Source organism: Bombina bombina, chromosome 7 (assembly GCF_027579735.1).
Source record: "Bombina bombina isolate aBomBom1 chromosome 7, aBomBom1.pri, whole genome shotgun sequence".
NCBI lineage: Eukaryota > Metazoa > Chordata > Amphibia > Anura > Bombinatoridae > Bombina > Bombina bombina.
The window spans coordinates 544,246,652-544,373,761 of NC_069505.1; the positions used below are offsets into that span (position 1 = coordinate 544,246,652).

At 39.9% G+C, this 127,110-nt stretch overlaps 2 protein-coding genes and 1 long non-coding RNA gene across 5 annotated transcripts; all 3 read left to right on the forward strand.

Annotated features, from left to right (window-relative positions):
* The first annotated feature begins 16,269 nt into the window (after positions 1-16,269).
* On the forward strand, positions 16,270-18,288 carry LOC128666995 (uncharacterized). The gene is made up of 3 exons (XR_008403284.1): positions 16,270-16,496; positions 17,416-17,512; positions 18,161-18,288. It is a non-coding gene; the product is annotated as an uncharacterized LOC128666995 (long non-coding RNA).
* A 21,265-nt stretch (positions 18,289-39,553) lies between these two features.
* LOC128666994 (gastrula zinc finger protein XlCGF17.1-like) lies at positions 39,554-40,968 on the forward strand. Its single transcript, XM_053721847.1, has one exon. The coding sequence runs from the start codon at positions 39,719-39,721 to the stop codon at positions 40,859-40,861; it is 1,143 nt and encodes a 380-aa protein (XP_053577822.1). The 5' UTR covers positions 39,554-39,718; the 3' UTR covers positions 40,862-40,968.
* A 17,664-nt stretch (positions 40,969-58,632) lies between these two features.
* Positions 58,633-117,369, forward strand: LOC128666998 (zinc finger protein 684). 3 transcript variants are annotated; one of them, XM_053721849.1, is made up of 6 exons: positions 58,633-58,739; positions 76,435-76,545; positions 90,803-90,946; positions 93,896-94,016; positions 95,267-95,329; positions 116,048-117,369. In XM_053721849.1, exons 2-6 carry the CDS (start codon positions 76,468-76,470, stop codon positions 117,145-117,147), a joined length of 1,506 nt encoding a protein of 501 aa, XP_053577824.1. In that variant the 5' UTR covers positions 58,633-58,739; positions 76,435-76,467; the 3' UTR covers positions 117,148-117,369. The 3 variants fall into 3 exon arrangements, with proteins under 3 accessions (XP_053577824.1, XP_053577825.1, XP_053577823.1); XM_053721850.1 differs by lacking the exon at positions 58,633-58,739 and adding an exon at positions 63,842-63,961; XM_053721848.1 differs by lacking the exon at positions 58,633-58,739 and having other exon boundaries at positions 75,743-76,545.
* Positions 117,370-127,110: the final 9,741 nt, after the last annotated feature.

Genomic DNA, 127,110 nt, shown 5'->3' on the forward strand with positions numbered 1-127,110 from the left:
CTACATGTGTGAGTGGGTCATATCCACTACTCCTTACCCGTCTTTGTCCAGTGGTGACAACAACCCCTGAGGGGAGATACTGCATAAGTCCTTTTACCATATGGATCCAATGGTGATATATTCCCTTACCAACCCGGTCTTGAACTTATATTTCTTTATTTTCCATTTCAGCCTCACCCCCTTCGATTTCACTCCTGTTCCCCCCCCCCCCACCCCTGACACCATTGAGCCTACTTCGTAGGCAAAGGAAAATGAATCCCATAGAAACATTTATTTTCTTTTGGCATGACAACCACCCTATCCATTCATCAACATTATTTCCTTTTAGTGATCTCAACAATATTGTGATATTAAATGTACGCAGATGTTTGTTCAATTGTTCTTCTTTAGATAATGAGGATTTGTTGATGAGTGTACCACAATTGTCTCCAGGAGAATGACATGGTATTCATGATGGTTGACACTTATTTCATAATTATTGTTGATATATATATTTAATGTTATATACTATACCAAGCCCAAAAGTGGCTATAGACCCAATTTACTTACCTCTGACGAGTATTTATATTATACCATGGTCCAAGAGTGGCCTACTATTTTCAGAGGAGGTATATATCAATATAAAAATGAGGATATAGTTATTTTTGCCCATTACATTTAGAATCTGTATTTACCTGATTATACACTGTTTACTATTGTGAATGATATCCCAATGTTTGTAATACCTAAGTTTTGGCAATTCTTCATACGCTGTATATATTTATAATATCCTCAATAAAAATTATTTAAAAGAAAAAAAAATGTGTTCTCTGGAGTGATTAATAAAGCTTCACTATCTTGAAGTCTGAGCAATGAATCTGGATGTGGCAGATGCCAGGAAAATGTTACCTACTAGAATGCATAGTGCCTACTGTAAAGTTTGGTGGAGGAGGGATAATGGTCAGGGCTGTTTTCAGGGTTTGAGCTAGGCCCCTTAAAGGGCCACTAAACCCAAAATCTTTCTTTCATGATTCAGATAGAGAATATAAATTTAAACAACATTACAATTTACTTCCATTATTTATTTTGCTTCATTTTTTAAATATCCTTAGTTGAAGAAAAAGCAATGCACATGGTGAACCAATCACACGAGGCTTCTATGTGCAGCAACCAATCAGCAGCTAGTGAGCATATCTAGATATGCTTTTCATCAAAGAATATCAAGAGAATAAAATAAATTAGATAATATAAGTAAATTAGAAAGATGTTTAAAATTGCATTCTCTTTCTAAATCATAAAAGAAAAAAATGTGGGTGGCATGTCCCTTTAATTCCAGTGAAGGTCTTTTTTTTTTTTATTTCTTTTCTATTGAAGAAGACAAAATACAATATAGAGGTATATTATTATATTATCATCATTATAGATTTGATCTAATAAATAATATAATTTTCTTATATAGTTTTACAACCATTTTATTATTATTATTCAATGTACAGCACAGTTAGAATATATAATTTTCACATTTTCCTAATATCCAAGATTTCAGTAGCTATACATATATTCTAAATTCTATATTTACCCCTCTCCTAGCCTACTCCAGAATTGTTATTGTTTAAAAAGATAGATAATCCCTTTATTACCCATTCCCCAGTTTTGCATAACCAACACAGTTATATTAATACACTTTTTACCTCTGTGATTACCTTGTATCTAAGCCTCTGCAGACTGCCCCCTTATTTCAGTTCTTTTGACAGAAATGCATTTTAGCCAACCAGTGCTGACTCATAAATAACTCAATGGGAGTGAGCACAACGTTATCTATATGGCACTCATTAACTAGCGCTGTCTAGCTGTGAAAAACTGTCAAAATACACTGAGATAAGAGGCGGCCTTCAAGGGCTTAGAAATTAGCATATGAGCCTACCTAGGTTTAGTTTTCAACAAAGAATACCAAGGGAACAAAGCAATTGTGATGATAAAAGTAAATTGGAAAGTTGTTTAAAATTCCATACCCTATCTGAATCATGAAAGTTTAATTTTGACTAAACTGTCCCTTTAACATACCATGGGGAGACAAAAAAATACACTCTCTTCTTCCCTCTCCTTCCATCTCTAAGCAGAAGCAAAAAAACATTCCCCTTTTAATCTACATTTATATATAGCGTTGTTTCAAATTTTGAATTAGTTGTTTTTGCATATCTATATCTTGGTTCTTAATCTACCATTTCCATTTTTTTTTTTTAAAAACTCCTCACTATTATATTCCAAAATTGAACCAAATATAAATTTGCTCTATGAGGAATCCTATATTATAAAAGGCCAGGTATGTTTGTCCGATGCAGTCATGCGCAGTAGAGACTGCAGCGCGAGGCAAACATACCTGGCCTTAACCCCTTCGTCAATGCGCAGTAGAGACAGCGTGAGGACGGTGCTGGTCGTTAAGCCCTGGGCCTCTCTCTGCCAAGATCTCGCTTAAAATAGTGAGATTGTGCTATTTCTGCATGCCCCACGAGTGGGTAAGTGCAGAAATAGTCTTGCAGAGGTAGTCTTGCATCGGGCAGCGGTAGTGCCGATCTTTGGTGGTGTGGGAGGGTTAGGAGAACAGTGTGCTAAGTGGTCCCTACACAGTACATTGATCAGGTCACTCACATGCTCAGTGTAAGTTGTGTACATGCTATGCATTGTGGGAGGAGGAAGTTGCTACCTAGATAGAGATAGAGGAATAGAGATAGAGGGATGGGGATAGAGATAGAGGGATAGGGACAAAGGGATAGGGATAGCGATAGAGGGATAGAGATAGAGGGATAGGGACAGAGGGATTGGGATAGCGATAGAGGGATAGAGACAGAGGGATAGGGATTGAGGGATAGCGATAGAGGGATAGAGATAGAGGGATATAGATAGAGGGATAGAGATAGAGGGATAGAGATAGAGGGATAGAGATAGAGGGATAGAGATAGAGGGATAGGGATATAGGGATAGAGGGATAGGGATAGGGATAGAGATAGAGTGATAGAGATATAGGGATAGGGATAGGAGGGCTAGATGGATACAGATAGAGGGATAATGATAGAGATAGAGGGATAGAGATAGAGGAATAGAGATAGAGGGATAGGGACAGAGGGATCGGGACAGAGGGATAGGGATAGCGATAGAGGGATAGGGATAGAGGGATAGCGATAGAGGGATAGCGATAGAGGGATAGCGATAGAGGGATAGCGATAGAGGGATAGCGATAGAGGGATAGCGATAGAGATAGAGGGATAGGGACAGAGGGATCGGGACAGAGGGATAGAGATAGAGGGATAGGGATAGAGGGATAGGGATAGAGGGATACAGATAGAGGGATAATGATAGAGGTATAGGGATAGAAGGATGGGGATAAAGATAGAGGGATAGGGATAGAGGGACAGGGATAGAGAGATAGGGATAAGGATAGGGGGATAGAGGGATATGGATAGATGGATACAGATACAGATAGAGGGATAATGATAGAGGGATGGGGATAAAAATAGAAGGATAGGAATAGTGGGACAGGGATAGAGGGATAGGGATAGAGATAGATGGATAGGGATAAGGATAGAGGGATAGAGGGATAAGGATAGAGGGATGGGGATAGAGATAGAAGAATAGGGATAGAGGGATAGGGATATAGGGATAGGGGGATAGGGATAGAGATAGATGGATAAAGACTTAGGTATGTGTACCGAGCGCTAAAGTTTATAAAAAGGCCTTAAGCTTACTAACAGATTAGCCTCCTAGCAGGCTAAATAGTAGGTAACAGAATAGGGGGCGATAGTAAGCGCTGAATAGCTTAAAAGGCTGGAAACTAAATTCTGGCGAATAATTTATTCCATATACATTCAAATTAAAATCACAGATAAAATGTTAAAACACAATGTTCATATATAAATACAGTAAAATTCTGTTCATGGATCCATGAAATATTCCAGGAGTTTTGTACCTGGCTACTTTAGTTATACAAAACCTTGAATGTAGCTATCTTCACAGTTCTTATGTGTGTTTAGGATAGATTAATAAGTCGGTTACCTGACTTTGGCGTTCTAGATATGGTTCTATTGTCAGTGGATGAAAAAAATGTGTGGACTGTGGTTCAGATCAGACCAATGTGATGTGTAACAATAAACAATAAACAATATATCAACTTTCAAATAAACATTAAAATCTCAGCACATGATGGTGTAAAAACATTCGTTCAAACTTCAATACAAAATTCAAAAAATAATGCAATAATCAAAGGCGTGTGAGATCCGTTACCGGACCAAGTGGAGGAGGGGCTGTGAAAGAACGTGACGTTGATGCAAAAAGTAGGTGTTTAACCCCAGAGAAATGTGAATCCACACTAGCGCTAGTGAAAAAAATTTCAAAAAGAAAAAAATATATAAAAAATATATATAAAAATAAAGAAATATAGAAAAATATATATATAGTTCAATGTAGATCAATCTTGAACAGATGAAAAAATGTGAGACAGATGAAAATAATGTGTATCTTCAAAAATAAATGAATAATCCCCTTGAAAAATAAAAATTATCCGCAATCCAAAAGTGTAAAATTACGTAAAACAAATATAAATTTTGATGGGCAAAAGTCTTAGTTGGCAGAGATTCTATATAGGTGCTCCTAATCACAGAGCCGCTTCAGCACCCTAGGTGCCAGATCCGGAGGTCGTAGTTACCAACTGGTAAGTGATATTGTTAGTGTCTATGATGGAAGTCCATATAGTATATATAGAAATGTTGTTTATAAAGTCAATATCACAAAAATGTAAAAATATAAAAAGATGAAAAGCCTGAAAGAGAAAAAAAAGAAACAATAGTGCAACACTGTATATAAGGGACAATAGTGGTATAAGAATCAAGCTCACCAGTATGTCTGTCAACGCGTTTCGGCCACGATTTGGCCTTTCTCAAGACTAATAGTCTTGAGAAAGGCCAAATCGTGGCCGAAACGCGTTGACAGACATACTGGTGAGCTTGATTCTTATACCACTATTGTCCCTTATATACAGTGTTGCACTATTGTTTCTTTTTTTTCTCTTTCAGGCTTTTCATCTTTTTATATTTTTACATTTTTGTGATATTGACTTTATAAACAACATTTCTATATATACTATATGGACTTCCATCATAGACACTAACAATATCACTTACCAGTTGGTAACTACGACCTCCGGATCTGGCACCTAGGGTGCTGAAGCGGCTCTGTGATTAGGAGCACCTATATAGAATCTCTGCCAACTAAGACTTTTGCCCATCAAAATTTATATTTGTTTTACGTAATTTTACACTTTTGGATTGCGGATAATTTTTATTTTTCAAGGGGATTATTCATTTATTTTTGAAGATACACATTATTTTCATCTGTCTCACATTTTTTCATCTGTTCAAGATTGATCTACATTGAACTATATATATATTTTTCTATATTTCTTTATTTTTATATATATTTTTTATATATTTTTTTCTTTTTGAAATTTTTTTCACTAGCGCTAGTGTGGATTCACATTTCTCTGGGGTTAAACACCTACTTTTTGCATCAACGTCACGTTCTTTCACAGCCCCTCCTCCACTTGGTCCGGTAACGGATCTCACACGCCTTTGATTATTGCATTATTTTTTGAATTTTGTATTGAAGTTTGAACGAATGTTTTTACACCATCATGTGCTGAGATTTTAATGTTTATTTGAAAGTTGATATATTGTTTATTGTTTATTGTTACACATCACATTGGTCTGATCTGAACCACAGTCCACACATTTTTTTCATCCACTGACAATAGAACCATATCTAGAACGCCAAAGTCAGGTAACCGACTTATTAATCTATCCTAAACACACATAAGAACTGTGAAGATAGCTACATTCAAGGTTTTGTATAACTAAAGTAGCCAGGTACAAAACTCCTGGAATATTTCATGGATCCATGAACAGAATTTTACTGTATTTATATATGAACATTGTGTTTTAACATTTTATCTGTGATTTTAATTTGAATGTATATGGAATAAATTATTCGCCAGAATTTAGTTTCCAGCCTTTTAAGCTATTCAGCGCTTACTATCGCCCCCTATTCTATAGATGGATAAAGATACAGGGGGTGGGAGCAGGTGGGAAATTTCTTTCCTTACACATTTTGGCCCGTGTACATGGGCTTTAACACTAGATATTTATAAATAGCATGTTTTAATTCTTGAAATAAGGGTGCGTAAGGGTCCTTCCAACATTTTAAAATTAGATTCCTACCTATCAAGATAATGGTATAAATAAAATGTGGTATGATTTCCATTAGTAACAAAAAGAAGATGTGTTCTGATTGAAACTGTATATGAGTGTTACAGATTTTGTTGACCCAAAAATGTATAATTTTCCAGAATCTTTGTATTTGTGGACATAGCAAAAAAAAGTGCAATATTTGCTTTGTTCATTCTACGCTTCATACAATAATTCCCTGTGGTGACGTCCCCGGCATTCCCACGAAGCCTAGGCCACCAACCATGTAGTGCAGGGGATCACCAAATACAGAGTATGATCAGCGATCTCCCTGCATGACAAAAAGTGCTCATGCATAGCTCGTCATGAACATTGAAGCGGTTAAAAGGGACATGAAACCCATATAGTTTATTTCATGATTTAGAAAGAGCATGCAATTTTAAACAACTTTTCAATTTACTTTAATTATCTAATTTGCTTCATTCTCTTGATATCCTCTGTTGAAAAGCATATCTAAATAGGCTCAGTAGCTGCTGATTGGTGGCTGCACATAGATGCCTCGTGTGATTGGCTCACCCATGTGCATTGCTTTTTCTTCAACAAAGAATATATAAAGTATGAAGCAAACTAGATAATAGAAGTAAATTGGTATGTTGTTTAAAATTGTATTCTCTATCTGAATCATGAAAGAAAAACAAGTTAACACTTCACTTCTATGCCCCTTTAAGACATGCAAGGGAACATGGATCACTAATAGAGCAGTTTCTTTCATTTTGCGTTGCTCTCATTGAAAATATTACCAACTAAAATGGAATGATTTCCCCTTCCTGATCTGGGATTTCACTGAATATATCTTTATCTTCTGTTAGTGAAACCATTCTCTTCTTTCATTTACAACCTTTTAAAAGCTATAATTATGATCTAACCAAATGCAGAAGTAAAAAACTGTAGTAATTTCCCTGAAACCTGCTCATATCACCTAAATCTTCCCTCTGACTAAATAGACCTTGCCCCTGAATTATGCAGACCTGCCCCTGAATTATGCAGACCTGCCCCTGAATTACAAAGACCTGCCGCTGAATTACAAAGACCTGCCGCTGAATTACAAAGACCTGCCCCTGAATAACAAAGACCTGCCCCTGAATAACAAAGACCTACCCCTGAATTACAAAGACCTGCCCCTGAATAACAAAGACCTGCCCCTGAATTACAAAGACCTGCCCCTGAATAACAAAGACCTGCCCCTGAATTACAAAGACCTGCCCCTGAATAACAAAGACCTGCCCCTGAATAACAAAGACCTGCCCCTGAATAACAAAGACCTGCCCCTGAATAACAAAGACCTGCCCCTGAATTACAAAGACCTGCCCCTGAATTACAAAGACCTGCCTCTGAATTATGCAGACCTGTCCCATAATTATGCAGACATGCCCCTGACTCACATAGAAGCCCCACCTCCTTACACTCAGTCCTGGGTTTTATTTTTAAAATGTTGAAAGACATGCAATGTTATGGGCATAATTTTCTAATACCCACCCCAAACGCAAGTAGCTTCTTCAACATCCCTCACCTGCACCATAATCTGAAAGGATTTTCATCTTCTGAGCATTCGTTATACCACTTTCATCCTCTCCTGTCTCACTACTCAGTAATGTGTCTACATTTAATCACGGAACGCTGCAAATTCCAATAAAAAAATGTAGTGATTTTGTCTGGGGTAAATAAAAAAAACTCAAAGTAATTTTTTTTAATTTACACAGTTTTGTAATCATATTAAAAGGACAGTCTAGTCAAAATTAAACTTTCATGATTCCAATAGGGCAGGGAATTTTAAACAACTTTCCAAATTACGTTTATAATCAAATTTGCTTTGTTCTCTTGGTATTCTTAGTTGAAAGCTAAACCTTGAAGGCCGACCTCTTATCTAGGTGCATTCTGGCAGTTCTTACAGTTAGACAGCGCTAGTTCAAGTGTGTGCTATATAGATAAAAACTGTGCTCAATTCCATGGAGTTATGTATGAGTCAGCACTGATTGGCTAAAATGCAAGTCTGTCAAAAGAACTGAGATAAGGAGGCAGTCTGCAGAGGCTTAGATACAAGGTAATCACAGAGGTAAAAAGTATATTAATATAACTGTGTTGGTTATGCAAAACTGGGCAATAGGTAATAAAGGGATTATCTACCTTTTAACAACAACAGCAGTTCTGGTGTAAACTGTCCCTTTAAGTTGTGTTAAAGGGAAATTATAGTACAAAGCATACTAGGACTGTATAGCAACTTTCTAATATACATGAATTAAAAATGCTTGGTCTTACCCTCTTTAATACATGATCAGCACCTTTTACTTGCCCCTGGTACCACTCTTAGAGCAGATGAAACCACTAATTGCTGCACATGCACTGTGCACATGCGTGCCAGTCGCCCAGGCACACACATAGTGCATAAGTACCAATCAGTAGCTTTTTATGCACCAAGATCAACATTTGAGGTGCAGAAGGTAACAGTTTAAGAAATAAAAACAAGTAACAACAAATATTTTGTTCCAGACAGAAAGCTGATTAAAATAATAAGCTTGGACTATACAGCACTGACAAACTGTACGTTACAATATCCATTTACCATAAGATAAATACTTCTAAACAGATCTGGTGATCCAATGACAAAAGGCATATCTGCGTAGCCACCAATCACCAGCTAGCTCCCAGCAGTGCATTCATGCACTTAAACTTAACCAGGTATGCTTTTCAACAAAGGATACAAAGATAATTAAAGGGATAGTAAACCCAAATTTTAAGCAACTTTCTAATTTACTCCTATTATCAATTTTTCTTCCTACTATTGGTATCTTTATTTGAAAAGTAGGAATGTTAAGCTTAGGAACCGACCCATCTTTGGTTCAGCACCTGGGTAGCTCTTGCTGATTGGTGGGTAAATGTAGCCACCAATCACCAAGCGCTACCCAGGGTGCTTCCTGCTTTTTCAAATAATGATACCAAGAGAACGAAGAAAATTTGATAATAAAAGTCAATTAGAAAGTTGCTTAAAATTGCATGCTCTATCTGATTCATGAAAGAAAAAAAATTGGGTTCAGTGTCCCATTAACCCCTTAACGACCAAGGACGTACGCCACACGTCCTCAAAAAAAAGACAGTTAATGACCGAGGACGTGTGGCGTACGTCCTTGGTCTGGAAAGCAGCTGGAAGCGATCCTGCTCGCTTCCAGCTGCTTTCCGGTTATTGCAGTGATGCCTCGATATGGAGGCATCCTGCAATAACCCCCCTTGGCCATCCGATGCAGAGAGAGCCACTCTGTGGCCCTCTCTGCACCGGACATCGGTGGCCGGTATCGTTGGTGGGTGGGAGCTTACGTGGGAGGCGGGTGGGCGGCCATCGGTGCTCAGTGTGCAGTGGAGGGGGGCGGGAGCTACGGGGCGCGCACGGGAGCGCGCGCGTGCACGGGGGGTGGTGGGCGGGTGCGTGCACGGGGCGGGAGCGGGTGGGAACCGCTACACTACAGAAAAAAAAAGGTTAAAAATTAAAAACACAATGAATGTAAAATATCATCTAAGGGACCTGGAAGGGGTTGGGGGTTGGTCTCGGTGGGGGGGGGGGAAGCTACACTACAGAAAAGGGAATTTTTTTTAAAAAAAAGGCACATTTTGTTACAAAACTGGGTACTGGCAGACAGCTGCCAGTACCCAAGATGGCGCCCATTATTGCAGAGGGGAAGGGTTAGAGAGCAGTTTGGTGGGGGATCAGTGAGGTTGGGGTCTAAGGGGGGATCCTACACATCAGCATATGTAAATATGCTTTTTTTTTTTTTTTTTAAAGGGCCAAATACCTTTTATTTTAGTACTGGCAGAGTTTCTGCCAGTACTTAAGATGGCGGGGACAATTGTGGGGTGGGGGAGGGAAGAGAGCTGTTTGGGAGGGATCAGGGGGTCTGATGTTTCAGGTGGGAGGCTGAGCTCTACACTAAAGCTAAAATTAACCCTGCAAGCTCCCTACAAGCTACATAATTAACCCCTTCACTGCTAGCCATAATACACGTGTGATGCGAAGCGGCATTTAGAGGCCTTCTAATTACCAAAAAGCAATGCCAAAGCCATATATGTCTGCTATTTCTGAACAAAGGGGATCCCAGAGAAGCATTTACAACCATTTGTGCCATAATTGCAGAAGCTGTTTGTAAATAATTTCAGTGAGAAACCTAAAATTGAGAAAAAATTAACGTTTTTTTTAATTTGATCGCATTTGGCGGTGAAATGGTGGCATGAAATATACCAAAATTGGCCTAGATCAATACTTGGGGTTGTCTACTACACTACACTAAAGCTAAAACTACCCCAAAAAGCTCCCTACATGCTCCCTAATTAACCCCTTCACTGCTGGGCATAATACACGTGTGGTGCGCAGTGGCATTTAGCGGCCTTCTAATTACCAAAAAGCAACACCAAAGTCATATATGTCTGCTATTTCTGAACAAAGGGGATCCCAGAGAAGAATTTACAACCATTTATGCCATAATTGCACAAGCTGTTTGTAAATAATTTAAGTTAGAAACCAAAAGTTTGTGAAAAAATTTGTGAAAAGTGAACGATTTTTTTGTATTTGATTGCATTTGACGGTGAAATGGTGGCATGAAATATACCAAAATGGGCCTAGATGAATACTTTGGGATGTCTACTAAAAAAAAATATATACATGTCAATGGATATTCAGAGATTCCTGAAAGATATCAGTGCTCTAATGTAACTATCGCTAATTTTGAAAAGAAATGGTTTGGAAATAGCAAAGTGCTACTTGTATTTATGGCCCTATAGTTTACAAAAAAAGCAAAGAACTTGTAAACATTGGGTATTTATAAACTCAGGACAAAATTTAGAAACTGTTTAGCATGGGTGTTTTTTGGTGGTTGTAGATGTGTAACAGATTTTGGGGGTCAAAGTTAGAAAAAGTGTGTTTTTTTCTATTTTTTCCTCATATTTTATAAAAAAAATTTATAGTAAATTATAAGATATGATTAAAATAATGGTATCTTTAGAAAGTCCATTTAATGGTGAGAAAAACGATATATAATATGTGTGGGTACAGTAAATGAGTAAGAGGAAAATTACAGCTGAACACAAACACCGCAAAAATGTAAAAATAGCCTTGGTCCCAAACGGACAGAAAATGGAAAAGTGCTGTGGTCATTAAGGGGTTAAAGGGACATGAAACACCACAGCATTTTCTTTTCATGATTCAGACACAGCATTTTAAACAACTTTTCAATTTGCTTTGCTTATTAATTCTGCTTCATTCTCTTGGTATCCTTGGTTGAAGGAGAAGCAATGGACTACTGAGAGCTAGCTGAACAAATTGGTAAGCCAATGACAAGAGGCATATATATGCAGCTACCAATCGGCAGCTAGCTGAGCCTACCTATGTATGCTTTTTAACAAAGGATACCAAAAGAACTTAGCAATTTAGACAATAGAAGTAAACAGGAAAGTTGATTAAAATCAGAATCATGAAGGGAAAATGTGGGGTTTGAAGGAATAGTCTAGACATAAACTTACATGATTTAGATAGAGAAGCAATTTTAAGCAACTTTCTAATTTACTCCTATTATCATTTTTTCTTTGTTCTCTTGGTATCTTTATTTGAATGTAAGCTTAGAAGCCGGCCCATTTTTGGTTCAGCACCTGGGTAGCACTTGCTGATTGGTGGCTACATTTAGACACCATTTAGAAAGTGCTAGCCAGGTGCTGAACAAAAAGTGGGCTGGCTCCAATGCTTACATTCTTGCTTTTTCAAATAAAGATACCAAGAGAACGAAGAGAAAATGATAATAGGAGTAAATTAGAAAGTTGCTTAAAATAATACCTTTTGGATGGAACAAAGAACACATTAAAGTGAAGGTCAATTTTGACGAATTAGTGCCCGGTTTTTAATAATTCTATTAAAAACAAAGGGCTCTTTAATTAATCAAAATTGACATTTCAAGCGTTTTCTTCAAAAACTTACCTTTTAATCCTGAAAGCTGCTTCAACGATTCCCCCGGCTGTCGGAAGCCTCTGCTTACGTCAAAAATGACGAATCCGGCTTCTTCCAATCACGGCGTTCCCCCCGGGGGATCATGGCCTGAGGGAACCCCGTGATTGGATAAAGCCGGATTTGTCATTTTGGACCCGCAAAGAGGACTTGCGACGGGCGGAGGAAGCGCTGCAGCGGCTCTCAGGATTAAAATGTAAGTTTTTAAAAGAAAATGCTTGAAATGTCTATATTGATTAATTAAAGTGCCCTTGTTTTTAATAGGATTATTAAAAACCGGGCACTAATTCATCAAAATTGACCTTCACATTAAGTACAACGCCCCTTTAGTAGCACTAGAACCAGTGTTTGCAATTGAATTAATAAAGTAATTTGATGACAAAAATAGCACCTAATAGGATAACAATTAGCGTCTAGCAAAATCTCAATCAATCAGGTTTATCACCTCTGAACGGTTCCTGAGGTTTATATAATTGCCTTTTACAAAAGAAAATATTTACCCAAATGTGTCAGGATTTCCAAAGTCCTTATCATCTGGTGATTCTCCATCATTTCTGTGAACCTAAAATAATGAAAGTGACAACATAAAAAACTTTATTGACAAACAATATTACTGCTGAGAACATACAGAGAAACGCCAACAGAAGTCATAAAGCACAGAGGTCCAGATCAAATAGCAGTTGAAAAATTCATAGGAAACTTAGTGGCTGGCCAGGATACTGATGAGCCATCCATATAATTTATTTTAGAAGCAAAAGTAACATTTTAGGAGCCTTTGCTTTCTGGTTAATGGAAGTTGTGTAGTTGTAGGATAAAGAATGGACAGCAAATATATCATTCTGTTTCCATATGATATAAACTCTAATACAAGGCTTGACAAAGTCCAGAAGTCAGAAAACCATGGCTCCTAGAATTCTACCTCTGGCAACTATTTTGGGATTATTTTACAGGGAATTATAAAATTATATGAAGTTTAGGAGACAGTCAGAAAGTTGCCAGGCAAAGGTTTTGTATACTGACTTAGGTAGGAAAAGTATTCCATGTTAAATGTTTGTTTTTCATATGCTTATAACTTTGGAAGGGCTGAATGAATTTGGCTGAAAAGTGAAACAAATGCAGAATAGAAAGTGAGAAATTATAAGAATGAGAGACAGAGAGAAAAAGAGAAAGAATGATGGTAACAAAAAAAAATGGAGAGCTTGTTTGTTAACACATTTCACCTATGTCTATGATGGACCAAGGTTTTTTTTTCTGTATCTGATATCTTTATAAAATAATAAAAAAAAAATGCATAAGTGATTGCTAAGTGTTCAAATATCTTCTAGCTCCGCAATAGTCTCCTGTATTTCAAACAAATTTGTCAAGCCCTGCTCTGATCAGCCTTCTACTTCTTGCTCACAGACTTTTAGCCAATATCTTAAAGGGACAGTCTAGTCCAAAATAAACTTTCATGATTCAGATAGGGCATGTCATTTTAAACAACTTTCCAATTTACTTTTATCACCAATTTTGCTTTGTTCTCTTGGCATTCTTAGTTAAAAGCTAAACCTTGGTAGGCTTATATGCTAATTTATTAGACTTTGAAGGCCGCCTCTTATCTGAATGCAATGTTGACTGTTTTCACCACTAGAGGGCATTAGTTCATGTGTGTCATATAGATAACATGGTGCTCACGCATGTGGAGTTACCTAGGAGCCAGCACTGATTGGCTAAAATGCAAGTCTGTCAAAAGAACTGAAATAAGGGGGCAGTTTGCATAGGCTTAGATACAAGGTAATCACAGAGGTAATAAGTGTATTTATATAACTGTGTTGGTTATGCAAAACTGGGGAATGGGTAATAAAGGGATTATCTATCTTTTTAAACAATAAAAATTCTGGTGTAGACTGTCCCTTTAAGACAGGATGCACAAGGACCTGCATAAGCCCATTACTGATGCACCCCTTCAATTATTTGAAAATATTTATAGAACAAAGACAACTAAACTAAGTAGCCTACAAAAGACTGACCACCCTGAAACCAAAGCAGAACTATCAAGAAGGTTCAAACTGTAAAGATGGGATTGCAGTATTACCACAAATCAAATAGATATTTGATCAAATTTAAAGGGATATTTGTAGTATATAAATAATCAAATTATTTTATGATTGATTAGGAGCATACAGTTTGATAGATGGGTTTGATATCATAGCCAGGATTACATAGTGCTAAATTAATGTTCATTAACAGATAACTCTTAGATGCGATGGGTGCTATTCTACCGGAAGAGCAAATTATCACACAGTCACACTTGTCTATTGAGCAATTTGCTTCAACTCAGTACACAGCAAACCTCCCAACATTCAATTATATTGGGTCTGGGAACTCTGGGGTTGGAGTCTTGGAGTGAAAATGGAACAGTGTGGTGATGTGGCTGAGCAGTCCAGGGTTGACCAGGTGTGACCATTGGAAGAGTATAAACAGGTAAAGGATAATGGCCAGTCATTCTGGGGTGTGGTCAAGCATTTATAGATGGTCCCCAGTTTTACTTAGTGAAACTAAGACCTGTAAAAAGAAGGAAAACCAGTAAAAGAGAGTGGGTCAGAACCTTAACTTTGGGACTATCTGCAAAATGGGGGACAGTTGAGAGCCCTGGTGCAGTATGATGGGCAGGGACACAGGAAAAAGACTGTGTGCAGATTATTTCATATGTCGTAGGCTAGAGTTTGGGCTGGTAAGTACTATGGTTATCCCTTCATTTGCAATTTGTTGCAGGCATCTCAGGTACCTAAGAAGTGAACAGGAGTTTGTACAGGCAGCATAAAAGTCTGTGATATTATAGCAGCTACATAATGTCACAGCACTGTGGTCTGAGCAATATCATTAATTGGGTGAGATTCCATTGGGGAACATGTTAAACATACAGAAAACAGCATAACATCTTCATGTAAGACACAAACACATACAGCAGTCCCAGAAAAAAATGGAATACACATAATCAATATCAATTTTTAATAGACGTTTTCCAATGATAATGTATAAGCAAAAATGTTTTTAGCAAAAGTTATAGATGGTTTCATTGAGATCTTCAACTGTACACATGGAGTTTAAGCATATCTTGGTATGCTCTATGCCCCTGTATTTTGAATAGTGTTTCTGCTAAGGGAGCTGGCTGTGTCTTGTACCGTGTAAACTGGCTCATCACCAGCACAATACAAGGAACAGTTAGCTGTAGGAAGAGGCACACTTATTAAATTGCTGCTTCATTGGCATATATAGATATGCTTCAAGTCTACTTGCACAGTAAAAGCGCTCAGTGATAGCTTTTACTATAAGCAGATATGCTAATAAATGTATATTGCAAAAATGGTTGTGTTCAAAATGTAAAGGGCCATAAAACACTAAATAAATGCTAGATAGAATGAAGCATTCAAACAAAAGATTAGTCTGAGAATAACATGTAGATGTATTTTTTAAAGTTTCATTAGTTGTTTAAATATTGACAAAATAAGTATAAAGTTTTAATGTCTATAAAACAATGGGAGCTGCCATGTTGTAACTTAGGTTACCTTCTCTGCTGTGGCCAATTAGGGACAGTTATAAATAAGTCACTAGAGTGTGCAGCCAATCGCTGTGTGGAATATTACAGTGTTCTACACTTCCATTTCTAACTGAAAAGCTCACAATTTCAGAATGTCCCTTTATATTTATTAATGCTCATTTTAGATATGTCTGGGATATCCCTTTAACCTCATTCTACCAAACTCATAGAGACAGCAGCAATAAAACCAGATAATCATTTGCCCAGACTTCTGTATTATTTATCTCGCAAGACTGAAATAAATCTCATGATTAGCACAAATACCTGATCATAAGCACCTGCATGCAGCCATATACGGGGGATGACGCGTCAATGCCTCTATCAAGCTTCTTCAGCTGTCAAAAACATAGGACTACAATACCCACAATGCCCCGGTGACTTGGGAACAAATAATTAAGGAGCACAAAAGTGGGCGTGTCTATATGACAGCGACGCGCAAATAGTGTCTAATGCTGATGGCACCATGACAGTATTGTCAATGGAGTTTCCCACAAAAACTATGGCGAATACATCTTTATTTGCCACATCGTCTACTGCTTATTACGTCATGCCTGTATTTTGGCAAATGCCGAATCTAAAGGTTCCGGGGTGGAAAGATAGTTCCGGCAGCGGGGTTTGATGTGTTTACCGTAACCGTGAGATGCGGGGTGGCCGCCGAATGAGTAAGGTGACTACTTTATGAGCCATTCACATGTATTAAAGTCATACTATATAATATATATACGTATTTATCTAATAGGGTATGTTAACACATTAACTGTAGTGAATAGTTCATGTCATGTCAATATTAAATTATTATCTCTAGATGTACACATAGGTGATTTTTTTTTATCTGTAGGGGTTTTATATATCATGTTTTCACCACAATATACATTCAGGAATATATTACATATTTTTTATATATCTTAAAGGGACATAAAAAAAACACATTTTTAATATCATTATATAGAAAAAGCATGTATTTGTACTCAACTTTTCAAATTAATTCTGTTATCTAATCTGCTTCATTCTCTTGATATCCTTTGTTGAAAAGATATCTAAATAGGCTTAGTAGCTGCTTCATGGTGGCTATTCATAGATACCCCATGTGCTTTGCTATTTCTTCAACTAAGGATATCTGAAGAATAAAGCAAAATAAATAATTGAATTCAATTGGAATGTTGTTGTTGTTGTTTTAATATTTTATTTTCTATCTGAATCATGTATGAAAAATATTGGGTTTCATGTCCCTTTAAGTATGGTTAATATTGCCTATATTAAGGGTCAAATTACAAGTTGAGCGCTAAATATTGCTTACACTAAAGCGATATTTGTGCTCCACTGAGTTATACCAGTGCTCTGGTATTCCAAGTGAGGTGCCAAGCGGTGCAATCGCTGTCATATTTCCACTCCTCCTGAATCATGTGACAACCATCAGCCAATCACAAATGCGTGTATATATATATATATATATATATATTCTTGCATATGCTCAGTAGGTGTAAAGTGTAAATATAAAAAGACTGTGTACATTTTGTTAATTGAAGTAAATTGCATGCTCTATCTGAATCATGAATGTTTAATTTTGACTCGAGTGTCCCTTTAAGGACCAGAATTAATTTGTGACGTATTTGGCTGATTTTGATAAACAAGCTGATGATGGAGAAGAACCAGACCTGCAAGGCTGATTTGCTGACAGGAGAGGTGAGGACTATTAGGCAATTTCACTTACTGTTGTGTTTTATCTGGTGGTCTCAACTATACCAAGATCTCACTGCCCATGAATATCCACTGTCATAATTGTAGACAAGCCTGCTACATTGTGCTAGTTAGGTCTAGGATTAGATTTTTTTGCCCTTCAATTTAAAAGGGCTGCAGAAGATTGCAAAATCTGTTATACAAGGGGTTAATTAAAGGGATACTAAACCCATTTTTTCCCCCATGATTCAGATAGACCAGCAACTTTCTAATTTACTCAGATTATCATATTTTCTTCGTTCTCTTGCTATCTTTATTTTAAAAGCAGGAATGTAAAGCTTAGGAGCTGGCCGCCCATTTTTAGTTCAGAACCTAGGTTATGCTTGCTTATTGGTGGCTAAATCTAGCCACCAATAAGCAAGTGCTATACAGGGTGCTGAATCTAAAATGGGACGGCTTGTACGTTTACATTCCTGCTTTTTAAATAGATATCAAAGAACAAAGCAAATTTGATGATAAACATAAATTGGAAAGTTGTTTAAAATTGCATGCCCTATCTGAATCATGAATGTTTAATTTTGACTAGACTGTCCCTTTAAACTTGTTTGGTTACTTTGATGCTATATGTTTATATATGTTTGTTTTAATTGTAAGGTATTAATGGACTTTGATGAAGTGGCTGTTTACTTTTCCGAGGAGGAGTGGCACTTTTTAAATGAAGAGCAAAAACGGCTTTATAAGGATGTGATGATAGACAATTATCTGACTCTCAGATCTCTAGGTAAGAATTAGTTGCTGATCATAATACTATATAGAAAAGTAAGCTATATGTTTTTATAGGACCTGGTCACCAAAGATCTAGTTCGGTTGGGGAAGAAAATTGACAATGCCATAATTAAATTGACCAAAATATATTTTAAGAACAATTTATCAAACCTTCTACCAGTTCTCAAGCCAAGTGTGAAAGTAAGTCGCTGGATCTTAGGCGATATGAATAATATGGAACATTGTCTGCTTATTGAATTATAAAAAATGTGTAGGAACTTCACACTTAAAGGGCAACTAAACCCAAAATCTTTCTTTCATGATTCAGATAGAGAATACAAATTTAAACAACATTACAATTTACTTCTATTATTTATTTTGCTTCATTTTTTAGATATCCTTAGTTGAAGAAAAAGCAATGCACATGGTGAGCCAATCACACAAGGCTTCTATGTGCAGCAACCAATCAGCAGCTACTGTGCATATCTAGATATGCTTTTCAGCAAAGAATATCAAGAGAATAAAACAAATTAGATAATATAAGTAAATTAGAAAGATGTTTAAAATTGCATTCTCTTTCTAAATCATGAAAGAAAAAATGTGAGTTTCATGGCCCTTTAACTTGACATGAATATTATTAATTTATCTTCTATATTGGCATAATTTATTATACATTCTAAGTTAATTGACTAAAATCTCTGTTGCTATTTTGTATTTCTCTTTTAACCCCTTAAAGGGACAGTATACACCCATTTCCATATAACTGCATGTAATAGACACTAGTATAAAGAAAAATTTGCACAGATACTGATCTAAAATTTCTGTATAAAACCTTCTAAAATTTTACTTAGACTCTCCCCGTTAAGCATTGTTGATGAGGTTAGGCTGAGACAGCCTATGAAAGGAGCTGGGAAAACAAAAACAACAGGCACGTAACTCCCTGGAAGCCTTAACAAACACATACATTTAAGCAGCATCTCAGATAGTTAAAGGGACAGTATACTATGAGATTTGTTTTTTTTTAACTTTATTTGTGTATTTGAAATAGTTGATTTTAAAGCCACAACCTAATCAAATGCATTGAACTTGTAGGTATAATTAGATCTTATTACTTTATCACATTGTGTACATATACCTGCTTATTTACTTTATATTTGTTCTTAAAACAATCATCAATACTTGGATAGAACAATGGAAAATCATAATTGTATTACCTTTATCTCTTTAGACCCCACTGGGAGTGTAATTTATTCTACTGTTAACACAGCTTGGCATTGATGCTAAAATATATAATGGGACAGTCAAGTCCAAAGAAAACCTTCTTGTTTCAAATAGGGCATGTTATTTCAAACAAATTCTAACACCAATTTTGCTTTATTCACTTGGTATTCTTAGTTGAAACTAAATCTAGGATGGCTCATTATATGATAATTTCTAAGACCTTGAAGGCCGCCTCTTTGCAATTGTGTCAAACCAATCACAAACAACACAACCTGTCACCTGCAGCCTTAAAACACCTGATAATGCACACCTATCAGTAACATCAGTATTATATATACCCATGTGTCAATTTATATTGGATGTGAGATACATTGATTTATATCTTAGAAGTGAATATTACTATATGTACACTTCATAAACAACTATTTTGGATGTGAGTTATAGTACAAGAATATGTCATAAACATAATAATATTACCTGTTTCTTTCATGTAATTGGCCATGTGTTAGTGACGTATGGGCTATACAATCCTACCAGGCGGGGCAAAGTTTCCCAAACCTCAAAATGCCTATAAATACACCCCTCACCACACCCACAATTCAGTTTTACAAACTTTGCCTCCTATGGAGGTGGTGAAGTAAGTTTGTGCTAAGATTTCTACGTTGACATGTGCTTCTCAGCATTTTGAAGCCCGATTCCTCTCAGAGTACAGTGAATGTCAGAGGGATGTGAAGGGAGTATCACCTATTGAATGCAATGGATTTCCTCACGGGAGATCTATTTCATAGGTTGTCTGTTATCGGTCATAGAGATTCATCTCCTACCTCCCTTATTCAGATCGACAATATACTCTGATATACCATTACCTCTACTGATAAACGTTTCAGTACTGGTTTGGCTATATGTGGATGGGTGTCTTTTGGTAAGTATGTTTTTTCATTACTTAAGACACTCTCTCAGCTATGGTTTGGCACTTTATGTATTTATATAAAGTTCTAAATATATGTATTGTAAACAGTATTAGTGTAATAGAACACACCTTACATGGATGTGTATGACAATTACATGGTAAATAACAGAGGACAAGGTTTATGGTGAACTATAATATATATATATATATATATATCGTTTTTGGCTTCTTGGCTGAGGTGCCTGTAGTGGATTTCCTGGTTTTAGAAGACTCTGGTGTTTCTGCTGGTGTGCTGGCCACAGATGATAGGCTGGAGGTAGTGTCTTGCTGGTGTGTAAAGTGCTCAACCAACACACCCAAGAGTTGATTGTTTTCTCTCCATCTATTGTCCATCTGCATATCAGACAGAATTCGCATAATCTGTGACTGGTTCTGAACACTTGCACTTAACAATTCTGCCATGTTGTTGTATCCTCTCTTGCCTCCCGAAGAACCTCTCTTGGCCTCTTTGTGTGTATAAATATCTGATCCTCCAGGGAGACCAATAATTTCAGCTATTGGCTCCCTGGGGGAGAAATTAGGGCAGAGGGTAGATGCACAGCTACAGCCCATTGTACAGTCTTTGCCTAGTTTTCTTAGAGATACCAAACACCTACTCAGACTCATAAAGAATTTTCAATGGAAAGAGGGGTATAGGTTTGCTACTATAGATGCAGTTTCTCTGTATGTGTGCATTCCTCATGACCTAGGAGTCAGTGCAATAAAGAAGATGCTAGAGAGATACTCAGGGTATGACCCAGAACTTATTTCATTCATTTTGCAGGCCATTGATTTTCTACTGAATCGTAACTATTTTATTTTTAATGGTGATTTCTTTATACAGCTCAGAGGCACTGCGATAGGGGCGAAATTCGCCCCCTCATATATATTTATTTATTTATAAAATATTTTACCAGGAAGGATACATTGAGATTTCTCTTGTTTTCAAGTATGTCCTGGGTCCACAAAACATTGCATTGATACAATAGGGTACAATAAAATTCAAAAACAATAATGCACAATAGATGCAAAAATTTAACATAGAACAGGTAGGAAATATATAATCAACCATGACAGGTGCATTCTGTTTTTAGATATGTAGAGAGGAATCTCTTAAAGGATATTAGGCTTGGGGAAGGTTTGAAAGTGTGCAGGAGGTCATTCCATAATTTTGGTGCTCTGTAGGAAAAGGAGGATCGAGCTGCTTTCTTTTTGTATTGAGGCAAGCTAAATGTGCTGGTACTGGATCGGAGGTTATAGGAGGTGGGAACAGCCGGGGAGAGAATTCTGCTCGGGTAGGGTGGGAGCTTCCCAGAAAGGCTCTTAAACACAAGGCAGGAAAGATGGAGAGTGCGTCTGGATTCCAGCGACAACCAGTATATGCAAATTTGTATCTTGCAGACTTTGAATTAAGAAGATCTTTGGTGATAACTAGGTATATAGATGATATATTAAATAGTTTGGGTGGGGGGGGCACTAGTGGAGAACTAGATAATTTAATTGTTTATCTAAATAATAATGATGACAATTTGAAATTCACTTTTAGTGCCTCTGATACGAATATACCTTATTTAGATGTACTAATTTGTCACACAGATCAGAATATAGTCACAGAAGTCTTTAGGAAAAAAGTCACGGGCAATACCATACTAAGAGCAGATTCATTACATCCTAACCATCTCAAGAAGGGTATACCAAAATGCCAGTACATCAGGCTTAGACGAAACTGTACTAATTTGAATGATTATTGGAAACATGCCAACAATCTAACTACATGTCTCGTTTACGGGTTATGATGTAGGTGAACTAAAACGCCTGTCTACACAAGTATCAGGTTTTAATAGGGTTGCTTTACTTAAAGATAAGATCGAAAATAATAAGAGAAATGGATTACAACAGAAAGGTATTAATTTTATCACTAAATATAGCAGACAGTTTAAAGAAATTTGCAATATTATTAGGAAAATAATGCCCCTTTTGGAAAGTGATGAAGAGTAGGAGACAGTTTCCACTAATTGCAACTTCATTTCCTGTAGATCAGATACTATAGGAGATAAGGAAACTAAAAACTTTAGCTCCAGAGTAAGTACTAAAGTAAATGACAGTGGTAACTGGTTGTCTAGGAAATTAGTTTTTTACAGGTGTGGAGGTAGACCATGTAAGTGTTGTGATTATGCTTTGATAGGTGATAGTTTCACCTCTCCGAATACAGGACAAACTTACAATATTAGAGATTGTATCAATTGTAATTCCACATACATTGTCTATCTCATCACTTGTATGTTTTGCAAATTTCAATATGTAGGTCTTACCTCTAGGTGTCTCAAAGATAGGATAAGAGCACATTTATTGTCCTTAGAAGCAGAGGTGCCAAAAACACTGGTTGCTAAACATTTATTTGAACATGATAATACATTGGATTATTTTAAATTCCAAGGTATTGAGCAAGTGACACTAGGTGCTAGAGGAGGTGACAGATATCAGGTATTTAGTAGAAGGGAGATATTCTGGATTTATACTTTAAAGACTGGTTCTCCATTGGGGATTAATAAAATTAGCGATGTTAAATTATAAATACAGAAGTTAATTTATACCCTATTGTCTTCTTTGACTATAATTCTCTATAGAGTAAGAACTTGGTAATGTTGTCAAACCTTTTATAAATATAAAACAAATAACTGATGACATTTTGTACCTTTATATAGTTGCATATGCACTCGTAAGTATGGTACTGTAAGATGCTAATTTATTGTGTCTTTTGGCGCAAGTTAAGATTTGCCTAGAGTTGGCAGGGACATGATATGTTCTACTTGCTGATGGGCCTGCTGTGGTAACGGCTATTTTTGCATAGGCTTACTATGACAATTGAATGCATTTATCTTGTATACACAAGTTGGCTATATTTTGCAAAGAGTGTTCTATTTTAAGCTGTAATTGTAATTTAAGTTATGTAAATTTGGATTTGGATGTATTCATCTGGGTGCGAATAGGTTAAATAGTATGCAACTTTGTTATACTATACTGTGATTGGATATGATGACCGCTCCCCTTTGATTTAACAGCTGCTAGTAACGCTTGTTCCTTAGCGCTGACGAACTGCCGTGAGGCAGGAGACGCGTCAGCTGTGGAGTCTGTCTGTATGCTGTGCCGTTGTTTTAATGCAAGTATTCAATAAACTAAAGGAATCTCTCCCTGCCTTTTCTTCGCTGGGACCGCAATATTGTTGCTGCTTTATTCTGAGACATGTTAGTATTGCACTGTGACGGATACCCCCGGCTACCCCGACTGGGTAGCTCCGCCAAACGGGTCCTGCTTCCTTCCTGCTGACTGCAGCTATGTAGCTGGCAAGTGACCACAGCCTGTAGCCACCCCTGATGCCCGACAGCACCAGTACTCGGGGTCCCACCCTGTGGCAGACTCCAGCTACCCAGGCTGGATAGCTCTGCCTGAGGATCCTTTCTCTGCCTGGAACAGGCTGCTATGTAGCCCAGGAAAGTGATTTTAGCTGGAACCAACCCAAATAACTAGACACACTAGCATTCAGGTTAGACAGGAACTGATTTTATTGAAAACACACACTCCTTTTATACAGTCAGCTCATCTTGATAAGACCCTGGACAATCCCACTATTTTCCCGCCATTCCCGCCCCTCCAGACAGCCCGGCACCTCTATAGGAGCCACAGTCCCACATAATCCCAATACATGTGGGTGGCGGTTTCGGGGTGATCCCGGTGGAGCGGCGGCATTTCCAGGGTGTCATTTTTAAAGCTCTCGGTCCCCAGATTTCACAGTCCAAAAACCAGCATGATTCGTTACTGGGGACCGGAGTTACAGTCCGTTGAATTTATGGGGTTAGGGGTGCCCAAAACCCCCGGTTCCCAAAGGAGCTCCCCTCCGGCAATTCCACCACCCCTTGTACTCCCCAGGGGCTACTAATCCCAAAAAGAGTGGAGCTCTGGGGCACATGGTTGATGGAGCGACCTGGGTTAAAGTTACCGGGTGTTCTGCTGTCCTGGGGCCGGCCAGCCACGGGTCTACTGGGGGATGTCCGAGGAGCATTCTATTTCAGTCTGCCGGGAAAGTCCATCAGCATTCCCATTGCTCTTTCCCGGCCTATACTGAACGTTAAAGTTAAAGGGCTGCAGGGCTAAACTCCATCTTAGTAGACGTCCATTATCTCCCGACACTCGATTAAGCCACACCAGGGGGTTGTGATCGGTGAGGACAGTGAAGGGTCTTCCATAGAGGTACGGTTGTAATTTCTTGAGGGCCCATACCAGTGCCAGGCATTCCTTCTCCACCGCCGCATAGCCTACCTCCCTGGGCAGCAGTTTCCTACTGATGTAGGCTATGGGGTGGTCTTGCCCTTCTTCGTCTAGCTGGCTTAGTACTGCTTCCAATCCAAACATGGAGGCATCTGTGTGGACACAAAAACGTTTGGTGGGGTTAGGCGCGGCCAGGACTGGGGCAGAGATCAAGGCAGATTTGAGGCTCTGAAAGGCGTTTTCACATTCTGAGGACCACAGTACCTGTCGGGGCAGTCTTTTACGAGTCAGGTCGGTCAGGGGTTTGGCTAGGGTGCTATAATTGGGGACGAACCTTCGGTAATAGCCGGGGTTCCTAGGAAGGCTAAGACCTGGGTTTTAGTTGGAGGAGTGGGCCAGTTTGCCACTGCCTCAACCTTGGCGGGCTCCGGCCGCTGCTGCCCACAGCCTACTCGGTGGCCCAGGTACTGGACTTCCGAGCGGCCTATGGTGCATTTGTCGGGTTTCAGGGTCAGCCCGGCGGTTCTCAGGCAATCTAGAACGATGCCCAGGTGGATCAAATGATCCTCCCAGGTGTCGCTAAAGATGGCAATGTCGTCCAAGTAGGCACAGGCATAGTCTTGGAGGCCATCCAGCAGGCGATCCACCATCCTCTGAAAGGTGGCTGGAGTGTTCTTCATCCCAAACGGCATGACCTTAAACTGGTAGAGGCGAAAAGGGGTGATGAAGGCGGACTTGGGAACGGAGTCAGGGTCTAGTGGGATCTGCCAATACCCCTTGCAGAGGTCAAGGGTAGTTAGGAAGTGACCCCTGGCGATTCTATCTAAGAGGTCATCGACGCGGGGCATGGGATAGGCGTCGGTTGTGGTTCTGTCATTGAGCTTACGGTAGTCAATGCAGAACCGGGTAGTACCATCTTTCTTGGGGACCAGAACCACCGGGGAGGCCCAGGGACTGTTGGACGGTTCAACAACACCGAGGTCCAACATTCCTCGGAGCTCCCGGTGCATACTGTCTCTGACAGCTTCAGGTACTCTGTAAGCTGCCTGTCTCAGGGGAGCTTGTCCCGGGGTTTCCACTCGGTGGACAGCCACTGTGGTGTATCCAGGGACATTGGAGAACATCTCCTGGCGGTCCTCTAGTAAATGCCGGATCTGCTGTCTCTGTCCAGCTGCTAACCTCTCATCCAAGATTATGTTGGCTACTCCTTGAGGGGTCTCATCTGGCCCGGGGAGCTCTGGCATGGGAAGGCTCTCCGAGTCTTCTATAGCCGGGGCACATATAGTGGCTACATCTTGGGGTCTTTCTACATACTCCTTGAGCATGTTCACATGAAAGGTCCGTTGGACCCGATCATCGGAGCATTTTGCTACAAGGTAGGTGGTGTTATTCAATTGTTCCACCACCCGGTAGGGCCCTTGCCAGGAAGCCTGTAACTTGTTTGTTTTGACAGGTTTCAAGGCAAGAACCCTCTGCCCTACTGTGAGAATTCGGCTACAAGCATTACGGTCGTACCACCGTTTGTCTCCTTTGGGCGCTCTGCAGGTTCTCCCGCACCATGGCAGTGAGGTCCTTCAGCCGATCCCTGAACTTCAGGACGTACTCCACAACGGAGGGTCCTTCCTCCCCTGCTGATCCCTCCCAGTGGGCTCGCAACAAGTCTAGGGGCCCCCTTATTTTCCGGCCATACAGCAGTTCAAAGGGTGAAAACCCGGTGGATTCCTGGGGCACCTCTCTGTAGGCAAATAGGAGGTGCGGCAGGAATTTTTCCCAGTCTTTGTGAGTAGCCGACAACGTCCGAAGCAATTGTTTCAGTATCCCGTTAAACCGTTCACAAAGCCCATTGGTCTGGGGGTGATAGGGGGCACTGTACAGGGGTTTTATCCCACACAGCTCCCATAACTTTTGAGTGACCTCCGCTGTAAACTGGGTCCCCTGGTCAGAGACCATTTCTCGGGGAAAGCCTACCCGGGTGAATACCCGGAGCAACGCACTGGCCACCGTCTCTGCCTGGATATTCGCCAGAGGTATGGCCTCTGGATACCTAGTGGCATAGTCTACTACTGTGAGTATGTATTTTTTCCCGGAGGGACTAGGTCTAGGTAGGGGCCCTACTATATCCACAGCGATTCTGCAAAAGGGTTCGTCAATAACAGGGAGAGGGTTAAGGGGGACTTTCGTATGGTCCCCGGTCTTCCCTACCTTTTGACACACTATGCAGGTCCTACAATATTCCTTAATTTCTCGCGTGATTCTGGGCCAGAAAAAGATCTGAGTAAGGCGATGGTATGTTCGGGAGTTGCCTAAATGCCCGGCCAAGGGGATATCGTGCCCTATTCGCAGCAGGTTGGACCGATATTTTTTCGGTACCACCAGCTGACGTTTGGGCACTGGCCCTTTCTTCTGCCGGGAGACCCGATACAACAGGCCGTTTTCCCATTGGAACCGTTCTTCCCCGGGGCCCTGGGGATCAGTCCCTACTCGGTCTCGGAAGAGGGTAAGGGTCGGGTCGCTCAGAGTCTCTTGGGCAAATTCAGAAGAGGAGGCCCAGGATAGTTGGTCGGGAAGGAGGGCAGGGAGCGGGTTGGGCATTGGGACAAGAGGGTAGGCCGTCGGGGAAGGAGAGGAGTCGGGGTGGGGGGTCTTACCTGGGTTCCCAGCTGTGGTGTGTTGGCTTGCCACTGAGCTTGCCAGGTGTCCAGGGGAGTATCCCCCAAAAAGGTGGAAACAAGTAGGCCGAGGTCATTTCCTAGTACAACATCTGCAGGAAGATCTGGCATAATGGCCACGTCCACAATGCGGGCTCCAGCGCCCCAAGCCAGATGGACACAGGCCATAGGGACTCGTATCGTGGCACCTCCGGCCACTCGAACAGCAAGAGTTCTCCCAGTAGCGATAGAATCGGAGGCCAGATGAGGCTGGATCAGGGTAATGGTGGATCCAGTGTCCCGTAACCCCTGAGCCGCCTTTCTATTGACCCAAACGGTCTGGCAGTGATGCTGACGGTTGTCTGTGGATGCCAGGTAGGCTTCTTGTAGGGTGCCAACCTCCTCTTCAGCCCATTCAGGATAGTCAGCCGGTGCATAAGCATAGTGGGCAGCGGCTGGGTAGGTTGGGACGGGAGCTCTCACCCAAGCTGTGGGCTGGAGGTGTCTTGGCTGAGTGGCTGGCTGTTGTCGGACCCGACTTGGGCATTCCCACATGAGGTGGCCGGGGTGTCCGCAGGAAAAACATCCCCGTGAGTCCCTGACTCCGGCCGGAGGGACAAAGGCCAGACGGCCCGGAGGCTTATTGGTAGCTGCTGGGGGTCGGACTACCACCGAAGCTGTGCGGGGAGTCGATTGTGGGTTAGAGCGAACTTGGCGGCGGGCATCTGTGTACTGATTTGCTAGGACAGCCGCCTGGTCTGCTATGGTGGGCCGCCGGTCCTGGACCCATTCTTTAATCTCGACTGAAATATGATTATAAAAATGTTCCAGTAGAAAAAGCTGTGCCACTTCTGCCCCAGTAGTGGCCTTGCAGCCGGCTAGCCAGGACATCAGCGACCTGGTGAATTGGTGGGTCCATTCTGTGAAAGGCTGTTCATCCTGCTTCCTTAGTGCCCTGAACTTCTGCTGGTGGGCCTCCGTTGTGAGCCCATATCGGGCAAGGATACGGTCTTTCACCTTGTTATAATCCTTCTGGTCCTCAGAAGGGGTAGCGTGGAAAGCTGCCAAAGCCCGCCCTGACAATTTACCGATCAGGACAGACCGTCTATCGGCATAGGCTACCCCCTGCAGTTCGCATTGGGTCTCAAAGACCTGAAGGTAACAGTCAATATCCTTCTCCTTTTCCTTGTAGGCTCGAAAAGGCCCCATGGGGTAGCTTGTGCGGTCGAAGAGACGGCACTCCATGGGCTGATGGAGCCCCTCCTATGGACTGGTGGATTTCTGCTAACTTGAGCTGGGTAACATCCGAAATGATCTTGGTGATGACCTCCTCTGGTGGCCGGGTGTCAAATAACGCCAACCGCCACTGCACTTCACGCTGTACATCAGACATGGATGTCCCTGGAGTAGATACTGTACTTGCGGCTGAACTTGGCGTTGTAACGGATAGCTCATTGCCCCGGTCGTCATCCAAACCGCCGGCTGCCTGGTCTTCTCCCAGCATTTCTCTGGTGGGGGTAGTTCTGTTCCTGGTACCCGCCGTCTTTCCTCGAGTCTCCATTCAATATTACTTCTAGCTGGTGGTTTGAATGTCCCAGGAAGTTGGAAGCATCCCACTGCTGCCAGCCAATGTGACGGATACCCCCGGCTACCCCGACTGGGTAGCTCCGCCAAACGGGTCCTGCTTCCGTCCTGACGACTGCAGCTATGTAGCTGGCAAGTGACCACAGCCTGTAGCCACCCGTGATGCCCGACAGCACCAGTACTCAGGGTCCCACCCTGTGGCAGACTCCAGCTACCCAGGCTGGATAGCTCTGCCTGAGGATCCTTTCTCTGCCTGGAACAGGCTGCTATGTAGCCCAGGAAAGTGATTTTAGCTGGAACCAACCCAAATAACTAGACACACTAGCATTCAGGTTAGACAGGAACTGATTTTATTGAAAACACACACTCCTTTTATACAGTCAGCTCATCTTGATAAGACCCTGGACAATCCCACTATTTTCCCGCCATTCCCGCCCCTCCAGACAGCCCGGCACCTCCATAGGAGCCACAGTCCCACATAATCCCAATACATGTGTGTGGCGGTTTTGGGGTGATCCCGGTGGAGCGGCGGCACTTCCAGGGTGTCATTTTTAAAGCTCTCGGTCCCCAGATTTCACAGTCCAAAAACCAGCATGATTCGTTACTGGGGACCGGAGTTACAGTCCGTTGAATTTATGGGGTTAGGGGTGCCCAAAACCCCCGGTTCCCAAAGGAGCTCCCCTCCGGCAATTCCACCACCCCTTGTACTCCCCAGGGGCTACTAATCCCAAAAAGAGTGGAGCTCTGGGGCACATGGTTGATGGAGCGACCTGGGTTAAAGTTACCGGGTGTTCTGCTGTCCTGGGGCCGACCAAGAGTTCCAGGAGCCCGGCCATCCTAGGAGGGTTTTCCTGGTCATAAACCAACTCTTCTCTGAACACAAAAGGAAGCCAAAACAAAGCAAACAAACAGCTTCCAGAGATGGTGGTTGCTCTGAGGAGCCCAAAACCACTGAGAAACAACAGGGGTGAGGTTGTAGGGGGGTGGGGATTTAACCCTTGCAGCCCAGTATCCGTGACATGCACTATTCCACCTCATATCATGAATTGCATTGTGTTAAGTAGCAGTAATGTCAAGTATAATTGTAGATGTTTTTGTTAGTACGCCAAATACCATGCTCCTCATTGTGTACATGAATGTGTGATATTAAAGGATGTTATATCTCATACAATACATATAATACTGGTGTGTGGGATGTTACTCACCAGCATGATGTGCTGTGGTTGCAGCCCCTGAGTCACGAGCCCCTGGAAGTCCACGGACTGCTGAGATACTCAGGGACCTGCGTATCATCTCCTTCCAGGTGTTATACTCTATATCCAGGGATGGACCACCGCCTGTTCCCTTCTGGGGCATAGCTTCCTGCCCCATCTTTTCTTTGACCCGCTTGCAGTCATTCCAGCGCTTTTTCAGGTCCTCTACAGTCCTCCTCTGCGGGGGCCACACTGTTGACTGCATCCTCTACCACCAACCATGCCGTTTTTTTCTTTTTGGCAATGCCTTTGCCCTTCTCCTGCCCGAAGAGGGCACTGTAATTGTCCATGATGGCCTGGACAAGGGCAACATTTTCCGCTATTGAGAAGTTGGGACATCTCATCCTCCATGGCCACTTGGCTTCCTCCCTGTGATGTCCCTGGTGTGGGATCCTCCCTATCCTCTACCTCCTAACCCCCCCTGTGGTCCCCATGTGCACCCCCTGTCCCTCTCCTAGATGTGCCTGCTCTCTGGCATCTCCCCTCCCATCATCCCTTCTGGCTCTCCCTCTCCCCACTCCACTTACTCCCTGATGGGGGGCCCACTGCTCCTCCTGTCCTCTCCAATACTCCTCTCCCTGCCACCCCTCCTCCCTACCTCTTCCTGCCATCCTTACACTTAATCACACTACTCACACTCCCAGTTCAATCACACACAATCACAACCAAACACTCAGCCTATCACACTGTAAAAATCAAATAAAATGTGTGTGAGGTGTTAGAAAAAAAAGTGTGGTGTATATGTATGTATGTATGCAATGTGTGCAATATGTAAAAATATGTGTAAGTGTACCAGCTTACTCAACAACAATGTGATCTAACTAACTCCTCAGTTTGCGCCTCTCTCTCTACTAAAGGAACTTTCAGCATGAAGATTTTTATACTTCATGACTGAAAGTCCCCTTTATTTGTAGCACTGGTAAATCCTAGCGTTTCAAAAACCATTACTTTAAAGGAACACTGAACCCAATTTTTTTTCTTTCATGATTCAGAGCAGCAACTTTCTAATTTACTCTTATTATCATTTTTTCTTCTTTCTCTTGCTATCATTATTTGAAAAAGAAGGCATCAAAGCTAAGGAGCCAGCCAATTTTTGGTTCAGTACACTGGACAGCACTTGTTTATTGGTGGGTGAATTTATCCACCAATCAGCAAGAACAACCCAGGTTGTTCACCAAAAATGGACCGGCATCTAAACTTACATCCTTGCTTTTCAAATAAAAATTTGATAATATGAGTAAATTAGAAAGTTGCTTAAAATTGCTGCTCTATCTCAATCACAAAAGGAAAAAAAATTGGGTTCAGTGTCCCTTTAAGTATAACCTACAACTTAGTGCTTTTTATTACAATGAAACAAACTGTTTAACATCCATTTAAAGTGATAGTGAATACTAGCATTTTTTGAAATGCTAGGATTTGCCAGTGCAACAAATAAAGGGGGAATTTCTCTTGTGAAGTATAAAATACTTCATTCTGAAAGTTCCTTAATTTGTCTGCAGCGTTCGCCATGCTGAGCGCCTCAGGCAGACCATAACAGAACGCTGTTTGTCAATGAGGTGACATTTCCTCCTCTTAGCCAATAGCCGTGCGGGCCAGCTGGCACTATGCCGTATAGCTAACACGCTATTGGCTAAAATTACCTCGCAGCAAAATAGCGTTCTGCCGTAGGCAGCCTGAGGCGATCAGCGCAGCGAACGCTGCAGACAAAGGAGCTTTCAGTATGAAAGTCCCCTTTTACTTGTTCCACCGGTAAATCCTAGTGTTTCAAAAACGCTAGGATTTACCATCACTTTGAGTAACATTTATAAATAACATTAAATGTTATAATATTGCAAAGTATTACCCTTCCCCCCCCCCCCCCCCCCCAGCTACTTCATAATGCCAGTCGTCTTTAAAGAACACTAATTTGCAACCTGATATCAAGTTGTTGTTGTGTGTGTTTTTTTTTTTTTTTTTTTGTTTTTTATCTAGGAGCACGTTTCACATATAGCTCTATCACTTTGTTGGTTTTATAGTCTTGAAATAAAGTTTTTCAAAGGGAAAACAAAAAATGTTTCCTTGTATTATTTTTTTTTTTTATCTTTCATAATTTAACCCAATGGGAAAAAGTAACTAGCATAACTTTTCTATACAGGTGTTCACATGAAACCTTCAGTTGTCTCAAAGCTTGAGCGAGGAGAGGAGCCTTATCTGCACAGTTATCCTAAGACCAAGCAGGAAAGAATTCACATTATATTAAATAAAGGTGAGACGATTTACCTGTTGCGGCATTTCTAAAGGAAAGTAAATATTTGTACTTTTACAAAACAATTCTAGGCAAAATTTCCCTACCACCCCCACACAAAAAAGGAGTTGCCATCTAGAATTCAGATAATTATTTTGAAAAACCTAGATTATGTAGGGCTCGATTACAAATGGAGAGCTAATTTATTGCGCGCCTGCAAATTTACGGGAGTGTGATAAATAACCGGCCATTACAACTGCGAGCTTGCGGTAGCAATTAGCACTTATAAAATACCCAGAGATCAGATCTGTGGTAAATTTTACAAATGTGCCCCAAATCCCCCGAAAATACAGTGTAGTGTATTTTATTAAAAAATAAAAATAGTAGCATTTTAATAAAATAATTGCACAAGCAGTTTTTGGGGGTGGGAGTGTGGTGTTAGAAACAAAAACCGGCACTGATAAGTACCTTTACATTGCGATTAATGGGAACTGTGTGTTCTCAGTAAATATATATGTATATGCTTATATAATCATATGATATGATGATCCCACATATAATCAATCGTCCAATACAACCTTGTATGGATCTTATATGCCTCATACTGATTAATAGTCCTTAGTTCCTTGTGCTTTAGGTTTTAGGACTGTATGCATATTTGTTGCTGTTATATCAAGGTTGATACTCCCAATACCGATTATATATGTATCACCTATACTATATTATTATGCTATACCTAGGTCCTTTATTTCTTACTTATACTATTGTTTCATTACTATGTATTTTGTATATTTTATGATAAGTACATTTGTTTTTCTATTGTTGATTTTTATAATTCTCAAACAAGTGCTTCCAAACAGAGAAGATAATGGGGCATATTTAACAAAGGTCTGTCGGACCTGATCCGACAGTGCGGATCAGGTCCGACAGACCTCGCTGAATGCGGAGAGCAATACGCACTCCATATTCAGCTTTGCACCAGCAGCTCTTGTGAGTTGCTGGTGCAACGCCGCCCCCTGCAGATTCTTGGCCAATCAGCCGCCAGCAGGGGGTATTGAATTGTGGCAATGTGTATCCGCCTACTCAGAGCAGGCGGACAGGTTATGGATCAGCGGTCTTTAGACCGCTGCTTTATAACTGGTGTTTCTGGCGAGCCTGTAGGCTTGCCAGAAACACAGGCCCTTAAGATCCTTACGGAACTTGATAAATGGGCCCCAATAGGTGCGCCTTAAAAGTTATTAGTGCTCAAAAGATTGCTAAAATCACTATAACTAATATTTCATTATACTGGTACACACTTAATATGTGGGTGTATAAATATCCCCAGGTGTTATATCTCAAGGATACAAAGACAAATAAAATGTCCAATTGGTGATCAATGCAGACTTGTGTTTCTGATATTAAACAATGGTATAAAGTCACTTTGAAATAAGTTCACATATGTTCCCTTATATTCCCCAAAAGATTTGATGTGGGAAAATCAAAATCCAAGGAAATAATGGGATGGAAACTGGCAGTTCTTCTGGAGTGAAATGGCCATTCACTTCTCAAAATCCTATAAAAACAAATCAAAAGAAGGCGCTGATAGTATAGTCTTAAACAGACAAATGTGGTAAGTGTGTATACATTTCACTCATGTCTTGAAGCACTTTCAAGCGCTGTAATCGCAGGCCAGATACTCAAGAGTAGTCTGTGTATAAAAGGCTAACAAATGTGTTGTTATAATATCAGCCTGATGAAACACAGTGTATCCACTGAGAAAGGCGTCGCTGTCTATGTGTTTGATACATTAAACACTATTTTTATCAAACATTTTTATACACTTTGGTTTGGGTATCTATGCGGTTATATTAACTAGCATTACTCCATTCCTTTGGATCCATCTACCCCAGCCAGCTAAAGAGATGGAGACTTCTGATCTGGTTCCTGACACGGGATGCGAGTTAGCCAGACTACTCTTGAATATCTGGCCTGTGATTACAACACTTGAAAGTGCTTTAAGAAATGTGAGCGAAATTTTATACACAAACTTACCACAATTGTCTGTTTAAGACTAATACTACGCTATGGGCGCCTTCGATTGATTTTTATAATTGTTGGTATTTAGTGATGTAACATATACTGTATACCCAGTTATGTATTGATTTAGAAGTTATGATGAATCACACTCCTTAAAGTGAAGGTAAACTTTGGTGAATGTAAGCCCGTTTTTTAAAAATACTATTAAAAACAGGAGCAATTTCATTCATCAAAGTTTACAAAGCAGCCGTTTTGTTAAAAAAATTACCTTTTTTTCTTTTCACAGCCAGAGCAGCTTCCCCCACCTAGAGATCCTCTCTTCACACGTCAGCAATGACTAATCCGGCTTCCTCCAATCACAGCATGGCCTCAGGCAATGACTACCTGGGGGGAAAGCTGTGATTGGAGGAAGCTTGATTAATCATTGCTGACGTGTGAATATAGGATCTTTAGGTGGGGGAAGCTGCTGTAGCAGTGAAAAGAAAAAAGGTAATTTTTATTAACAAAATGGCTGCTTTGTAAACTTTGATGAATGAAAGTGCCCCTGTTTTTAATAATATTTTTTAAAAAACTGGCTTTCATTCACCTAAGTTTACCTTCACTTTAAGACTTTAACTATCCTCCATTTATCCACACATTTATTTATACACCTTTTTATCCTGCTTGCAGTGGGTGTGATTTCATCAATAATATCTGATTGGCTATGTGAGCCTTTATAATGCAATGCAACATCTAGAATCGATCACCTCTGATGAAGCGCAGGTACGCCAACGGGAAACATGTCAGGTGTTCCTGTCTGATTTTCCCTGACTGTGGTTGAAATAAATCGAACTTTCTAGGCATCTACTTTGTCTGGCAGCTGATTCCATTTTTCAAATTATAGATTATATGCTTATATATGTGTGTGTGTGTATAACGGGATCAGAACGAGGCTTCCATTGCAGCCTATGGAAGCGCACATTAGCGTGAGCTGGTATTACTTAGAGGAGCGCAAATACCACTTTCATGAAAGCGATATTTAGCGCTCCACTTTTAATCTGGCTCATAATCTTAATCATTTAGTTGTGATATTAGTCTACTCTGCAAACAATATCTGGATCCGGCAGTTTTCTCGAAATACAAATGACTTAAAGCAACATGAAACCCAAAAGGTTTCTTTGATGATTCAGACAGTGGGGCCAATCTATCAAGCTCCGAATGGAGCTTGATGCCCGTGTTTCTGGCGAGCCTGTAGGCTCGCCAGAAACAGCAGTTATGAAGCAGCAGTCACAAAGACCGCTGCTTCATAACCCTGTCCGCCTGCTCTGAGCAGGCGGACAGACATCGCCGGAATTTGTAAACGTTCCCTCATCATGTTACAAGGCAGCGGGGTGTGGCATGAGAAATTTCGCCCTGAGATTAAACATTGCAAGTGGGGATTGCAGGTGGACATACTCACTAGTTGCAAACCTGTCCGCCTGCAGGGATGATACATTTACCCCTTAATGACTAGCGACATACCCTGTAAGTCGCTGGTCTTTCTATGGGGGTGCTGCTCTCAATAGTGAGGTCTCACCGCAAGACTGCGCTATTTAATTAAGCCTTCTGGAGGGAGGGACTAATATTGCGGTCTTGCGGCAAGACCCGTGCTATTCTAGCCACACAATCCCTTAACGACCAGCTACGTACAGGGTACGTTGTCGTTGTTAAGGGGTTAATATTACTTAATAGTAAAAAGCAATGTGGCCCGAGTGTAATGTTTTTAAAAATTTGCCGGATGCTTTTGTTTGAGAGAGGGGAAAAAAAAATAATACTTTGTTCGCTTTATTTGTTTGGTATTTTCTGTATGCCCTGGAATGGATCATGGGATATGTAAAAATAGCTGCATACACACCTTGGATGTCTGATTCATCCATGAATTTATGAGCTCACAAACCACACTTTACCAGTCGTTTTTTTGTCTGTTTACATCTATTTTAATTATATACGAGGACCTATAAATTTAATCAAGTATGATATTGGATACGCTTACACTATTATCAAATACATGTTGGAGTTATGATCTATATCTAGATAAACACAGATCTTTCTTTAACCTATTTACCATTATTTGTATTCTTGAGTTCAAATGGCTTTGACTGTTAAAGGGATAAAGAAACTCAAAAAAATTTTATTTGGCTTCATATTTAAAGGTATATATAAATAAATATTTAAAAAAAAAATAAAAAAAAGGGATACTGAACCCAATATTTTTCTTTCATGAGTTGGATAGAGCATGCAATTTTAAGCAACTTTCTAATTTACTCCTATTATCAATTTTTCTTCGTTCTCTTGCAATCTTTATTTGAAAAAGCAGGAATGTAAGCATAGGAACTGGTTCATTTTTGGTTCAGAACCCTGGATAGCGCTTGCTGATTGGTGGCTAGATTTAGCTACCAATCAGCAAGCACTACCCAGGTGCTGAACCAAAGATGGGCCAGCTCGTAAGCTTACATTCCTACTTTTCCAAATAAAGATAGCGAGAGAACGAAGAAAAATTGATAATAGGAGTAAATTAGAAAGTTGCTTTAAATTACATGCTCTATCTGAATCATGAAAAAAAATTGGGTTCAGTGTCCCTTTAATGTTTAATTTCATTCTATATTGCAATAAACATCTATTTCATAAAATGTAGGTTTTTAATATAATTAACCTTATAAAATTGTATTCTAGCCCAAGCCCTCCAGAGCTGAGCGTTATTCCTCCCATAAGTGCAATACTACTACTAGTTACAAAGATGGCCGCCAACTCATGCCCACTTCTGCCCATGCACCAGTTACATCACAGTAACGCTCAAGTAGTTCCAGTCTGGGCATTACTGTGTACAAGCATGAAGTAAGAAGGGCTGGGCTAAGGGGAGGTTATTTGCACTGCTAGGTACTCACTTCTGCTTAAACAGCTGTGCTGTTGTTACCGGAACAGTATACAAAGCAGTGTTTCTGGACTCACTTTATTGAGAAAAAAAAGTTTGTCACTTAAGTTATGTACGGCTATTATGCAATGTGTTATACAGTGAGGGGAAAAATTATTTGATCCCCTGCTGATTTTGTACGTTTGCCCACTGACTAAGAAATAATCATTCTATAATTTTAATGGATGGTGGTAGGTTTATTTGAAAAGTGAAAGACAGAATAACAAGAAAAAAATCCAGAAAAAAACGCATTTCAAAAAAGTTATAAATTGATTTGCATTTTAATGAGTGAAATAAGTATTTGATCCCCTATCAATCAGCAGAATTTCTGGCTCCCAGGTGTCTTTTTATACAGGTAACAAGCTGAGATTAGGAGCACGCTATTAAAGGGAGTGTTTCTAATCTCAGCTTGTTACCTGTATAAAAGACACCTGTCCACAGAAGCAATCAATCAATCAGATTCCAAACTCTCCACCATGGGAAAGACCAAAGAGCTGTCCAAGGGTGTCAGGGACAAGATGGCAGACCTACACAAGGCTGGAATGGGCTACAAGACCATCGCCAAGCAGCTTGGTGAGAAGGTGACAACAGTTAGTGCGATTATTCGTAAATGGAAGAAACACAAAATAACTGTCAATCTCCCTCGGTCTGGGGCTCCAGGCAAGATCTCACCTCCTGGAGTTTCAATGATCATGAGAATGGTGAGGCATCAGCCCAGAACTACACGGAAGGATTTTTTCAATGATCTCATGGCAGCTGGGACCAAGAAAACAATTGGTAACACACTACGCCGTTAAGGACTGAAATCCTGCAGCGCCCGCAAGGTCCCCCTGCTCAAGAAAGCACATGTGCAGGCTTGTCTGAAGTTTGCCAATGAACATCTGAATGGTTCAGAGGAGAACTGGGTAAAAGTGTTGTGGTCAGATGAGACCAAAATTGAGCTCTTTGGCATCAACTCAACTCGCCGTGTTTGGAGGAGGAGGAATGCTGCATATACCTCAAGAACACCATCCCCACCGTCAAACATGGAGGTGGAAACATTATGCTTTGGGGGTATTTTTCTGCTAAGGGGACAGGACAACTTCACTGCATAAAGGGACTATGAACTGTACCATCAAATCTTGGGTGAGAACTTTCTTCCCTCAGCCAGGGCATTGAAAATGGGTCGTGGATGGGTATTCCAGCATGACAATGACCCAAAAGACACGGCCAAGGCAACAAAGGAGATGCTCAAGAAGAAGCACATTAAGGTCCTGGAGTGGCCTAGCCAGTCTCCAGACCTTAATCCCAAAGAAAATCTGTGGAGAGAGCTGAAGAGTCGAGTTGCCAAACGTCAGCCTCAAAACCTTAATGACTTGGAGAGAATTTGCAAAGAGAAGTGGGACAAAATCCCTCCTGAGATGTGTGCAAACCTGGTGGCCAACAACAAGAAATGTCTGATCTCTGTGATTGCCAACAAGGGTTTTGCCACCAAGTACTAAGTCATGTTTTGCAAAGGGGGCAAATACTTATTTCACGCTTTTAAAATCCAAATCAATTTAACTTTTTTGAAATGTGTTTTTCTGGATTTTGTTGTTGTTCTCTCTCTCTCACTGTTCAAATAAACCTACCATTAAAAATAATAGACTGATCATTTTTTTTGTCAGTGGGCAAACGTACAAAATCAGTAGGGGATCAAATAATTTTTCCCCTCACTGTAGACAAATGCATATTGCTTAGGAGCCGTACATAATATTAGTGACAATAATTACAAATCCATGATGCAGGACTTGTCACTGACTGTGATAACTTCATATGGCACTATTGTTTGTTATTATTTAGTAAAGATCCACATGACAGCGATGTCAGTTTAAATATGGAACGCCCCACATTAATCACAATCAGTTGACAAGTTTACGGCCCATATTTGAAACGTTGGTTAAGTAGGGTAATTCTTGAGCGAGATACGGCTCAGCAGGAAGTGATCTCTTAATGGATATGTTACTGAGAATGACTAAATACTGCTTTTAAGAATGGCGGATTGGGTTCTTTAGCAGGGCACTATTTTACTATGAAAAGGGTATGATTTTAAAATTATAAGTAAATGCAAATTTTGTTTTCAAGACCACAGAGATGTTGCACATGTAGTGGAGAATAAATAGTTGTATAATTTGGATACGTTATTTTCTATACCTTTTTAAGATTTGTTATTTTTGCCCATCATTCTCTTTCCAGGAGATTATGTGAACGGGAATACTCATGAAAAACTGCAGAAGGCATTTACATGTAAAAAGAAGTATAGCAAAGAAAACCACAAAGTACCACATCAGAACTACTTTTTAAGGAAGCATTACAGTGATTGTGTTTTGCAAGGAATGACAGAAGAAACACTTAACACAAAAAAGAAATCAGATGGGTATTCTGAGAATATAAAATTCCTTGTTAAGAACACAAAGCTTGTTGATCCGATAATTCACAATAAGAACACATTTTCATGTTCTTTATGTGATAAATTGTTTGCTAATAGATGGAATCTATTTCAACATCAGAGAAGTCATACAGCTGAGAAAAGGACTTTTTCATGCACTGAATGCGGGAGATGCTTTAGTCGTCAGCATAACCTTATTGAACATGAGAAAATTCACACGGGGGTAAAGCCATATTCTTGTTTAGAATGCGGTAAAACTTTTGCCCATCGAAAATCTTTCCTTGCACATCAGAATATTCATTCGGGAAAGAAACCATTTACATGCACTGAATGTGGGAAATGTTTTGCCTATCAACCAAACTTTATTGAACATAGGAGAATTCATACTGGTGTAAAATCTTTTTCGTGTTCTGAATGTGGAAAATCGTTTACCCATCGAAAAACTTTCCTTCTTCATCAAAATACTCATACAGGAGTTAAACCATATTCATGTGAATGTGGCAAACAGTTTGCTCAACGTCGGTCCTTTCTTTCCCATCAGAAAATCCACAGAGGAGAAAGATCATTTTCATGCTCTAACTGTACCAAATGCTTTTCTAATGAACACGCCCTAATTACTCATCAGAGAATCCATACTGGAGAAAGACCATTTTCATGTTCTGAATGTGGGAAGCAGTTTACCACCCGCAAATATGTAATAAGACATCAAAAAATCCATACGGATGAGAAACCGTTTGAATGTTCTCAGTGTGGGAAATGTTTTACTCATCAGTCAGATCACATTCAGCACGAGAAAAGCCACAAAGGAGAAAAGCCATTTTCATGTTCTGAATGTGGAAAACATTTCACCCGTCGAACAAACCTAAACAAACATCAAAAAATTCATACAGGACTTAAGCCATTTTCATGTTCTGAATGTGGAAAATGTTTCACCCAGAAATCAAATCTTACATCACATCAAAGGATTCATACGGGAGAAAAACCGTTTTCATGCTGTAAATGTGGAAAATGTTTTACGTTTCAAACACACCTTCAAAAGCACATGAAATCGCATAGTCGTCATGAAAAAAGACGGCTCCCTAAAAATTAGCAAGTTATTAGCTATACTTAATTATCTTTTACTGTAATGTAAAGGAAGGGGAAAAACTGCTGACCTAAATTTATTTTATGTAAATAAACCTATAAATTGAGAACCTATCATTTTCTGTCTGTTTAAAATAATAAAAAAAAAAATTCAATATTTTGTTTGGTAAATTTCTAAATAAATTAAAAAAGGAAACAAAAGTTTTACCTTGCATGGGAAAACTCCTTGAAATTCTCCTTCAGGCAGAACAAATCAAAGATGGTCTTATCGTTTAGGGTAGAAATTATACCACTAATTTTGATCTGGTTATGCAGGTATTTGTGAAAGGATTGATGGCGTTTTGTAACTGATTTAGTTGTATTTGTTTATTAGGAAAAAATGCCAGTTTAGTAAAACTGTCTCCTTTTTACAGTTTTGATTAAAATATTTTAGACAGAAACAACAACTTGGGGAAGTTGAACAGTGTAGATAGACCGTATGTGACAAGGTCTACTGAGGTTTTAAAATTATATATATATATATATATATATATATATATATATATATATATATATATATATACACAACCAGCTCAATAACTTGTTAGCTTGTTCTATGGCGATTTTTTTTTTAAATTTTTTTTTTTTTAAAGAAGGCAAAAAACAGAGCAAAGACACAAGCAGAGAAGACTGTGACTATTAGGCAGAAGAAATAGTAATTTGTGATTATTTAAAAATATATATTCATTAAAAAATTTGGATTTTGTTATTCCCGTTTTGGATATTTGTAGCTGTGTTTGTGTTAAAAAAATATATAACGTGCAAAAAAATTGTTATTGCTTTTCAGCACAAGCAGGTCTGCTTCCCTCCATTGCACAACATGCTTGTGCCTTTTGGCTATAGGCCCACATGAGTTGCGCCACCCACTGGTGGATGGTGGTAAAGCCAGCTCATTGCGTGGCCCATAAGTGCCCATTTGAGGCTGCTCTATAGCGGCCTCTTTGGCCCAGGGGAGCCAATCGGCTGCACTCTGACATGTGCATAGGAAGCCAGTGCAGTAGATTGATTGAGATTTGAGAAGGAGTCAGGAGACAGTTGCAGCCGCAGAGCATAATTTATCTCCTCATGGGATGCAGCCTGAATAGTGGGTGCCTGACAGGATGGAAGTCCTGTGCTTACGGTTGCCACCCAGCTGCTATTCGTGATGCTTTATCTGAATCATGAAAGAGAAAACATTTTGGGTTTCGTATCCCTTTAATGTGTCTTTACTAACTTTTTATAACTGCTGCAGAGTATAAAATATAACCAAAAAGGCTTGTTTGGGTTTATTTTTGTACATGTTATAGCTGTTTTGTGTCTTGACAACAGCGATTTAAATGGGCTGAGACTACAGAAAGATCAGATATCCTCCTCATTTTAGTTTCTGTCACTTCCACCCTCACTGGGCTGCTGATGAGTTTTGTTTACCTTTTCATTGAATGCACAAAGAGATAAAACACTGTCAGACGCTGTCTAAAGTCTCTAACATTACAGCATGCTCAACTAGGTTTAAAAAAGGAAAAATACGCTTTTTGAGGCCTAGTTCCTATTGAGATCTTAAAGGGATAATAAACACTAAAAATGTTATTGTTTAAAAAGATAGATAATCCCTTTATTTACCATTCCCTTTATATACCATTCCCCAGTTTTGCATAACCAACACTTATAGAAATATACTTTTTACCTCTGTAATTACTTTGTATCTAAGCTTCTGCTGACTGCCTCCTTATCTCAGATCTTTTGACGGATTTGCATTTCAGGCAATTAGTGCTGACTCTTAAATAACTCCACGTGCGTGAGCATAATGTTATTTATATGAAACACACAAACTAACGCCCTCTGGCTGTGAAAAATGGTCAAATGCATTCAGATAAGAGGCAGCCTTCAAGGGCTTAGAAGTGAGCATATGAGCCTATCTAGGTTTAGCTTTCAACTAAGAATGCCAAGAGAACAAAGCAAATTTGATGATAAAAGTAAATTAGAAAGTTGTTTAAAATTGCATGCCCTATCTGAATCATGAAAGTTTAATTTGGACTTTACTATCCCTTTAACGTTTGTAAACAAATGGAAGTGTTTAACTTTAATGTTATATGTAATATTTATTGCTGGCCCAGGTATTGGACTAGTTTGAGTTAGGTTCCTATTTAAGTAAAAATATATTTATTTACATATAAAAATATAATCAAGCACACATCTCCAAAATTCCAACTCGGCCTATGCCTAGTGCAGCACTAAATATTGCATATATCAGTACATTTAAAAATGTAATCAAACTAAAAAATAGTTTTTTCTTAAATTCAATGTATCTTTGTTTTGTAACCTACATAACACCCATGTCTCTCTAGAGGTGACGACATGTAAAGAGAGCAGGTGTTAAACGTAAATTTTATAGTGTACGGTCGGGTTTCCATAGCAACAAACTTATGGTGCAATTTTTTAGAAATCCGACATCGGATGGAAGAGTTAACACAAATTTTTCAATGGAAACCTGGTACTAACATGGAGCCGTAAACTACTTTTAGCTGTCAGCAACTTCAGTAGCTTACAGCTCCATTTTTACTGACTAAATGGAAATGAGCCCTAAATCTGCTATTTCAAGTGACAAAATAAAAGCAGAGGAGCAATTTGTAAATAATTTAACACATTCCAACAGGTAAAATTAATCATTGGGTGCATATTAAAGGTAAGAACATTTTATAATACTAAATGTATTTTCTTTGATCTGTATTATTAAAGGGACATTAAACACTTTGAGATGGTAATATGAAATTATAAAGTGTGTGTGTATGTATGTATGTGGGTGTATATATAATATATATATATATATATATATATATATATATATATATGTGTATATTGCATTGTGTGGCTGTTTTAGGGTCCCAGGTATTGAAGGACCTTGACGTGGTACCTGGGCTTGTCCCATTTGGCCAGATGTGGTAACTAACCTTTCCATTTTTGGCCCATTATTTTTGCAATAAAAGCTTGCGCACACACGCAAGCATCATTGCAAAATGAATGAAGGAGTCCGGGACATTTAAAGGACATAATAGAACTTCTGTTATGTTAGAGGGAAGTGGGCGGGGCAGCAATATGTGTAGCACGCTCCGCATTTCCGTAGGCAGCTCAGTGTGTTCAGTGCCTGCATTTAGGGAGAACAGCAGCAGTATTTTGAGAGCGGTAGGAGCACATATATTTGGAGGGAGGGCAACACTGTGGGGCACTGTTATATCTGAGTTCTCTTGGAGGGTGTTCTGTGAGCGCAGTTTGTCAAACAGGATTGTAAAAATTCCACATTTTAGTTTGCAGAGCCCTGATGCCGTCCTCCCATCTCATTCTCATCTGCCGGCTCAGGTTTACTGAACCACAGCTGTAATAAATCTTTAGGATGGTGCAGGACTCTTACAGATCTTAAGTCCTGTATGTTCCCCTCTTAAAATACAAAACTAAAACGGACCCTTTCTTTTCTTAATAACCCTTTCCTGAACAGAGAAGCTGCACATATATCACAGTTTTTTTTTTTTCTTTCCACGTGTTATAGTGCAGCAGGGATTTGTCATATCAGGGATTGGGGCTTAAATGTGTATAAAACAGAAACAGAGGTAATGGTTCTCTGTAACAATCTCCCCACTTCTTGCTATGTCTATAACCCACTCTAATTGCAAATGATGCCAGTAAAGCCTTACCACTTTATTTAAGTGACAACTGCAAAAATCAAAGGTACAATATTGTTTATAAATATGCATCATAAGACCTAAAAGACTGCTCTAAAAAAGTTGCCTCACCATACAAATTATAGTATCCAGCCAGTATCCCTGTGTTATAAAAAAAAACCATGGGGGGCGGAGCGTGCGGGCGTCCATGATGGCCGCACCACACTAGAGCTCCTGTGACGGCGCTGACGAAGACCCACTCCTGGGACTGTTTTTCCTGGGCTGCTAGCCCTAAAAAACAGCATACAGCAGAGGGAGATGCCGGGAACCGCCTGTGATCTTCAATACAGGATGGAGCCCTGCTGAGAGACCCGTTTAACGAGTCGCAGTTTAGGCCGCATTAAAGCCTGCCTTGAGTGGCATTCCCCCTCCGTGCAGCGCAAAGGCCCTTCTGCACCGGAGTGAGCGATTCACCACGGACAACCTCACTTCAATTCTACAGCGGGGCTCTACTAGTTTGGAGTAGTTTTTCCTTCCCTTTCCTCATCTCCACTAACGGACCACTTGCTAAAGGGTAAGGCAGCATGGTATCACTACCTTTTACATGACCACGAACTCCCACAACTTTACAGAGATTAGACATGTTCCCTAACACCTTTCATCAAAATCCTAAGGGACATAATACATGAGAGAGTCATAGCAGCTCATAATTTACCCTAACGACCTGTTGACTGACATACATCAGGAGCTGCGATTACAGGAATTACAGATATGGACCTCCAATGAGCCCTTACAATATGACAGGCAGACTTACTATACAGCTATAGCCTGCAGGAGCCGTACCTTTGCGCTAAAATGCATTAACTTTACTCAACAACATAAGCAATTACACTAAGTCTCTGTTTAAAATAGCAGACTGTGATAGTTATCTCACTTGAAAATTGAGGCTCTGGAGGGGTGATATTTACACGTGGGCGTGATCTCTACAAAAGGTAGAGAAAAATCTTAAGCCCAACGCTGTCCCCAGCGCAATTAATACTTTTTTAAGAATGCTAAAAAAAAAGAAAAAGGGAGATGCCCCTCAGGTACATAGTGAAGATGAATACCAATCTGACAACCCAGATGACTCAGTTACTGCCATCCTCCCCGCACAACCTCACACATAGTGAAGATGGCCCAGTCACCATGAAAGCCATGGAGGTGCTTATAAACCAAGTCAAGTCCTTATCAAAAGTGAGTGCGCAGACCTGAAAAAGGACATTAACGAATTGGGTTTCCGTGTTGAGGCACTGAAGGACGACAGCGAAGAATGGGCTAAAAAATTAACTGACATGTCTCATTCCCTGGAATCTCAACATTCCTGCATACACCATACTTCTTGGTCTGACCATAGCATGGTTAACTCCACCTTTAAATGGTCTACAAAACCTCAGCATCATCAGCTCTGGAGACTTAATGACCAGATCTTCTCAGACCCCTTGATAACCACTGATATTTTAGAAAAAAACAATCACATTTTTTAATTTTAATAATCCTGCCGAGACCTCGGCTAATAATAACTGGGATGCCTACAAATGCTACATCAGAGGCGTGATATTGACTCACACAAACAAATTGCGCAAACAGAGAGCAGCACTCTACACTACTTTGACGTCCGAATTCCAAGATAAGGAACGAGAGTTAAAATGCAATCCCAAATCCCCACAGCTCCTGTTGCAATCCCAGCAGGCCAGGGAGGCACTTACTCAATATCTGATTAAAAATGCCCACCTCCGAGCGCTCATCACAAAATCTAAACTCTTCACTGAAGGTAATAAGGCAGGACGTCTTCTGGCCAGATCCCTTAAAAACAAAGAGTTACAAATCCTTCATTCCCAAAATAGTGGACTCCTTTGGAGCCTCATACACTTCCAATTCAGATATAGTCAATCAATTCACAGAGTACTACTCCTCCCTCTATAATCTCCCAACCCTAGACCCACTTCATAAACACAGATTAATTGATAATTCCCTATCACAGACTCATCTCCCCTCCCTGTCGGCGGAGCTGTGTGTATCTCTGGATTCACAGTTTACGTTACAAGAACTCCTATTGACTATTAAAAACCTCCCCCAAGGGTGACACTAGCCTGCAAGGACATATTCCAGTCACAATATTATTCAGAGCAGGAAAGCTATTACCTGTTGCTGACTTAAAAGATGTAGGTGGCCAGTTTTTTGGTCAATGGATGAGATACCACCAAACATGTCACTATATCATGACACATAGGAACAGAACAATGATGACAAGACCCTTGACGACATTTGAACAAATGTGTCTATCTAGCTCTCCACAGAAAGGGATTATCTCTGTTATTTATAGACTATTGCTCTCGGCCACACTACCCAATCCTCATAACTATGTAAAAGGTTGGTAGAGAGATTTACTGGGACCCCAAGACCCAAAGACGTGGGGAAATATATTTAGAACCATAGCTCACTCAGCACACACAACTGCAGCATTAGAAACAAACTACAAAGTGTTGTTTCGTTGGTATCTAACACCAAATAGAATGAAACATCTATTCCCTTCAGCCAATGAAAAATGTTGGAGATGCAAGAAAGAAGTGGGTACTATGGGTCACATTTGGTGGTCTTGTCCTAAAATAAACACATATTGGGGGAAGATACTAGATGAGATAAAACTGGCTTTAGCGTGCGATGTTGCCTTTTCCCCTCAGGGTTGCCTATTCAATGTGTTAGGTAATATCAAATGTAAAATAAGAAGGTATATCGGACATATTATGCTTAATTCAGCCAAACAGCTCATAGCAACTTCATGGCGAACTGACAGGATCCCTACAATAGCTGAGTGGAGAGAGAGGGTGAAGGGAGCTCTGTTACTAGAAAGATACTATTATTTTAAAACAAACCAGATGGCATTATACAACGATATGTGGTTTTATTGGGAGTCTTATCTTGGAGCCACAAAATAACATTCATACATACAGTGAAGTTAATACATTTTTATAATCATCTGAATAGCTGAACCCCAATACTAGATAGATATAGAAATAGGAATAGACGTGTCCTGCAGTAGGTAGTTGTTTCTTGTTCATATTCTGGTTTATATTTATGTTAATTTAAATATGCTTCTCAATTGTTAATACTCATACTAACGTTGTGATTGCGATTAATCCAAGATTCAGAGTCACATTGAAGTAGTAATTCTAACAAGTTTTATGGAAGTAATGAGCCTAGCGGACTATGAAGGTGGACTCAATCCACAGCAGTTGAATTACCAGAATGGACACATGACTTTGAGTTTGTTTATTCTGTCAATGATATGTTAAACAATATGTAATCACAGCGCTGTTATTACACTTTTATATTCTGTATTGGATATAACTATGAAAATTCTAATAAAAATTTATAAAGAAAAAAAAACAAAAAAACCTCCCCCAAGGAAAGGCCCCAGGGCCTGACGGTTTCACACCCAAGTTTTACCATATGTTTAAATCCCTACTAGGCCCCCAGCTTCTTCATCTCTTTAACTCCATAGATAATACATCCCAACTTACGCAGTCACTATTAGGAGCCACAATCTCAGTCATCCCAAAGCCAGGCAAACAGTCGGAACTAGTAATTAATTATCGCCCAATATCCTTAATAAACATACTGTAGATATAAAGTTATATGCGAAATTATTAGCGACGAGAATAAATAGAATCCTCCCCTTACTTATACATACTGATCAGTTTGGTTTCATCCCAGGCAGGGAAGCCAAGGATAATTCTATTTGTGTACTACAAACCCTATTTGATGCTGCTTCATCCAAAATCCCCCTGGTCTTATTGTCCACAGATGCCGAAAAGGCCTTTGACAGGGTGGACTGGGAATTTCTCTGGGCCACACTGTCAAAATTTGGATTCTCTGACATACTGATTACCCGAATAAAAGCAATATATTAAACTCCCTCTGCCAGAATCTCCGCCAATAATACTCTACCTCATCAAATCCCCATTAAAAATGGCACCCGGCAGGGCTGTCCTCTCTCTCCCCTGCTGTTCGCCCTAGTGGTGGAGACGCTAGCGTCTAGAATAAGAAGCAATACTAATATCCAGGGTATCTCCTTTGGTGAAGTGCATCAAAAATGTCTCCTTTACGCGGATGATATTATATTCACAATCCGCTCCCCAACCTCCTCTATACCCCTCCTTGAAGAACTAAAAGCGTACAAACAGGTCTCTAACTTCACTATTAATATGGCAAAATCGATACTAATGCCCTTAAATACCTCAGAGGAGGAATCCCGATTTCTTGCTAATCATACTAACTTCCAGATCGCACACAAACTGTGTTATTTGGGAACTGAGGTCCCTGCCAATCCGATAGAACTTTTTGACCTTAATTATTTACCCCTGCAGGGTGAGTCTCTGTCCTCTCTCGAGACTTGGCACAAACAGGGCCACCTCTCTTGGATGGGACGCATTAATGCTATAAAAATGAACCTACTCCCTAAATACCTGTATCTATTTCAGGTTCTCCCAATAGATCTTCCCATGCACTATTTATCTCGGCAGCAAAAACAATTTGAATTATTTATATGGGCACATAAGAGACCTAGGGTGACTAAACACACACTATACCTCAGTAGAGAACATGGAGGCCTGGGGGTTCCAAACCGTACAGACTATTATAGATCAGCCCACCTGGCGCGTATCACTGCCTGGAATCATTTTCGCCCAGGTAAGACTTGGGTCCAACTAGAACGTTTTCTAATAGGAGGTCATAATGTAGGTGAATTGTGTTGGATCCCCACCAAAGCAAGATCCCCCCGAGCTAGTGCAAATTACCTGGTAGCGACTACCTTAAGAGTTTGGGATAGATTAGTGGCCCAAGACAAAACAATATCTAGCCCAATGTCCCCCCTAGCTCCCCTCCTTAACAATCCAACCCTCTTGGACTCTCATGCTATTCAGACGCCGTGTTTGGCGGGTATACCTACAAACAGTCCAGTGCACATGGTGCTAGAGAGAGGTTTGGTTTGTCCGCAGTTAGCACTCTCACAGTTGTTGGGGGGGCCCCCCTTTCATCAATGGTTCCCCTACCTTCAAGTCAGACATGCCATACTTACTAGCCCCCATAAGCAGGACCTTACCAGACCATTAACCCCCTTTAAAACATTATGTACTACCCCTTCAATCCAAAGATCCCACATCTCTATAATTTATAAAATGCTCAGAGGCTCCTTCCCTGACAGGAAACCCTCCTATATCTCTAAATGGGAAATTGAGCTCAAAACCAACCTGACTGAGCCTCAATGGAGCCATATATTTAATGAGACTAAAAAAGTCATCCATCTCCATAATAATTGCTGAAATGAATTATAAACTGCTTTCCAGGTGGTACCTGACTCCGCATCGCCTTCACGGTAACTTCCCAAATTCCTCCCCATTATGCTGGAGGCGCTGCAGGGGTACGGGTACATTATCCAATATATGGTGGTCCTGCCCCATTCTGTGCGCTTTCTGGACGGATGTTTCCAAGGCCATTAATAAGGTATTAGGATCCTCTATAGTACTTACACACAATACTGTCCTACTGAACGACATTCCACATATTCCCTGCATTTACAGGAAGCGTTTATTTTAATGCATGCTCAACTGCGCTAAACGCTTAATACCCAGATTTTGGAAGAAGTGCACGCTTCCTACACTTTCCCTGTGGTTGAAAGAAGTGGACCATGTGTTAGCACTAGAAAGAATACATTATGTGTTTCATGGGAAACAAGACTTTTTTTGCAGATGTCCTTTTTCTGTGGGAGCAGAAAATGCTGTGATAATCGTATTTATTTATGTATTTACACATTACTGTACTGGTAGGCTCAATTCAGAAACACATTTGACAATGTTTATTATTGTTCTTTAATTTCATGGATGTGACGAACTGTTACCCTCTACTTACTGTTGATAACCTCGACCCTGGTTTGTCCATTTTTTTTTCCTTGTCATGTGAATGCTCTGTACTGTTTCTTTGTTTACTATTTCGAAAAATCAATAAAACATTTAATTTAAAAAACAAACAAAAAAAAAAACAACATATATTTGTGTTACCCTATAGACACTATGGCATGTGGTAGATTATTCATATTTTTTCATGAGATGGTGTGAAGCCATGCCCCCACCACTCCAATTTTAAAAGTGTCCAGGAATCGGCTGGACAAAAGGTAGCAACCCTAGTTACAGGCAACCATGGGTGTATTCAGTCATTGCTGGGTGTGTTCCTTTAGCAGCCAAGGAGGTCACATCACTACTCTGTACGTGTGTTCCTGGCAACCAAAGGGATAAAATGACTGCTTAGTTGTGAAAAATATATGTGGTGGGATCAAAGTGGGGTCTAAGGTTGAGCTTTTGTGGAGACATTGTGTGAACCCAGCTACGTCCCGTATCCAATCACCTATAGGTCGTCCGGTATTTTTATGAAGCACAGTTGGCAACCCTATCTGTGCATGAGGATCTTAAAGGGACATGAAACCCAACATTTTTCTTTCATGATTCAGATAGAGAATACAATTTCAAACAATTTTTCAATTTACTTCTATTATTTAATTTGCTTCCTTCTCTTGTTATCCTTTGCTGAAATGTTTATCTAGGCAAGCTCAGGAGCAGCAGAGAACCTAAGTTCTAGCTGTTGATTGGTGACTGCATATATATATATATATATATATATATATATATATTTTGATTGTGATTGACTCACCCATGTGTTCAGTTAGAAACCATTAGTTCATTGCTGCTCCTTCAACAAATGATACCAAGAGAATTAAATAAATTAGATAATAGAAGGACATTAGAAAGTTGTATTCTTTATTTGAATCATGAAAGAAAAAAAATGGGCTGCATGTCCCTTTAATGAAATGGGTTTCCATGGCCAAGCAGCTGTACAAAAGCCACACATTAACATGCACAACGCGTCGGCTAGAGTGGTGTAAAGCATTGTTTCTAAACCCCTATCCTTAAGAACCCCCAACAGTCCTGGTTTTCATTATAGCAGAACAAATGCACAGGTTAGTAACCATGGTTACTGGTCAGCTGATTACTTCACCTGTGCACTGGTTCAGCTATAATGAAAACCTGGCCTGGGAGTACTTAAGGACCGTGGTTGAGAAACAGTGGTGTAAAGCTTGCCTCCATAGGACTCTGAAACAGTGGAAACATATTCTCTGTAGTAATAAATCACACTTCACTATCTGGAAGTCTGATGGAGGAATTTGGGTGGGGTGGATGCCAGGAGAACGCTACCTACCAGAATGTATAGTGCCTACAGTGAAGTATGGAGGAGGGATAATGATCTGTGGCTGCTTTAATGGTTTGGATTAGGCCCCTTAGTTCCAGTGAAGGATCATATTAAAGGGATAGTAACGTCCAAATTAAACTTTCATGATTCAGCTAGGACATGTCATTTTAAACCACTTTCTAATTTACTTTCATCATAAAATTTGCTTTGTTCTCTTGGTATTCTTAGTTGAAAGCTAAACCTAGGTAGGCTCATATAATGTCTAAGCCCTTGAAGGACGCTTTTTATCTAAATGCATTTGACAGCTAGAGGGTGTTAGTTCATGTGTTTCATATAAATAACATTGTGCTCATGCACGTAAAGTTATTTAAGAGTCAGCACTAATTGCCTGAAATGCAAGTACTAATTGCCTGAAATGCAAGTTTGTCAAAAGATCTGAGATAAGAAGGCAGTATGCAGAGGCTTAGATACAAGGAGGTAATTACAGAGGTAAAAAGTATATTAATATAACAGTGTTGGATATGACAAACTGGGGAATGGCAAATAAAGATATTATTTATCTTTTTAAACAATAACATTTTTGGTGTTTACTATCCCTTTAATGCTACACTGTCAGAAAAAAATGTGCAAAAATTGTACCTTTAGGGGTACAACAGCTTGTCACTGGGGTAGTAGCCTCAAAGATACACCCGCTGTACCTTTTAACATGGGTAAAAATTGGTTCCCCTTGCAGATTGTACCTTTCAAAGGCAAATATGTACCTTTGGTGACTAGACTGGACCTCAGTGCTATGGTACCATAACGTACCCTTAAAAAATGGTGCAAATGTGGCCTTTTAAGGGTACTGCCCCAGTGACAAGCCCTTTGTACCTCATGATGGCAAATTTGTACTCAACACAGCATATTGAAAATGCTGTTCCATCAATTGTATTAAATAACATTGAAATATGCATTCATTTAATGTGTACTTTTTTTTTTTTTAGACAGTATTGCAATATCCAGTTAGCCACACTGCAGTTTTATAAGTTTGGTTAGTGTAGCCAAACATCAGGTCCTAAGACTGCTGCAGGAATTCCTGAAAGAACCAGGATGAACAACCACTTACAAAAGGAACTACTCAACATGGTTTATTTCACTCTGTACTAGACCCTAACAACACCCCATTTAACTTAGGGTGACGCCACATAAAACATAAATATATAGAAAACATATAGAAAACAACATAATAATAATAATAATAATAATAATAAAGATGATTCAGGGGAGGGATAAACAATAAATCTTACAACCATACATTGAATTGTCACTCTGCAAAATATATGCAAATGAGTCTATTTCCTCAGTACACATTTTGGTGATGAACCTGCTCAGGGCCGGTGCTAGGATTTTTGGCCACACAGACGAGGAGGCATTTTCCCGCCCCCCCCCCCCCCATTACATACCGTCCCATTGCTAGTTAAAGGGATATGAAACCCATTTTTTTTAAGAGCATGACATTTTAAGCAGCTTTCTAATTAACTCCTATTATCATTTTTTCTTCGTTCTCTTGGTATCTGTATTTGAAAAGCAGGAATGTAAGCTTAGGAGCTAGCCTATTTTTGGTTCAGAACCTGGGTAACGCCTGCTGATTGGTGGCTAAATTCAAATCAAACAGTGGTAGTGCAGCATAGCTAATCAGACAGTGGCTGTGCAGCATAGCAAAGCAGGCAGTGGCTGTGCTGCATAACAAATCAGACAATGGTTAGGCTGCATAGCATGTCAAACAGTGGTGGTGCTGCATAGCAAGTCAGACGACTGTAGTACTGCATATCAGATCAGACAGTGGTTGTGCTGCATAACAAGTCAGACGACTGTAGTACTGCATATCAGATCAGACAGTGGTTGTGCTGCATAACAAATATATATATATATATTTATATTATTTGCAGCACTGGGGAGATAGATACATTTTACATTGAGAGAGTTAGTGTCACAACAAAAGAAGGAATGTTATGGATTACTGTTGTAAGTGAAAATTCAGCACTCAATATATAAGTGAGCAAAAGAAGATTTACTATCTCCCTTCTAATGATTAGACCTGAACTGTTAACTCCTTAGCTTGGTCGGCTGCAGTTAGAGAGGGAAAAACACAAATTTGTTTTTCCCCCTTTGAATATACTGTATACTTTTTACTTCCAGCCATAGGTCACATTGCCATGGCACAATAAGCACCTTTACCACCCAAAGGGATTAGAGCCAGACAATATTAACCACTACCTCATATATACTATGTCTCAAAAAGTACAATATGTGCCATAACTGTCCATCTATAATATTATTTATACTACACATTTTAAATATATACTTACACACACATATATATATATATATATACACATACATAATATATATATATATATATATATATATATATATATATATACACACTCTATACACACATATATATGCGTGTATGTATATATATATATATACACACATAATATATATATATATATATATATATATATATATATATACACATACACTCTATACACACAGATATATGTGTATATATATATATACATACACTCTATACACATCACATATACTATGAGGCAGGCGGCAGCCAATGAGTTAAATGTTATCTGACAGTGCCGGTAGTAGGACTGGAGGAAAATAAGACTCCCTTGAACTCTTAACCTAAAAGTGATGTCCAGTGCATTATATATGCGAGTTGTATTGACAGCAGGAGAGCTACATACATTTTGCCCTGCACCCGACCCAACAACTACATGACTGATGAGCCCCAGACTCACTCACCCCCCTCTCCCTCCCTTCTCTTACCTTAAACCTGCAGGATTCAGGAAACAAGCAAGCAGGAGGGAGCGTAGTATGCTGCCACTACGCAGTAAATCTAGTTCAGAGGATTCAGTGACAGACTCAGTGCGGGTGCCCTCTGGTCACTACTTGTAACCCTTACCTTACCCTCCTGTACAGTACTTTGATCCCCCTCCCTCCTCAGTCTGGGGAGACTGCCTTAATTGTGTCACACACACTGCTCGAGTGTCACTATGTCAGGACTGACTTCCCTGCTCAGTAACTTCTCCATCTCCCCCTCTGCTGTCTGCTTCCCCCACAAGATACAGCTGCTGAGCGCTTAGGGGGCTCCTATTTTGCGTGCACACTGCACGCCACTAACTAAACAAGCGTCTCTCTCTGAACTGAGTGGCCTGAGCCCACCGCCCGGTGTCCTAGTGGGCGGGCCTGCCGCCTGACACTTATTTAGCTCCTCCAGCATATTTAGCTCCCTAGGCCCTGCAGTCTGCAAAGTTAGAGCGGCAATACAAAAAAAATATTTTTTTAAAATATCAATGTATTTGCCGCTCTAAGTAAGGCGCCCTCCCTGCTGCGCGCCCTAAGGCGAATGCCTAACTTGCCTCTATGCAAGCGCCGGGCCTGAACCTGCTACCAATAGATGGAGCTGTGTTACATATGTCAAGGAACTTTCAACCAACAGATGGCGCTATGGCGTGCTACACAATCTCCATGTATGTGGGGAATGGTTACAATTTTATTTTTTTAAAAACAGGTTCTTAAACAGTTCTTGTTTATTTTATAGAGTTTAAAATGAAAAATATTATCTGTAATTTTAGTTAATACATTTGCTTTATCTTTGAGAGTTATCATCTTGATGGTCTAAATATAAACATTACAATGTAAAGAGCTTGTGTGCTGTTTAGAACCAGCAACACAGTATCATTGAAGAGATTTTTTGTTGCTTTGCAGACCTCTTGCATATTACCAACAACCATTTAACATTAATTATTTTGCTGTACAACATGTATGTTGAATTCATTTTTGGTGACTGCCAGTTATGTGTTTAATTAATAATTGAGGTGCACAAATAATATGGACTTGCAGGGTTTGGCGGCCTTGAACCACTCATCCCCCTCAACCTTTTAGTCACACAAGTGATTGTACCTTTTTGGGGGGATTAAATGGTACAGACATGGACCCTTTGACAGTTGGAAGCATATTTGTACCTTATTTACCGCTAAATGGTACATTTTAGTTCCTTAAAGTGTAATTATGATCCATTGAGGGTACAACCACAGCAGTTGTACCCTAAGTGTTCACAAACGGACCCCAACCGTACCCTTTTTCTGACAGTATACTTTATACAAAGACAATTGGGAGGGTCTAACTTTGTGGCAAGAGTTTGGTGAAGGCCCTTTCCTGTTCCAGCATGACTGTGCCCCTGTCCCCAGAGTGAGGTCATGAAGACATGGTTGGACAAGTTTGGTGTGGAGGAACTCAAGTGGCCTGCAAAGACCTCTGACCCTAAGCCCTTTGGGCTAAAATTGAAACGTCAATTGCAAGCCAGACCTTCTTGTCCAACATCAGTGCCTGACAATCTCGCTAGTGCGGCTTGTGGTTCTTATCTGCCGTCAAAATCTGTTTCTATACAACCTTTGGCTCCCCAACCCTTGTTCCAAGTCCAACCAAAATGTTGCTCATTGTCCTAGGGAATGGTCAGACTTGGATTTTTGTGAATTTGTGTATTTCTGTAAATTGGAAGTATTTCCTGAAAGTGCATGATCGGAAAAAAAAGGCTTTTCCTGAAGCAAATCAAAAATATTTTAAACAAGTTTAATTGCATTCTATTTATATGCATGATAGGATTTGGTTTAATACCTCTTTAATATTCTCCTGCTGGTATATAAACCACAGACTTTATTAAAGGGACATAAAATAAAGGGACATAACATGTACACACATATACATACATTTTCTGTATATATATATATATATATATATATATATATATATATATATATATATATATATACACACATACATACACACATGCGCGTCTTTTTTCAGGTCAGCAAAAAAAGGAGAGACTTTCTAGGTTTGCAAATTATAGTTAAAGGGACAGTTTATCTTAATTATTCCCCCTTTCATTGTTCCCAATGATCCATTTTACCTGCTGGAGTGTATTAAAGGGACACTGAACCCACAGTTTTTCTTTTGTGATTCAGATAGAGCATGACATTTTAAGCAACTTTCTAATTTACTCCTATTATGAAATTTTCTTTATTTTCTTGGTATCTTTATTTGAAATGCAAGAATGTAAGTTTAGATGCCGGCCCATTTTTGGTGAACAACCTGGGTTGTTCTTGCTGATTGGTGGATAAATTCATCCACCAATAAAAAAGTGCTGTCCAGAGGTCTGAACCCAAAAAAAGCTTAGATTCCTTCTTTTTCAAATAAAGATAGCAAGAGAACAAAGAAAAATTGATAATAGGAGTAAATTATAAAGTTGCTTAAAATTGCATGCTCTATCTGAATCACAAAAGCAAAAAATTGGGTTCAGTGTCCCTTTAACCCTTTATTTCAGAATTTGAAATAGCTGATTTTGTCTTTGGTATATCTACCTACACTGAACGTTTCTATACTTAAAGTGAAAGTAAACTTATCTCATCAGCTATGCATATTGACACAATTGATTAAAATTCATTAGAAGTTTCATTCATGATTTTTTTATATTGTGCACCTAAATACCCGTTTCGCCGCATTTAGCCGCATATTTTTTTCCTCTTCAATTCAGCCCGTCTCTGCTCAGTAACTTTATTTCCTGGTCACGTTGTTTCTATTTACCAATAGACTTTCTGGCCGATCGGCGGCCAGAAAGCTACGTCACAGCCTGCTTGAATCGAATGTGCATGCGCGGAGTCCAATGAAAGCTCATTGATGTCGTTCGCGCGTTCACAATTCCCGCATGCGTATTGGATAGGATCATTTGCTGCCAAGATTTTCAGCGTCCAAGACGGCTTCTGCCACTTCAAAAGAACTAAGCGGTATTCGCATGCGCATTTACGATAGGGGATGATAAACTTTGCATGCGCATTTGGACGACGATAGCCGATTCGCGCATGCGCATTGGTTACCAATATCGGGAACGAGCTTTGAATACTACGTGTAGAGCGGGTGGGACCGCTCTATACGAAAGGACTACAAAATACAGGAAGAGGAAGGTGGGAGGAGTAAAGGTAATAACGGTAGGGAAATAAATAAGGTGAATATAAAGGATTAGATAAAAATAAATAACAAACTAAACAGGCGAAAATGATATATTGAACATGTAGAGTATTAAGATAATTTCAAATGAAGAAAACTTTACTTTCAGTATACTCCAAAAATGTTATTGTTTAATAAGACAAATCCCATTATTACCCATTTCCCAGTTTTGCACAACCAACACTGTTATATTAATATACTTTTAGATCTCGAGCAACCTATTTTAATGGATGATAGTTTCAAACAACAAACCCAACTATTTCATATACACAAATAAACTTTAAGAATCACCCTTTCATCCATTTATACTCTGCAACTGGTATATAAATCATTGAAAACACGTTAGAATAACAATTTTACAGTATTCTGTCACTTTAATGGGGTATGAGCTGGTTTAGATGCCAGGAAAGGGTAACATATATATACACAATTTATATATTAGCAATGCAAGTCAGCATTGCATATGCTCTGCATGCTTAAAAAAAAAAATCCAAACGCATTTTGCTCTGGTTTACAGTGCAGATACACACCCTTTGATACCCCTAATCTGCTGAGGCTGCGTAAAATATAAATGAGCTACTGCATGATCACATAATCACTGCATACGATGTAGCAGGTTAGCCTGCTGATTCCTGCTAGGATATTATAAAATAAATGTAACTTGTAACGTTAGGGAGAAAACAGCTCTATGCATTCTTTATGTAAAGTCTCACAAGAACATAACGCACTGATTAGTTACATCAGATCACGTGCTTCCGCGAAGCTTTCTGGGAAATGTTGTTCTGCCGAAAAGTTAGGCCGTTATTACATGCGCTTTAAAATTAAAGGGCTAAGTACCCGGATATTCGCTACCCTTGTTATAGGCCTTCATCTGCGGTGAGTTTCAAATGGAAACAAACGGGGTGTTTTTTTAATATGGCTGCCACCGAGAAAGGGACTCTGGGTCACTTAGGGTGTGGTCAGATAGGTATACAGCTAACGAATATATAGCTGTAGGTGTGTAATGTGTATGACTTTATCTAATATATATATGTTTATTATATATATTAAACACAATATGCATAATAAATGTAATTTACAATGTGGGAGCTGTATTATGACTACAGAGGGAACAATTTATTGTAACTTAAATGTTTTGTTAAAGCCAAAGAATTTGTTAACGATGATTTATATATATATATATATATATATATATATATATATATATATATATATATATATATATATATATATATATATATATATATATATATTGGGATTAGTATTAACTATTGATGTGCTGCTGCACTATTGCACTTGGATTATAGATTTTTCAAAGCACTTGATTTGCTCCCTTTGCCTTGGACACAGTAGCAGATCACTATCATATGAATGTGCCACTGCAGCCAGAACTACCAAATATCTTGATAAATAAATATATAAATATCCAGCTCATATTTATTTATTATTAATATAATAATTTTGGAAAAAGTAGTGTGCGTAGCGTATTATGTATGTGTGTGTATGTATGTATGTATGTATATATATATTATATATATATATATATATATATATATATATATATATATAATGATTCAGATAGAGCATGCAATTTTAAGCAACTTTCTAATTTATTCCTATTATCAATTTCTTTTCATTCTCTTGCTATCTTTATTTAAAAAGCAGGAATGTAAAGCTTAGGAGCCGGCCCATTTTTGGTTCAGAACATGGGTTACGCTTGCTTATTGGTGGCTAAATGTAGCCACCAATAAGCGAGCGCTATCCAGGGTGCTGAACCTAAAATGGGCCGGCTCCTAAGCTTTACATTCCTGCTTAGCAAGACAATGAAAAGAAATTGATAATAGGAGTAAATGAGAAAGTTGCTTAAAATTGCTGCTTTATCTAAATAATCAAAGACAAAATTTGGGTTTAGTGGCCCTTTAAAATTGCTGAAGTGTTTATTGAATGTTAGAAAAGATAAACAGGCAACAATTCTGGCAAATAGCTCTGGCATGATTAAGGGCTATTTGCCCAAAACGTTGCCTCTTTGTCTTTTTGGATGCTCAATAAATACTTCCAAGTTAACTATTGGTGTGCTGCTCTATTGTAATTGCACATTCACATTACAGGACATCAAGATTGTTAAAGGGACAGTCAACACTAAAATTTTTGTTGTTTTAAAAGATGGATAATCCCTTAATTACCCTTTTCTTAGTTTTGCATAACCAACACAGTTATAATAATACACGTTTTACCTCTGTAATTTCCTTGTATCTAAGCCTCTGCAGACTGCCCCCTTATTTCAGTTCTTTTGACAGACTTGCATTTTAGCAGATCAGTGCTCACCGGGGTAAATTCACTTGCATGAGCTCAATGTTATCTATATGAAACACATGAACTAATGCCCTCTAGTGGTGAAAAACTGTCAAATGCAGAGGCTTTCAAGGTCTAAGAAATTAGCATATGAACCTCCTAGGTTTTTATTTCAACTAAGAATACCAAGAGAACAAATCAAAATTGGTGATAAAAGTAAATTGGAAAATTGTTTAAAATTACATACCCTATTTGAATCATGAAAGTTTATTTTAGACTTGACTGTCCCTTTAAGGATAAATGGTTGGATAATGCAATGGGTTGTTGCCCTTTGTGGCATTCAAAGGGTTAACAGTAATTTGAATCTCTTATGGCATTTTAGCCTACAATTATGAAGTACATTGCTAGCCCACATTATGTTTGTGGCATTACTGTGAGAGATGTCTTTGCCACTGACTTAATAAAGTAGTGTAACAAAACAGACTAAAAACAAACAAACAATTTTTACTTGGATGATATAAAGTCATTATTAAAAATGCATGTTTTATCTGAATAATTAAAGAAAAAAAAATTGGTTTTCATGTCCCTTTAAGGACAAATATGTAGTAGGGTTAGACTTCAAAAGTTTGCATTGTGTATTTCCAGCTTTGAGAATTATACAATCCACAATTTTCAAAGCTAAATTACACGACAAGGGACAACCTAAATAAATAAAGTATATTCCAAAGTTGTTTTACTGCACATTTTAAATAAAAATCTTAACCCCTTAACGACCAGCGCCGTACCCTGTACGACGCTGGTCGTTATGCCCTTAAGGACTGCCGCTGCAGTGCTGGGCTTCTCTCTGCCGCAATCTCGCTAAAAATAGCAAGATTGCGCTATTTCTGCATGCCCCGCGAGTGGGGCACTGCAGAAATAGATTTGCAGAGTTACCGATGCACTCTGTGGCCCTCTCTGCATCGGACAGCGGTGGTGCTGATCATTGGTGGGTGGGAGGGTAAGGAGGGAGGCGGGTGGCCCATCGCTGAAGGGGGCAGGGGCGGGTAGGACCGCTACGCCACGCTACAGGGGATGAAAAAAATAATTATAAAAGCTGCGTCATTGAGGGGGAAGGAGGGAGGAGGGACAATGAGGAGGATCCTATGTGGGATCCTTTGAGGGAAAGGGATCTGGGAGGGGGTAGGGTATTGAGGGGGGGCAGCTACACTACAGAAAAAATCAGTATTTTACATTTTTGTAAAAAAAAATTGCATAATTTGCAGCAAACTGGGTACTGGCAGACAGCTGCCAGTACCTAAGATGGCAGCAAATAGGTAGAGGGGGAGGGTTAGATAGCTGTTTGGGGGGGATCAGGGAGGTTGGGGGGTAAATGGGGATACTACCCGCACAAAATATATAATAATAATAAAAAAAATTAAAAAAAAACTTTTATTTTTATACTGGCAGACTTTCTGCCAGTACTTAAAATGGGGGTAGTTTTTGGGGGGTGGGGGAGGGAAGAGAGCTGTTTTAAAGGGGTCAGGGAGGGATCAGGGGGTGGGATGTGTCAGGTGGCTGGCTGATCTCTACACTAAAGCTAAAATTAACCATACAAGCTACCTAATTAACCCCTTCACTGCTGGGCATAATACAAGTGTGATGCTTAGCGGCCTTCTAATTACCAAAAAGCAATGCCAAAGCCATATATGTCTGCTATTTCTAAAGAAAGGGGATCCCAGGGAAGCATTTACAACCATTTGTGCCATGATTGCACAAGCTGTTTGTAAATAATTTCAGTGAGAAACCTAAAATTGTAAAAAAAGTTAACGATTTTTTTTTATTTGATCGCATTTGGCGGTGAAATGGTGGCATGAAATATACCAAAATGGGCCTAGATCAATACTTTAGGTTGTCTACTAAAAAAAAAAGATAGTTTTGATAGGTAAATATAAAAAAGGTTCTATTTCTGTTTAACTGTAGTGATGGCAAAAATGCTAAAAATGCTCTGGTCTTTTGGGGAAGTTTTTGCCTGAAATACCCTTAAGGGGTTAAAGGACCATTAAACTTAAAGTGAATGTAAATTTTGATGCTAAAGTGCCCGGTTATTCAAAAACTTGAATAAAAACAGGGGCGCTTTAATTCATCAAAATTTACATTTCACTCCTGTTGTGAAAAAAAACTTACCTTTTAAACTTGACAGCTGCTCCAGCTTCCTCCGGTCGTCGCAATCCATTTCTGATGTCAGAAATGATGGATGGGTCAACCTCCAATCACGGCTTCCCCCCCGGGGGAATCAGTGTCTGATTCAATGCCCTGATTGGAGGAAGCCGGATTCCTAATTTTAGACCCAGGAAGGGGCTTTGCGGCTAGCGGAGGAAGCTGGAGCTGCTGTGAAGATTAAAAGGTAAGTTTTTTTTCACAACAGGAGTGAAATGTAAATTTTGATGAATTAAAGTGCCCCTGTTTTTAATCGAATTTTTAAAAACCGGCACTTTAGCATCAAAATTTACATTCACTTTAACTTGTCAACAACGCATAAAATGTTTCATTATTACAAGTGAAACATTATTGCAGTATATATTCATTATTTATTTTGCAGCCTTTTGTTGTAAAATACATCTACAAATGTGTTTGTTTCACTTTCTCCCAGGGAGGCTGGGGTTAATATTTAAAGGGACATTCAACACTTACTGTAACATGTTTTGATATTGTAAATAAAAAAACGGAGGTCCGCCTACACTATACCCCTCCTCCCTTACCGTCTTGCTTCTGTCCTAATCAGCGGCGCTAACTACTCTAATACCCGGTAAATATGGATGCCGAACTCCCCCCACCATTACGTAGCTGCCTTCTTCTTCAACTGATAAGCAAATCAGAATCCAGTCCTCGGACAGAAAAAAGCTTCTGTGGTGTCACATGCTTTTTAACCCTTTCATGACAGGGCCAATTTGTCTACATCGGAAAAACGTTCACGCAATCACAAGATTTTAGTTATGGGATCGGGTCAGGGGGGTGTCCCTATGACGCTAGGCACGCCCTCCAAACCGCGATCGCATCCAGAAAGCGCCATTGGCTTCAGGACAGCCAAATGGCTAGGACATTCTATTCCGTCCTATTGGCGCTAAAGCCCAGCATGGTTAGGACGGACTAGAAAGCCATAAGGGCCTTAAAAGGTTAAAAGGTGGATTATCAGCTTTGCATCAACAATCATGATAGGCAAATCATTTGTTGCATTAGGAGCTAATCTGAATCAATGCTAAACCACATTAGCAGGGGGTTCTTTTATTCTGGGGGACAAGGAAATCGGTGAAATGAATAAACTTAAAACAATATACTCATTTGTCAAAATAAACCTGCAATTTTCAATGCAAAATTATTCTTATATATGAAGGTTTATAATCATGTAGTTTACAATTTGTGTTTAGTGTCCCTTTACGGTGTTTACTGTCCCTTTTGTGGAGTTAAAATGTATGTATTCAGTACTAGAATTCAGACAGTAATGAGTTAAGTCTTTCTGAAGGACCTCCATCTGCATATCTATATATATATAAACAGCTGCGCATGTCAATCAAATCGTGTAGTTTATAGGAGACTTAGCAAAACTAAGGTTCACTTTATATTATGTCATGCTATAGCACTACGCATGTGTAGAATTAAAATAGAATTAACTATACGTCATGGAGATTGGTGAAAGCCTTATGTGGAAACTAAAGTATAGATTGAGCCTTTGCCTTCATGGTTTGGAACAAACGGATTGGTCTGAGATAAGTATAAATAACTGTAAAAGACATTGCTAAGATAGTTACAAGAACTTCCTGGATCTTAAGGTATCGTAATAATTGTTTATACTTTATTTGTAATTATTTTTAATAAATACATTTGTGTGAAATAATATTTAATAGTTATTGGTATTAATCTGTAGTCAAAGGCATCTACAGCAATGCACTTCTTCTCCAAAGCATAGATAGACAGATATATATATATATATATTCCTCTGAGGAAGGGGAGCTGTATACGCGAAACGTCACTACACCATTAAAGGGAAATTAAACACTAAACAAATGTTAGATAGAATGATGCATTCAAAGAAAAGATCAGTCTGAGAATAGATGTATTTTTTAGTTTCATTAGTTGTTTAAATATTGACAAAACATGTGTAAAGATTTCGTGTCTATAAAACAATGGGAGCTGCCATGTTGTAACTTAGGTTACCTTCTCTGCTGTGGCCAATTAGGGACAGTTATAAATAGGTCACTAGAGTGTGCAGCCAATGGCTGTGTGGAATATAACAGTGTTCTGCACTTTCTGAGAAGAAATGAAAAGCTCAAAATTTCAGAATGGAATTACAGGAAAAGGGGACAAAATAAATAATGAAAGTATATTGCAGTTTTTTTTATATATATATATATATATATATATATATACAAGTTATCATTTTATATTACTATTTCTAAGTGTTTAATGTCCCTTTAAATACACTTGTGATTATAAAAGACCAGATAGTGCCAGCCATTTGTTGCACATGTGTATTATTCATCATTTTAAATGGATGAAAGCATTATGAATAATACACATTGCAATGATTTTTATTAAAGGGACAGTATACTGTAACATTGTTTTTCCCTTAATGTATTTTCAATGACTTGTTATACCAGGTACAGAGTATAAAAAGTACGAGAAATTGCATTTTTAGGTTGATTTGTGTAAGTGAATTAGATGGTTTTGTGCTTTTAAACCACAACCTATTGAAATGGGTTGAGCTTGCAGGTAATATCAGATCTCATTATGTTATTACACTCCAGCAGGTAAAATGGATTATTGGGAATAACTGTCCCTTTAAGCTGTTTGCCAGTACCTGTAGACAGGGATAGGCAAATTGTCCGTACACGGACACTGGTGTCCGTGACTAGCCCTTGCAGTGTCCTCCACAACCTTAGTATATCTTTTCTTTCTGATTAAATAATAGGAATAAAAAAAAAAAAATGTAATGTGAATAAAATTAGTGACTTGTCAAGAGACTGATTGGGTGATAAGTTATGGAATAAATAAAGCCTGAGTGAAATACTGGGTGTGTATCTGCATCCGTATAATAACACCCAGCTCTATACAAAGACACAGTAGTGACACTGGCACATGGGTATAGTCAGACAAGGGCTGGTTATAGGGTCAGTGGTATCTGCATCAGTATAATAACACCCAGCTCTATACAAAGACACAGTAGTGACACTGGCACATGCATATAGCCAGAGGAGGGCTGGTTATAGGGTCAGTGGTATCTGCATCAGTATAATAACACCCAGCTCTATACAAAGACACAGTAGTGACACTGGCACATGGGTATAGCCAGAGGAGGGCTGGTTATAGAATCAGTGGTATTTGCATCAGTATAATAACACCCAGCACTATATAATGACACAGTAGTGACACTGGCACATGGGTATAGCCAGAGGAGGGCTGGTTATAGGAGCAGTGGTATCTGCATCAGTATAATAACACCAGCACTATATAATGACACAGTAGTGACACTGGCACATGGGTATAGCCAGAGGAGGGCTGGTTATAGAATCAGTGGTATTTGCATCAGTATAATAGCACCCAGCATTATATAATGACACAGTAGTGACACTGGCACATACGTATATCCAGTGGAGGGCTGGTTATAGGATCAGTGGTATCTGCATCAGTATAATAACACCCAGCACTATATAATGACACAGTAGTGACACTGGCACATGGGTATAGTCAGAGGAGGGCTGGTTATAGGGTCAGTGGTATCTGCATCAGTATAATAACACCCAGCACTATATAATGACACAGTAGTGACACTGGCACATGGGTATAGCCAGAGGAGGGCTGGTTATAGGGTCAGTGGTATCTGCATCAGTATAATAACACCCAGCGCTATATAATGACACAGTAGTGACACTGGCACATGGGTATAGTCAGAGGAGGGCTGGTTATAGGGTCAGTGGTATCTGCATCAGTATAATAACACCCAGCGCTATATAATGACACAGTAGTGACACTGGCACATGGGTATAGCCAGAGGAGGGCTGGTTATAGGGTCAGTGGTATCTGCATCAGTATAATAACACCCAGCACTATATAATGACACAGTAGTGACACTGGCACATGGGTATAGCCAGGGGAGGACTGGTAATAAGATCAGTGGTATCTGCATCAGTATAATAACACCCAGCACTATATAATGACACAGTAGTGACACTGGCACATGGGTATAGCCAGAAGAGGGCTGGTTATAGGATCAGTGGTATCTGCATCAGTATAATAACACCCAGCACTATATAATGACACAGTAGTGACACTGGCACATGGGTATAGCCAGAGACTGGCTGGTTATAGAATCAGTGGTATCTGCATCAGTATAATAACACCCAGCGCTATATAATGACACAGTACTGACACTGGCACATGCGTATATCCAGAGGAGGGCTGGTTATAGGATCAGTGGTATCTGCATCAGTATAACACCCAGCGCTATATAATGACACATTAGTGACACTGACACATGGGTATAGCCAGAGGAGGGCTGGTTATAGGGTCAGTGGTATTTGCATCAGTATAATAACACCCAGCACTATATAATGACACAGTAGTGACACTGGCACATGGGTATAGCCAGAGGAGGGCTGGTTATAGGATCAGTGGTATCTGCATCAGTATAATAACACCCAGCCCTATACAAAGACACAGTAGTGACACTGGCACATGCGTATAGCCAGAGGAGGGCTGGTTATAGGATCAGTGGTATCTGCATCAGTATAATAACACCCAGCTCTATACAAAGACACAGTAGTGACACTGGCACATGCATATAGCCAGAGGAGGGCTGGTTATAGGGTCAGTGGTATCTGCATCAGTATAATAACACCCAGCTCTATACAAAGACACAGTAGTGACACTGGCACATGGGTATAGCCAGAGGAGGGCTGGTTATAGAATCAGTGGTATCTGCATCAGTATAATAACACCCAGCACTATATAATGACACAGTAGTGACACTGGCACATGGGTATAGCCAGAGGAGGGCTGGTTATAGGAGCAGTGGTATCTGCATCAGTATAATAACACCAGCACTATATAATGACACAGTAGTGACACTGGCACATGGGTATAGCCAGAGGAGGGCTGGTTATAGAATCAGTGGTATTTGCATCAGTATAATAGCACCCAGCATTATATAATGACACAGTAGTGACACTGGCACTTACGTATATCCAGAGGAGGGCTGGTTATAGGATCAGTGGTATCTGCATCAGTATAATAACACCCAGCACTATATAATGACACAGTAGTGACACTGGCACATGGGTATAGTCAGAGGAAGGCTGGTTATAGGGTCAGTGGTATCTGCATTAGTATAATAGCACCCAGCATTATATAATGACACAGTAGTGACACTGGCACATACGTATATCCAGTGGAGGGCTGGTTATAGGATCAGTGGTATCTGCATCAGTATAATAACACCCAGCGCTATATAATGACACAGTAGTGACACTGGCACATGGGTATAGCCAGAGGAGGGCTGGTTATAGGGTCAGTGGTATCTGCATCAGTATAATAACACCCAGCACTATATAATGACACAGTAGTGACACTGGCACATGGGTATAGCCAGGGGAGGACTGGTAATAAGATCAGTGGTATCTGCATCAGTTTAATAACACCCAGCACTATATAATGACACAGTAGTGACACTGGCACATGGGTATAGCCAGAGGAGGACTGGTAATAAGATCAGTGGTATCTGCATCAGTTTAATAACACCCAGCACTATATAATGACACAGTAGTGACACTGGCACATGGGTATAGCCAGAAGAGGGCTGGTTATAGGATCAGTGGTATCTGCATCAGTATAATAACTCCCAGTGCTATATAATGACACAGTAGTGACACTGGCACATGGGTATAGCCAGATGAGGGCTGGTTATAGGATCAGTGGTATCTGCATCAGTATAATAACACCCAGCACTATATAATGACACAGTAGTGACACTGGCACATGGGTATAGCCAGAGACTGGCTGGTTATAGAATCAGTGGTATCTGCATCAGTATAATAACACCCAGCGCTATATAATGACACAGTACTGACACTGGCACATGCGTATAGCCAGAGGAGGGCTGGTTATAGGATCAGTGGTATCTGCATCAGTATAATAACACCCAGCACTATATAATGACACAGTAGTGACACTGGCACATGGGTATAGCCAGAGGAGGGCTGGTTATAGGATCAGTGGTATCTGCATCAGTATAATAACACCCAGCTCTATATAATGGCACAGTATTGACACAGGCACATGGGTATAGCCAGAGGAGGGCTGGTTATAGGATCAGTGGTATCTGCATCAGTATAATAACACCCAGCACTATATAATGACACAGTAGTGACACTGGCACATGCGTATAGCCAGAGGAGGGCTGGTTATAGGGTCAGTGGTATCTGCATCAGTATAATAACACCCAGCTCTATATAATGGCACAGTATTGACACAGGCACATGGGTATAGCCAGAGGAGGGCTGGTTATAGGATCAGTGGTATTTGCATCAGTATAATAACACCCAGCATTATATAATGACACAGTAGTGACACTGGCACATGGGTATAGCCAGAGACGGGCTGGTTATAGGATCAGTGGTATATGCATCAGTATAATAACACTAGGGTTGCAGCAATACCATTTTTCTAAGACCGAGTACAAGTACCGATACTTTTTTTCAAATACTCACCGATACCAATTACCGATACTTTTTTTTAATGTCATGACAGTTTACCAAGCACAATACAGACTAATGATTTAAGATTGCTTCTTTATAATTATGAACTGTATCTCAAAAGACATGTTTTAATAATAAAACTGTTTTATGTGCTTGTTGTCACAAAGTTCACAGAACATGTTTATAAATAAAAATATTACAATAACATATATTAATAACTACAATAAATAATAGCTGCAGCAGCTGGGGCTGGAAAGCTACAATTTAAAGGGGTGATTACTGGATGCAATTGGGTTGTAGGGTGCCTATATAACTCATCAATCTGACATTTGTACCTAATACAAAGTAATATAATTTAATTCTGAAAATAATATTGGGGAAGCAGTATCAAAGTAATCCCCTTTGAGAAAAATGGGGCATTTGCATTCTACTGACTCAACAGAAAATAGGGCTGGTCTTCATATTTTTCCAGGGCTGCTTTTTATTCCCAGTCCAACCCTGGCTAAGGATGTTCCTCAGAGTACAGTATGTTTTGAGCATAGTATAGATGATGAGAACTAGCAGTATAACAGGCAATCTAGCAATTAGAGTAATTTTTCAAAAGTTAGTGTCAAGTTCTTTTTAAGGAACAGAAACATCTCTGCATGTTCAGCTATAAGTCTGTTTCTTTTATTAGTAAAGACGTTTGACACTAAGCTGAACAGTCTTTCACTGTCACACTACTGCATGGGTCATAAAGATATTTTTGGGCCATTAAATCTCAGTTTGATAACTGCCCAGTACGTCAGGGGTTTGTCTGAATGAGGTACAGAGATCTCTCCCAGGTAGGCCTCCAGCTGTATAGTAGCAGCTTTTGGGGCACTGCTCTCAAACATACAATAATAAAAAATAACAGCAATGTGTATTAACACAACAGAAGTGAACCATTTTTTAGTTAAAGGGACACTGTACCCAACATTTTTCTTTCGTGATTCAGATTGAGCATGAAATTTTAAGCAACTTTCTAATTTACTCCTATTATCAAATTTTCTTCATTCTCTTGGTATCTTTATTTGAAATTCAAGAATGTAAGTTTAGATGCCGGCCCATTTTTGGTGAACAACCTGGGTTGTCCTTGCTGATTGGTGGATAAATTCATCCACCAATAAAAAAGTGCTGTCCAGAGTACTGAAACAAAAAAAAATCTTAGATGCCTTCTTTTCAAATAATGATAGCAAGAGAACGAAGAAAATTTAATAATAGGAGTAAATTAGAAAGTTGCTTAAAATTGCATGCTCTTTCTGAATTACAAAAGAAAAAATTTGGGTTCAGTGTCCCTTTAAGTCTCCACTCGAGCTTAAAATGAAATGGGAACATCCAGTTTGAAAAACGCCACAAGATGGCGTATGTGTAGGAATTGGAGGTATCGGTTTAAGTATCGGTGCCTTTTGCATGAGTACAAGTACTCATGCAAATACTTGGTATCGGCACCCTAAATAACACCAAGCAATATACAAAGACACAGTAGTAACACTAGCTCATGGGTATAGCCAGAGGAGGGCTGGTTATAGGATCAGTGGTATCTGCATCAGTATAATAACACCCAGCACTATATAATGACACAGTAGTGACACTGGCTCATGGGTATAGCCAGAGGAGGGCTGGTTATAGGATCAGTGGTATCTGCATCAGTATAATAACACCCAGCGCTATATAATGACACAGTAGTGACACTGGCTCATGGGTATAGCCAGAGGAGGGCTGGTTATAGGATCAGTGGTATCTGCATCAGTATATTAACACCCAGCACTATATAATGGCACAGTATTGACACAGGCACATGGGTATAGCCAGAGGAGGGCTGGTTATAGGGTCAGTGGTATCTGCATCAGTATAATAACACCTAGCACTATATAATGACACAGTAGTGACACTGGCACATGGGTATAGCCAGACAAGGGCTGGTTGTAGGGTCAGTGGTATCTGCATCAGTATAATAACACTCAGCGCTATATAATGACACAGTAGTGACACTGGCACATGGGTATAGCCAGACAAAGGCAGCTAACACTGCCGAAACGCGTAGATTTGCTTACTCCTGTCAATTCAGAATTCTATTACTGATAGTGCTACACTTTACAGGTTCATCCCTATCTCTATGATTAATATAGAGGGAGGACATATGAATAATTCCTGTGTGTAACCAATTATCCACTAAGGCTATCGAACTGCTAAATTGTTCTATTGGCACAAAAACAGGTTCATTTCTATCTCCTTGAATCAACACTGAGATCGATGTATGAATAATTCCTGTGTGCCCCCTTGCTTCTTCCTTGCTCCCATCATAGCCCTAATATACACTAAAAAAGGAAAAAAACCAAGTGCTTAGGAGCTTCTTCGAAAAAGGACAAGTTTCATATTCCAGAACGGACATAAAACCAAACAGATCAACACTTCATAGGATTCAGAGCTGCTGATAAAACAAACCGTTTTTTCAAATTTGGACAGATTCTTTGGACATTGGACACTCGCAAGTATTGATACTAACCATCACATAATCAATTATACTTTGTTACAATCAAGAATTGGATACAATTTTCAAACTTGTTGTGTTTAAGCATATCACAGAGATTGGAGGAATACAATAGTCAGGTGACGTGACGTCACACCTCCCGATCCATCACTCACAGTTACTCCTAACGGCTGAACAGATCAGACGCCTCCACTGAATACTGTGACCAAATATTTAATTGCTTAAACAAAATACTGGTAACATTTAGCCGAGCCAATTTCACTGTGCTAAGAGTCATTTACCTTTATCAAGTTTATTCATATTCGTATATATTTTTAAGACACACTTAGGGAACCTTGTAGAAATTTTATATCGGCTGTATTTCTCTGTTTTTAATATGATTAATATGTTTTATTGTTACTGATGCCGGCATCTTATGTAATTGAGTATATGCTAACATATTCTGTATGCATTAACCAGTTATCCACTTAAATTACTATAAAAATTCTCTTTTTTAGTACCATTAGGTTCTCTTGTTATTTCATTTTATTTGCATAATAATCTGGTTGGCTCTACTTAGTTGGAGCGCTTATCCCACACCTTTTTCACCTCTTTATTGTATAGTCTGTAATTGGAGATTTTATCAGACCATATCAGGGATTTAAGCACAGAAACCTTTTTCTGATTAGCACTCACACCACCCTTTGTTTGTTTGTTTATAGCCAGACAAGGGCTGGTTGTAGGGTCAGTGGTATCTGCATCAGTATAATAAAACCCAGCACTATATAATGACACAGTAGTGACACTGGCACATGGGTATAGCCAGAGATGAGGGCTGGTTATAGAATCAATGGTATCTGCATCAGTATAATAACACCCAGCACTATATAATGACACATTAGTGACACTGGCAGATGGGTATAGCCAGAGGAGGGCTGGTTATAGGATCAGTGGTATCTGCATCAGTATAATTACACCAAGCACTATATAATGACACAGTAGTGACACTGGCACATGGGTATAGCCAGAGGAGGGCTGGTTATAGGATCAGTTGTATCTGCATCAGTATAATAACACCTAGCACTATATAATGACACAGTAGTGACACTGGCACATGGGTATAGCAAGACAAGGGCTGGTTATAGGGTCAGTGGCATCTGCATCAGTATAATAACACCCAGCACTATATAATGACACAGTAGTGACACTGGCACATGGGTATAGCCAGAGGAGGGCTGGTTATAGGAGCAGTAGTATCTGCATCAGTATAATAACACCCAGCGCTATATAATTACACAGTAGTGACACTGGCACATGGGTATAGCCAGAGGAGGGCTGGTTATAAGATCAGTGGTATCTGCATCAGTATAATAACACCCAGCATTATATAATGACACAGTAGTGACACTGGCACATGGGTATAGCCAGACAAGGGCTGGTTATAGGATCAGTGGTATCTGCATCAGTATAATAACACCAAGCACTATATAATGACACAGTAGTGACACTGGCACATGGGTATAGCCAGAGACGGGCTGGTTATAGGATCAGTGGTATATGCATCAGTATAATAACACCCAGCTCTATACAAAGACACAGTAGTGACACTGGCACATGGGTATAGCCAGAGGAGGGCAGGTTATAAGATCAGTGGTATCTGCATCAGTATAATAACACCCAGCATTATATAATGACACAGTAGTGACACTGGCACATGGGTATAGCCAGACAAGGGCTGGTTATAGGATCAGTGGTATCTGCATCAGTATAATAACACCAAGCACTATATAATGACACAGTAGTGACACTGGCACATGGGTATAGCCAGAGACGGGCTGGTTATAGGATCAGTGGTATATGCATCAGTATAATAACACCAAGCACTATACAAAGACACAGTAGTAACACTGGCTCATGGGTATAGCCAGAGGAGGGCTGGTTATAGGATCAGTGGTATCTGCATCAGTATAATAACATCCAGCGCTATATAATGATACAGTAGTGACACTGGCACATGGGTATAGCCAGAGACTGGCTGGTTATAGAATCAGTGGTATCTGCATCAGTATAATAACACCCAGCTCTATACAAAGACACAGTAGTGACACTGACACATGGGTATAGCCAGACAAGAGCTAGTTATAGGGTCAGTGGTATCTGCATCAGTATAATAACACCCAGCACTATATAATGACACAGTAGTGACCCTGGCACATGGGTATAGCCAGACAAGGGCTGGTTATAGGATCAGTGGTATCTGCATCAGTATAATAACACCCAGCACTATATAAAGACACAGTAGTGACACTGGCACATGCGTATAGCCAGAGGAGGGCTGGTTATAGGGTCAGTGGTATCTGCATCAGTATAATAACACCAAGCACTATACAAAGACACAGTAGTGACACTGGCACATGGGTATAGCCAGAGGAGGGCTGGTTATAGGATCAGTGGTATATGCATCAGTATAATAACACCCAGCGCTATATAATGACACAGTATTGACACTGGCACATAGGTATAGCCAGAGGAGGGCTGGTTATAGGATCAGTGGTATCTGCATCAGTATAATAACACCAAGCACTATACAAAGACACAGTAGTGACACTGGCACATGGGTATAGCCAGAGGAGGGCTGGTTATAGGATCAGTGGTATCTGCATCAGTATAATAACACCCAGCACTATATAATGACACAGTAGTGACACTGGCACATGGGTATAGCCAGAGGAGGGCTGGTTATAGGATCAGTGGTATCTGCATCAGTTTAATAACACCCAGCACTATATAATGACACAGTAGTGACACTGGCACATGGGTATAGCCAGGGGAGGGCTGGTTATAGGATCAGTGGTATCTGCATCAGTATAATAACACCCAGCGCTATATAATGACACAGTAGTAACACTAGCTCATGGGTATAGCCAGAGGAGGGCTGGTTATAGGAGCAGTGGTATCTGCATCAGTATAATAACACCAGCACTATATAATGACACAGTAGTGACACTGGCTCATGGGTATAGCCAGAGGAGAGCTGGTTATAGGATCAGTGGTATCTGCATCAGTATAATAACACCCAGCTCTATACAATGACACAGTAGTAACACTGGCACATGGGTATAGCCAGAGGAGGGCTGGTTATAGGATCAGTGGTATCTGCATCAGTATAATAACACCCAGCGCTATATAATGACACAGTAGTGACACTGGCACATGGGTATAGCCAGAGGAGGGTTGGTTATAGTTTCAGTGGTATCTGCATCAGTATAATAACACCCAGCACTATATAATGACACAGTAGTAACACTAGCACATGGGTATAGCCAGAGGAGGGTTGGTTATAGTTTCAGTGGTATCTGCATCAGTATAATAACACCCAGCACTATATAATGACACAGTAGTGACACTGGCACATGGGTATAGCCAGAGGAGGGCTGGTTATAGGATCAGTGGTATCTGCATCAGTATAATAACACCAAGCACTATATAATGACACAATAGTGACACTGGCTCATGGGTATAGCCAGAGGAGGGCTGGTTATAGGATCAGTGGTATCTGCATCAGTATAATAACACCCAGCACTATATAATGACACAGTAGTAACACTGGCACATGGGTATAGCCAGAGGAGGGCTGGTTATAGGATCAGTGGTACCTGCATCAGTATAATAACACCCAGCACTATATAATGACACATTAGTAACACTGGCACATGGGTATAGCCAGAGGAGGGCTGGTTATAGGATCAGTGGTACCTGCATCAGTATAATAACACCCATCACTATATAAAGACACAGTAGTAACACTAGCACATGGGTATAGCCAGAGGAGGGCTGGTTATAGGATCAGTGGTACCTGCATCAGTATAATAACACCCAGCACTATATAATGACACAGTAGTGACACTGGCACATGGGTATAGCCAGAGGAGGGCTGGTTATAGGGTCAGTGGTATCTGCATCAGTATAATAACACCCAGCACTATATAATGACACAGTAGTGACACTGGCACATGGGTATAGCCAGAGGAGGGCTGGTTATAGGGTCAGTGGTATCTGCATCAGTATAATAACACCCAGCTCTATATAATGACACAGTAGTGACACTGGCACATGGCTATAGCCAGACAAGGGCTGGTTATAGGATCAATGGTATCTGCATCAGTATAATAACACCCAGCACTATATAATGACACAGTAGTGACACTGGCACATGCGTATAGCCAGATGAGAGCTGGTTATAGGGTCAGTGGTATCTGCATCAGTATAATAACACCAAGCACTATATAATGACACAGTAGTGACACTGGCACATGGGTATAGCCAGATGAGGGCTGGTTATAGGATCAGTGGTATCTGCATCAGTATAATAACACCCAGCGCTATATAATGACACAGTAGTGACACTGGCACATGGGTATAGCCAGAGGAGGGCTGGTTATAGGATCAGTGGTATATGCATCAGTATAATAACACCAAACACTTAAAATAATGTTTTTAATTTCAAATGTACATTGGTGTCCTTCACTAAGGACTGTACTTTGGAAAATGTCCGCCACAGCCTTTGTCTGTGCCTATCCCTGCTATAGATCACTTTTTTTCTATATATTTTTCTATTTTTTATTAAAAAATTCTGTAGTGTATCACTCCTGAGGGTGAGCCATCCCACTACCTTCTCCCCACTCCGTTGCTGGATCACCCACCTGCCTTCCGGATTCCCTCCCACACCTCTCGACGGCAAAAGCAGATGATCGTTGTAGACAGTGACTCATACAGTGTCACCATCTGTAACGTTCTGGCATCTGTCCTCATATGGAACCGATCACGCTTCGGTTCCATATGCGGGCAAATGCCTGGAGCTCAGGAACTCCAGCTCTCGGCTGCAACTTAACAGCCGAGACTACTGGGGCTTCCTGCAGCTCCGACATGTATATATGTCATGGGGTACGATAGGCAAAGTACCGAATGATGTTTATATACGTTATATTGGGTTAAGGGGTCAATATTCTTTTAACGTGTTAGGAATGCACGGCTAATTCATTTGTATTTTCTGTTTTTATAGTTTGATCATCCTTTGCTTAGGAAAGCTTGACTGATGATGGACGACATACAAAGGATAACAGAGAATGTAGTTAAACATGCGCTTGACATTCTCTTTCTAATAACTGGAGAGGTAAGTGACTCTACAGAATGCATCAGGATATTAAAGGGATATGAAACCCAAATTTTTTCTTTCAAGATTCAAATAGAGCATTTGATTTTAAACAACTTTCCAATTGTTTTCTGTTACAAACCCCAATTCTGAAAAAGTTAGGACAGTATGGAAAATACAAAAAACAAAAAGAGTCATTTAAAAATTAAATTCACCCTGTTCTATAGTGAAAACACATTATTGACGTTATTTGATGTTTTACTTTGTGAATTGAATGTGTTTTTGAAAATGTACTCATTTCAAATCTGATCACTGCAACACACTCCAAAAAAGTTGGGACAGGGGTAATTTAGGACTAAGCGATGTGACAAGTTGAAATAAGAAGGTGATGCGAAACAGGTGAGGCAATCGTGTAATCATAGTATATAAGGAGCCTCCAAAAAAGGCCTAGTCCTTCAAGTGCAAGGATGGGTCAAGGCTCGCCAATCTGCCAACAGAGGCATCAGTGAATAATCCAACACTTTGAGAACAACATTCTCCAAAGACAAATCGGTAGGATTTTAGGCATTTCACCTTCTACAGTGCACAATATAGTTTAAAGATTCAAGGAATCCGGTCAAATCTCGGTGCGTAAAGGGCAAGGCCAAAAACCACTTTTGAACGCACATGATCTCCGATCCCTCAGACGTCACTGTCTCAAAAACCTGCATGAGTCTGTAAAGGATATCCTGACATGGGCTCTGGAATATTTTGGTAAACCTTTTCTCAGTCAACACCATTCGCCACTGCATCCACAGATGCAAGTTAAGGCTTTACTATGCAAAGCAGAAGCCATACATCAACACTTTCCAGAAGCGCCGCCGACTTCTCTGGGCTCAGTCTCATCTGAGATGGACAGTAGCACAGTGTAATTGTGTTTTGTGGTCCGACAAGTCAACATTTCAAACAATTTTTGGAGAAAACAGCCGTATTGGTCTCAGTGGCAAAGATAAAAAGTACCATCCAAGCTGTTATCAGCGTCGGGTCTAAAAGCCAGCGAATGTCATGGTATGGGGCTGTGTCAGTGCCCATGGCATAGGTAACTTGCACATCTGTGAGGGCACCATTAATGCAGAAAGATATGTATAGATTTTGGAGCAACATATACTGCCATCCAGACATCGTCTTTTCCAGGGACGTCCCTGCATTTTCCAGCAAGACAATGCCAAACCACATTCTGCCCGGATTACAAGCACATGGTTGCGTAAGCAGAGAGTGCAGGTGCTAGCATGGCCTGCCTGCAGTCCTGACTTGTCTCCAAATGAGAATGTTTGGCGCAATAATAAGTGCAAAATAAGGCAACGAAGGCCCCGTACAGTCGCGCAGCTGAAGACATGCATAATGGATAAATGGGGGGAAATTCTGCTTGCTAAACTTAACCAACTGGTGTCTTCAGTGCCCAAACACTTAATAAGTGTTATTAAAAGAAAAGGTGATGTTACAGTCGACTGTCCCAACTTTTTTGGAACGTGTTGCAGTCATCAGATTTGAATTGAGTGTATATTTTTTAAAAATACATTAAATTCACAAAGTAAAACATCAAATAATGTGTTAATGTGTTTTCAATATACTACAGGGTGAATTGAATTTTCAAATGACTCTTTTTGTTTGTTTTCTTGCATTTTCCATACTGTCACAACTTATTCGGAATTAGGGTTGTGTGTGTATGTATGTATGTGTGTGTGTGTGTGTGTATGTATGTATGTGTATGTGTGTGTATATATATATATATATATAGCAAAGGAGGATGGTAGAAGCACTCCTGGTAAATTGCAAAGACCCAAAACCGGCCCGGGTGCACTCCAAGTGAAATACAAATCAGCAAAGTAAGGGAGTCACTCACAGGGTCTTGTAGTGAAGAACAATAATAAATTAATTAATAAAGACTTTGTTCTTCACTACAAGACCCTGTGAGTGACTCCCTTACTTTGCTGATTTATATATATATATATATATATATATATATATATATATATATATATATATATATATGGATGAGAAGATTGGTATCAAGGCACACTGTTCATGTGAAAGGTATACAAATGTGTATCAATATACTTGACAGAGGATGTGTAGTATAAATAACTAGCACATAATATTGCAATGATATTAAGTAAAAATAACCTAAATATCAGTTGACATAGGATACAGATAAACTAAACCAAAATAATACATAAAACTGTGTAAAACCACACCCAAATATTAGCTGATTAAAATACAGTATAAAATATAGACTTTGCAGTTCTTCAAATGTCAAAAAAATGATCCCAGAATAATATATATCCCCCCTTATCTGCATACTTGAAAGATGGAGAACATAGTGTTGGATCAATCAGTTCTTGAAATGAATTGTCCAAATAATAATTAGGTTATTTTTACTTAATATCATTGCAATATTATGTGCTAGTTATTTATACTACACATCCTCTGTCAAGTATATTGATACACATTTGTATACCTTTCACATGAACAGTGCGCCTTGATACCAATCTTCTCATCCATCTTTCTTACTAATTGGAAATAGGACAGTGTCAGGTGGGGACCTATAATTTGTCCATATTTCAGGTAATAGGCAGCCGGTTCATACCCTAGTATTTTGATTATAGGTCTTCTGGCGGTACACTTAGTGCTGATTTTCATAGTTCTCTTTTAAAATATATATATATATATATATATATATATATATATATATATATATATACAAAACACGGAAGGGAACTGCACTCTCATACCGGACCGGGTACACATCCTATGACCCTGCAACATGCTCAGCCCTGGGTGCCACTGGCACTCACAGGAAGCTGTGCTGTCCCCAGAGCCACAAGCAGTTAACCCCAGACAGGTCTGGGTGCAAGAACCATAGGGAAAATTACAAAACAAATTAATACAACACACAGAGAAAACCCAGCACTCACTTACAAGCTCTCAGCTAAGATTTAAAAGCAAAACTGGAAAGGTTAGTCACCGCATCTGGCCAAATGGGACAAGCTCAGGTACCACGTCAAGGTCCTTTCCAATACCTGAGACCCTAAAACAGCCACACAATGCAAGCTTTCAAATCCAAACAAACTGAAAACAAAAAAAGGGTGCACAGGAATATGTAATCACCCTAGACATATACAAAACACGGAAGGGAACTGCACTCTCATACCGGACCGGGTACACATCCTATGACCCTGCAACATGCTCAGCCCTGGGTGCCACTGGCACTCACAGGAAGCTGTGCTGTCCCCAGAGCCACAAGCAGTTAACCCCAGACAGGTCTGGGTGCAAGAACCATAGGGAAAATTACAAAACAAATTAATACAACACACAGAGAAAACCCAGCACTCACTTACAAGCTCTCAGCTAAGATTTAAAAGCAAAACTGGAAAGGTTAGTCACCGCATCTGGCCAAATGGGACAAGCTCAGGTACCACGTCAAGGTCCTTTCCAATACCTGAGACCCTAAAACAGCCACACAATGCAAGCTTTCAAATCCAAACAAACTGAAAACAAAAAAAGGGTGCACAGGAATATGTAATCACCCTAGACATATACAAAACACGGAAGGGAACTGCACTCTCATACCGGACCGGGTACACATCCTATGACCCTGCAACATGCTCAGCCCTGGGTGCCACTGGCACTCACAGGAAGCTGTGCTGTCCCCAGAGCCACAAGCAGTTAACCCCAGACAGGTCTGGGTGCAAGAACCATAGGGAAAATTACAAAACAAATTAATACAACACTCAGAGAAAACCCAGCACTCACTTACAAGCTCTCAGCTAAGATTTAAAAGCAAAACTGGAAAGGTTAGTCACCGCATCTGGCCAAATGGGACAAGCTCAGGTACCACGTCAAGGTCCTTTCCAATACCTGAGACCCTAAAACAGCCACACAATGCAAGCTTTCAAATCCAAACAAACTGAAATCAAAAAAAGGGTGCACAGGAATATGTAATCACCCTAGACATATACAAAACACGGAAGGGAACTGCACTCTCATACCGGACCGGGTACACATCCTATGACCCTGCAACATGCTCAGCCCTGGGTGCCACTGGCACTCACAGGAAGCTGTGCTGTCCCCAGAGCCACAAGCAGTTAACCCCAGACAGGTCTGGGTGCAAGAACCATAGGGAAAATTACAAAACAAATTAATACAACACACAGAGAAAACCCAGCACTCACTTACAAGCTCTCAGCTAAGATTTAAAAGCAAAACTGGAAAGGTTAGTCACCGCATCTGGCCAAATGGGACAAGCTCAGGTACCACGTCAAGGTCCTTTCCAATACCTGAGACCCTAAAACAGCCACACAATGCAAGCTTTCAAATCCAAACAAACTGAAAACAAAAAAAGGGTGCACAGGAATATGTAATCACCCTAGACATATACAAAACACGGAAGGGAACTGCACTCTCATACCGGACCGGCACCCAGGGCTGAGCATGTTGCAGGGTCATAGGATGTGTACCCGGTCCGGTATGAGAGTGCAGTTCCCTTCCGTGTTTTGTATATGTCTAGGGTGATTACATATTCCTGTGCACCCTTTTTTTGTTTTCAGTTTGTTTGGATTTGAAAGCTTGCATTGTGTGGCTGTTTTAGGGTCTCAGGTATTGGAAAGGACCTTGACGTGGTACCTGAGCTTGTCCCATTTGGCCAGATGCGGTGACTAACCTTTCCAGTTTTGCTTTTAAATCTTAGCTGAGAGCTTGTAAGTGAGTGCTGGGTTTTCTCTGTGTGTTGTATTAATTTGTTTTGTAATTTTCCCTATGGTTCTTGCACCCAGACCTGTCTGGGGTTAACTGCTTGTGGCTCTGGGGACAGCACAGCTTCCTGTGAGTGCCAGTGGCACCCAGGGCTGAGCATGTTGCAGGGTCATAGGATGTGTACCCGGTCCGGTATGAGAGTGCAGTTCCCTTCCGTGTTTTGTATATGTCTAGGGTGATTACATATTCCTGTGCACCCTTTTTTTGTTTTCAGTTTGTTTGGATTTGAAAGCTTGCATTGTGTGGCTGTTTTAGGGTCTCAGGTATTGGAAAGGACCTTGACGTGGTACCTGAGCTTGTCCCATTTGGCCAGATGCGGTGACTAACCTTTCCAGTTTTGCTTTTAAATCTTAGCTGAGAGCTTGTAAGTGAGTGCTGGGTTTTCTCTGTGTGTTGTATTAATTTGTTTTGTAATTTTCCCTATGGTTCTTGCACCCAGACCTGTCTGGGGTTAACTGCTTGTGGCTCTGGGGACAGCACAGCTTCCTGTGAGTGCCAGTGGCACCCAGGGCTGAGCATGTTGCAGGGTCATAGGATGTGTACCCGGTCCGGTATGAGAGTGCAGTTCCCTTCCGTGTTTTGTATATGTCTAGGGTGATTACATATTCCTGTGCACCCTTTTTTTGTTTTCAGTTTGTTTGGATTTGAAAGCTTGCATTGTGTGGCTGTTTTAGGGTCTCAGGTATTGGAAAGGACCTTGACGTGGTACCTGAGCTTGTCCCATTTGGCCAGATGCGGTGACTAACCTTTCCAGTTTTGCTTTTAAATCTTAGCTGAGAGCTTGTAAGTGAGTGCTGGGTTTTCTCTGTGTGTTGTATTAATTTGTTTTGTAATTTTCCCTATGGTTCTTGCACCCAGACCTGTCTGGGGTTAACTGCTTGTGGCTCTGGGGACAGCACAGCTTCCTGTGAGTGCCAGTGGCACCCAGGGCTGAGCATGTTGCAGGGTCATTGGATGTGTACCCGGTCCGGTATGAGAGTGCAGTTCCCTTCCGTGTTTTGTATATGTCTAGGGTGATTACATATTCCTGTGCACCCTTTTCTCCAACATAGGTGTGTCCGGTCCACGGCGTCATCCTTACTTGTGGGATATTCTCCTCCCCAACAGGAAATGGCAAAGAGCCCAGCAAAGCTGGTCACATGATCCCTCCTAGGCTCCGCCTACCCCAGTCATTCTCTTTGCCGTTGTACAGGCAACATCTCCACGGAGATGGCTTAGAGTTTTTTAGTGTTTAACTGTAGTTTTTCATTATTCAATCAAGAGTTTGTTATTTTCAAATAGTGCTGGTACGTACTATTTACTCAGAAACAGAAAAGAGATGAAGAATTCTGTTTGTATGAGGAAAATGATTTTAGCAACCGTAACTAAAATCCATGGCTGTTCCACACAGGACTGTTGAGAGCATTAACTTCAGTTGGGGGAACAGTTTGCAGTCCTTGCTGCTTGAGGTATGACACATTCTAACAAGACGATGTAATGCTGGAAGCTGTCATTTTCCCTATGGGATCCGGTAAGCCATGTTTATTACGATTGTAAATAAGGGCTTCACAAGGGCTTATTTAGACTGTAGACATTTTTTGGGCTAAATCGATTGATATTAACACTTATTTAGCCTTGAGGAATCATTTATTCTGGGTATTTTGATATAATAATATCGGCAGGCACTGTTTTAGACACCTTATTCTTTAGGGGCTTTCCCAAAGCATAGGCAGAGTCTCATTTTCGCGCCGGTGTTGCGCACTTGTTTTTGAGAGGCATGGCATGCAGTCGCATGTGAGAGGAGCTCTGATACTTATAAAAGACTTCTGAAGGCATCATTTGGTATCGTATTCCCCTTGGGTTTGGTTGGGTCTCAGCAAAGCAGATACCAGGGACTGTAAAGGGGTTAAAGCTTAAAACGGCTCCGGTTCCGTTATTTTAAGGGTTAAAGCTTCCAAATTTGGTGTGCAATATTTTCAAGGCTTTAAGACACTGTGGTGAAAGTTTGGTGAATTTTGAACAATTCCTTCATGTTTTTTCGCAATTGCAGTAATAAAGTGTGTTCAGTTTAAAATTTAAAGTGACAGTAACGGTTTTATTTCAAAACGTTTTTTGTACTTTCTTATCAAGTTTATGCCTGTTTAACATGTCTGAACTACCAGATAGACTGTGTTCTGAATGTGGGGAAGCCAGAATTCCTATTCATTTAAATAAATGTGATTTATGTGATAATGACAATGATGCCCAAGATGATTCCTCAAGTGAGGGGAGTAAGCATGGTACTGCATCATTCCCTCCTTCGTCTACACGAGTCTTGCCCACTCAGGAGGCCCCTAGTACATCTAGCGCGCCAATACTCCTTACTATGCAACAATTAACGGCTGTAATGGATAATTCTGTCAAAAACATTTTAGCCAAAATGAACCCTTGTCAGCGTAAGCGTGGATGCTCTGTTTTAGTTACTGAAGAGCATGACGACGCTGATATTAATATCTCTGAAGGGCCCCTAACCCAATCTGAGGGGGCCAGGGAGGTTTTGTCTGAGGGAGAAATTACTGATTTAGGGAATATTTCTCAGCAGGCTGAATCTGATGTGATTACTTTTAAATTTAAATTGGAACATCTCCGCATTTTGCTTAAGGAGGTATTATCCACTCTGGATGATTGTGAAAATTTGGTCATCCCAGAGAAACTATGTAAAATGGACAAGTTCCTAGAGGTGCCGGGGCTCCCAGAAGCTTTTCCTATACCCAAGCGGGTGGCGGACATTGTTAATAAAGAATGGGAAAGGCCCGGTATTCCTTTCGTCCCTCCCCCCATATTTAAAAAATTGTTTCCTATGGTCGACCCCAGAAAGGACTTATGGCAGTCAGTCCCCAAGGTCGAGGGAGCGGTTTCTACTTTAAACAAACGCACCACTATTCCCATAGAGGATAGTTGTGCTTTCAAAGATCCTATGGATAAAAAATTAGAAGGTTTGCTTAAAAAGATGTTTGTTCAGCAGGGTTACCTTCTACAACCCATTTCATGCATTGTCCCTGTCACTACAGCCGCATATTTCTGGTTTGATGAACTGATTAAGGTGCTCGATAGTGACTCGCCTCCTTATGAGGAGATTATGGACAGAGTCAATGCTCTCAAATTGGCTAATTCTTTCACTCTAGACGCCTCTTTGCAATTGGCTAAGTTAGCGGCTAAGAACTCTGGGTTTGCTATTGTGGCGCGCAGAGCGCTTTGGTTGAAATCTTGGTCGGCTGATGCGTCTTCCAAGAACAAGCTACTAAACATTCCTTTCAAGGGGAAAACGCTGTTTGGTCCTGACTTGAAAGAGATTATCTCTGATATCACTGGGGGTAAGGGCCATGCCCTTCCTCAGGATCGGCCTTTCAAGGCAAAAAATAGACCTAATTTTCGTCCCTTTCGTAAAAACGGACCAGCCCAAGGTGCTACGTCCTCTAAGCAAGAAGGTAATACTTCTCAGGCCAAGCCAGCTTGGAGACCAATGCAAGGCTGGAACAAGGGAAAGCAGGCAAAGAAACCTGCCACTGCTACCAAGACAGCATGAAATATCGGCCCCCGATCCGGGACCGGATCTGGTGGGGGGCAGACTCTCTCTCTTCGCTCAGGCTTGGGCAAGAGATGTTCTGGATCCTTGGGCGCTAGAAATAGTCTCCCAGGGTTATCTTCTGGAATTCAAGGGACTTCCCCCAAGGGGAAGGTTCCACAGGTCTCAGTTGTCTTCAGACCACATAAAAAGACAGGCGTTCTTACTTTGCGTAGAAGACCTGTTAAAAATGGGAGTGATTCATCCTGTTCCATTGAGAGAACAAGGGATGGGGTTCTACTCCAATCTGTTCATAGTTCCCAAAAAAGAGGGAACATTCAGACCAATCCTAGATCTCAAGATCTTAAACAAATTTCTCAAGGTCCCATCTTTCAAGATGGAAACCATTCGAACTATCCTTCCTTCCATCCAGGAAGGTCAATTCATGACCACGGTGGATTTAAAGGATGCGTATCTACATATTCCTATCCACAAGGAACATCATCGGTTCCTAAAGGTTTGCATTCCTGGACAAACATTACCAGTTCGTGGCGCTTCCTTTCGGATTAGCCACTGCTCCAAGGATTTTCACAAAGGTACTAGGGTCCCTTCTAGCTGTGCTAAGACCAAGGGGCATTGCTGTAGTACCTTACCTGGACGACATTCTGATTCAAGCGTCGTCCCTCCCTCGAGCAAAGGCTCACACGGACATCGTCCTGGCCTTTCTCAGATCGCACGGCTGGAAAGTGAACGTGGAAAAGAGTTCTCTATCCCCGTCAACAAGGGTTCCCTTCTTGGGAACAATTATAGACTCCTCAGAAATGAGGATTTTTCTAACAGAGGCCAGAAAGACAAAGCTCCTGGACTCTTGTCGAATACTTCATTCCGTTCCCCTTCCTTCCGTAGCTCAGTGCATGGAAGTGATCGGGTTGATGGTAGCGGCAATGGACATAGTTCCTTTTGCGCGCATTCATCTAAGACCGTTACAACTGTGCATGCTCAGTCAGTGGAATGGGGACTATACAGACTTGTCTCCAAAGATACAAGTAAATCAGAGGACCAGAGACTCACTCCGTTGGTGGCTGTCCCTGGACAACCTGTCACGAGGGATGACATTCCACAGACCAGAGTGGGTCATTGTCACGACCGACGCCAGTCTGATGGGCTGGGGCGCGGTCTGGGGATCCCTGAAAGCTCAGGGTCTTTGGTCTCGGGAAGAATCTCTTCTACCGATAAATATTCTGGAACTGAGAGCGATATTCAATGCTCTCAAGGCTTGGCCTCAGCTAGCGAGGACCAAGTTCATACGGTTTCAATCAGACAACATGACGACTGTTGCGTACATCAACCATCAGGGGGGAACAAGGAGTTCCCTAGCGATGGAAGAAGTGACCAAGATCATTCTATGGGCGGAGTCTCACTCCTGCCACCTGTCTGCTATCCACATCCCGGGAGTGGAAAATTGGGAAGCGGATTTTCTGAGTCGTCAGACATTGCATCCGGGGGAGTGGGAACTCCATCCGGAAATCTTTGCCCAAGTCACTCAACTTTGGGGCATTCCAGACATGGATCTGATGGCCTCTCGTCAGAACTTCAAAGTTCCTTGCTACGGGTCCAGATCCAGGGATCCCAAGGCGGCTCTAGTGGATGCACTAGTAGCACCTTGGACCTTCAAACTAGCTTATGTGTTCCCGCCGTTTCCTCTCATCCCCAGGCTGGTAGCCAGGATCAATCAGGAGAGGGCGTCGGTGATCTTGATAGCTCCTGCGTGGCCACGCAGGACTTGGTATGCAGATCTGGTGAATATGTCATCGGCTCCACCTTGGAAGCTACCTTTGAGACGAGACCTTCTTGTTCAGGGTCCGTTCGAACATCCGAATCTGGTTTCACTCCAGCTGACTGCTTGGAGATTGAACGCTTGACTTTATCGAAGCGAGGTTTCTCAGATTCTGTTATCGATACTCTTGTTCAGGCCAGAAAGCCTGTAACTAGAAAGATTTACCACATAATTTGGAAAAAATATATCTGTTGGTGTGAATCTAAAGGATTCCCTTGGGACAAGGTTAAGATTCCTAGGATTCTATCCTTCCTTCAAGAAGGATTGGAAAAAGGATTATCGGCAAGTTCCCTGAAGGGACAGATTTCTGCCTTGTCGGTGTTACTTCACAAAAAACTGGCAGCTGTGCCAGATGTTCAAGCCTTTGTTCAGGCTCTGGTTAGAATCAAGCCTGTTTACAAACCTTTGACTCCTCCTTGGAGTCTCAATTTAGTTCTTTCAGTTCTTCAGGGGGTTCCGTTTGAACCCTTACATTCCGTTGATATTAAGTTATTATCTTGGAAAGTTTTGTTTTTAGTTGCAATTTCTTCTGCTAGAAGAGTTTCAGAATTATCTGCTCTGCAGTGTTCTCCTCCTTATCTGGTGTTCCATGCAGATAAGGTGGTTTTACGTACTAAACCTGGTTTTCTTCCAAAAGTTGTTTCTAACAAAAACATTAACCAGGAGATTATCGTACCTTCTCTGTGTCCGAAACCAGTTTCAAAGAAGGAACGCTTGTTGCACAATTTGGATGTTGTTCGCGCTCTAAAATTCTATTTAGATGCTACAAAGGATTTTAGACAAACATCTTCCCTGTTTGTTGTTTATTCAGGTAAAAGGAGAGGTCAAAAAGCAACTTCTACCTCTCTCTCTTTTTGGATTAAAAGCATCATCAGATTGGCTTACGAGACTGCCGGACGGCAGCCTCCCGAAAGAATCACGGCTCATTCCACTAGGGCTGTGGCTTCCACATGGGCCTTCAAGAACGAGGCTTCTGTTGATCAGATATGTAGGGCAGCGACTTGGTCTTCACTGCACACTTTTACCAAATTTTACAAGTTTGATACTTTTGCTTCTTCTGAGGCTATTTTTGGGAGAAAGGTTTTGCAAGCCGTGGTGCCTTCCATTTAGGTGACCTGATTTGCTCCCTCCCTTCATCCGTGTCCTAAAGCTTTGGTATTGGTTCCCACAAGTAAGGATGACGCCGTGGACCGGACACACCTATGTTGGAGAAAACAGAATTTATGTTTACCTGATAAATTTCTTTCTCCAACGGTGTGTCCGGTCCACGGCCCGCCCTGGTTTTTTAATCAGGTCTGATAATTTATTTTCTTTAACTACAGTCACCACGGTACCATATGGTTTCTCCTATGCTATTATTCCTCCTTAACGTCGGTCGAATGACTGGGGTAGGCGGAGCCTAGGAGGGATCATGTGACCAGCTTTGCTGGGCTCTTTGCCATTTCCTGTTGGGGAGGAGAATATCCCACAAGTAAGGATGACGCCGTGGACCGGACACACCGTTGGAGAAAGAAATTTATCAGGTAAACATAAATTCTGTTTTTTTGTTTTCAGTTTGTTTGGATTTGAAAGCTTGCATTGTGTGGCTGTTTTAGGGTCTCAGGTATTGGAAAGGACCTTGACGTGGTACCTGAGCTTGTCCCATTTGGCCAGATGCGGTGACTAACCTTTCCAGTTTTGCTTTTAAATCTTAGCTGAGAGCTTGTAAGTGAGTGCTGGGTTTTCTCTGTGTGTTGTGTGTATATATATATATATATATATATATATATATATATATATATATATAAATCAAACAAGTAAGTTCAAATGCCAGGGTGTTTCGGGGCATTCACCCCTTCATCAGACGATGAGTTGTAATCAAAACATTTTATCCCCCATTGCAAATCAGGTTTATTATCAAAATGTACAGACTTTAGATTGTTTGCAATGAACAAATCAAACAAAAGCAATTGAAATAGCTTTTAATTAATTCTGTAGTCTCAAAATTATTCAACCCCTTCATGGCAAGCATCTTTAGTACTTAGTACCCTTTTGCTGCTATGACCTGCTGCAAAAGAGATGCATAGTCAGACACCAGCTTCTGGCAGCGTTCCTGAGAAGTCTTAGCCCATTCCTCATGAGCAATGGCCTCCAGTTCAGTAATATTCTTGGGTTTGTGTGCCTTCTTCAAATCCCACCAGAGATTTTCTTTGGGGTTCAAGTCAGGTGACTTATGGCCACTGTAGAATCTTCCAGGACTTCTTCTGCAACCAAGCCTTGGTAGAATTTGAGGTATGCTTGGGATCATTGTCTTGTTGGAACGTCAAATGACGCCCAAGCTTCAGCTTCCTCACAGATGATATGTTGTTTTCTCCAAGGATTTCCTGATACTTCAATTAATCCATCTTTTCTTCCACACGCTGCAGGTTACTAGTGCCAGAGGTTGCAAATCAGCCCCATAGCATCACTGCGCCACCCCCATGCTTAACTGTAGGCCGAGTGTTCTTTTCAACGTATGCTTCATTCTCCTTCCTGCAGACAGACCGCTGATCCATCAGGCCAAAATGTTCCAGTTTTGTTTCATCGCTCCACAGAACAGAATCCCAAAACTTCTGTGGCTTGTTTATATGATTTTGAGCATATTGTAGACTTTTCTTGTGCTTTTGGGTCAGTAGGGGTGTGCATCTTGAAGTTCTGGCATGGAAACCTTCTGCGTTTAGTACGCTCCTTACTGTGCAAACTGAAACCTCCGTGCCTGTTTCCACCAAGTCTTGCTGCAGGTCTTTTGCAGTCACTTGAGGGTTTTTCTCAACCTGCCTTCTCAGAAATCTGGTTGCAGCCATTGATATCTTCCTTTTTCTGCCCTGTCCAGGTAGTGTAACCACTGTTCCTTTAACTTTGAACCTGCAAACTGTGCTTCCAACAGTGTCTCTAGGAATATTCAGTGCCTTCGCTATCTTTTTGTGTCCGGTTCCTTGTTTGTGAAGGGCGATGATCTCTGCTCTTTTGACTTAGCCATATTTCTAACCTGCAGTCAAACGTGACACTCAACAAACCCCTAGCCAGTTCAGGTAGGTCATGTGTTCTAGCTCAAGCGCACCTGGTGCAACTAATGAAGCCCTCTATAAGTTGCATTGTCTGTGCTTAAGGTAACACCTGTTTTGCATATTTGTGCTGTTGTGAGGGATTCTATTCAGGGGGTTGAATCATTTTTAGACTGTAGAATTAATTAAAAGTTGCATTTTCAGTTGAATTTGGGGAAACCACTTGAAGCATTCGTTGTGTTGAGCTATTTTAATTGCTTTTGTTTGATTTGTTCATTGCAAACAACTGAAAGTCTCTGAATTTTGACAATAAGGGGCTGATTTATTACGGCCCAAATGGAGCCGTATACCCCTGTATCTGCGCGAGCCTTTAGGCTCGCCAGAAACAGGAGTTAAGAAGCAGCAGTCTTAAGACCACTGCGCTTCCTCTGAGGCGGACAGCAATCTGCCAGATCTCATACGATCAGGTTGATTAACACCCCCAGCTAGCGGCCGCAAATCGACACGGGGCGGCATTGCACAAGCAGTTCACCAGAACTGCTTGTGCAAGGCATTTATCGATGTCTGGCGGACATGATCGCTACAGCGAATCATGTCCACCAGACACTTGATATATCGGCCCCAATACCTGTTTGCAATGGGGGCTGAATAATTTTGATTACAACTGTGCCTGTGTGTGTATATATTTATATGTATATATATATATATATATATATATATACACCCTGGATTCATTTGACCAGGGTAATTGACAAGCTCTACTCTCACGCAATAGGGGGGTGGCATTGCACAAACATTTACCTTTGCAATGATAAATACAGGGAATATATTCACCCCACAATCTGCGATAGAATGTGGACAGCATCACATTGCAGATTGAGAAATCTTCCCCAGAAGAAGGGCCAGAAACACGGCCCTTCAAGCTCCATTCGGAGCTTGATAAATGGGCCTCATAGTGTGTGTGTGTGTATATATATATATATATATATATATATATATATATATATATATATATATATATATATATATATATATATATAATTAATTTCTTTTTGCTTTAGACATCTTTTTCCTACCTCTGATTTACAACTCTTAAATCTACAGCATTATATTGTAATGAAGATAAATACCGCTGCTGTGGATCCTCAGGATAAAGTGCTTCCTTATGGGAGACAAGATAAAAAGAAAGAACTGTCCACCAGGATTGTGAACCACGCCTCTAATATCATTCAACTTATGAATGGAGAGGTGAGTATGGTCATAACATGCTGTGTCACCCTTAAAGGGACAGTCTTCTCCAGAATTTTTATTTAAAAAAAGATAGATAATCCCTTTATTACCCATTCCTCAGTTGTGCATAACCAACACGGTTATATTAAAGGATTAGAAATTCTTCCACATTTGTGCTTAAATAAAAGACTTTATTTGAATTAATACTGAATAAGTAATGAAAGAAAACTATTTTTGTTTACAACCTGTAATATAATGTTTAAATTATCCTGAAATCAGCGGTAACGACCGCCCATAAAAGGAAGAGTTTATGTTAATACAGATTTAACCACCCATCCAATGGAGAAGCGGCTGTGTCCGTTCATTTTAATATGCCTGTGATATCATTTCTGTCCCCCTAGCATGCACACTTGCTATTTTCGCATGCGCACAGAAACACAGCCAACACATTGTTTTTTGCTCTTTTAATCGCATGCGCAAATCAGCAACCCGGCATCCGGCGCTTGGAGCGTGACGCTCCACTGGATAGTGGAGAGAAGAGGGCGATTCTGCGCATGCTTTTGCAATAAAATAGTTTAGATGTGCATGCGGGCTGCCATAATGTTTCTACCTAGGTAGAACATTCTAATAGGGCCGATATAATGAATATAAAATAGATTTGAATTTGTAATCAAAATTACAAGGAACGAAAAGAAAACTTTAAAGAGGTACCTATTTGAAATATATTTATTATATATAGAAGTTTTGAACAAGTTACATATTTTTGGGGGGTTTCCTATCCCTTTAATACACTTTTTACCTCTGTGATTAACTTGTATCTAAGCCTCTGCAGACTTCCCCCTTATTTCAGTACTTTTGACAGACTTTAATTTTAGCAAATCGGTGCCCTCTCATAAGTAACTCCACGGGAGTGAGCACAATGTTATCTATATGGCACACATTAACTAACACTGTCTATATGTGGGGAGAAAAAGGAACAAAAACAAGTGAAGCATTTATAAAAGGAGAAAAACTGAGTTAGAAAGGGACACAGAGTTAAAAAGTAATTCTTGATTTTAAATAACAGAAATATTTAAGTATATTTATAATTGAAAAAACATTCTGCATTTGAGACATGTAATTTTTACAAATAACCACAAGATGGTGCTCTAGAATTGGGAATTGTATTTATTTAAAGTGTGAGATTGTAATATAGAATGTTTAATGGGACATGAAACACATTTTCTTTCCTGTTTCAGATAAAGCATCCAATTTTATATTTACTTCTATTATTTAATTTGCCTCTTTCTCTTGGTATCCTTTGCTGAAAAACATACCTAGGTAGGTATAGGAACCTCTGTGCATTACTGGTAGCTAGATAATTATTGGTGACTGTACATATACGCCACTTGTCATTGGCTCAACCAATGTGTTCAGCTAGCTCCCAGTACTGCATTTCTGTTCTTTCAACAAAGGAAACCAAGAGAATTAAGCAAATGTGTAGTAACATTTAAATTGGAAAGTTGTTTAGAATTCTATGCACTATTCTGAATCACAACTTTGGGTTTCACATCCCTTTATAGTAAAAAAACTATTAAACTACAATAGGCTTTCATTATTTATTTTGATTAAATTCTCTGTAATTTAACTTTGAAAAATGTTTTAAATTCCATTGAGTTTCTGTAAAGTAATGAGCACCACCAATATATAAACAGCCAATAAATGAGAATTCAAAGAAGGCTGTGTGGAATATAGGGGGTTGTTAAAGTAACAGGTTCTCCAATACAGTTGTGTAACATCTGTCCCTAAATGTCCTCAGCAGAAGAGAGAGAGGGAAATTCTAGGTTCCAACAGGACAGGGCCAATTACGTTATAGACACTAAACCTTTATACTTATAGCTTCAATATTTAAACAACTGATATCATATTTCTTAATTCTATTCCTCAGGCACAGCTTTGGTTTGAATACATAATTATGTATAGAATTTAGTAACTGTTTAACGAAGAAAAGTGCAACAAGAAAGGGGTATTCTAATATTGCTTGCACGGAATGTGTTTAACCCATTAATCTCGCTTAAGAGCAGCAAGGCATTACTGGGTGCACACATCTCGTACGATAATAACGAAGCATACGCGTCTAGCTTCTCTTTTATGATTCAGACAGAGCTTAAAGGGGCAGTATACACCAATTTTGTAATTGACAGTGACACTACACAGATACTGATATAAAAATCCAGTATAAAACCTTCTAAAAACTTACTTAGAATTTCCCTGTTTAGCACTGTTTGAGTTTAGGCTGGGACACCCACTGTAAGGGGAAATGTAGTTCCAAAACCTCTGAAGGGCCAAGTTTGAGGATCTCTGCATTATACAAACAGAAGGCATCGGAAGTTTGTAGACTTCAGTATACATCTAAAACTTTGGGGCTTGGTTAGGAGCCTAAAAATCAGCACAATGTTATTAAAAATTAGCAAAACTATACATTGTTACAAAAACACTACCAGATGGGCTATGTAAATGGAGCATCTACAAAACATTTATGCAAAGAAAAATCTAGTGTACAATGTCCCTTTAATATTTTTTAAAAACTTTCCAATTTACTTTTATTATCAAAAGTGCTTCATTCTCGTGGTATCCTTTGTTGAAGGAGCAATAAACTACTGGGAGCTAGCTGAACACATATGGTGAGCCTATGACAAGAGGCATATATGTGCAGCCACCAATCACCAGCTAGCTTCTTTATTCCCCTAGCCCACCTTTTTTATTCAACAAAGGATACTAAGAGAACACTGCACATTGTAATATAAAAGTGAATTTAAAAGGTTCTTAGAATGACATGTTGAGTACACAGGAGCCAGACATACAGTAACAGAAGTTATTTATAAATATAGATCTGTTTATCAGACAGAAGTAATATTGCAGGCACCAGCTATAGAGCTTAGTGAACTTGTGTATTCTGTTTGCTCATTGGCTGCTTCCATGTTCCAGGTGCCGTTAAAATATGACAGTTTTGCAGTTTATTTCTCTGCTGAAGAATGGGAATATCTACAGGAGCACAGAGACCAATACAAGGACATTATGGAGAACAGTCAGACCCCAAACACACCAGGTAAACACATAGAACGGGCGTCTGATGCATTAAAGGGACACTCAACTCAAAATTAAACTTTCATGAATCAGATAGAAAAGGCAATTTTAAAGAACTTACCTATTTATTTCCAGTAACAAAATGTGCACAGTCTTTTTATATTTACACTTTTTGAGTCATCAGCTCCTACTGAGCATGTGCAAGAATTCACAGAATATACATAAATGCATTTGTGATTGGCTGATAGCTGTCACATGGTACATAGGGAGTAGAAATAGACATAACTGAAATTTGTCAGAAAAAAATCTACTACTCATTTGAAGTTCAAACTAAGTGCTAATCCATTGTCTTGTTATCATGCAGGTGTTCATTATGCAAATCTACTTTATGTACTGGTCTGTGTAAGAGGCTACTACATTAGTTAAATGCATCTGAAAAAAAATAATACTGGAGATTTAACTACAAGTTTCCAATTGACTTCTATTATCCAATTTACTTTGTTCCCTTGGTATCTTTTGTTGAAAAGCAGATAGGCAGGCTCAGGGGCTTGTGTCTAGAGCCCTATATGTCTGCAGGTTAGCAAGAATACATTTGCAAGAACGCTAGAATCAACAGCTAGCTAGCTCCCAGTAGTTCATTGCTGCTACTGAGCGTACCTAGATATGCTTTTCAACAAAGGATACCAAGAGAATAAAGCAAATTTAATAATAGAAACATCCACGTGGATTCCAATTTTGGTTGGAAAGTCCCTTTAAGGCACCCTACTGAGAAGTCCACAGTTTTTTAATAATTGTATGGTTAAATATTTTCTACCTAAATTGCAAGATGTTGCAGAATAACAAAAATAATAATTTTCTCTCCTGATTTTTAGTTTATTAGGTTTTTTAATTGTCCAATATAATAAAATCTTGAATTTTTGTGTTTGGGGAAGGTGAACTGATATTAGATGCAGGACCATAAAAATGTTTAGAAAATAATGAGCCCTGTGCTGTTATTTAGAAAATAACTTAATTTTTGTTTTGTATTTTATATGATGGTATAAAAAAAAAAACGTTATCCAAACAGCTTGAGACCGGAAAAGGTTGGGATTTTGAATTAGTTTGCATTTCAGAATAATTGTAAAGAAGAATATCGTATGTCATTTAGGCAATAATTTACATGTTATAATACAGCTTATACCTACAACCTAAAGGTAGTTTTATATGATTTGTAATACTTTTGTATTAAAAGCTAATTGTTCTAAATAAATAGACTATTTATTTTCATTTTAGAATCCAAAAGACAAACAAAAGACGTTGTCAGCGAAGATTGTGATGTACTGGAGATGAAAGATGGTAATTTTCAATTTTATTAAAAAAAAAAAAACTAAAAAAAATTAAAGTCTGAATTTTGAAAATCTGAATTGCAGGATTTTTACCTGTATTATGGTATTTTTGCAAACTACAGATATTTTCTAAAAATGTTTGATCTTCTGGGGTAAAAAATAAATAAAAATGTATGTTTTTGTGTGGGGATCTCAAAATGAAAATGCTGAAATTAATGTAAATGTAATAAGTGCCAAATAAAAAAAACGCTCTAATATATATGTGAAAGCGCTCAGCATTGGAGGGGTTAAAGGGATAATCAAGTCAAAATAAAACTTTCATGATTCGGATAGAGCAACAATTTTAAGCAACTTTCTAATTTACTCCAATTATCAATTATTCTTCGTTCTCTTGGTATCTTTATTTGAAAAAGCAATAATGTAAGCTTAGAAGCCGCCCTATTTTTGGTTTAGCACCTGGGTAGCGCTTGCTGATTGGTGTCTAAATGTAGCCACCATTCAGCAAGCGCTACCCAGGTTCTGAACCAAAAAGGGACCAGCTCCTAAGCTTTCTTTCAAATAAAGATACTAAAAGAACAAATAAAAATTGATAATAGGAGTACATTTGAAAGTTGCTTAAAATTACTGCTCTATCTCACTGGTTTGGACTGTTCTGGAGGTTTGAAGACAGATTTGAAAACCAGTGCTCTATCTGAATCATGAAAGTTTAATTTTGACTAGACTTCCTTTAAAGGGACATTGTATGCAAAAAAAAAATAAAAAAAATTCCATCATCCATATGAACTAGCAACATTTTAAATGGACAGTCTAGACCACTGGTTTTGAAGCCTTTCCTCAAACCTCCTTAACAGGCCAGATTTTGAGGATATCTGAACTGGAGCACAGGTGAAATAGTCAGCTGATTAATAACCATGGTTATTTTACCTGCCCTCATCCAAGGTAGTCCGGAAAACATGGCCTGTTGGAGAGGCCTGAGGACAGGTTTGAAAACCAGTGGTCTAGACCCAATACATAATTTTGATTACTTATTATTACATACCAGAGAAACATCTTGCAATTGCAACATGTTATAAGCTTACAAGAAGTACATGAAACTTTTAAATATGCATTGCTTGTTCAGAGCTGAAAATGGCCGCCAAACTCCGCCCACCTATTGTGTGTATATTTTGGTTTGTTAAGTTTCTCCAATCACGATGAACTCTTAAATTTAAGTTTTCATACTCACACACGCTGATTTGTGCCTGTGCAATTTGAAATAGCTAACTAAACAATATTAACGTGCACTGCGAAACTGTCACACAAGAAAACCGCTAACTGGACAAGGAGAAAGCTGTGGGCGGAGCTTGGCAGACATTTTTGGCTGCTAACAAACAATGATTATTTAAAAGTTTCATATACTTCTTAGAGCTTATAAATGTGGAACCCGTTACAAGATCCTTGTCTGCTATGGAACAGTAAGTCATAAAGAATAGTCTAGACTGTCCCCTTTAAATGGACATTTTAGTGTTAAGATAAAATTCTCTATTTGTAAACAAATTCCTCTTCTTTACCTGCAAAGGGGTTAAATACATAGGCAAAGTTGTGCTCCTGTGCAACTCTAGGTGAGGATACAGTTGGCAAGCTTATAAGAAGCAGGTATATATGCATATGCTCCAGTTACTTGTAAATGTAGTGCATGTTTGAAATCTTCTAAAAATACTATAATTACAAGGTGTAATTAAATTGTAACTACATTTCCGTTGCTCTTGTTTCCAGTCATTTTTCGCCTTTGCCTTTGTTCCCTTTACCGTCAAAATTCAGATACAGCAGCAATTTTAAAAAAACTTTCAAATATACATCCATTATCAAAATGTGCATTCTTTTATACGCACACCGGCTCCTACTGAGCATGTGCAAAAGTGCACATTATATAGGTATATGCATTTTGTGATTGGCCAATGATACGGGGGGGGAGGGGAAATTGGACTAAATTTGAAATTTGCTGAAAATTTTCTACCGCTCATTTCAAACTCAAAGTAAGTGCTATTGCATTGTCTTTCTATTGTGTATTTGTAAATAATTTAATTATGCTGTATTTAGTAGTCCTTTATTATTAAACCTTAGGTAAAACCAGTAACACAATATCTATATTTTGTCTTAAATAAATAATTTACATAAATATAAACAAATCGTGTCAAACTTAAAATGATGGTAAACTTGACATGTTTTAACCCCCCTCATGCCAGGGGCAAGTGTTGAAGGTTGGAACAAAGTTCTGATGTAAACACTTGCTTGAAAACGGAAATCACGCAGTAGTTGATACGATCACGTGATTTCAATGCCGGGATTGGATCATGGGGGACTGCCTACGATGTGATGTTCATCAGCATGAAATGAGCATAAGCTTGATCTTACGCGTTTCGGCCGTTGGCCATAATCATAGATCTTAACCTCCTTGTCAGAGGTATGCTTTTAAAGGGGGCATCAGCCCCTCCCTTTAAGACTTAATTAAAAAGACAAAAACATCTTAATGGCGTCTAGGGGTTAATATCAGGTCTGGAATATAAGCAATATTTTAGATGGACTTTAATTGATCACTTCTAATGAAGATGCGCTGTAGCTTACTTTTTAATCTAGCCATTCCATTCTAATACCCCACGATCTGGCTGCCCATTCAAAACTCATTTTTTTTGGGGAGCTAACAGTTTGAACTGTTCTCCAGTCGGCGATGTAGCTAAAAAAAAAAAAAAGTGCTGTATGGCTAGAGCGCAGATTGGGGAACAGCACAAACCGTTAGCTCACAAAAAAATTTGTTTTGAAGTGGGCGGACAGGGCACGGTATTAGAACGGCGAGATTAAAAAAGTAAGTTACAGCGCATCTTTATTAAAAGTGATAAATTAAAGTCAGTCTAAAATATTGCTTAGAATCCGGACCTGATTTTAAACCATGTCAAGTTTGCCCTTATCAGTTTATACATTGGCTTTTAAGAACAAATGTGTTTACTATTTCGTGAAAAAAAGCTGTTTCTATGAAATTAAATATTTTTGGACTCTTGAAGACAGGAATTTGGGTTCGGTATAACATTTATGGTTTGTGGTAAGCAAAATTTCCTGCTATAAAGTCTTGGTGGAGGTATTAAAGCAAAATAAATAATTACATAAACTCTCTTTGAGACTAGTAGATCCTGCCAAGTTTGCTCAGCTAGTTGTGTCAGAAAAAAAATTAAAGGAATTTACTTTTGGCATACGTCTTGTTCTTCACCCACAAAAGCATATGGGAAGATCGGCTAATAGTATTGCAGAAATACCAGGTGCAGCTGCTGATTGGCTGATAGGGATAGGTGAATGTGTTTATACTCGAATTCAAATGTTAGAACGAATGTTATTGTAGAAATTAGATTTACATAATCTAGCTATCTAAGTTGATAAGAACAAATATTCTTAAAAATTCTATAAACGAATGCTTAACAACACACTCAATTTAAAGCCGCGCTTCTAGTGGGCTAACTGGGCTATAGAAATAGAAATCAGCGTAATATTAGGTGATACAATATACACACTAGAGTGATCGTAATAGCTGGCTATCGGCTAGATTTGGAGTTTGGCGTTAGCCGTGAAAACCAGCGTTAGAGGCTCCTAACGCTGGTTTTAGGCTACCGCCGGTATTTGGAGTCACTGAAAATAGGGTCTAACGCTCACTTTTCAGCCGCGACTTTTCCATACCGCAGATCCCCTTACGTCAATTGCGTATCCTATCTTTTCAATGGGATCTTTCTAACTCCGGTATTTAGAGTCGTTTCTGAAGTGAGCGTTAGAGCTCTAACGACAAAACTCCAGCCGCAGGAAAAAAGCAGGAGTTAAGAGCTTTCTGGGCTAACGCCGGTTCATAAAGCTCTTAACTACTGTACCCTAAAGTACACTAACACCCATAAACTACGTATGTACCCCTAAACTGAGGTCCCCCCACATCGCCGCCACTCAAATTTTTTTTTAACCCCTAATCTGCCGACCGCAAAGCGCCGCCAGCTAAGTTATCCCTATGTACCCCTAATCTGCTCCCCCTAACACCGCCGACCCCTGTATTATATTTATTAACCCCTAACCTGCCCCCCACAACGTCGCCGCCAGCTACTTACAATAATTAACCCCTAATCTGCCGACCGCAAAGCGCCGCCACCTACATTATAGCTATGTACCCCTAATCTGCTGCCCCTAACACCGCCGACCCCTATATTATATTTATTAACCCCTAATCTGCCCCCCTCAACGTCGCCTTCACCTGCCTACACTGATTAACCCCTAATCTGCCGAGCGGACCGCACCGCTACTATAATAAATGTATTAACCCCTAATCCGCCTCACTAACCCTATAATAAATAGTATTAACCCCTAATCTGCCCTCCCTAACATCGCCGACACCTAACTTCAATTATTAACCCCTAATCTGCCGACCGGAGCTCACCGCTACTATAATAAATGGATTAACCCCTAAAGCTAAGTCTAACCCTAACACTAACACCCCCCTAACTTAAATATAATTTAAATCTAACGAAATTAATTAACTCTTATTAAATAAATTATTCCTATTTAAAGCTAAATACTTACCTGTAAAATAAATCCTAATATAGCTACAATATAAATTATAATTACATTGTAGCTATTTTAGGATTAATATTTATTTTACAGGCAACTTTGTAATTATTTTAACCAGGTACAATAGCTATTAAATAGTTAAGAACTATTTAATAGTTACCTAGTTAAAATAATAACAAAATTACCTGTAAAATAAATCCTAACCTAAGTTACAATTAAACCTAACACTATACTATCATTAAATTAATTAAATAAAATACCTACAATTAAACCTAACGCTACACTATCAATAAATAAATTAAATACAATTCCTACAAATAACTACAATGAAATAAACTAACTAAAGTACAAAAAATAAAAAAGAACTAAGTTACAAAAAATAAAAAAATATTTACAAACATCAGAAAAATATTACAACAATTTTAAACTAATTACACCTACTCTAAGCCCCCTAATAAAATAACAAAGACCCCCAAAATAAAAAAATGCCCTACCCTATTCTAAATTAATAAAGTTAAAAGCTCTTTTACCTTACCAGCCCTGAACAGGGCCCTTTGCGGGGCATGCCCCAAGAAAATCAGCTCTTTTGCCTGTAAAAAAAAACATACAATACTCCCCCCCCAACATTACAACCCACCACCCACATACCCCTAATCTAACCCAAACCCCCCTTAAATAAACCTAACACTAAGCCCCTGAAGATCTTCCTACCTTGTCTTCACCTCACCAGGTATCACCGATCCGTCCTGGCTCCAAAATCTTCATCCAACCCAAGCGGGGGCTGGCGATCCATCATCCGGTGCTGAAGAGGTCCAGAAGAGGCTCCAAAGTCTTCCTCCTATCCGGCAAGAAGAGGACATCCGGACCGGCAAACATCTTCATCCAAGCGGCATCTTCTATCTTCTTCCATCCGGTGCGGAGCGGGTCCATCTTGAAGCAGCCGACGCGGATCCATCCTCTTCTTCCGGCGACTCCCGACGAATGACGGTTCCTTTAAGGGACGTCATCCAAGATGGCGTCCCTCGAATTCCGATTGGCTGATAGGATTCTATCAGCCAATCGGAATTAAGGTAAGAATATTCTGATTGGCTGATGGAATCAGCCAATCAGAATCAAGTTCAATCCGATTGGCTGATCCAATCAGCCAATCAGATTGAGCTTGCATTCTATTGGCTGTTCCGATCATTCGTCGGGAGTCGCCGGAAGAAGAGGATGGATCCGCGTCGGCTGCTTCAAGATGGACCCGCTCCGCACCGGATGGAAGAAGATAGAAGATGCCGCTTGGATGAAGATGTTTGCCGGTCCGGATGTCCTCTTCTTGCCGGATAGGAGGAAGACTTTGGAGCCTCTTCTGGACCTCTTCAGCACCGGATGATGGATCGCCAGCCCCCGCTTGGGTTGGATGAAGATTTTGGAGCCAGGACGGATCGGTGATACCTGGTGAGGTGAAGACAAGGTAGGAAGATCTTCAGGGGCTTAGTGTTAGGTTTATTTAAGGGGGGTTTGGGTTAGATTAGGGGTATGTGGGTGGTGGGTTGTAATGTTGGGGGGGGTATTGTATGTTTTTTTTTTACAGGCAAAAGAGCTGATTTTCTTGGGGCATGCCCCGCAAAGGGCCCTGTTCAGGGCTGGTAAGGTAAAAGAGCTTTTAACTTTATTAATTTAGAATAGGGTAGGGCATTTTTTTATTTTGGGGGTCTTTGTTATTTTATTAGGGGGCTTAGAGTAGGTGTAATTAGTTTAAAATTGTTGTAATATTTTTCTGATGTTTGTAAATATTTTTTTATTTTTTGTAACTTAGTTCTTTTTTATTTTTTGTACTTTAGTTAGTTTATTTCATTGTAGTTATTTGTAGGAATTGTATTTAATTTATTTATTGATAGTGTAGTGTTAGGTTTAATTGTAACTTAGGTTAGGATTTATTTTACAGGTAATTTTGTTATTATTTTAACTAGGTAACTATTAAATAGTTCTTAACTATTTAATAGCTATTGTACTTGGTTAAAATAATTACAAAGTTGCCTGTAAAATAAATATTAATCCTAAAATAGCTACAATGTAATTATAATTTATATTGTAGCTATATTAGGATTTATTTTACAGGTAAGTATTTAGCTTTAAATAGGAATAATTTATTTAATAAGAGTTAATTAATTTCGTTAGATTTAAATTATATTTAAGTTAGGGGGGTGTTAGTGTTAGGGTTAGACTTAGCTTTAGGGGTTAATCCATTTATTATAGTAGCGGTGAGCTCCGGTCGGCAGATTAGGGGTTAATACTATTTATTATAGGGTTAGTGAGGCGGATTAGGGGTTAATAACTTTATTATAGTAGCGCTCAGGTCCGCTCGGCAGATTAGGGGTTAATAAGTGTAGGCAGGTGGAGGCGACGTTGAGGGGGGCAGATTAGGGGTTAATAAATATAATATAGGGGTCGGCGGTGTTAGGGGCAGCAGATTAGGGGTACATAGGGATAATGTAAGTAGCGGCGGTTTACGGAGCGGCAGATTAGGGGTTAATAATATAATGCAGGGGTCAGCGATAGCGGGGACGGCAGATTAGGGGTTAATAAGTGTAAGGTTAGGGGTGTTTAGACTCGGGGTACATGTTAGGGTGTTAGGTGCAGACATAGGAAGTGTTTCCCCATAGCAAACAATGGGGCCGCGTTAGGAGCTGAACGCTGCTTTTTTGCAGGTGTTAGGTTTTTTTTCAGCTCAAACAGCCCCATTGTTTCCTATGGGGGAATCGTGCACGAGCACGTTTTTGAGGCTGGCCGCGTCCGTAAGCAACTCTGGTATCGAGAGTTGCATTTGCGGTAAAAATGCTCTACGCTCCTTTTTTGGAGCCTAACGCAGCATTTTTTTGGACTCTCAATACCAGAGTTAATTTTATGGTGCGGCCAGAAAAAAGCCCGCGTAGCTAACGCACCCCCTTGGCCGCCAAACTCCAAATCTAGCCGTATGATTCCTTTTATACCAGTTTATATTCCTAATATTAGTAACACATAAAAACTGTTAAAACTATTAAAACATTAAATCATAATGAAATGTAACTCGGTTAAAAATGATGCACCAATGCAAACTGGATGTCCACAATTGTCCAAAAATATCCAAACAGAAGTATCTAAACAGTACCATGAGTGGTAGAAGATAAAACTGTTTTCAAAGTATCCATGTAGCACACAGTGTGTGAAGATGTTATTTCCTTAATGCTTCGCTTGTTGTATGCAGCCTCCCCAGAAACTTGTAACAGCACTCCAGTCTCCGATCGAACCAACTAAAAAGGAAAAAGAAGGGGACAGGCGCAACAGCGACTCAAAGTATCCGTTTATTTAACATACACGTAAGACATACAATGTTGCACTTACAGGATTGCAATAGGTTATTCGCCTTTTGTTTAAAAAGTGATCCTGGTTACTAGTGCGTAGTCTCTGTAGGTAGTTTACAGCTCTTTTCCTTAAGTAGAGATTTCGTTTGTAGCGGTCTTGTCTCTTTATTGGCCGCACAGTTTGCAGCTCTTTTCCTTAAGTGGAGCTTTCGGTTGTAGCAGTCTTGTCTCTTTATTAGTCGCACAGTGTGCAGACGCTTTTGAACCCGGTCTGTTCTTTCAATCACAGACTTCCAAATGACTTTATTCCTACTGAACGCGTTTCATCCGCTGCACGGGCGCACTTTCTCAACAGATGATTTTGGAATAGTTTCTTCCAAGACCAGAAGGGCTTTTAAATTTGCCGGGCTTACTAGTGTCCCGCCCTTCAAGCTTGATTGACAGGTTTATACACTGTTTGACTACAATGGTAAATGCTTAACAATTGTTATTTTGTAACTGTGTTAAACTCTATACATGTACAAACTATCTTTTGCTTGTGTTAATACCATAAATACAATACACATATGTTATTCGCATTTAATCTTTGACACTTGAATAACCATAATAGTATACAACCTATACCCGTATTAACCTGATATAAGGTCATCTAAAATACTCTTAAAACAATATATACCTAATATAACCATATCTATATCAGTTGATCGTTTATAATTCTTTAATTTAAAAAACGTATGAATTAAATTGCGTCTAAATATATATATATATATATATATATATATTAACAACTAATGTCTATGAATTCATTATTTGTGACTTATTAAATTATTTTACATTGAACTAAAATCCATAATTTAAAAAAAAGTTTTTTTTTATTTTTTTTTTCTACTACGATACCTTTTATATTATTTAATAGGTGATTAATTAATTCTTGGACATTCTAAAATATTTAGCGCAATAGATATTTAATTGTTTGTTGAAAAATAGAGATAGAAAATGAGAATGAAAAAGAACATTTTGGACTTACTTTTGATATTAGTTTAAGGGTTAAATCATAAAAGCTTGTAAATCTATATCTATATTCAAACCTTTGGGGGACATACGACTTAATGTGTGTATCCACCTTGTTTCAGCTTGTCTCAATTTTAGTAAACGGTCTGTACTATTACTATCTATACACTCTAATACTTTAACTGTGATACCCTTACTATTACAGTTATGTTTGTATTTGCAGTGTTGGGATACACTGTGTCCCGTCTAACCCATTCTTAATATTATTTAAGTGTTCGTACACTCTTCTTTCTTTCATGTAATTAGCAAGAGTCCATGAGCTAGTGACGTATGGGATATACATTCCTACCAGGAGGGGCAAAGTTTCCCAAACCTCAAAATGCCTATAAATACACCCCTCACCACACCCACAAATCAGTTTTACAAACTTTGCCTCCTATGGAGGTGGTGAAGTAAGTTTGTGCTAGATTCTACGTTGATATGCGCTCCGCAGCAAGTTGGAGCCCGGTTTTCCTCTCAGCATGCAGTGAATGTCAGAGGGATGTGAGGAGAGTATTGCCTATTTGAATTCAATGATCTCCTTCTACGGGGTCTATTTCATAGGTTCTCTGTTATCGGTCGTAGAGATTCATCTCTTACCTCCCTTTTCAGATCGACGATATACTCTTATATATACCATTACCTCTGCTGATTCTCGTTTCAGTACTGGTTTGGCTTTCTACTACATGTAGATGAGTGTCCTGGGGTAAGTAAGTCTTATTTTCTGTGACACTCTAAGCTATGGTTGGGCACTTTTTTATAAAGTTCTAAATATATGTATTCAAACATTTATTTGCCTTGACTCAGGATGTTCAACGTTCCTTATTTTCAGACAGTCAGTTTCATATTTGGGATAATGCTGAATTTTTCATTTTTTTCTTACCTTAAAATTTACTTTTTTTCCTGTGGGCTGTTAGGCTCGCGGGGGCTGAAAATGCTTCATTTTATTGCGTCATTCTTGGCGCGGACTTTTTTGGCGCAAAAATATTTTTCTATTTCCGGCGTCATACATGTCGCCGGAAGTTGCGTCATTTTTTTGACGTTTTTTGCGCCAAAAGTGTCGGCGTTCCAGATGTGGCGTCATTTTTGGCGCCAAATAATGTGGGCGTCTTTTTTGGCGCTAAAAAATATGGGCGTCATTATTGTCTCCACATTATTTAAGTCTCATTATTTATTGCTTCTGGTTGCTAGAAGCTGGTTCACTGGCATTTTTTCCCATTCCTGAAACTGTCATTTAAGGAATTTGATCAATTTTGCTTTATATGTTGTTTTTTCTATTACATATTGCAAGATGTCCCAGATTGACCCTGAGCCAGAAGATACTACTGGAAAATCACTGCCTGGTGCTGGATCTACCAAAGTTAAGTGTATCTGCTGTAAACTTGTGGTATCTGTTCCTCCAGCTGTTGTTTGTAATGAATGTCATGACAAGCTTGTTAATGCAGATAATATTTCCTTTAGTAATACTACATTACCTGTTGCTGTTCAATCAACATCTAATACTAGTGTTCCTGTTAACATAAGAGATTTTGTGTCTAAATCCATTAAGAAGGCTATGTCTGTTATTCCTCCTTCTAGTAAACGTAAAAGGTCTTTTAAAACTTCTCATTTTTCAGATGAATTTTTAAATGAACATCATCATTCTGATTCTGATAGTGGTTCCTCTGGTTCAGAGGATTCTGTTTCAGAGGTTGATGCTGATAAATCTTCATATGTATTCAAAATGGAATTTATTCGTTCTTTACTTAAAGAGGTTTTAATTGCATTAGAAATAGAGGATTCTGGTCCTCTTGATACTAAATCTAAACGTTTAAATAAGGTTTTTAAATCTCCTGTAGTTATTCCAGAGGTTTTTCCTGTCCCTGATGCTATTTCTGAAGTAATCTCCAGGGAATGGAATAATTTGGGTAATTCATTTACTCCTTCTAAACGTTTTAAGCAATTATATCCTGTGCCAGCTGACAGATTAGAGTTTTGGGACAAAATCCCTAAAGTTGATGGGGCTATCTCTACTCTTGCTAAACATACTACTATTCCTACGGCAGATAGTACTTCCTTTAAGCATCCTTTAGATAGGAAAATTGAATCCTTTCTAAGAAAAGCTTACTTATGTTCAGGTAATCTTCTTAGACCTGCTATATCTTTAGCGGATGTTGCTGCAGCTTCAACTTTTTGGTTGGAAGCTTTAGCGCAACAAGTATCAGATCATAATTCTCATAGCATTGTTAATCTTCTTCAACATGCTAATAACTTTATTTGTGATGCCATCTTTGATATCATTAGAGTTGATGTCAGGTATATGTCTCTAGCTATTTTAGCTAGAAGAGCTTTATGGCTTAAAACTTGGAAAGTTAACTTTGCTTTCCCTTTCCTTCCAGGGTAATACATTATTTGGTTCTCAGTTGGATTCTATTATCTCAACTGTTACTGGAGGGAAAGGAACTTTTTTACCACAGGATAAAAAATCTAAAGGTAAATTTAGGTCTAATAATCGTTTTCGTTCCTTTCGTCACAATAAGGAACAAAAGCCTGATCCTTCATCCTCAGGAGCGGTATCAGTTTGGAAACCATCTCCAGTCTGGAATAAATCCAAGCCTTTTAGAAAACCAAAGCCAGCTCCCAAGTCCACATGAATGTGCGGCCCTCATTCCAGCTCAGCTGGTAGGGGGCAGATTACGATTTTTCAAAGAAATTTGGATCAATCCAATTCACAATCTTTGGATTCAGAACATTGTTTCAGAAGGGTACAGAATTGGCTTCAAAATAAGGCCTCCTGCAAAGAGATTTTTTCTTTCCCGTGTCCCAGTAAATCCAGCGAAGGCTCAAGCATTTCTGAAATGTGTTTCAGATCTAGAGTTGGCTGGAGTAATTATGCCAGTTCCAGTTCTGGAACAGGGATTGGGGTTTTATTCAAATCTCTTCATTGTACCAAAGAAGGAGAATTCCTTCAGACCAGTTCTGGATCTAAAAATATTGAATCGTTATGTAAGGATACCAACATTCAAAATGGTAACTATAAGGACTATCCTGCCTTTTGTTCAGCAAGGGCATTATATGTCCACAATAGATTTACAGGATGCATATCTGCATATTCCGATTCATCCAGATCACTATCAGTTTCTGAGATTCTCTTTCCTAGACAAGCATTACCAATTTGTGGCTCTGCCGTTTGGCCTAGCAACAGCTCCAAGGATTTTTACAAAGGTTCTCGGTGCCCTTCTGTCTGTAATCAGAGAACAGGGTATTGTGGTATTTCCTTATTTGGACAATATCTTGGTACTTGCTCAGTCTTCACATTTAGCAGAATCTCATACGAATCGACTCGTATTGTTTCTTCGAGATCATGGTTGGAGGATCAATTTGCCAAAGAGTTCATTGATTCCTCAGACAAGGGTAACCTTTTTAGGTTTCCAGATAGATTCAGTGTCCATGACTCTGTCTCTGACAGACAAGAGACGTCTAAAATTGGTTTCAGCCTGTCGAAACCTTCAGTCTCAATCATTCCCTTCGGTAGCCTTATGCATGAAAATTCTAGGTCTTATGACTGCTGCATCGGACGCGATCCCCTTTGCTCGTTTTCACTTGTGACCTCTTCAGCTCTGTATGCTGAGCCAGTGGTGCAGGGATTTCACAAAGATACATCAATTAATATCTTTAAAACCATTTGTACGACACTCTCTGACGTGGTGGACAGATCACCAACGTTTAGTTCAGGGGGCTTCTTTTGTTCTTCCAACCTGGACTGTGATTTCAACAGATGCAAGTCTGACAGGTTGGGGAGCAGTTTGGGGGTCTCTGACAGCACAAGGAGGCCTAGATTTAGAGTTCGGCGGTAGCCGTGAAAACCAGCGTTAGAGGCTCCTAACGCTGGTTTTAGGCTACCGCCGGTATTTAGAGTCGTGTAGGTAAGGGTCTAACGCTCACTTTTCAGCCGCGACTTTTCCATACCGCAGATCCCCCTACGCCATTTGCGTATCCTATCTTTTCAATGGGATCTTCCTAACTCCGGTATTTAGAGTCGTTTCTGAAGTGAGCGTTAGAGCTCTAACGACAAAACTCCAGCCGCAGAAAAAAGTCAGTAGTTAAGAGCTTTCTGGGCTAACGCCGGTTCATAAAGCTCTTAACTACTGTACTCTAAAGTACACTAACACCCATAAACTACCTATGTACCCCTAAACTGAGGTCCCCCCACATCGCCGCAACTCGATTCAATTTTTTTAACCCCTAATCTGCCGACCGCCACCTACGTTATACTTATGTACCCCTAATCTGCTGCCCCTAACACCGCCGACCCCTATATTATATTTATTAACCCCTAACCTGCCCCCCACAACGTCGCCGCCAGCTACTTACAATAATTAACCCCTAATCTGCCGACCGCAAAGCGCCGCCACCTACGTTATCCTTATGTACCCCTAATCTGCTGCCCCTAACACCGCCGACCCCTGTATTATATTTATTAACCCCTAATCTGCCCCCCACAACGTCGCCGACACCTGCCTACACTTATTAACCCCTAATCTGCCGAGCGGACCTGAGCGCTACTATAATAAAGTTATTAACCCCTAATCCGCCTCACTAACCCTATCATAAATAGTATTAACCCCTAATCTGCCCTCCCTAACATCGCCGACACCTAACTTCAATTATTAACCCCTAATCTGACGACCGGAGCTCACCGCTATTCTAATAAATGGATTAACCCCTAAAGCTAAGTCTAACCCTAACACTAACACCCCCCTAAGTTAAATATAATTTAAATCTAACGAAATTAATTAACTCTTATTAAATACATTATTCCTATTTAAAGCTAAATACTTACCTGTAAAATAAATCCTAATATAGCTACAATATAAATTATAATTACATTGTAGCTATTTTAGGATTAATATTTATTTTACAGGTAACTTTGTAATTATTTTAACCAGGTACAATAGCTATTAAATAGTTAAGAACTATTTAATAGTTACCTAGTTAAAATAATTACAAAATTACCTGTAAAATAAGTCCTAACCTAAGTTATAATTAAACCTAACACTACCCTATCAATAAATTAATTAAATAAAATACCTACAATTACCTACAATAAAACCTAACACTACACTATCAATAAATAAATTAAATACAATAGCTACAAATAACTACAATTACATAAACTAACTAAAGTACAAAAAATAAAAAAGAACTAAGTTACAAAAAATAAAAAAATATTTACAAACATAAGAAAAATATTACAACAATTTTAAACTAATTACACCTACTCTAAGCCCCCTAATAAAATAACAAACACCCCCAAAATAAAAAAATGCCCTACCCTATTCTAAATTAATAGAGTTAAAAGCTCTTTTACCTTACCAGCCCTGAACAGGGCCCTTTGCGGGGCATGCCCCAATAAAATCAGCTCTTTTGCCTGTAAAAAAAAACATACAATACCCCCCCCCCAACATTACAACCCACCACCCACATACCCCTAATCTAACCCAAACCCCCCTTAAATAAACCTAACACTAGCCCCTGAAGATCTTCCTACCTTGTCTTCACCATCCAGGTTCACCGATCCGTCCTGGCATCCGGTGCTGAAGAGGTCCAGAAGAGGCTCCAAAGTCTTCCTCCTATCCGGCAAGAAGAGGACATCCGGACCGGCAAACATCTTCTTCCAAGCGGCATCTTCAATCTTCTTCCATCCGGTGCGGAGCGGGTCCATCTTGAAGCAGCCGACGCGGATCCATCCTCTTCTTCCGGTGTCTCCCGACGAATGACGGTTCCTTTAAGGGACGTCATCCAAGATGGCGTCCCTCGAATTCCGATTGGCTGATAGGATTCTATCAGCCAATCGGAATTAAGGTAGGAATATTCTGATTGGCTGATGGGATCAGCCAATCAGAATCAAGTTCAATCCGATTGGCTGATCCAATCAGCCAATCAGATTGAGCTCGCATTCTATTGGCTGTTCCGATCAGCCAATAGAATGCGAGCTCAATCTGATTGGCTGATTGGATCGGCCAATCGGATTGAACTTGATTCTGATTGGCTGATTCCATCAGCCAATCAGAATATTCCTACCTTAATTCCGATTGGCTGATAGAATCCTATCAGCCAATCGGAATTCGAGGGACGCCATCTTGGATGACGTCCCTTAAAGGAACCGTCATTCGTCGGGAGACACCGGAAGAAGAGGATGGATCCGCGTCGGCTGCTTCAAGATGGACCCGCTCCGCACCGGATGGAAGAAGATTGAAGATGCCGCTTGGAAGAAGATGTTTGCCGGTCCGGATGTCCTCTTCTTGCCGGATAGGAGGAAGACTTTGGAGCCTCTTCTGGACCTCTTCAGCACCGGATGCCAGGACGGATCGGTGAACCTGGATGGTGAAGACAAGGTAGGAAGATCTTCAGGGGCTAGTGTTAGGTTTATTTAAGGGGGGTTTGGGTTAGATTAGGGGTATGTGGGTGGTGGGTTGTAATGTTGGGGGGGGGGTATTGTATGTTTTTTTTACAGGCAAAAGAGCTGAATTCTTTGGGGCATGCCCCGCAAAGGGCCCTGTTCAGGGCTGGTAAGGTAAAAGAGCTTTTAACTCTATTAATTTAGAATAGGGTAGGGCATTTTTTTATTTTGGGGGTGTTTGTTATTTTATTAGGGGGCTTAGAGTAGGTGTAATTAGTTTAAAATTGTTGTAATATTTTTCTTATGTTTGTAAATATTTTTTTATTTTTTGTAACTTAGTTCTTTTTTATTTTTTGTACTTTAGTTAGTTTATGTAATTGTAGTTATTTGTAGCTATTGTATTTAATTTATTTATTGATAGTGTAGTGTTAGGTTTTATTGTAGGTAATTGTAGGTATTTTATTTAATTAATTTATTGATAGGGTAGTGTTAGGTTTAATTATAACTTAGGTTAGGACTTATTTTACAGGTAATTTTGTTATTATTTTAACTAGGTAACTATTAAATAGTTCTTAACTATTTAATAGCTATTGTACCTAGTTAAAATAAATACAAAGTTGCCTGTAAAATAAATATTAATCCTAAAATAGCTACAATGTAATTATAATTTATATTGTAGCTATATTAGGATTTATTTTACAGGTAAGTATTTAGCTTTAAATAGGAATAATTTATTTAATAAGAGTTAATTAATTTCGTTAGATTTAAATTATATTTAACTTAGGGGGGGTGTTAGTGTTAGGGTTAGACTTAGCTTTAGGGGTTAATCCATTTATTAGAATAGCGGTGAGCTCCGGTCGTCAGATTAGGGGTTAATAATTGAAGTTAGGTGTCGGCGATGTTAGGGAGGGCAGATTAGGGGTTAATACTATTTATGATAGGGTTAGTGAGGCGGATTAGGGGTTAATAACTTTATTATAGTAGCGGTGCGGTCCGCTCGGCAGATTAGGGGTTAATAAGTGTAGGCAGGTGGAGGCGACGTTGAGGGGGGCAGATTAGGGGTTAATAAATATAATATAGGGGTCGGCGGTGTTAGGGGCAGCAGATTAGGGGTACATAGGGATAACGTAGGTTGCGGCGGTTTACGGAGCGGAAGATTAGGGGTTAATAATAATATGCAGGGGTCAGCGATAGCGGGGGCGGCAGATTAGGGGTTAATAAGTGTAAGGTTAGGGGTGTTTAGACTCGGGGTACATGTTAGAGTGTTAGGTGCAGACGTAGGAAGTGTTTCCCCATAGGAAACAATGGGGCTGCGTTAGGAGCTGAACGCGGCTTTTTTGCAGGTGTTAGTTTTTTTTTCAGCTCAAACAGCCCCATTGTTTCCTATGGGGGAATCGTGCACGAGCACGTTTTTGAGGCTGGCCGCGTCCGTAAGCAACTCTGGTATCGAGAGTTGCATTTGCGGTAAAAATGCTCTACGCTCCTTTTTTGGAGCCTAACGCAGCATTTTTTTGAACTCTCGATACCAGAGTTAATTTTATGGTGCGGCCAGAAAAAAACCCGCGGAGCGTTAACAGCCCATCTACCGCCAAACTCCAAATCTAGGCCGGAGTTTGGGAATCTCAGGAGGTGAGATTACCAATCAACATTTTGGAACTCCGTGCAATTTTCAGAGCTCTTCAGTCTTGGCCTCTTCTAAAAGAGAGAATCGTTCATTCGTTTTCAGACAGACAATGTCACAACTGTGGCATATATCAATCATCAAGGAGGGACTCACAGTCCTCTGGCTATGAAAGAAGTATCTCGAATTCTGGTTTGGGCGGAATCCAGCTCCTGTCTAATTTCTGCGGTTCATATCCCAGGTATAGACAATTGGGAAGCGGATTATCTCAGCCGCCAAACGTTACATCCAGGCGAATGGTCTCTTCACCCAGAGGTATTTCTTCAGATTGTTCAAATGTGGGGACTTCCAGAAATAGATCTGATGGCTTCTCATCTAAACAAGAAACTTCCCAGGTATCTGTCCAGATCCAGGGATCCTCAAGCGGAAGCAGTGGATGCATTGTCACTTCCTTGGAAGTATCATCCTGCCTATATCTTTCCGCCTCTAGTTCTTCTTCCAAGAGTAATCTCCAAGATTCTGAAGGAATGCTCGTTTGCTCTGCTGGTGGCTCCAGCATGGCCGCACAGGTTTTGGTATGCGGATCTTGTCCGGATGGCCTCTTGCCAACCGTGGACTCTTCCGTTAAGACCAGACCTTCTGGCGCAAGGTCCTTTTTTCCATCAGGATCTCAAATCCTTAAATTTAAAGGTATGGAGATTGAACGCTTGATTCTTAGTCAAAGAGGTTTCTCTGACTCTGTGATTAATACTATGTTACAGGCTCATAAATCTGTATCTAGGAAGATATATTATAGAGTCTGGAAGACTTACATTTCTTGGTGTCTTTCTCATCATTTTTCCTGGCATTCTTTTAGAATTCCGAGAATTTTACAGTTTCTTCAGGATGGTTTGGATAAAGGTTTGTCTGCAAGTTCCTTGAAAGGACAAATCTCTGCTCTTTCTGTTCTTTTTCACAGAAAGATTGCTAATCTTCCTGATATTCGTTGTTTTGTACAAGCTTTGGTTCGTATAAAACCTGTCATTAAGTCAATTTCTCCTCCTTGGAGTTTGAATTTGGTTCTGGGGGCTCTTCAAGCTCCGCCATTTGAACCTATGCATTCTTTGGACATTAAATTACTTTCTTGGAAAGTTTTGTTTCTTTTGGCCATCTCTTCTGCTAGAAGAGTTTCTGAATTATCTGCTCTTTCTTGTGAGTCTCCTTTTCTGATTTTTCATCAGGATAAGGCGGTGTTGCAAACTTCTTTTCAATTTTTACCTAAGGTTGTGAATTCTAACAACATTAGTAGAGAAATTGTGGTTCCTTCATTATGTCCTAATCCTAAGAATTCTAAGGAGAAATCATTGCATTCTTTGGATGTAGTTAGAGCTTTGAAATATTATGTTGAAGCTACTAAGAATTTCCGAAAGACTTCTAGTCTTTTTGTTATCTTTTCCGGTTCTAGGAAAGGTCAGAAGGCCTCTGCCATTTCTTTGGCATCTTGGTTGAAATCTTTAATTCATCATGCTTATGTTGAGTCGGGTAAAACTCCGCCTCAAAGGATTACAGCTCATTCTACTAGGTCAGTTTCTACTTCCTGGGCTTTTAGGAATGAAGCTTCTGTTGATCAGGTTTGCAAAGCAGCAACTTGGTCTTCTTTGCATACTTTTACTAAATTCTACCATTTTGATGTATTTTCTTCTTCTGAAGCAGTTTTTGGTAGAAAAGTACTTCAGGCAGCTGTTTCAGTTTGATTCTTCTGCTTATAATTTCAGTTTTTTTCATTATAAGATTTAAACTTTATTTTGGGTGTGGATTATTTTCAGCGGAATTGGCTGTCTTTATTTTATCCCTCCCTCTCTAGTGACTCTTGCTTGGAAGATCCACATCTTGGGTAGTCATTATCCCATACGTCACTAGCTCATGGACTCTTGCTAATTACATGAAAGAAAACATAATTGATGTAAGAACTTACCTGATAAATTCATTTCTTTCATATTAGCAAGAGTCCATGAGGCCCACCCTTTTTTGTGGTGGTTATGATTTTTTTGTATAAAGCACAATTATTCCAATTCCTTATTTTTTATGCTTTCGCACTTTTTTCTTATCACCCCACTTCTTGGCTATTCGTTAAACTGATTTGTGGGTGTGGTGAGGGGTGTATTTATAGGCATTTTGAGGTTTGGGAAACTTTGCCCCTCCTGGTAGGAATGTATATCCCATACGTCACTAGCTCATGGACTCTTGCTAATATGAAAGAAATGAATTTATCAGGTAAGTTCTTACATAAATTATGTTTTTTATTTGTCTCTTTGTGCGACCGATATAGATCAGTCCACATAAACAGGTTAGTTGATAAACAACATATTTGGAATTGCAAGTTGTTCTACAATTAATATTAAACTTTTCTGTTCTGTTCCAATTTAATGTATACTCTGTTGTTTTATCAATCATGGTACACATACAACAGTCCTTTCTGTAGCATTTGTATGTGCCATTTTTTAATGTTAACCAAGTAGGTTTTTGACTAGACTTATTTGTTTGCTTATGTTTTAATTTTGAAGGGGCTATAATACTTTTCAAATCTCTATTCTTTTTGTATATTATGTTTGGTTGTTTATCTATAAGATCTTCTAATAAGGGATCAGCAAGTAGTATATTCCAATGCTTATTAAGAATGAACTTAATTCCCTTTGCCCCCTCGTTATAGGTGGTGATAAATTTAATGCTTTCTTTTTTGTACTTATATTTATTATTTTCTATTTCGGTCTTCTTTCCTAAGATGTTTGTTCTTGGGATATTCAATCCTTCAGTTTTTGCTTTTTCTATAATTTCTTTTTTGTACCCCTTTTGTTTAAATTTTTCTGACAAAATGTCTGACCGGGTTCAAAAGCCTCTGCACACTGTGCGACTAATAAAGAGACAAAACTGCTACAACCGAAAGCTCCACTTAAGGAAAAGAGCTGCAAACTGTGCGGCCAATAAAGAGACAAAACTGCTACAAACGAAAGCTCTACTTAAGGCAAAGAGCTGTAAACTACCTTCAGAGACCACGCACTAGTAACCAGGATCACTTTTTAAACAAAAGGCGAATAACCTATTGCAATCCTGTAAGTGCAACATTGTATGTCTTACGTGTGTGTTAAATAAACGGATACTTTGAGTCGCTGTTGCGCCTGTCCCCTTCTTTTACCTTTTTAACAAACAAATGCTATTTACAGTTTTTGAATGTCACTTTCAATTTCGAATGTTCATAATTTTAATGTCCACATTCGATTTAACAAATACTATTCAGAAGTTCAATAGTTCATGTGGTAGGGAATTTAGTAAATTGATACATAATAGATACAAATATATTGATTTGAATTTTTCTATTTGGAATATTACATAATTCGAATATTACTTTTAAAGAGAGCATTAGAAATACTATTAGAAATGTATTCATTCAAATTATGCAATATTTCAATTAGAACATTTTGAATGGAATATTACATTTAACTATTGCATTTGAAATGCAGTTACATTAAACATAAGTTAGAATGTTGTACACACAATCGAAACAAATGTGTTAATTTCATTTTTAGAATGTTGCAAAACATTCGCCCATCCCTAACTTTTTGGGAAGGCACCAGAATTATCTGACCACACCAGACTGGAGCGTTCAAGCAATATAGCACTGGTTGTTTTTGTTTATTAGTTTTTAACTTTTATGTACCTTTTTAAAACCTATATGTCTTAGTTTGTCTATATTGTTTAAAAACATTTTAAAACACAGTCATTATATTCTGTTTCCCACAGGAGCAGTTTTTGACAAAAATGAAACCCAAGTAGAAACATCTCATATTGCCCACCGGTTTGCTGACTCCTCAACAGGACAGATGGAAACCTCTCACATTACTGTGTTATTAACTGAACCAAACGAAACATTGTCCGCTGTTTTTTCGCAGGATAATTGTTTAATCGAATATGAAAACAAGTACACACCAGATTACTTGAAATACCATGTCAATAAATCCCTGGAACCTTCTGAAAACGAAACCAATATCTTCCTACATGGTCAAAATAATTACATACAGTCTCAACAGGAGACTGACGCTAGTGAGATTGACTTGCGTTTAAATAATGTAGAAGAATTAGTGGAAAGTGTATCCAGTGATCATGATGATAATCATTATAAAAGCAGTAATCAAGAAAAAATAAACTTATGTTCTATGTGTGGAAAAAGCTTCAGTTCAAAACAATATCTTCTCATACACGAGAGATTGCATTCTGGTGGAAAACCCTTTGTTTTCAAATATCGTGAAAAAAAGCATCCTACGAATGTACCCGAAGAACTTTGTATTTGCTCTGACTGTGGTGCAACCTTTGAGAACTATTCAGAACTGGTTATTCACAAAAAGATCCATTCTGAACCAATGTCTTTTATTTGCAAGGAATGTGGTAAATCTTACTATAATATCATTTCTTTCCAACGTCATCGTCAGGACCATAAATACAAGAAACCGTTTACATGTACCCAATGCGGTAAAACCTATCGTTACAAAGAAAAACTTATTTTGCACCTGCAATCTCATGCAGAAAAACCTGTCTACTTTTGTAATAAATGTGGGAAGACTTTCACCAATGTAGAAAATTTAACAAGCCACCAAAAAAGCCACGAGTTGAAGAAAATGCTTGTTTGTTCACAGTGTGGGAGAGCGTTCACACACAAATCGGCGTTTAATCAGCACATAAGATCACACACGCGAAAACCCCAGGAATATGTGCAAAGCTGCAAAATCGGGGGGAGGGGCAGAGGTAGGGGGAGAGGGAGAGTCAGCACAAACGGCGAAATAGCACCAGCGCTGCAGGTAACGCATCCATATTCCATAACGGAGCATATAGCAGCACCAAATTAACCATCAAACTCTTCCTATTCTACCCCAGATTATCAAAAAATGTATAAAACGTATGTTCCAGTTTATTGATAAGTTGGTAATGTTGTTACAATGCTACCTTCAAAAGACCAGGAATTAAAAGAATAATAGGAATTAAAGGGACATTGTGCTTTTTGTCTCGCCTTTAAAGGGACATTGTACTCTAAAATATTTTGTTTCATTGTAATAAAATAAAAACAGTAAGCAGTGGGTTATACTTCATTTAAATCATTGAAATGTGTATTCATAACTTTAAAAGGACTTTACCTTGTATTACTGTTTCTCTTGTAAGGTGTATCCAGTCCACGGATTCATCCTTTACTTGTGGGATATTCTCCTTCCCTACAGGAAGTGGCAAAGAGAGCACACAGCAGAGCTGTCCATATAGCTCCCCCTCTAGCTCCACCCCCCAGTCATTCTCTTTGTAATCCTTCGTCGAAGAAGGAACGTCTGTTACACAATATTGATGTGGTTCGTGCTTTAAAGTTCTATTTACAAGCAACTAAGGATTTCAGACAAACAACTTCTTTGTTTGTTATCTATTCTGGTAAGAGGAGAGGTCAGAAGGCGACGCTACCTCTCTTTCCCTTTGGCTGAAAAGCATCATCCGTTTGGCCTATGAGACTGCTGGCCAGCAGCCTCCTGAAACAATTACTGCTCATTATACCAGAGCAGTGGCTTCCACATGGGCTTTTAAAAATGAGGCTTCTGTTGAACAGATTTGTAAGGCAGCGACTTGGTCTTCGCTGCATACTTTTTCCAAATTTTACAAATTCGATACTTTTGCTTCTTCGGAGGCTATTTTTGGGAGACAGGTTTTACAAGCAGTGGTGCCTTCCGTTTAAGGTACCTGTCTTGTTCCCTCCCTTCATCCGTGTCCTAAAGCTTTGGTATTGGTATCCCACAAGTAAAGGATGAATCCGTGGACTGTATACACCTTACAAGAGAAAACAGAATTTATGCTTACCTGATAAATTACTTTCTCTTGTGGTGTATCCAGTCCACGGCCCGCCCTGGCTATTAAGTCAGGTAGATTTTTTTGTTTAAACTACAGTCACCACTGCACCCTATGGTTTCTCCTTTTTCTTCCTAACCTTCGGTCGAATGACTGGGGGGTGGAGCTAGAGGGGGAGCTATATGGACAGCTCTGCTGTGTGCTCTCTTTGCCACTTCCTGTAGGGAAGGAGAATATCCCACAAGTAAAGGATGAATCCGTGGACTGGATACACCACAAAAGAAAGTTATTTATCAGGTAAGCATAAATTCTGGGGTTTTTTACCTTCATCTGTACAAGGCCCTTTACTTCCTGTTGCAGCCCTAAAAGGAGGCTGGGGCCTCTGTACGAAGGCAGATTATAATTTTTCCTTTGAAGTGTTGCTAGGAGACACCTATCTTCTAGCTGCAATTGGTTTATTGCCCATAGGACTTTTGCTGCATCATGATCATGTGATCATGTAACCTAAGCTCTGTAATGGTAGCTCTCTTATCTCTAGGTTGACAGCGGCCACACAGATAATTTCTAAGTGCTCATTTTGCAAGAAAAACAAGTAAGTTGTTTGCTGTTTTTTTAACATACATTTTTTTATGTTTACTTTGATTGACATACTTTTACTAAAGGAGCACTTTAATATCCATTTAATTGTTTGCAAACAGCTACTTTACCTTAATTTGTTATTCAATATATTTATAATTGCCTTTTGTATACCCACCTCTGCTAAAAATATGATTAACAAATGTTTTCGCTGTAGAAACGCTATGCAAACAGGAGCAGATAGAACAGATTATTTCCCAGTTGGGGGTTACAGGGAGAGATTGATTTGTATCTAAAATAGCTGGCTGTGCTCATCCAACACCCCCTAGCCATAATTAGCATTTCAATGCCTAGAAGCAGGTCTGCTTTACTTGCAGGCTCAGTCCATTGATATGGACATGTCCTGGAGAAAAACAGGTGGTGGTTTTAATGAGCAAAAACAGTTATTTCAAATGCAAAAATAACGTGAAGGAACTTTTTCCAAAACATGTAATACTCTGCAGTAGGTATAATAAGTATTTTAAAACACATAAAGTTATAGTACTGTGTCCCCAATGATTCATTTTAACTTCTGGAGTGTATTAAATAGAAATAGCTTATTTACCTTTATTTTGACACTTGAAATTGCTGCTTTTGCTTGTTGTTACAATTCCACTGTAGGTGACTTTGCTGTGTTTTCAATCAATATTGCCTCTTTGGTCACAAGATCAAAAACATAGGTTTTGGAACCATAACTGCTTATGTCATCATCCATTAGACCCGCTTGTTCCTACCTCGCCCATCAAATATGTAAAATATACATTTGTTTTTTTAACTCATCCACTGCATTTTCTTGTTGGAGACTAGTGGAAATGTATTTATTTTTCCTCCCGGGTATATTTAATTTATAATAGAATCCCGATAGTTTGGTCAAAGACATTTCATATGACAGCTGTACATCTGCCCCTTTTAATTTTAATTTTTTTTCAATTTTAGCCTTTTTAATCCTTTCAGTGCCAGAATAAACCTGTAGCTTGTTGCACAATGGCAGCAAGAAGAAATCATGCATTGCACATGACGCGCATGTTTACAGGAAGTGTGCCACAAGCTTCAGTAAATTTGAAGATTTTGTTGCATGCTGGGAAATTCTCGAATGTAAACAATCCTGTCTTTGTTCTGAACGGGGAAATGTAGTTCCAAAACATCTGGGGGCCAAAGGTTGCTAACCCCTGATCTACATGATAGGGCCTGCACTCTATGTACAGATGTGCTATGTATGTTTGAAAACCTTTTCATTAAAGACGCCGTTTGTCATTATTGTAATCAATATCACTACAGATAAAGTGCCATTTTCAGGTTCTTTATATGTGAAACAATATAAATGGCAATATTATTTTATTAGGCACCTAAGTGTAGATGTCTGAGAGACGCTGACATAGACATACGGGGTGGATTGAACAACTGTCCGACGGACATGATCCGCTGTAGCGGATTATGTCCGCCGAAACATCGCTAAATGCCGACAGCATGCGCTGTCACCATTTAACATTGCACAAGCATTTCTAGTGAAATGCTTGTGCAATGCCGCTCCCTTCACATTTGCGGCCAATTAGCCGCTAGCAGGGGGTGTCAATCATCCCAATCGTATCCGATCGGGATGATTGCTGTCCGCCGCCTCAGAGGTGGCAGATGAGTTAAGGAGCAGCGATCTTATGACCGCTGCCTCTTAACTTGAGTTTCAGACGAACCTGACATTTCGGAGGTGGATTGCAGCCTTTGTATTCTTTTTATAAATATATTGTAAGCTCTTGTCACCTGGGATTTCTGCCTCCTGTATCATTTTGAATTTGCACGTCTAATAGTAATGAACTGTATACCCCAGTGACTTTATACACAGTGCTGCATCAGAGGCGCTGTACTCAAAATACTGTCGTTCATTCAATAAAACCGCATTTAAACATGTTCAAAATATTTTATTTTGCTTGAACATTTTGAATTGAAAGCTTTTTAAATGCTTATTCAAACAAATATAACAGAATTACTTGTGTACTTCCTGAAAATTCTTATTGAATGATCAGGGCAACTGCCACAGCTGTATAGGTGAAGTGGGATACGCTGCATTTTCTTACTTGTTCGAGATTAGTGGTATTTATTTTCCTTACCTGGTATATTTAATTTATTAAAGAATTCCGCTAGTTTGGTCTTTTGACAGAGAAGCGTTTTAGCCAATCAGTGTTAACTCATAAATAACTCCAGGGGAGTGAGTACAATGTTATCTAATATGGCACACATGAACTAGCGCTGTCTAGTTGTGAAAACTGTCAAAATGCACTGAGATAAGAGGCGGCCTTTAAGGGCTTAGAAATTAGCATAGTAACCTACCTAGATTTAGCTTTCAACAAATAATACCAAGTGAACAAAGCAAATTTGATGATTCAAGTAAATTGTAAAGTTGGTTAAATTGCATGCCCTATCTGAATCATGAATGTTTAATTTTGACTACACTGTCCCTTTTAAAGCTCATGACATCATATGGATTCCTATAGAGTCTTATGTTGAAGACACCTGTCAGTCTACACTTGACCTTATGAAACTAAAAGATATTTGACCTTTCTTCTATAATGGTACGACGAGTCCACGGATTCATCCTTTACTTGTGGGATATTATCCTCCTGCTAACAGGAAGTGGCAAAGAGCACCACAGCAGAGCTGTCTATATAGCTACTCATTAAGCTCCATCCCCCAGTCATTCTCTTTGCCTACTCTAAGTACTAGGAAGGGTAAAGTGAAAGAGGTGATAAAATATTAGTTTTTAATTTCTTCAAGCAAGAGTTTTTTTGTTTTAAATGGTACCGGTGTGTACTATTTACTCTCAGGCAGCAGATGGATGAAGACTTCTGCCTGGAGGATCATGATCTTAGCATTTGTAACTAAGATCCAGTGCTGTTCCCACAGAGGCTGAGGGGTACAAGAAACTTCAGTGTGAGGAACGTTTTCATGCTATATAGCAGTGAGGTATGTTCAGTCATTTTTTCTGGAGAGACTGTGTATTTCAGAAGGGCTGACAGTATCCCCATGAGGGTAAGGGTAAGCAGTAATCCTAAGAGCTATAGAAAGGCATTACTAAGCTTGCATAAGGGGCTAATTACAAAAATGGTTGACACTGAGTTTTGAATGTTTGTGGGCAAACGTTTTATGAACTGGGAGTGCTGTTAATGTTTTGTGGGCAATAACGTTTTTTGGGTAACTTTATTGAGAGTACACTTGGCTTATTTTTTTGGTCTCAGAACCCACATGGCTAGTTTAAAACCGCTCTGGTGCGGTTCTTTGATGGGCGGGGCCTATTTTCGCACCTCAGATGCGCAGTTATTTTCACTCTGCAAGCAGCAAGCTCTAACTCCTGAGGGCCCTGGTGGATGTTTTGGGCCAATTCGAAGCTTTAACCCCATATATACTATCCCTGAGGGCAGGTAGGCGCCACAGCAGGGCTGTGGCAAGGTGCTGGGGGTGTTTTTTCCGGATTTAGGCCTAATTTCAATCCGGTTTGCACATTAAAGGGTTAAATGTTAAATTTCCCTGTGGGGCAATCTTAACTACATATATTGTGTCTGCTTGCAAAAATTTGGTGCATTTTAAAGCAGTTTTGCAGAACGTGTATGCTTTTTTTCTCTTAAAGGCGCAGTACCGTTTTTTAAGATTGTTATTTTTTTCACTAAATAAAGTGTTTTCATACTTGTTTGTAGTCATTACTAGCCTGTTCAACATGTCTGACATTGAGGAAAGTCAATGTTCAATATGTTTAGAAGCCATTGTGGAACCTCCACTTAGAATGTGTCCCTCATGCACTGAAAGGTCAATAAATTGCAAAGAACATATTTTAGCTACTAAAAGTATGTCGCAAGATGATTCTCAGTCAGAAGGGAATCAGGTTATGCCATCTAATTCTCCCCAAGTGTCACAACCATTAACTCCCGCACAAGCGACGCCAAGTACTTCTAGTGCGTCTAATTCTTTCACCCTGCAAGATATGGCCGCAGTTATGAATACTACCCTCACAGAGGTTTTATCTAAGCTGCCTGGGTTGCAGGGGAAGTGCAGTAGGTCTGGCGTGAGAACAAATGCTGAGCCCTCTGACGCTTTATTAGCCATATCCGATGTACCCTCACAATGTTCTGAGTTGGGGGTGAGGGATTTGCTGGCTGAGGGTGAGATTTCTGATTCAGGAAATATGTTCCCTCAGACAGACTCAGATATGACGGCTTTTAAATTTAAACTAGAACACCTCCGCTTATTGCTCAGGGAGGTTTTAGCGACTCTGGATGATTGTGACCCTATTGTAGTTCCAGAGAAATTGTGTAAAATGGACAGATTTCTAGAGGTTCCTGCCTACACTGATGTTTTTCCGGTCCCTAAGAGGATTTCGGACATTGTTACTAAGGAGTGGGATAGACCAGGTATTCCGTTCGCTTCCCCCTCCTACTTCTAAGAAAATGTTTCCCATATCAGACACCATGTGGGACTCGTGGCAGACGGTCCCTAAGGTGGAGGGAGCTATTTCTACCCTGGCTAAGCGTACAACTATACCTATTGAGGACAGTTGTGCTTTCAAAGATCCTATGGATAAAAAATTAGAGGATCTCCTAAAGAAAATATTTGTTCATCAGGGTTTTCTTCTCCAACCTATAGCGTGCATTGTTCCTGTAACTACTGCAGCTTCTTTTTGGTTCGAGGCTCTGGAGGAGGCTCTTCAGGTTGAGACCCCATTAGATGATATTCTGGATAGAATTAGGGCTCTCAAGCTAGCTAATTCTTTAATTACAGATGCCGCTTTTCAACTGGCTAAATTAGCGGCAAAGAATTCAGGTTTTGCCATTTTAGCGCGTAGAGCGTTATGGCTTAAGTCCTGGTCTGCTGATGTGTCATCAAAATCTAAGCTTTTAGCCATCCCTTTCAAGGGTAAGACCCTATTCGGGCCTGAACTGAAAGAGATCATTTCAGACATCACTGGAGTGAAAGGCCATGCCCTTCCTCAGGATAAGACAAATAAGATGAGGACCAAACAAAATCATTTTCGTTCCTTTCGAAACTTCAATGGTGGACCCTCTACCTCTTCCCCTGCTGCAAAGCAAGAGGGGAATTTTGCTCAATCCAAGTCAGTCTGGAGACCTAACCAGACTTGGAACAAGAGTAAACGGGCCAAAAAGCCCGCTGCTGCCACCAAGACAGCATGAAGGGGTAGCCCCCGATCCGGGACCGGATCTAGTAGGGGGCAGACCTTCTCTCTTTGCTCAGGCTTGGGCAAGAGACGTTCAGGACTCCTGGGCTTTAGAAATCGTAACCCAGGGGTATCTTCTAGACTTCAAAGATTCTCCTCCTAGGGGGAGATTCCATCTTTCTCAATTGTCAGTAAACCAGACAAAAAGAGAGGCGTTCTTACGCTGTGTAGAAGACCTATATACCATGGGAGTGAGCTGCCCAGTTCCGAAAACAGAACAGGGGCAGGGGTTCTACTCCAATCTGTTTGTGGTTCCCAAAAAAGAGGGAACCTTGAGACCAATTTTAGATCTCAAGATCCTAAACAAATTCCTCAGAGTCCCATCCTTCAAGATGGAGACCATTCGGACTATTTTACCAATGATCCAGGAGGGTCAATATATGACCACTGTGGACTTAAAGTATGCGTATCTACACATCCCTATCCACAAAGATCATCACCAGTTCCTCAGGTTCGCCTTTCTGGACAAGCATTACCAGTTTGTGGCTCTTCCCTTCGGGTTGGCCACAGCTCCCAGAATTTTCACAAAGGTGCTAGGGTCCCTTCTGGTGGTTCTAAGGCCACGGGGCATAGCTGTGGCACCTTATCTGGACGATATTTTAATTCAGGTGTCGATTTACCAACTAGCCAAGTCACGGGTGGAAGGTGAACGTAAAAAAGAGTTCACTTATCCCACTCACAAGAGTTCCATTCCTGGGAACTCTGATAGATTCGGTGGACATGAAAAGTTTTCTGACAGAGGTCAGGAAATCAAAAATGTTATCCATCTGCCGAGCTCTTCATTCCATTCCTCAGCCGTCAGTAGCTCAGTGTATGGAGGTAATCGGATTAATGGTAGCTGCAATGGACATAGTTCCGTTTGCTCGCTTGCATCTCAGACCACTGCAACTATACATGCTCAAACAGTGGAATGGGGATTATGCAGATTTATCGCCTCAGATAAATCTGGATCAAGAGACCAGAGACTCTCTTCTTTGGTGGTTGTCACAGGTTCATCTGTCCCAGGGAATGTGTTTCCGCAGGCCAGCATGGGTCATAGTGACGACGGACGCCAGCCTATTGGGCTGGGGTGCAGTCTGGAATTCCCTGAAAGCACAGGGTTTGTGGACTCAGGAGGAGGCTCTCCTCCCGATAAATATTCTAGAACTGAGAGCGATGTTCAACGCGCTTCTGGCGTGGCCTCAGCTGGCTTCGGCCAGATTCATAAGATTTCAGTCGGACAATATCACGACTGTAGCATATATCAATCATCAGGGGGGAACAAAGAGTTCTCTAGCGATGATAGAGGTTACCAAAATAATTTGATGGGCAGAGGCTCACTCTTGCCATCTATCAGCAATCTATATCCCAGGAGTGGAGAACTGGGAAGCGGATTTTCTAAGTCGTCAGAGTTTTCATCCGGGGGAGTGGGAACTCCATCCGGAGGTGTTTGCACAATTGATTCAGCAATGGGGCACACCAGAATTGGATCTGATGGCGTCTCGTCAGAATGCCAAACTTCCTTGTTACGGGTCCAGGTCAAGGGATCCTCAGGCAGTACTGATAGATGCTCTAGCAGTACCCTGGTCGTTCAACCTGGCTTATGTGTTTCCACCTTTTCGTCTCCTTCCTCGTTTGATTGCCAGAATCAAACAGGAGAGAGCTTTGTTGATTTTGATAGCACCTGCGAGGCCACGCAGGACTTGGTATGCAGACCTGGTGGACATGTCATCTCTTCCACCATGGACTCTGCCACTGAGACAGGACCTTCTGATTCAAGGTCCGTTCCAGCATCCAAATCTAGTTTCTCTGCGGCTGACTGCTTGGAGATTGAACGCTTGATTTTATCCAAGCGGGGTTTCTCTGAGTCGGTCATAGATACCTTGATTCAGGCTCAAAAGCCTGTCACTAGGAAAATTTATCATAAGATATGGCGTAAATATCTTTATTGGTGCGAATCCAAAGGCTACTCATGGAGTAAGATCAGGATTCCTAGGATTTTGTCCTTTCTCCAAGAAGGATTGGAGAAGGGGCTATCAGCTAGTTCCTTAAAGGGACAGATATCTGCCTTATCAATTCTACTGCGCAAGCGTCTGGCAGATGTTCCAGATGTTCAGCCGTTCTGTCAGGCTTTAGTTAGAATCAAGCCTGTGTTTAAACCTGTTGCTCCGCCATGGAGTTTGAATTTAGTTCTTAAAGTTCTTCAAGGGGTTCCGTTTGAACCTATGCATTCCATAGATATTAAGCTTCTATCTTGGAAAGTTCTGTTTTTAGTTGCTATCTCTTCGGCTCAAAGAGTTTCTGAATTATCTGCATTGCAATGCGACTCGCCTTATCTTGTTTTCCATGCTAAGGTGGTTTTGCGTACCAAACCTGGATTCTTTCCTAAGGTTGTTACTAATAAGAATATCAATCAGGAAATTGTTGTTCCTTCTCTGTGTCCTAATCCTTCCTCTAAGAAGGAGCGTCTGTTGCACAACTTGGACGTGGTTCGTGCCTTGAAGTTTTACTTGCAAGCAACCAAAGATTTCCGTCAAACGTCTTCTTTGTTTGTTGTTTATTCTGGAAAACGTAGAGGTCAAAAAGCTACGGCTACCTCTCTTTCTTTTTGGCTGAAAAGCATCATCCGTTTGGCATACGAGACTGCTGGACGGCAGCCTCCTGAAAGGATTACAGCTCACTCTACTAGAGCGGTGGCTTCCACATGGGCTTTTAAAAATTATGCTTCTGTTGAACAGATTTGTAAGGCTGCGACTTGGTCTTCGCTTCATACCTTTTCCAAATTTTCCAAATTTGATACTTTTGCTTCTTCGGAGGCTATTTTGGGGAGAAAAGTTCTTCAAGCAGTGGTGCCTTCTGTTTAGCCATCTGTCTTGTCCCTCCCGTTCATCCGTGTCCTGTAGCTTTGGTATTGTATCCCACAAGTAAAGGATGAATCCGTGGACTCGTCGTACCATTATAGAAGAAAAGTAAATTTATGCTTACCTGATAAATTAATTTCTTCTATGGTACGACGAGTCCACGGCCCGCCCTGTCATTTTAAGACAGATTATATTTTTTGATTTTAAACTTCAGTCACCTCTGCACCTTGTAGTTTCTCCTTTTTCTTCCTGTACCTTCTGTCGAATGACTGGGGGGTGGATCTAAGGGAGGAGCTATATAGACAGCTCTGCTGTGGTGC

Coding starts and splice junctions, on each gene's coding strand:
- LOC128666998 (XM_053721849.1), top strand. CDS start 76,468: ATGATGGACGACATACAAAGGATAACAGAGAATGTAGTTAAACATGCG. Junction 90,947..93,895: donor TTCAACTTATGAATGGAGAG/GTGAGTATGGTC, acceptor TCCATGTTCCAG/GTGCCGTTAAAATATGACAG. Junction 95,330..116,047: donor TGTACTGGAGATGAAAGATG/GTAATTTTCAAT, acceptor TGTTTCCCACAG/GAGCAGTTTTTGACAAAAAT.
- LOC128666994 (XM_053721847.1), top strand. CDS start 39,719: ATGACAGAAGAAACACTTAACACAAAAAAGAAATCAGATGGGTATTCT.